Source organism: Paramisgurnus dabryanus, chromosome 22 (assembly GCF_030506205.2).
Source record: "Paramisgurnus dabryanus chromosome 22, PD_genome_1.1, whole genome shotgun sequence".
Taxonomy (NCBI): Eukaryota; Metazoa; Chordata; class Actinopteri; order Cypriniformes; family Cobitidae; genus Paramisgurnus; species Paramisgurnus dabryanus.
In genome coordinates this window covers 21632043-21776221 of record NC_133358.1, presented here as the reverse complement: position 1 = coordinate 21776221, position 144179 = coordinate 21632043, and the positions used below count along the sequence as shown (strand labels likewise).

Genomic DNA, 144179 nt, shown 5'->3' with positions numbered 1-144179 from the left:
TCCATCTGGATGCTTGTGAATATACATGGGCCGCTTCCATCCATGGATGGCCATGTATATTTGACTCCTTTGGATTGCAATTTGCGAGCGTATTTCTCTAGTGAGGTGTGTCACCTTGAAGAATGACTCCTGGCCCCTGGGACGGCGCCAAACAACTCCGTCATTCAAAATGATAATCAGCCGTAGCTGGAAAAATATCTCGCACATACCTTTAATGGTCTGCTTTGATTAGGTTTGAAAATGAAAGATCATTTTGTCCATTTAAATGGAGAAAAAAGATCCAAGATTGGTGGACGCTCTATTCACTGGCCGAAAGTGAGGTCGAATAAATCACCGTTCCTGTTTTTCTTTCATTAGATTTTCCCCATTCTGTGCTTACAATGACTTTTTGAGTTAAAAGATAAACCGCGACGTCGTTGAAAACGATCACGCGTTGTGTTTTCAAGGTTAGTTTAGCGCGCTTTTTTCCCGGAGTGCTCTTAGAGCTGTTGTCCATTAATATCTATTTACATTCATAGTGAAAAGCCTCTTCAAGCATTGTTTTTGCGAGAATCTGTATTTGCCATCGCATCGCATTTAATGCGAGCGTGTATGTGCGCATTTCTCCGGGTGACAGATTGAACGAGAGCGCTGCGGGTTGAATGATGGGGGGAACACGACGATGGGGACCGTTTGCTGGATTCTCATTCGCAGACGGGCGCAACTGAGAAAATGAGGGCTGCTGCAGCAGCATTGCAGCAATATGAATGATACATTACATGATTGTCTTAGACTGAACCTCGAGAAGCATGCGGACTGCAGATGCCGACTTCCTCCTGCGGTGTCATTCTCTATTTTCAATCTCGGTGTCCGGCTTGTGCTGTGCTCTGGCATGACAGATATCTGATAAAGTCGAATATTACGGAACGGCAGCAAATAATATTTACAATTATTGCTCGTGCTCAGCTGGGCTGAGAATGGGGTTGGGTTTTGTATATATATATATATATATATATATATATGTTTTTTTTAACTAAACGATGCTTGCTGCTGATATTTGATAGGCTAAAATTTAACCTAAACTGTTGAACTCAGTAGGCATCACTGTTGGTCCTGCCAAACCTTATATTTAAGTCAAGAGCACTTTTATTTGCATTAAGCATCAAGTCACTTTGCAAACATTGATTTTTTCTTCTTTATTTCAAAATTCTTTTATGCACAGTGTGAATTCCTCTATAGTCAAAGGGAATCAATTCGAAACATTATTTATGTTGACTTTGATAAGTGTTGCATGTGGTCACCGACAGATCTGTTGCTATTAATGATGTATATGTTTCCTTCTGAGCTTTATTGAGTCACCAGCAAAAAGTGTACTGTTTACAATATTGTGTGCTTGTATAGATGCAAGAACATTTTTAAGTCTGCTGTACAAAGAGTATACTTACATTTATGCATTAGGCAGATGCTTAAGTGACTTACAGTGCATTCAAGCTATACATTTTATCAGTATGTGTGTTCCCTGGGAATCAACCCCATGGCATTTTGCGCTATTAACGCAATGCTCTTCCAACTGAGCTACAGGAACATTGTACAGCAAAACTCTTAGTTAAAGGGAACATTTGGCAAGACTTTTTTAAGATGTCAAATAAATCTTTGGTGTCCCTTAGGTACATATGTGAGTTTTAGCTTTAAATACTATATAGATAATTTATTATAACATGTTAAAATAGCCACTTTGTTTGTGTGAGCAAAAATGTGGCGTTTTGGGTGTGTCGTTTTAAATGCAAATGGGTGATCTCACGAAATCCAGATTTATAAGGTGTCCAGCATCAGATTTTTTAAAAAAGCCCTTGAAGCCAATTTTTTTGCACATATAAGATTAAGGTCTGAACTTACTATAACCATTATTTTTAGAGGATTTAAAAAATATTTCCTATAGAATTATTTACATTTTTTTGATTTTCATTATCAAAAATTATCATTACAGCATGTTATTTCATTAAATATATGCATTTACAAACTCATGTTGCGGTAATGAGATGTAATGTAATGCTAAAAAGTTGTCTAGGTACTATGACAAACAAAATTTCAACGTCTGGAGAGAAAAAATAAGAACTGCTTACCTGGTAGCCATCTTAAGTGTCACAGTCAATTATGTCCCTTCCAACAATTTTTTTTAAAAATGTTAGTTCCTTGAGGGCTTAAACAATGATTGAAAATTGTTGCGGAGGATGAGAAACATTTTCCTGGACACATTTATATTCCTTATGATTGTCTCTACATTTACCAATGATGACCAAATACCACATGTTTCTTTACTGTAAATGTTTATAGTATAACATGCACTAAAGCTTTTCATTTTTTAGATTTTTTAATTATATATATATATATATATATATATATTTCTATGTCAACCCAAATCCAGTCAAGACACGTTGCGGTAATGAAAATTTTCCCCTTAAATGTGGAAAAAAATTGGTTTGTATGATGTCATTTGAAATCATGTGCAAAATAGTACATGAAGAGATGCTTCTTATTTTGATACTCTTACTTTGCATTTACTTTTACTATCAAAATGTTTCATCACACCTCATAAGTCTAATTTCACGAGAATCACCCAGATGAGCTGGTGTCTGCACTAAATAGCAGTGCCGTGGTTGGATAGTGCAGATTAAGGGGCGTTTTTATCCCCTTCTGACATCACAAGGGGAGCAAAATTTCAATGATCTATTTTTTCACATGCTTGCATGGTTTACCAAAACTAAGTTACTGGGTTGATCTTTTTCACATTTTCTAGGTTGATAGAAGCACTGGGGACCAAATTGCAGCATTTAAACATGGAAAAAAGTCAGATCTTCATGATATGTCCCCTTTAGGTGTTAAATCGCACAGGTATTTTTGTACAGTGTATGGGTCAAAATTACAGCTTTTTCTTTTATGCCAAAAATAATATGGAAATTAAGTAAAGATTAATTTCCATGAAGATATATTTTAAGTTTCCTACCATAAATAAAGTGGATGCAGTGCTAAGGAAGGACTTCATTTGAACACAACTTTAAAAGCGATTTTATCAATATTTGTCAAATATTTTTCTATCCTAATATAATAATATCCTATGCTAACAAACCATACGTAAATGGAAAGCTTATTTATTCATCTTTTAGATGATGTATTAATTTCATTTAAAAAAACTGACCCTTATGACTGGTTTTATGGTCCACAGTGGTTTGAAAATAGTGCAGAATCTTAAATATTTACATGTTATATGTCACAATTTCTTTTCATCAAAATCATAGATTGTCTGTATTAGATTTTGAACCCCAGATGTCCAATGCCCTGTCAGACTTTTGAACCTCTATATATTTACCAACCATAACAGGTATGAAGGCATTAAGGGCAGCAGTATAAAATTGATTTTGTCAGGAATGGATACAGGACCATGTTAGATATGCACTTCAAAGGTCTAAAAAGGGCAAAAGTGAACCCCCTGCACCCTCCACCCCCCCCAGTTAATTATTGAGGAGATACATTGCGTGAGGAGCATTTGGCTTTCATCACCGCAACCTTTCATTGTCGTCTTATTCTCCTCTCGTATTGCCTCATCACTACGGTTAATATAAAGCCCGGCCTGAGCTTCTAAAAGCCAGCACTGTAATGAATAGGCCTGATTAGAGCGTCTAACCACTCTGAACTTTACATACATTTTCAGGCAGTGTCAAACAGTGGTGTTGATTGATAAAAATCAGCAAATATCTCTCTCCTTAATTTTTTTTCGCCCGCATTATTGCCGCACCGTAAATGCGTTGCTTTCCGCTCTCGGAGCGCCTTTTATCTCAGACGTGGCCTTTGATTTTTCATCCTGGATTTCTTTTAGGGCGGCAAATATACACAATTAAACGTAATTGCAAGGGACGTGCATTAGCGAAAGCTGGAACTCGACGCCCTGTCAGCTTTTGAGTGAATATAATGGAGAATGTATGTTCGAACCGGTTTGAATGTAGTTTATTAATTGATACTGACGGGGCGATGTGAAGGAGTCAGCCTGGAAGCGGACGAAAATATCCAACGCGAGGTCTCGGTCCGTAGGGAATTCTAGTTGAATATTCAATTTCCAAGAAAAAATAAAAGATAGAAAATAGAAGCATTATACGCCTGCTGTACCTGGGGCTTTTTTCTCATTTAAGGGACTTGGCGAATATCACGCTAGCGTGCTAGAAGGATTTTGTTGTTGTTGTAACCCGCATCCACCCCCAACCCTTCTTTTTTTGCTTGTGATTGAAACCAATCCCCCCTCTCAGCCTACCACATCATGCTAAAAAGAATGACTGCCACAGACTGATGACTTTCAATATGCCTGCGTCTCCCGCAGTAGTGAGTGGGGGGCAGGGGGGGTCAGCGGTAATTCATAACTGCTTTAAAATTGTGTGGAGCCCTGGCAGCAGCTGTCAGAGGGTGTGCGGAGGGTCTGAGTATGTAAATGTGCAGATAGGGAGTTCACCTCCACAGTCCTCCTTCATCCCGCATCAATCAGGGCTCCTGAATACATCAGGGGTATTTTCATTATACCCTGTTATTTACTACATCAGGACAAATTACCCTGGCAGGCCGGGCTGTCTTTTTTCTGGGCAGCCTGGTGCAGCCAACTGGGCTTCAGCGCTGGAATCTTATTGTAAACATTGGAGGATGAATCTCTCGATTGAGCACATCAATCTCTTCGCAGTGTGGACGGCAGCCGCCAGGGCTGCTGAAATTGTTAGCCGCGAGTTCGGTTTTTAAATATCTGTGCGAACTCCATGGACAGTTCTGCTTTAATTTCTCTCTCTCTCTCTCTATCTTTTTTTGCTGGCTCTTTTGTATTTCTCCTTTAAAGGATTAGTCAATTTTCTTTAAAAAAATCCATATAATTTACTCACCACCATGTCATCCAAAATGTTAATGTCTTGCTTTGCTCAGTCGAGAAAAATTATGTTTTTTGAGGAAAACATTCCAGGATTTTTCTCTTTTTAATGGACTTTAATGGACCCCAACACTTAACAGTTTTAATGCAGTTTAAAATTGCAGTTTCAAAGGACTCTAAACGATCCCAAACGAGGCATAAGGGTCTTATCTAGCGAAACGATTGTCATGTTTGACAAGAAAAAATAAAAAATATGCACTTTTTTATTTACATACACCACAACTTCATTTCTTCCTCCGGCTGTGTGATGAGCCAGCGCGACCTCGCGTAATTGCGTAATGCTTTAGAAAGGTCACGTGTTACATATATGAAACGCACATTTGCGGACCATTTTAAACAATAAACTGACACAAAGACATTAATTAGTATCATTCGACATACAACAACGTTGGAACGGTCCTATTTCTCCACACTTGTAAACACTGGGGCGTAGTTTCGCATACGTCCTCCGTGACCTCTTGACGTGTGACGTATTACGTGAGGTCGCGCTGATACGTCATAGGACCGGAGGAAGACAAGAAGTTGTGGTTTTAAAGGTCATTTATTTCCAAAAATGACAATTGTTTCACTAGATAAGACCCTTATGACTCGTTTGAGATCGTTTAGAGTCCTTTGAAACTGCAATTTTAAACTGCATTAAAACTGTTAAGTGTTGGGGTCCATTAAAGTCCATTAAAATCCTTGAATGTTTTCCTCGAAAAACATAATTTCTTCTCGACTGAACAAAGAAAGACATCAACATTTTATATGACATGGTGGTGAGTAAATTATCTGGATTTTATTTTTTAAGAAAATGGACTAATCCATTAATGTCTCTCCGTTTTGTTCTGTTAAATCTATACAACAAAAATTAAATGAGCAAATTGAGGCTTAAAGTCTTTTGAGGTTTCACCTAAAAATGGAAATTAAGGGTTTGGGGAAAGATGTCACAGTCTGTGCTCAGATTTGTCCAAAATCATCCAAACTATGCAATCTATATAAATTTTACAGCGCATTACTCCTGTTGTAGGTCACCAGAGATCCCATTTGTCTTTTTTGTTACTTTCAAGGACATTTACATTTATGCATTTGGCAAGCTTTTATCCAAAGCGACGTACAGTGGATTCAATCTATACGTTTTTTTTCAAACCTATGACCTTTAGAGTTGCACAAAATGCTCTGCCAGTCATGGGTAGAGACAAAGTTGATACTTAAATAAAACAACTTAGCAATAAAAAAGAAACCATTTTCCTTCAGGTTCTTTCTCTCGGCTGTTCTCCTTCACAGCTTCTATATTTTTCCCCAAGACATTTCCAATCCCAGTACTGCGGTCTAATTGGGAGGAAAATGGATCTTCCTGTTGGAGCGATAAGAGCTTTAACAAGTGGAAGTTAGGAGCCTACCTTCAGATTCAATCCAGACCTGCATTATGTTTAACCAGCACTAACCAGCACACTTCCATCATAATAGATTAGGCTAACCTGGACTTTATTTTTAAGGTTTATATATATAAGCATTCGCATTCGTCCATCTGTCTCGGACTCTTTCCTCTTTGATAAGAAGCTTAGGCACTGACCCCTCATATTCATATTTGAATATGGCTATTTGTTTTTTAAGGGCTCAATATAATTTTTAAAGAGAGTATTTGTGATCTGTTACATACAGTATATCCTGACTATTTTTAGTTTTTAATTGGTGTTTATCAGTGATTTTAGACTTGAATGCTGGTTGCTTGTGGCATTAAAACTCGAGTTTGCACGAGTTCTTATTTCATGTCAGAAACGACAGAAGTATTTTGACTTAAGTGTTTAAAGTTGACTCAGAACTGAGCTGGCTTTCATTTGCTGGCCCTAGTGTATTTGCATGAATGTCGTGTATATGTTCAATCTCACCCGCCTCCTCCCTCATGCTGCTCATGAATGTGTTCATGTGTATCGTGAGTTTTATAAATAAATATTTTTTCTTGCTGTGATTAGTGTCCAAACATCTGGCACTATTTGGCACTAAATTACACCCCCAGTTTAAAATGAAGGGCAGAGATCACACAGTCCATGAAGCAGGTGTCTGAGAGATCCACAGATATCACATCTCTCCTGGATGGGGGTGGGGGTTCGCTAAGACCCACTCGGGGAAGAGGCGAGGATGGGGGATTGGTAATGTCTAACGTGACATAATGAACACTGAAGATATGAGGAATACAGATGGTAGGAAAAATCAATAGCAAATGCATTGGATTTAGCACAGCGCAGCTCACTGTCATTAAACATAAAGATTTGCTTTGCTGTATGAACAGCATTATTGTGTCCTTAATATTTCAGAATGTCCACATTGGATGAAGACTGGTGTCTTTCTACAGGCGTTGTGTTGGGGGCATTAAACTAAATTTAGGAACTTGTAGATGATTGTAATGGTGATTGTGATTGTAGTGTCTTGACAGTAATGTAGTAATTCAAGTGTTTGCATAATAGTTTAAAATGGCTTTTTGTCTTCATATATACTATAAGTCGCTCCAGAGTATAAGTCGCATTAATCGAAAAACATATATCAAGACGAAAAATATATATAAGTCGTAATGGACTACATATCGCATTTATTTAGAAAATTATTTCACAAAATCCAAGTTGATGAACAGCCATTTAATCTGGAAAGGCAAGTTATTCAACGAAACAATAGCACACAGAACAACAGGCTGAATAGGTGTCCGTACGTTAATGTAACATTATCAGTTATTTATACGATACACAATAGCATACTGAACATACCTGGAAGGCTAAATAGGTTAAATAAACAGAACAAGCCAAAGATCATCAAGATCATCATTCCACATCACTGAATTCATTGAATTACATAAATACAGGAGCAGCATATAGTGGACTCTCGCGGCTGTAGACGGTTATGTTGTCTCTTGGTTCTTATATGTCAAAATTTATTCATACTTACTTACAAGTCGCGCCTGACTATAAGTCGGAGGACCAGCCAAACTGTGAAAAAAAAGTGCAACTTATAGTCCGGAAAATACGGTAGTGTTGGGATGTTACATTTGAAGAGCACAGATGCAAAAGCCGCTAAACGCCAAACATTTGATAATAACATAGACCGAATGCTCCCGGCACGTATTATACGTTCATAAAATACTTTTGGTTTAAATCTGCTTAATCCCAGACTCAGGCCATTCAGAAATACTGGTCTGTTGGCAGAATCCATTAAAGCTCACGTAACACACGCTGTTTCTGCATTTCTGATGTTAATCTGGAGTACCTATAGAGTAGTATTACATCCTTTATATCTCGGAAGAGTCTTTAGTTTAATCAGATTTATAAAATAAATACCGAAACTTTCCGATAACGTACGAAAAAATGAAGAAGGAGGAGTTACTACTGCGGGAGGAGCGAGTACGAGTCATGCAACACTATACAACACTTATAACTTGTGATTCACTACATGTTCGTGTAATTTATATAATAAGCACGCACCTATTTCCCACATAAGACAGAAGTCTTACTTACCGCGTGCAACTCATGTCCCGCTGATTGACGGGTGGGCAGGGTTTTCTGGGGGAAGTGCCCATATAAAGAAGTGATACGTATAGAAAACCCCTGAAAAGTCAGCTGGACCTGTAATCGAAAAAAACTTTCCGAAACTTGTACGAACCCTGGAGAAGTGCATTCGGCACAGAAATACTCTATAACACGCCCAACTGTTTTTTTGACACTTTGCCTACGTTTAGCATGAGGAAACAACTCTATAACTGTGTTAATAAGTCAGAATGCTTGAAATACTATTGACCCCCCCCACCCTTTAAATGCCACAACATTTTTTCAGCAAAAGTCCTCTAAGTGCATGATAAAAGAATTGAATGAATGACCAGTTAAAGAAGGTTTACAGAATATATTTAAGCAATATCGCTCGAGTAGGAGTGTGATATAGCTCTATATCATCACGGCTGTGATTAGGCCAGAGGCACGAGGCCGTAGGCCAGGAATAACTATTGCTTTCCCATTTAATCTTAACGTGATACGAGCACTCGATTATTATTAGACTTTGTTCTGGTCAGTACTATATAAAACTGTTTTTATAAGTGTCAGAGAGATGTTTTTGTATGCTGCTTATAAATATATCAGTGGCGATATCTCATAACATGTTTAATAGTCACGTCACGATTAAATAAATGATCAATGTTCACATTTAAAAGCTGCGGTGCTTACCTGCAGTTCCACGGTGTTTTCGCGTTCTGAGAAGAGAGATAGCTCCAGATAAAAAGTATTGTTTACATCCCTCTTTCCAAGTGTTAATCGTCCACACGATGTGACAAGACATTACTCCCATTAAGTTTAACGTAACATCCAAGAGCGCTGATCTTTGACGGAATAATTACTTCCGATGGGGATTCACAGACTGGTTTACGAGCTAGTGAACTAAGACACACGGAGAGTGTTTAAAAACAGCGCGTCTCTGTGTGTCCGTGCAGTTTTTCCATTCAGAGATGAGCCTGTTTAAAGGACCTCCATTCACTAGGTGGCGGAATGATACGAAAGGTGAAGCGGTTACTGTGCCGTTATCAGTAGAATATTGCACGCCTCTTAGCCAATCAGATTCGAGAACCAGAAAGAACTGATGTATAAATATATATAGAGATGCCACTGCCATTATATTTATATATAATTATATATAGGCCTTTTACTTTTATTCAGAAAGCACAGTGAAGAGTGACTGGAGAGTTTTTTACAAGTAGAGATTTTTGCATGTACTTAGAGGGTTTTGGAGCAAAAGCCAGTAGCTGTGTTTCCATCCAAAGTTGCATATTAAACTTATGTGCATAATTGGAATTTCTCATTAAACATTTATGAATAAAGCATGCGTTTCCATCCAGTGAGCTGAAGTGAGCAAAATCGTCACTTTCTGATAAACTGGCACTAAATATCAGTAAGAAAAGTGTGTTTAATCACCTAAGAGCGAAGACGAAACACTATACCCCTGTTATCTTTCGGATGTGAATTCCTGCTGTTTGAGTTGACAGTCAAGTAAGAGAGTCCTGTAAAGTAATATTACCAAACCATTGAAATAAAAGTCTTTACCTGTTCATTTCAGAACTTTCAAAACCGCATTTTAGATGCAGTGCAATAAGTTCTGTAAGATAGTTGTCACATGACATTTTTGATGCGCATCTAGAGATTCATGTGGTTAAAGTGTTTCCATTGTAGTTCTTGCGCATGTTTTCTTATCGTATAATACATTTATCTGACTCAATTATTCGCATCAGTTTTTTATGCGCATTTTTAGAATTCATGCGCATCTTGGCGTTTCCATCCAGCATTTTTTTTACGCATCACCAAAATGCGCATAAAAAGGTGGATGGAAACATAGCTAGTGACATTTTTTAAATAACAATGAAAGACTAAAGTGACCTTTGTGAAAATAACCTTTTTATTACCATTAAAGTGAAATTACTAAATCTAAACATAAGGGCCTAATAAAAATGCACATTTACACTCTTAGAAAGGATGTGTTAAGTTTTTACACATCATTGTGCGGTAAGCTTTTAACACATTATGTGTAATTTTAACACATTATGTGCCATTTTGTGTTGATTTTGTGTTCAAGTATAACACATGTTGTGTTAAAAGTAACACAAAATGTGTTGTTTCAATAATAACACAGAGATGGGTGGATTCCAGGACGACGCAGTTAGTGTGTTGTCCCAGCATCAACACTAATGTGTTGTTTTTAACACATGCGTTCTAAGAGTGTACAAGAAAACATGTCAGACACACTTTTGCATTTGAATCATGGTAAAATGTGGACAGACCCAACTGCTGGGTTAAACTAACCTAAAATTTGACTCAACGGTGGGAATAAACAATCCAACATTTATTTTTGAAAGTAGTTAATGTACAGATTTACACATGTACTGTAATATAGAGAATTGTATGAGAAAATTACAACTCTGTTAAAGTTATCCAATTAATCATCTAATAGTAATATATACGTTGAAGTAGTTGCTTATAGCTATGTACAAAATACACAAATCGGTTGTAGCTTTAGAGAACGATCACTACACCATTCCTTAATTTTCTCAAAGTGCGTCATTGTTTTTCTAATTCATTTGCCTGCACTGCAAGCATGTTTCACAAACAGTGAAATAATGAAAGCGTTTGGGTGTTCATCACAGACAGGCTCATGTCAGCTTGATTATATTTGCCTCATTTTGATGAATTGAGCCGAATTCATTAGTGCTGTGTGTGTGCAGCCCCGGGTCAGGGCCAGTCATTGCAAACGGTCCCTGTAAGACAGCATGAGTCAAGGAAAGAGAGATGCCACTGCCATTAGTTCAAGGGTTACTGTTAGAAACTTTGCTGGTTCTTAACTTAATAAATCCCGACAGCCTAATCACGAGTCCGTCTTTGTAGGGTTAGCCTCTGCAGATTGTGGCGTTTAAAGAGATCCGGAGGGTCGTAGGATGAGAAGAAGACAGAGGGCAGCGGGGGGGAGAAGGGTGTCACAGGCAAAGACCACGGGGGGAGTCTAAAGCACTTCCATCTCCTGCTATCTCCTGCAGCTTCTGATGGGAGAATATGATAAAGCCCCTGCCAGGATAATAGGCCCCGGCAAATGTCGGGGCCTGTGAAGAACACGGGGCCGGATCAAGTAGCTGAAGCTAACTTCAGGGAGAAAACCGAAAGCCAGGAGCCGGGGCCTGCGGCTCGGCCGCGTAGGGGGCTCAACGAAAGGGCGGGCGTGTGTATGTGACAAAGGCCACGGATGAAGGAGAGAGCCACCTACAAAGCCCAGGCTGTCTGCCAGGATTTGGGTGCCGTGTTGCTGGTAGAGAAGATGCTCCCCTCTGATATCCTGGGGGAGATTATAGCAGGAGCAAGAAGATAAAAGAAATCTATATACATGCAACTCCTCCTATCTTCAGCCGAACGTAGGAGTCACAGGAGAACTTGGATGTATCTTCGGCATGACAGCTCATGTCTCTTTTTCCGTCTCGTTCCGCGGGGTTCTTAATAATGGCCGCTCTCTGACACGGGTCCGTGGCCTCCTCCGTTACAGACTCATTTGTTTCCCACCTCCTAGATGGCTCCGTTAAAATATCTTGTGGGAGTCGCGTTTCGTTTATAAGGTCTATTGATTCAACTCTTGCCACAATCTATTATGCTATTGTCTTGCCTTAAGTGTCTCATCTGTACTATTCATGAACAGTTCACTATATATCAAACTCATGTTTGCTTTAGGACATAATAGATATGTTTTCATGTTCTTATTTATTTCTGATCTGTAGTTTGCGCTCTGAGCGGACAGATTGTAGAGATTAGGTATAAAAAGCAGCACATAGACTGATCAGACCGTACAAGTTCTATATGTTCATGACAAAGTCCAATGAGTAGTTTCTAAACAGCGAAGCTGTACATCTTAAATGTTCAAATGTACCCTGAAAGCTTAAACATATCATCCACACCACCACTAAATATGTGTACATGCACCATGTAATAATTTTCATGGTTTCTTATAATGTATTGAAGGGAAAATTCCACATGGCCATGTTTTCCACAGATGGACTACTCCAGCGCTTGGTCATGTATCATTTTGATGCTATTCCTGAGGTGTCTCTGAAATGTAGATGTTTAAAACCGATGCTGCAGATTGGTCTCTGTTTATTTAATTTACTATGAAACTGCAACCGTTACTTCGCCATAGTTTCTCAGGAATGTTAGTTGAGGTATCCCAGTGGAAAACAGATTGATGGGGAATTTCTCCAGCAATAGCTCATTTAGGGTGCCCCTTATAAAAAATGGCTAAACTTTTGAATCCTCTTTAAAGCAGAAGACAAATATATGCATTTGGTTGTACACTATGCATTAACATCCACATTACTATGTGATGCTAAATACAGTAAGAGCTATTGTCTCATCTTCTCAGTTTCCTTCTTTGTAATTGGCATTGCGAAGGGTTGATGTCAACATAATTCGGGTAAATATTGCTCTCTGTGCTGCATACAACTCAAGTGTTGCAAAGATCTCAGATTACAGCAATGTGTGCTTTTAGTAAGCTTATACAGCCCACGCTTATTTCTCTTTTAATTAATGCTAATGAAATGCTAATGGATCCACTCTTGGTTAATGTTTTGTAATGTGCATGCATGAAATGGCTAATATACAGTACGAAATGATACACTAAATTCATGTTTTGCAACAGATCCTACTCTATTTTCTAACACAGTTTACATAAGCTGCCTTGGCACATTGGGCATGGGATGTTTTGACTGGGGCGAGGTTGTGGTTTAGAGGGATGACCTCGCCCACAGTGCTATGTTTGAAGGCAAGTCTGAAAATCAGGTATGATCAAGGTATTGATTGCCTTGAAGAATCACCTCAGTCAAAATTATTAATGAACAAGGAGCCAAAATCATTAATGAGGACAAAATACTGTGAAATAAACAGCGTATGACCTCCCCCAGGCATTATTAATTGATTTTTGGGAAGGAACATAGAGAAAATGCAATGATGGCAGGGAAAGTAAAGCACGGTAACATTAATGATGAATCTGACAAAATCAGCTTTGACTTGCACTTTAAAAATGCTGGGCTATTTTCAACCCAGTGCTAGGTAAAAAAAAGGAACACACTTAACCCGTTGGGTTGTAGTTTAACATATGCTCGGTTGTTTCAACCTAAAATGCTGGGTGATTTTAACCCATTGTTGGGTCAAATATAAATATTGTCTCGGCTTATTTAAATGCGGGTCGAATGACCTCTGATAGCCAGTGTTGACATTTGGAATCACCTAAACAAACACGCCCCTACCCCAATAGAATCTGGACCTTCTTTTGATAGACCCGCCCCACACATACACAACCCAGGCAATGATGCCGGTTAGTAGACACATCCCTTACTGCTGATTGGCTACGAGAGTGTTTTGATACTCAGTCCGACTCCCTTTTCCAAAGTGTTTTTTAAAAATCATGCACCCTGCCTTTAACCCAATGGCTGGGTTTGTCCCTTTTTGACCCAATTCTGCAAAATCGACCTTTCTGTGATTCCAATGCTCAGTGGTAGAGGAGTGCATTCGCTTAGAATTAAAGCATCTGCCAAAAAGCATAAATATAACATACTGTACTTTTATATTCAGTAAAAACTGCTGGTTTGAAACAACACGAGGGTGAGCAAACATAGACACCATTGTTTTATTTTTGGGTGAACTGTTCCTTTAAGGGACAAGCAGATTCAATATATCAGTGGCTCAGTAGTGACCCTTTGCTGCTTCAGCGTGAGCTCCATGCTGAGATCATGGCCTTTAAGGTTCCTGTACAGTGTCAGTCCACCCTTCATTAGCCCTCTCTCTCTTTCTCTCTCCTCCATCTTTGATCTCTTCATGCTTGTTCACTTCTACATCTGATGGAGGGAATTAGAGATAGAGAGATTCTGGCCGTTCCGCATGGACCTTGACACAGTAGAGCCGAGTGATGAGAGAGGAATGAAAGAGATAGGGAGAGAGAGAGAGAGAGAGAGAGATCACCAAGTATCTTAATCCTCACTGTTTCCCTATCTCTTACCAGCATTTGCCGTAAAATTCATAGGACTTGTGTTAGTCCAGAAAATAGCCGCACACGTTGACCACAAAGCATCCACAGTTTCTATGCCACCTATCTGTATATTACCTACAAAACTAAAATTGGCTTTAAAGGGACATTCCACTTTTTTTTTAAATATACTAATTTTCCAACTCCCCTGGAGTTAAACATTTGATTCTTACCGTTTTGGAATCCATTCAGCCGATCTTCGGGTCTGGTGGTACCACTTTTAGCATAGCTTAGTATAATCCATTGAATCTGATTAGACCATTAGCATTGCGCTAAAAAAATAACCCAAGAGTTTCGATATTTTTCCTATTTAAAACTTGACTCTTCTGTAGTTACATCGTGTACTAAGACCGACGAAAATTAAAAGTTGTGATTTCCTAGGCAGATATGGCTAGGAACTATACTCTCATTCTGGCGTAATAATCAAAGACTTTGCTGCCGTAACATGGCTACAGCAGGTGTAGTGATATTACGCAGTCCCCTGCTATTGAAAGTAACCAAGGGGACTATTTTCGGGCAGTGTGTAATATCACTACACCTGCTACACCTTAGCTCGATGCTAATGGTCTAATCAGATTCAATGGATTATGCTAAGCTATGCTAAAAGTGGTAGCGCCAGACCCGTGGATCAGCTGAATGGATTCCTAAACCGTAAGATACAAATGTTTAATTGTAGGGGAGCTGGAAAATGAGCATATTTTCAAAAAAAGTGGAGTGTACCTTTAATAATTTAATAAGCACTAATCTGATTGGTTGCTTTCTCCTTTCTAGTGCAAGTAAAGGCACCTAGTTTTTTTGTGTTTTTGATAGCCATGCATTTTTATAATAAAGGTGCTCAACAGTTTTTTTTACAGCGATGGCACACAGAAGAACCATTTTGGTTCATTTTGTTCAAAGCAGAATCAGTTGAAATGGGGTCTGATAATAAAGCCTGTAAAGTTTGATGAATGTGATGTTTCATTTCATCACCTTTCCATAGCTTGACTGAATATCACGACCCTGTCATAAGCTCCCTAATGCTTGAATTTCCATACATAGGAACGCCATAGCATTACCATGGCCACTTCGTCCTCACACCCCAAACGGCTCAGGGCCATTTTTCTTGGTTTCCCGGCCAGACGCGCTGCATAATCAAAATAATTCAGCAAATAATATGGCAATGGGCAGAGAAGCACTCTGCCTTATTTTAATGCATATCAATTTGATGGCTCAGAATAGTTGCTGCATATGGCAATGTGAATAGAGATGTTTATGCCGAATAAGCTATTTTCATTTATGTGATTTTTTGTTACTTCATGCCAGTAGCGGTTTGTGTGTGTGTGTTTGTGTTCCCACTGGGTTACACTGTGTTATTGCTGCACCATCACACTCAATCACACTTTCATCTTTAGTTTAAACACAATCACAACTTAAGTTTTTACCCATTGGCAGGGCCTGTAGCTGTTTGCATTCACGCAGCTCAAACTACCGTCACCGACCATGTGCCGATTTGGTCTGCCTGGGTGTGTGCTTGTCAAAAGTGTTTGCTAACAGCATGATTTGCAGTGTTAATTTCATTTACACCGGTCCTTGCGTCTCATTTCGTTGCTCAGAAATAAAATGTACATACACTACATATATCACATATTGAAGCAGCTTGGCAACGAAGCAGCTTGGATATTTGGGTTAACATCCTCAGGAGATCGGTCCAGATATTCCCGATAAGGCAAATAACCGTGGATCAAGTCCGACCCGGCTGGCACGTTTTTTAAACGTAGCATGCTGCATAAATATTTCACTGATTTGTTTATTTATTTACTTGGGTCGTTTTATTAGAAGGAATTTTTCTTGGAAATGCCACAGCTAATTTCCTGGCGTGGGGAGCGAGATCCAGAGGCCCAGGCAGAGTTATGGCATACACAGCGCATTTGTGTGATGGGAGCCAACACATTAAACTCGAGAGCGAGAGAAACCAGCTCAGACAGAGAGAGAGAGAGAGAGAGAGAGAGAGAGAGAGAGAGAGAGAGAGACAGTAGCTGTGCATCTCTGAAGAGGAAATACCTTTTCCCTCTTTCATTTGACTTGCTAGCCTGCAGCTGTTTTAAGCATGACACAGGCGGTGTATCCGAGGATGAGATATGCTCCACATTAAACATACAAATGAGCAGCAGACGCCGTAGCCCCAACCCATCATCGTCTACATCCAGTATCTGATGCGAAATTAAAGCAGATACATATATCGAAAACAACGCTACAGCATTAGTTTTTACAATTTTCTTTGGCTTTTGCTTTCGCCTGTGTGCGTGTTGAATACATATTCGTTTACTTTTTCATATGTCAGACAAAAAACACTTCAGCGACGTCAAAAAACACAATGATCACAGGCTTTCCGTTTTGTTCTTTTTATTCACTTTTCTTCCTTTGTGAAAGATTTTTTTTATTGTTGGCAAACATAATGTCATCTTTCTGCAAAACACAGCATCACGTTTTTGTATCTGTCATATATCTTAAAAGCGTGATCGTATTTTTACAGCTTGCTCTCTTTTGTATTCTAAAACAGAAGTCAATAGGTAGCATTCCGGGGGAGCGTGTTTGTCAATTTGCCATCATACTTATTTGGCTTCACGTTTGATGTGGAGATAGATGTGTCTTCACGAATTTGCCTGCAGTTCCCTACAGTACAGCAAAGCAGAGACTTATAGAAACTGATGGGAACACATGCACACATAGTTTATATACTGTAGTCTTTTTTTTTTTGCAAAAAAATGTAAAAGCATTTGATGCTGCTAAAGTGGGATGTAGAAGATTGTGATCTGGTCAAATATCCAATTGATAAGCAAATGGGCAGAAGATGTACAGTATGTGTATGTGTGTGTCCCTGTAACAGTTAGGTATTTCTTAAGAAATATAAAATAGACAGAAATGAGACTAGAGAATGAGGACATTTTTAACATTGAGTAAAATATAAAATTAATACAATTAATATAGATAGTATAGCTCAGTTAAAAGGATAGTTTAGTCAGAGCCGATGGTGTAGTGGACAGTGCTCGGACATATGGTGCAGATGCACTTCCGGCGACCCGAGTTCGAATCCCGGCTCGAGGTCCTTTGCCGATCCCATGCCCCTTTCTCCACCCATGTACTTTCCTTTCGTCGGTCATCATTTCATCATTTCTGTCATTCTCTGTGTTCATCAGAACAAAGAAATTTATACAGGTTGGTAACAACATAAAAGTGAGTAAATGATGACATAAGTTTCATTTTTGGGTTAACTAATGTTTTTCATTTTTTTCTAGGGATTTAATGAGAAATGTAGATTTAAATATATTGTGTATTTTGTTGTACAATTAGTTTTGAGGCAATCTGAGTGCAATATGGGGATTGCTGTAAGCTGAAATCTCATTTTTATCTTGAAGTATTTTTGAATACCTCTGTTGCATTTTTTATTTCTTTTATATCGTAGGCATTTACATGCACCATCAAAAAAGCATAACATCACATTGGAATTATGTTTGTAAAAAATTTTATACACAAAATATATGCAACTTATATTTCCAATAGTAAATCTTCCACTGGTATAAAAGTCATTAGAAGGTGCGTGAATTTCTACAGATTTGTTCGCTAAATAGTATACACAGAAGGTACAAAGTTGTCACTGGGATGGTACCTTTTAAAAAAATACACTTTTGTACATAAAAGGTGCATTTTGGTACCTCAAACGTGCACACTGGTACCTTAAAGGTACATATCTGTACCAAAATGGTACATATTACCTTTTAAAGGGGTACTGTACCAGTGACAACTTATGTAACTTTCTGACTACTAACCCATAGTTTCAACACAAACAGTATAATTATGACATCATTGTTCATTTTTACATTCTAAAAGTTTGGCAAAAAAGTGAAAAATGCTGCCATTCTGTTTTACCATAGTGCCTCACAAAACCATAGTGAGAAAAACAAACAACCCACCCCTGCTTAAAAGCATAACATTTTCAAAACGGCAATGTTTATGTCATAGAAGATGAAGAACAGACAAATTTCGAAATTCTGCAACCCTTTGTATCTTTAGCTGTGGTGCCTGGATCTGTTTTTCAGATAAAGGTTATTATTCTATAATATCAGCTGTTGGCATCCATAGCTTGCTCTCATTTTAGGTGATTTGTAAAACAACACTTTGCTTGATACACAATCCAGATCAAGGCATGTATGTCTCTGAGGAATATATATTTTTCAGAATACAGCCAGCTGAAATTGTGCTTTTCTCATTGATCTGAGAACTTCTGAATTATGAAAAACATAATTCTAAATATACTTTTAACTTGTGCCTATACTTGTACCTGTCAAGATTCAGAAAGTTGAAGTGTGAGGAGAGGAATGGTATTTACATTACTTCCTTTAAAAATGAGCATTCTGTCAATGGACTTAAATAATGTTATTCCAAAGCTGTATGATTTTCTTTCTTTCACTGAAAATGGATGAATGTCCAACAGAATTTCCATGCAACAACAATGGGTGATGCTTTTAATGGCAAGGCTTTTTTAAACCGTATGCACAGTATGTAGTCTCTATGTAATATGAACAAACCAATATTTAAGTCTTTATTCAAAAATGTCTTTAAATGCCTGTTTGAGGCAAGTTGCAACCTGCAAAAATCCAGATACTATTTCATAGATGAAAACTAAAGTGTCTACTTTTCTCTATAAATGCTGGGTTGTTTTCTACTTATTGTTGGATTGAATGTGGACAAACCCAACCTTTGAGTTTAAAGGTCACCTAATAAAAGAAATTCACTTTTATATGTTGTTTGAACAATTGTGTCGCCTGTGTGTGTACACAACCACCCAACAATGATAAAAAATCATCTGACTTCTTTGTTTTAAATCAGTCTTAAGCCTCAACAGTCTCATTAGACAAGCTGTGGGTGTTTTCTGTGCAAAATGACATCACTTTGCGCAGGCCCCACCCACAAGTATCCAAAGACCACAGTTAGGTCATTATTTCAATTTAAAATCTTCTTTAAATAATTCATTATGAACAATCATGTAAGGCCTTATTAAAAATTATGTAAGTTTTTGGTATAGATACCAGTAAACGGTGAGGGAGGCTGCAACTTATTTGCATTTAAAGAGATACGTATAAATTAGATGAATGTTGATTTATAAAAATAAACACCACAGTCTTAAATCATATTTTCATTGTGTCTTTGCTGCGTGTTGGTTGGGAACTACGCTCTGTATCAGCCACACTTGATTCTGAAGAACTACTTTGTTTGGCGGAAGAGTAATATTTGTACTAATATATTTACAACTTATTTCCGTTTTATTTTATGAAATCCTGCTATGCATATGAAGTAACCATTTTATAAAAGCAATAAGCCCCGCAAAGCAGTGGGATTACAGTGCATTCTATAACAGCTAAGGGGGTTTTAGGCACTCTGCGAGCTGTTATAAAATGCACTGGTAACCCACTGCTTCTTGAGGCTTTTTGCTTTATTAGGTGACGTTAAAAAAAATCTATGCTGGGTTGTTTTAATCATAATGCTAGGTGAACTTAAGCCATTCTTGGCTCAAATATAGACAGTTCTAGGTTAATTTAAACCAACTGTTGGGTTTGTCCAAATTTTACTTAACCATGGTTTAAAGAACCCAGCATTTATTAAAGTGCACTTCTTTCTTTCTGTGGTCATGTTTGTCTAACTTTTTCAGTACCACATCAAACAACTTGTCACATTTAGATGTGCCATCATAACATATAGCAATATAGACCAAATTAATGAGCTGTCCCTTTAAGATGCAACCTAGTTTATTTACTTTCCAGTCACAAAGATGTCGACAATCCTGTTCTGATCTACTTCAGACTTTACCGCCAGCGAATGCTGTAAGGTTCAGTAATTCCCTATCCATTCCCCGCCTGCACATTTACAAGCGAACACAACCTGATCTCAGTATAAATCTCACCTCCACCAAAAAAACTCAATCCCCGGCCAAAGATGATATCATATTCATGCATGGCGGGGTGCAGCTCCAATCATTAATCTCCGTCCAACGTGTGAGAAATCCTAAAGACGAATAACCGGACAGAGAGCGTGTTGTGACCCCTGCGCTAGAACAATGGACCCTCATGTGCTTTGTAGCTTAGCAGACGGTTCTGTATTTCTGTTTGGAAGCAATAGCTACTGTCTATATAATATTTAAGGCCTATTCATGGAGTAACTGGCAAAGAATAAAAGAGCTTCCGCTGTTAGCATCTGCAAGAGAAGGATGTGCGCCTCTGCCTACTCCTCCTCTCCTGCCTCTGTGCAAATAGCACAACATAGGAGACAGTTGTTTCTGGCTGCCCCTATGCCTGTCATGGCTGTCAAGAGAAATCCCATGAATTATGACTCTTCCAGATGTAAGAGATTTCTAAGTTGCCTTGAACAGCCTGTGGTTTGTGGTGAGAGACAGACAGAGGGAAAGAGAGAGAGAGTCCATACGGTCTCATTTGAATTGCTTATGGTCCAGGTTTTTTCCTTTTTCTTTTAACTCTGTGATTTTTATTTTATTTCATTCTTTTCTTTGTGTCTGTTAAACAAATCTTCCATTTTGCACCACTTAAGCAAAGATGAAATGAGCAATCCAGTTCAAAGGGAAGGGGAAAAACATAATCATATAATATTACTTTATATTGTTTCCTAAAATTCTTTTATGACTAAAGGATGTTTTTTCTTTTATGGATTTAGTTGGAAATGTTTGTTTGAAAAATATACAAGCTTTATATAAACATGAGACATTTTTAACATTATTGCATTACACTAACAGACATTTAGCTGTTACTGTACAGTTTACAGTGTAGTTGTTTTCGTTTCATTTTGTTCATTAATCGATTGATCCATCTATTCATTAATTCATTTTTTTCTTAATTTATTTTTACTATATAGACACACACCATTTGCTGTATTTGTTTTCCCTTTTTGTTTCTTTTTGTCAATCCATCCATTTCTTCATTCATTTATAACGTACAATATTAACACACACAGTTTACAGTATAGTTGTTTGTCTTTTATTTTTAATTTTTTTATCCATCCATCAATTCATTTTTTATGTTTTAACACAAACACTTTACAGTATAGTTGTTTGTCTTAATTATTAAATGGATGGATGAATGAATGAATGAATGAATGTAAACAAACAAGGTAAAATTACCATATTGTCTATCCATCCATCCATCCTTTTTATCGTATTAACACACAGTTTACAGTTGTTTTGTCTTTGTTTCTTTCCATTTATTCATTAATCGTTCATTCATTCGTCAATCCATTCATTTTTTATTAATGTAATAACAAGCACAGTTTACAGTAGTTGTTTTGTCTTTTTGTTTCTTTTCCTTCATTCGTTCATCCATCCATTCCTTCATTCATTGTTAATGTATGATCACACATAGTTTACAATACAATATAATTGTTTTGTCTTTTTGTTTCTTTTAATCCATCCATCCATTCATCCATCTATCCATAATTTTTTTTATGTATTAATACACACAGCTTATAGTGAAGATGATCTTTTAATTTCTTTTCATTCATTCATTGATCTTTTCATCCATTCATTTATCCATCCATCTTTCTTTAATGTATTTACACGCACAGTTTACGTTATACTTGTTTCATCTTTTTTGTTTCATTTATTTGTTTGTTTATTTGTCCATCTCTCCATTCCTTAATTCAATGTTTACGTATTAGCACACACAGTTTACAATATAGTTGTTTTGTCTTTTTAGGGCCCGAGCACACCGGGGTGTGAGGACCCTATTGTTCTTTAAGGAGTTATTATTATTATTTTTGTTTCTTGTCATTGATTTGTTTGTTCATTTAACCATCCATCCATTCCTTCATTCAATGTCAAAGGTCCTGTTCTTTTTGAAGCTTTGATTGTGTTTACAGTGCGCAATATAACATGTCTTCATGTTTCACGTGTAAAAAAAACCACGGTATTTTTGACACAATTTACTTATCTCTATAGCGCTGTTTTCACTGTCCTCAAAACAGTCTGATGTCTTCCTCTTTCTATGAAGTCCCTCCTTCAGAAATACGTATTGAGTTTTGATTGGGTAGTTTGTTTAATGTGTTGTGATTCGATAGCAGCTTAGCTTGCCGTTAGCTTAGCTGGCGACTGACGTATTCCTGTGGGCGGAGTTTAGTCAAAAAACTGTTCTACTGACGACATTAAAGCAGGAAATAGAGGGCTGTAGTCCAAACTGGCTGTTCGCTGTAGGCTTTGATAGGCAAATTCTGTTTTGCCTGGAAGTGAACTTTGAGCTTTATCATTTTACAGGTATTATTTATGCTATTATAGAAATATTACACACTAACTAAGGTTTAAAAAATAAGATCAGAAAGAATGTGACCTTTAATGTAATAAGACGCAGGTTTTACAATATACAGTACTTGTTTGATCTTTTGCTTCTTTTTATTAATTCTTTCATTTTTAATGTATTAACACACCCTTGCTTAGTAAAAAAGAATGCACTGTCTTTGAACATATATAAGCAGTGTTATAGTAAATACATAGTAGAGGCATTAGAAAAAACAGAAAATTATAAAATACATACATACTGTTAATATTACTTACATGTACAGTGGCGGCCGGTGACTTATTTTTTCAAGGGAGCTCGATGCGAAGTTCGTCAAAACCTGTATGTAGCCCATCATGTGTGTGGTTCCTTTTTTTAAAATATGTGTTCTACACGTCGAGAGATCCTGTGTGCATCACGTGTCTTGTCAAAATAAGTGCCTGCTGCAGACGCGTCTAAAGGGTTTATGATAAAAGAGACGCTCGCGTTTGCCAGATACTCGCATAATGTCATGCGTAATCAGAGTTTAGTGTTAAGTTAGTGTCTTGTGTGTATTTTGTGAACGTGAGCGTCTCTTTTATCATAAATGGTTTTGAAGCGTGTGCAGCAGGCACTTATTTTGACAATACACGTGATGCACATGGTTCACATGACGCAACAAACACATATTTTGAAAACGCAAGCAACACACATGACACTGCGAACACTTATTTTGAAAATGCACCCCTCGGATGAGCAGTCACGAGCCGCCACTGATGACTTACAACCTTAGCATTTAGTTAGAGATGCACAGAAAGACATTGAGACATGACTGTTTATTTGAAGTTATTTAAGCATTAGCTTCACCAATGTATCATAAAAAAAAAAAAAAACTATAATCTTATCTAACTCTTGTTGGAAAATCTTCTGTCTGGATAGGTTTTCCTCTCTCTCTGCTCTTAAATGCTAATGCAATTTGCCATCACTAAAACATTCACCGTAATTGCTGATTGCTCTGCTCAGAGCTGAATGCACATATTAGATATGCTTCAACTTTTCCTCTTCCTCTCTCTCACACACACACACACACACTTTGATCATCGTAACCTTCTCAAGCACCTGGACATTATTATTATTTCTCATGCCAGCTGTCACACAAGTCATTGCTGTTCGTCCTGACTGGATCTGCCTTAAACACTCTTAATGATGGGCTTAGCGTTGGGATCTCCCGTCCTTACCGTGCACCCATCAGAGAGCCCTGCATGAAAATGAAATGACCTAAATGAGCTTAGTTATGGCCTGGATGTTTCTGCATGCCTATTTGAACATCTGCTAGTGATTCCAGTGGATTCTTCTGATCAGGGGTCAGGGGGAGAGAACCTGAGGTATAATTGTTTTAATTCGGCAGTAACTTTACTGCATTGAGTGTTTATGTGTGTTTGGTTTCAGGGGTTGACCCCCTCAGTGCGGCTTTACTTTTAATGCAGGCTCCTTTTAAATGTCCAGACTGAGGAACCCAGAAGCTCTGTTACAAATCTCAGTGAGCTGCTAAGCTACGTAGACAACTATATGTGACCCAGTCTGTGAATTATGAGATTAGGAGCCTCAAAATTTAATTTCAATCACCCATTTCACTTTCATTTCAATCTTTGGCATGGCCTTACTCCGTTAATATTAAAGACATCACCTTTATATTTTCACAGAATTATCTTTACATTATGTATTTTTTGTAGAAAACAGTAAATCTTGACTTTACCCAAGTTTTCATAAGCAGGGTCACATACTTTTCTCAAGCTATAGGTAGGATTTAAAAAATTGTGGACTATTTAATAATAATTAGAAGATTTCAAACAGTCACACAGACAGTGAATTTTACACAAATAGTGGTCTTTATAAGAAACATTGGGTCTTATTCACTAATAATTGCGTGTTTTTTGTATTTATATGCACAATTGAACTTCTGACAAAAACTTTCCGCCTAATTCACAACATCTGCGTACCCACATGAGTTTGTTCTTATACTTGTTCTTACGTTAGTGAATTTGGAGTGTTCTACAATGAGGGGCCGCGTGCACAAGGTTAGTAATTTGCATAAAACACGCCCAAACCAGCTCCATATAAGGGCTTTCCACAGCACAGTGCTGGTCCAGAGACAATTTTAGAGCAGTTTGTCATAGAACCAAAGAGCTCGAAAAGATATCCATGATCATATATATTATCGGTAAAGCTTTGCAATTTTTATTTGGGATAATTGGGAGCTGTCCACCGACCGGAGTAACATTAAATAAGTATTGGATGCGCTAACAAATATGACATATTAATTAACATCTGTATATAAAATAAAACAGACAGGAGATCAAGTGACTGACGGTTGCTGGACTTCTCATTACATTTACATGAGATTTACATTAGGCATTAAGAAGACGCTTTCATTTAGAGATTTAAAAAGTGAAGAAAGCGTGAAGATTTGTCATTACGTGCATCTTTTTTATATGTGTTGAAAAAAGAAGTTGGCTATAATAATGTATAATATAATGTATATAATAATAATATAGATCATGTTTAATAATATATAATACAGATAGTATTATAAATATAATCATGTTTATTATCATACAGATTATAATTATAACCTAGTATTTGATTATAGCGTACGTGATTATTGCGTACGAGTGGTTTTAGGTTTTCTTGAATTTTTGCGTACATTTAGAAAACAAAAGTTTGTGTTGAATTACGATTTGTTCGTGAAAACATCCGTATGCAGATCGCACGCACAAATTTGTAGATCCAAGCATTTTAGTAGAGTGAACACAATAATAAATGTATACAATATTAGTAATATAATTATTACTATAATAAAATAAAATAAAATAATTTATTAATTAATTAGATTACAACATCCCTGTAGCTCAGTTGGGTTCGATTCCAGGGAATGCACTGATAAAATGTTCACCTTGCATGCAATGTAAATCGCTTTGAATAAAAGCGTCTGCCAAAGGCATAAATGTAATCTGGATTGAAAAATTTTTATGCATCTTGCAGTGAATTCTGAGATTATTTTATTAGAGAGGGCAACATGCAGAATTACTATAAAACAAGTTATCTTCGAAGGCAATGTTTTTATGTTTTTGAAAGCAGTGATTATAGGTTTACATGCACATGCATTTTTTTCTGAGAGTGTGGGGTAAAATAATGGACATGTTTCATCTGATCAGAGCGTTATGTACAGGTGCCACTTCACTGTCAGAAAAGATGGTCAACATATGTACCCTAGCTGTCACTGGGGCTGTACCCTTTCAAAATATACACCTAAAAAGTTCATAATAATACCTCAGAGGTACATATTGGTACCAAATGTGTACACTGTAAAAAAAATTCGTAGAAATTAAAGTGTTATTGCAGCTGGGTTGCCGGTAATTTACCGTGGATTTAAATTAATTTTATTTACTGGCAAGAGTTTGTTCAAAGTTAAATAAATTTGAAATATTAACAAGTCTTTATCTTTACAGAATAAAACTATATAAAAACAGCCTCATGCAAAGCATTCTGGGAACCAGAAATCATCATCAACCTTTTTCTGATTTTTGCTTCAGATTTTGTTTCCCAGAACGTTTTGCTTGATGCTGTTTTTTTTGTTTTACTCTGTAAAGAAGACAAAGACTTGTAAATGTTAAATGTTCATTTAACTTTGAACAAAATGTTGCCAGTAAATAACATAAATTTAAATCTACGGTAATTTACCGCCAACCCAGTTGCAATTTCTATGGATTTTTTTCACAGTGTATCTGTAAGTGTTCTGCCCCAGTGTCAGCTGGGGTACATATTTTGAAAAATTTTTCTTACAGTTTAGTTATAGGCCACTTCCATATCTCTAGTTCTGTCATTAGTTTGTTTTTGTTCAATTCCGCTGATAAGAACCTGCAGGTTTCTGTACATTTCTTCTGAAGTGTTTAATATATTCATCAGCAACATATCCCAAAGCTGTGAAAGTAAATCTCTTTGTTCTGTGTGAATTAAAGAAGCATCCATGCACAGCCCTGTTCCACTGGAGCTCAAAATCTGGCGTGCCCTTGAAAAACTCAAGTAAATCAGCAGGATTGTGCAGTGGTTCAGCTGAGGAAATGATTCTGATGCTTAGAAATTCAGATCCATTAGCATTCCAATGGAGATGGCATTAAGTTTAAGACACAATCTGCTCTGCAGTTAAGTTAAAACAGAAACCCTGAACTGGAAAAACAGACAGTTTTGTGTTGCATTAGTGGCACCAGCAGACAGCTCACGCTCTTCCTCTGGTCTTTCCTTTAGACACAGCTGCGCTTTCTCTACGTCAATGACAAAAAAAATACCTGAAATTTTGGGATTTACAAGGTGACACAAATGACATCGTATTACAGCTTTAGCACATGTTTTTGTATTATTACAGACTTCCTAAGTGGACTCTTGGGAAATGTATTAAGTAATAGGAGAAATATACTGTCTGCTTGTGAGATGTCTTATATAGGCCTATATAATGTGAGGTATCTTTTTTTGAGACCCTGTCTGTGAAATCAAGGCTCTAATTATGAGTTCAAGCGCATTAAAGTTTGATTTTAATCATTGATTTTACATAGATTTTAACTTTACATAAATAAAATTTTAATAAAAATATCAAGGTTATATTGTCACACAATGCATTATGTAGGTTAATTTTATGAAAAATACCACAGACTAGGTCACCATTTTCAAAATTTGATATAAACTTTTATATTATTGATATCAGATTGTTTTTTCTTACACACATTGTTTATGGTCTCCTGATGGTCTTGCTTGTTTCTTTCTTCTTAACTGTGCTTTCATTATTCTACCTTTAATTACAGTCTTGTATAATGAGAGATTGACTTTATGGCAACACTTAAGGTTTTCTTTGAACTATTTTCCCCCATTGGATCGTGTTACTCTGGGTTTTTTCGCTCTGTTAATGAGTCTGAACACAATTAGCCCACCATTTTGACATCTCAATTGCTGCTATTTGATCCTGGAGATCGGGTTACCACACAGACACAGCACTTAGCTTGATCTTATAGATTATTGCACCCGGGTGGTGCTTGCCTTAAATATAGGCTAACAAACAGGTTGTGAATTAGTGTATCTTCAGTCTCCTTATTTATTGTTTGGTGTTTTTTGGGACTGTATCCAAACTGCTGAGAGTTTGCCTATATGGCCTAAACGTATGTACTGTTTTTGTTTTGGAGAAGTTATGTTAGGGCTTAACAAATGTATAAGACCATGGGCTCTATTTTAACGATCTGAAACGCAAGTGCGAAGCGCAACGCGCAAGTGAGTTTGTGGGCGGATCTTGGGCGCTGTTGCTATTTTCCCGGCCGGTGAGAAATAACTCTTGCGCCGGGCGCAAATCAATAAGGGGTTGGTCTGAAGTAGGTTCATTATTCATAGGTGTGGTTTGGGCGTAACGTCAAATAAACCAATCAGAACGCTAGCCAACATTCCCTTTAAACGCAAGGGCGCAAGTTCCATGGCAGGTTGCTATTATTATGACGGATTTACCAGGCGCACGCCAGGAGCGGTTCACAGCCGAGGAGACCGACGTCCTTGTACGGGGGAATCCCACGCTTGCCAGCATAAATCGGGCACGCCGTGTAACGGGAGGTGGATCTGCCTCAGGACTTGACGCCAGCAGAGGACATCGCTGCGTCCACCCTCACCGCTGAAAGGGTTTGGGGGCTTTGAAATCGGACCCAAGAAACGCAAGCAAGGTCCAACCCCAAAGTACTCTTACAAATCAAGTTCATATACATTAAGGTTTCTTATGAAAACATTTTAACTATTATTTACATAAAATAAACGTAATACAGCCACACAACAAAGTTATGAAAATATTTTAATCGTTATTTGCATGAGAATAAATAAAAACTATCACCACAATGCTCACCACTATGATTCCCCTTATCTCGTGTATTAATATTTTTAAGTGTAACAATTTATGATTTGCAAAAATAACTGTTGCATCTGTGTAGATTAGATAAGCAAAGTGTATGCGCGTTGTGCACGCTATACATTATGGTCAAGCATGCGCCCTTAAAATAGCATAATGAACCACGCGCAACGCGCCACTGACTTTAGACTAGTTTTTTTTGGTTAGTAGCGCAATTGTTTTTTGAAACTGCAAAATAGCATAAGAGATGGTTTGCGCCGCAACACGCCTCCTTTTTGCGCTGAACCGCCCAGGGAGCGCAAGTTCATTCCCTAGTTTGCTAACGTGCATCTGTGGAGGGAAAAACCCCGCTGTGCGCCGGCGCAAAATACGAATGATACATGCGTCACTGACAAAGTCAATTGCGCTGGGTGCAAGATAGGGCCCTATATGTTAAATTTATAAAGACCATCTATCATCGCAAAAGTGCTTTAATGGACTAACTTTAATTGCTTAATCCAGAGAGTTCTCAACATTTCACCTTTTTGAACAGGTGTGAGAAATGTCAAATTGAATTTGTGCTTTTATACTGAAATTTAAGTCGGCACATTCAGCTTTTCTTAGAAGTCGAAAAATGTATTAAGCATAATATTTAACCATTAAAATGTATTTTCCTATTAAGGACGGCAAGTAAATAACGGTAATTGTGTGTCTGAATAAAAAATTATAATGCTTTACTATTTTTTTGAATAACAAAAGAATATTTTTGAATTAGAAATACTAATGTGACTAAACAGCTTACACATACTGATGGATTAACCCATGGCTCTCAAACTTTTCGGCATGTAAGGTGCGTCCCTTCGCAGCCCCCCAAAGAAAATTTCTAACATAAAACTTAAGTATTAAATTATACAATGTGCTGTTGGTTAGTAGCTATATTTTTCATCAGTTTAGGGCAGTTGTGGCACAAACTGTACATTGTGTGGTGGTCTAATAAATATGTTAAGCACTGTACAGTATGTAATACTTACTATGTAGTTTAATTTATTAATTCAGTAAAGCATCACTTTTTTATGTATTATTTTATTTTATCATCATCATCAAACCCCTCCATCTCGCAACGAATTATAGGTAACGCAACCATTGCATTAAACTGCATTTTCACCATAAACCAGATAAATAAATCGCATAAAAAATTGCATAAATATCCCGCATATACCATCGCATTTTTTAAGAAAATGTGCAAGATCATTTTGCCCGCAACAATGCCAAAAAAACTCAGCAATTATCTGAAAGGGCTGGTAAACCATAAACCATAGGTACTTTATGGTCACTGCAACATATACTATGATTTGGGACAAACTTTTTAGGATGGATAGTATGTGAATTGGGGTGCAGGGTTAGTGTTCTGTGGCACTATCAGTTTTGCTTTGTTGTCATGGCGCTAACATCGCATTTGTCTTGGCAACATGTTTCAATGTTCATGGAGATCATATATATGCCATTCAAGGAGGAGACGATTTGAAAATCAAAGTATGAAATGCCAGGGGTTTGTGTCTGCCATCCGCACTTTCGTGTTTGATTTTGCCATTGCTCATGTGCTCTCTGTAAAAAAACACAGTGTTAACCCTCCACCACACACACACACACACACCCAAACAAATCTGCGTTTGAAGTGTGTTACAGTTTATCCAAACATTACACAAAGTATTGCATTTGTTATTGTTTTCTGACAATCAAATTTAAAATCAAATCTGTTTTCCTATTCATAGTATTTAAAGGGGACATTTCACAAGACTTTTTTAAGATGTCAAATAAATCTTTGGTGTTCCAAGAGTACGCAAGTGAAGTTTTAGCTTTAAATACCATATAGATAATTTATTATAACATGTTAAAATTGCCACTTTGTAGGTGTGAGCAAAAATGTGCCATTTTGGGTGTGCCCTTTTAAATGCAAATGAGCTGATCTCCGCTCTAAATGGCTTGGATAGTGCAAATGGAGGGGCTGTATTATCCCCTTCTGACATCACAAGGGGAGCCAAATTTTTTCACAGATATGGTAAACCAAAAAGTTACTGGGTTGATCTTTTTCACATTGTCTAGGTTGATAAAAGCACCGGGGAACCAATTAAAGCACTTAAACATGAAAAAAGAAAGATTTTCATGATATGTCCCCTTTAAAGGGACACCATGAAACTTTTGGCCACTAGGGGGTGCTAGACACGTATTTTTCACTTCTAGCGCCCCTAGAGCCCACAAGCGCCGCAGCACTGTCGCAAAGGAAAGCAACTGGCCAACCTTAAAACTAAACTAAAAACTAAACATTTAAAATGCTAAACGATCAACATTTTGAGACAACAGAGAGAAACGCAGTCATGTTACAACTTTCTGATGAGGAACTCGTCGTGGCAGAAGCCATTTCTCAATCTGAAGGTTGCAGCCTCCGGATGTCGTATTTCTAATACGTCATCAAGACTGTCTTATTTCACAATATTAACAATTACAAAGTTGACTATTATACTTAGTTAATCGTAAATTGTTGCAGTATGCTTATGACTTGCGAATGTAATGCTCAGTTTACCTTAATAACCCAGGCTTGATGACGTGTGCAGCCTGCATATTTGACCTCCGGAGGCTGCAGCCTTCCAATTCAGAAACGACCAGACGTATTTCCTTGCCTTTTTCCAAACAAATATTGTTGCATCCTCTCTCTCTCCCTCGCCACCAGGATTTTCCGCAATGGCGCTCGTTATTCCTCTTTTTTGTGTGAAAATCGCTCCAAATCCAAGTAAACCGATGCGTTTAGGTCTGCCGCTTTGTAATACGTCACGCGAGTGACAGCGGAACGCAGCAAATGAGGAAGAGAGAAGAGAGAAGAGAGAAACGCTCGGATCTGATTGGTGAATGAATAGGGTTTGGTTTTACACTGTGAGCAAGTTTGAGTGCTATAGCATCCTGGATTGTAATGTAAATATCATAGACACAGTAAAAAGAAAGGTAAATACGTGAACACAGCATCTGAATACAGGGAACTATATGCAATATAATCGCCGCAATTTATAAAGAACATCGCATTTATGTATGAATCAACAGTTTATATAAAAAATTGCCTTAAAGGGGAATCGAACCCGGGTCGCCCGTGTCATAGGTCCGTGACACTAAAGACTGTGCCACAGAGTCACATATTAGAAACTGCTCTCTACACTCCTTAAGTAGCCTCCAGCAAAATTCACGTTAAAAACAAATTGTGTGGAGGAAGTGACGTATGCCGTAAAGCAGTCGAATTTTGTAGTTTTTTTTTGTGCTCTGGTTACTACCACAAACCCTAAGTTTTAAAATACGAGTAAAAGTGATACAGACCCCGTCAGGCTATGGTAGACATGTCATTCAACCTATTTAAAGTCGATGTACTATCACAAGGGTCTTGAAAATGTATTATGAAGGTTGAAAAATTACATGGTGTCACTTTAAATGTATCTACCGGTAGGCACAACATTTTTAAAGCATGTGTTTAAAGTTAAAACTGCTATTGCCACTGTTTGCACCCAACCATGATGAAAGTAATTGTTTATATACTAATGCAAAGATTCATTTAGGTACTGCTTCTGCTTAAGATCCTAACATGTAAATATTGCATCATTCACGTGATTTCTACTTATACATAAATTCAGTTCAGAAACTTTAAAAAAGCTTTGCCTGATTTAATGATTTTCACCACATATAGTTTGGTTCCCAAATTTGCAATGCGAATGTGAATTTGTTATGAACTTAATTGAAGTTTTTCATCTGAAATGCCACAGGGTTGGTTACATGTGTGTGATAGCTTGACTTATTGATTATGGAGCACGGTGTGCCCAATTTCAAAGGGAAGAGTAGCAGTCCCCATGTAACTTCAGAGAATTCATTTGACTCAGTAAGACCCTTCATGAGAAACATGTGTCTGTATTCTACTTCAGGTAATAAGATCTGCCTCCGCTTGTAATGAAAGGGCCCTGTAGCATCCATACACACACATGCATGCACATGCACGTGTTGACGACAAACACACACTTATACAAGCGTTACCTCCAAACAGGAAAACAGAAACAATCTTTGCTCGCAAGAATAAAATGTTGAGAATTTTTCCAGACCCTCGTGTTTGCTTTGGAGTGGCCTGGGACACAGTTATCTGTCTGCATTGTACAGATTACTATCCAATGTGCCAGGACAGTGTACAGTGTGAGGGAGAAACACTTGTGCTAATTTATCAGCGCATGGTGCTGATTGACAATCCGTCTGCCCGAGGGCTGTGGGAAATGAGAGGGATTGAGAGTCAAAGCGTGAGAGAAAAATAAGAAGGTGACTGGGCCTAGGAATGGCGAGAAATAGAGAGGATGAGTTAGCATGCGGACACCCTCAGGAGGGCGGTTATGTGTCTTTTTTCCTCTCACCCTCATTTCTAACCCCAGGACAACTGGGCGGCTGGTCGTCTTACAAGGTCCGATTGAGTTTCAGTGCTTGTTCAAAAGAGAAGAGGCCATCTTTTATTTTCTCTTCATAACAAGAGGTGATTGTATGGTGATATGTAAAGTCATAAATTAGTATTGTGTTATCCTAAGGGTGTTTTCACACAGAGTTCCTTTGAAAAGAACTGAGCGGTGACCTCTTTAATTGGACCAAAAAGTGAAATCGAACCCGGTTCTGTTTGTATTCACATTGTCTGTGGGACAGATTTCCTTTTTTAGTCAACTTTTAATTCACACTATTGTTGTTGGAGCCTAGAGTGCTGCATTATATTAATGACAACCCCATAATCTATATATATTGATTTATACAGTTAGGTGTATTTATGTTTTGCTAATTTGAATATTACAGTATTAATCTGAAGTAAACACATTGACATGTTTTTAATGGGATTTTACAGTGGATATGTAAATTTGCAATATATTTCTGTAATTTTACCATTTTTAACTGTATTTCAAAAAACGTGGAAAATCTGTAAAATCTTTAAAAAATTCAATAAAATCACAGTTTTTACAGTGTATAAACCAACTTCTATGGAAAGCTTCACTTTTATGTGGCATTGAGTTTGGTCCACTTAAATCCTAAATCTTTTTTTTTGCGTAAGAAATGTGACTGAATTTAAGTATTTAACATTTAAGTATCTTAAACTTGGTCTCAGATTTTTTCCTATTCAATTTTAGGAGATAAATCTGAGAACATGGAAACGAATAATTAGAAAATTATTTCAAAAAGCAACGTTAAGGTTATTAATGATGTCCTCCCAACATTTAGTCGCAGACTAAAATGCATGTCTGTGCAATCTTAACTGAAAACAACTTGCGCTGACATATTTTTTTTTGTGTGTGTGTGTATTTGGTATAATACAATGTGTTTGTGTGGTTTATGGATAAAAAACACATTATTTCCCACATACCGTACATTTTTGTATCCAGATTTCACGCTCTTCCTGAAATGCACGGATTTGAAAAGCTCTGTGTCTTTGATTCGCCAGCTAATCTGTATGTTGTGATTGGCCACATTTGACGTCAGCCGAAAATGTGACGCTCCTTACCATGTTTGAAAGATTCGATCACAATGCAATGCTAACAGGAGTTAACTTACAGGCTGTGAGTCTGAATGGGAGGAATTATGATAATGTCGGTCTTTACTAGATCACCAATCCCAGGAAGTAAACTGTTGCCTACAATCCGTGTGTTTGTTGTAGTCCAAGAAAAGAGATTTACGTTGGAGATGGTAACTCGCGTCATTGTTTATGTTTTGTAAAAACGTGAATCGGACAATAGGTGCTCTTTAAAATATATCACTGACATTGTTTTGTCTGAAGATGTAGACTTGTAATGCTTTTTGTAAGGTATGTTTATAAAAACTACTTAAATGTCCTAGTATAACCAAGGCCTATGGGTTAATCTTAACCCTTTCTGGGAAAGCGCCAGTATGGAGGGCTTTAAAATTTTTGTAGATAGGTAAAATGTAAAATTAATGTAGATACAAGTAAAATAATCTTGATTTGGATAAATTTGAAGAACTGTTTAAGGTATTGAAATCCAATATTGATTAAATGGGAGACTTGCAAATCTGAGCTCAGTTTGTGACATCGTTCTAAAAAGTCTAATTAAGACAGTTCTGAGATGTTTGGGTCTTTTTCTTAAAATAAATGTCTGAGACACAGGAGACTTAAGCTAAAGTTTCCTTTGCTATCTCCTTGATGTCTAGGAGCTTTCGTATGCACCTTTGCTTGATAACCTGTAACTGCCAGTGGAATTAATGTGAAAACAAATCAAACCTATCATATCTGAATAGGAATGACTTTGCATGTAAGAGTTTAATTGGTAAAATGCTGTTATGGTTATGTAGATACAGAAGTCCCAGCCTGTGTGTGATAGTGAAGCTTGATACACTCCATGTTTAGAGGTCGAGGTGACAGGATGGCAACCTACTCTATCATGCTCTCTCGCCCTTTAATTTCTCTGCTCTCTCTCTCTCTTTTCTCTCTCTGCTTTGGCCTGTAAAAGAGATGCTGGTGAAAGATATAAACCCTGTTTTGTGTGTGCATCTTTCTCCTCACCCGTTCCTACAATTCAAATGTAAGAGGCAGAGAGGGTTACACACCAGCCTGTTCTGCTGCATGGCATGCAGCTAACCCATCACTATAAAACATCAAATAACACAATAAACAAATAAAATAGACAAACTGAGCTATTCCCAGTGCAAACGGTCTTGTGTCTGGGGGAAACAGAAGTTTTTGAACATAAAGGCTTTTGGTGAGTAAAACTTTGTTCAATCTAATCATTTATAGCAGCTTCATGAATCCAGAGAGCAAATCTTTTCTCATTTATTTGAACTTCCACGTTGGTAGGCTAAATATTTGTGAAGGGGTGTCGAGCAAAACGAGAAATAAGTAATGACGCCATATATGCGGATGAGGAAAGAGTGTTTACAGAAAAATATCTGCAAATGAGGTCTCATGTTGTGACAGCTGAATGAATTGTGAATAGATGTTAGATTCCGAATCGGTGTCTTTAAAGGGTGACGACTCTGCTTCATTTGGGTTTCCCACCCCGTATGATAACGCAGAGTGGGATTAAAAAATGTGCAGGTGAGGCCGCATGCAATAGCGCTCCCTGTCACTGGCGCCCCTCTTATTAAGATAAATATTGCGATGCGGGGATTTTCAGCAGCGGCTGGGAAAAAAGACAGACGCATTTATCTTCCCTCTGTTGGTGTTTTTGGTTTGTTGGGGAAATAGGTTTAAGCCCCTTTAACTCACCCCAATGTATGGAAATGTATGTGCATTTTTAAAGCGGGGGCTAAATTTATTTTCCCCTACACATCCGAGTGGAGGACTGATAGACCCACAGATGGCATGATAGATGGACATATACATATAGAAACAAACAGACAGCATCTCGCATACATTCCCTATATACCCCCCCTCCCGTAGCATCCCTGTGCACCTTTAATATAATCCATAGTTTTACATAATGCTTCTGCCCTGTGCCTTAGAGATAAAGATTGTATAGGCCTGCATATGCAACCAAACTGCTGTTTAATGAAAGAATAGAAAGATTTTATCTGTAGTTTTGCGCTATCATCTTTCACAGACAACAACAAAGATTTTAAGGTCATGTTTTGAGATTTACAACTTAAAAAATGTCTTTATCAATAATTATTATGATATTATTCAAATTATGTTAAACATTTTTATCAAACAATGATGTAAATTTGCTTTTATGCAGATATATTTACAAATACTGTTAACTCTAAGGTGTGTTTCAGGGGAATTCATTGAAAATCACTGTTAAAATAATAATATTAGTGCATTTTAAATGAATAATCTAAAAATGCATTTATACTCAATGATGCACTGTAGGCCTTTAACAGCATTTACATCATATCTGCCTCTAAGGCTAAAATGTTTGCTTAATAAAAACCTTTATTTTAAAAAATGACATGTTTTAGGATTTATTTCATAAAACCAGGATGAAAAGCAATTTTTTTCTTGCATGTTCTTGCCATCTTCTTGCGTTGTGTTTGCTGTAGACACATCTAAAACGAACTAGTTTAATTTAATCTTTTTGCTTGGGGTGGTAAATATTTTCAGTTTTTATTTATTTCACTTATTTATTCATTTTGTTAGTTTTCATTCCCAGGCAGACAGATCCGAGTTCTATGTCACTAGCCGACTGTCTTCTGAAGTAAGACACACGATGTCACGATACATCAACACGCTAAGACCGAGTATTTTTGCCCACCGTCAGCAAAGACGTGTTAAAGCAGCACCTTTTTTTCCATTTAGGCGGAGTGTAAATTTGCAACACGGCAGAAGCCCCTTCCATAACCAAATGTAATGCTCCGGATTTATTTTCACAAGGTGCACACGTGACTTAATCCCTTCACCAAATGTTTATAGTCCGATGGCGGAGCGGAGGTTTGTGGGTGAACCGGCATCACAACGCTCAGAGGTCCTAGGAAATGACCTGCAGTCAGCCAATTGAGGATATCCTTGAACTTGACTGAGGCGGAGAGAGAGGGAAATGACAGGGCTGGATGAAAAACAAAGGCAGTTGGGCCTCAGCTGCCCACAGACTCAGCATCGGCCTCCTACCGCAGGGTCGGGGGCGAGTCCCCCGGGAAACAGCTATAGGCTGGGGAATCTCGTAGGTTAAAGCGGGAGGGGGGTGCGGCACGGCCCATAGGTAAAAACCGCTTCCGACCACAATACACTTTTAAACCCGTCCACCGTAGGCCAGCAGAAAGCTTTTAATAGCCACAGAGAAAGACTGTCAGAACAGCAGCTAATTGGCCATCTAAGACAACCAAAGGTCTTCCTAGCAAATTGGTGAAAAGCATCTGCCCTGAATTTGATAGGATCCTTTTAGTCACACTTGTATCTATTAAACAAAAGCTATGTAGACTAAATAAGGAAAACAATGTGCATAATTGAGACTTAGTTTAGCAACAGTTACCACTGACATGAAGAAGATTGAACTTGGCAGATCTAAAGTAAAAAAAATCTGTAAACATATCATATTCTGTCTGTATATTGTTGCCGAAGCCTCATGTATTTTAATACTGGTAAAATCCCGACTGGATTCCAATTAAAAACAGGTTTTCCTCTGCCCTGAGGGAGTCTGGCTAATTATTCTGTTGTGGCGGAGGGGGGTACATTATCTGTACACAGCTAATATACAGTATACTTTCATCTTTTGTGTTCTTTATTCAATTTTAATAGTGTTAGCTCAAAATAATTGCTTAATTAGAGTAAGTGGATAGAAACCCAATGTGGATGCTTCTGTCTCTAAGGAGAAAGCTGGAACTGTAGAACCGGCCCGGAGGATTAAATAAAACCCAAAAGTCAGACAATCTAACCTTGAGAATATGAAAGTATAAACTGGGATTTAAAGTCTGAGAACACATCTATTTTTAAAGTATGGATTTAAAATCTAATTTAATAAATTGAAAATAAACCAAGTTTGGGGATTTTATTGAATTTCACACAATATAAAACAAATATCGGTTGTAAAGCAAATAGGAATACGAGATTCTGCACAGTTTATGTTTTTAAACTATACGCAAATTTGTGACTTATAGTGTAGATAATGTTAACATCTTTGGACAAAAGGTCAGTTTTCCTTCAACACTCCAGATGTTTTTGGCGCATTCTCGGATCAGGTTTTGCAAAAACCGTGTGATGTCCACACCAGCTGCAAAATGTCATTAATTTCTCAATCAGCTTTTCAATTAAAATGGTTATGCTGATAATAAAAAATAATTTTGTTTAATTAGAAAAGCGCAAATAGAAGCATTTTCGCTTTAAACTTTTATACCCCATGGTATGCCACCATTAAGATGTTTCTTTTGATGTCATCCATATCTTTACATATAGAAAATTACCAAACACTCAAGTAGACGATCTTCAGTCTGAAAACGTTTCTCCTATCAAAATTGAACACTTGCAGATATGAAAATAAGCTTATTTTCAGACCATCTGATTTGCCACAACAGAATAATTGTCCATCCGGCCAATTGAGTGTTATACAATATGTAATATATGGGTATTTTGTACAGCCTCCAGCCACCAAGATGTTTTCAATTTAGCATGGCTCTACGATCATGATATCACTTTCTCTGAGCCGTTCCAGATCAGGATGGCCACAGCCAACCGAGGTGATCACCTCCTCCAACTCAAAGCCTTTCTGGAGGAAGAGTAATTCCACAGTTGCTGATGTACTGAGAAAGCAATCTGCAAAAATACCCCAGGGTCACGTCTTTGGTCGGATGATTTGTGTGAAATGTCATATATTAAATATAAGTTTGACATTCAGCCGCGCACTGTAAAAACTGCTGTTTCCCCCCATTCGTGTTTTAGGTCAAAGCAAATGGTCACAAAGGAGAGCAAACTCTTCCGCCATCGCACGCTCACTCCATCTATCCCAACTCAGAATGGGGTGACGCACAGCTGCGTTTCGTTTGCAAAATTTGCTTTAACTTTTTCCCGGGCAGTTTCCTTCAAATTGATGTTCATCCTTTCCCCGCACCTCAGTCTTTTCTGGTGTGGGTTTCAACTGGCATGCAGTAAGATAAAGCTTGTAAGTAATTCATAAAGTCCAGCCTCTCCTGAGAGGTGCCGGAAAACGAACGCCGTCTCTGGGGATGTCAGAAAGCCGGTCAAGCCAAGAATCCTACTGCCCATTCAACTCTATGAAATATGACACAAGATCTACAAAGCATGTCGTTCTCAAGAAAGACAATTGACGTTTTGCTTTTTTCCCCTCGACTTTTCTTTTATGCTGTCTATGCCGTGTTTGTTTTTGAAGACTGACTTTTTATGGAAAGTTTGCTCTTGAGGCGATCACGACAACCGGCATTTTGCATAGTTTTGATATTCGCAAGCACAGTGCCGTGGAAATCTATTTGCCTCGTGTTGAATGATTAAGCCGTATGGTTTTCAGGATATGATATAATGAGAGAACTAGCACTAGTTTGTATGTTTAAACCAGGGTATGATTTGGGATTTTGTTTGTTTGTATAAAGAAGTAAATGGATTTGGAGCCTTAGGTTGTTATCGTGTAATCTTTCCTAAATGATTTGCATATACAGCATGATACCGAAATGGGTAAACACACATAGATCTTTCATTTTTGCAATGCAGATCCCATTGCGATGCCAGTTTTCATGGATTGGTAAAAACAGTCCGATTTATCAATTGGTGAACCTTAAAGTCTTTGATCACATGTAAAGTACATACGGGCTGACATGGACTTCAAAGCATGATGCAAACACATTACCAGACATAGCTGAGGTAGGCGAGGTTCGTGTATTGTTCATTTGGGTAAAGGTGGAGACAAAGCCCATCATCAATTATTTGTTAAAAATTGCATTGCTCCCAACTAGACTTTAATCTTTCATTTGGGTTGCGCAATGTCTAAATTCATACAAGCTGAATCAATTCCTACCTTGAGGACTTTGATGAGTGTGTTTTGCAAAATTTGGATCCCTCTTTGTGCATTTATGAGCATTTTGAGGATGGGGAAAACACAAATATTCACCAGAGGCATGTGTGATGTGGGCACATCCAAGAATACATAATGGATCAGACAAGAAGCTCATTATAAAGATTTGCCGTGGGTCAGAATCTTGGTAGCACAAGATGGGGAATCTTGAACAATGGATGTCTTAAAAGGGAGGAAGATCAAAGGGTCCAAACAGGCCATCACAATCCAATTGAAATGTTTTCTGGGTATCATAAGGAGGTAATGGATGGACGCGCGGCAAAAAGAAGGAACGTGGCCCAAATTACAGTGCGTTGAAGGGCGGATGTAAAATTCACATGACAGATTTCGGCAGTTCTCAGTTGTGCATTGTGCTCGTCGTGAAACCGAGCATTATAGACACCTTGATGCATTCGCACACATTCATAATGAGTCTTATATACATTTTCCTTCTGTTTTAGATTTTATATATTATATTTTCGGTAGAATGTGTGAAAAAAGTCACAAAGGCACAGAATCTTTATTGCTTAAAGGATTAGTCCATTTTCTTAAAAAAAAATAATAATTCTGATAATTTACTAACCACCATGTCATCCAAAATGTCGATGTCTTTCTTTGTTCAGTCGAGAAGGAAAACATTTTAATGGACCCCAACACTTAACAGTTTTAATGCAGTTTAAAATTGCCATTTCAAAGGACTGTAAATGATCCCGAACAAGGCATAAGGGTCTTATCTAGCAAAACGATTGTCATTTTTGGCAAGAAAAATAAAAAATATGCACTTTTAAACCACAAATTCTCATCTTCCTCCGGTCCTGTGATGCGCCAACGCGACCTCACGTAATTGCGAAATGACGTCGAAAGGTCACGTGTTACATATGAAACGCACATTTACGGACCATTTAAACAATAAACTGACACAAAGACATTAATTATATCATTCGACAACAACGTTGTAACGGTCCTCTTTCTCCACACTTGTAAACACTGGGGCGTAGTTTCGCATAAGTCATCCGTGACCCTTTTGACGTAATGCCGTATTACGCGAGGCCGCGCTGGCGCTTCACAGGACTGGAGGAAGATGAGAAGTTGTGTATTAAAAGTGTATATTTTTTAAGGCCCTTAAAAATAAGACCCTTAAGACCCTTATGCCTCGTTTGGGATCATTTAGAGTCCTTAGAAACGGCAATTTTAAACAGCATTAAACTGTTAAGTGTTGGGGTCCATTAAAGTCCATTAAAATGAGAAAAATCCTGGAATGTTTTCCTCAAAAACATAATTTCTTCTCGAATGAACAAAAAAAGACATCAACAATTTGGATGACATGGTGGTGAGTATTTTGGTGGGATTTTTTTTAAAGAAAATGGACTAATCCTTTAAAGGGATAGTTCACTTTAAAATAAAAATTCTGTCTTCGTTTACTCATCCTCATGTTGTTCTAAACCTGTATGAATTTCTTTCTTCTGATGAACACAAAAAATGATATTTGGAGAAATGATGGTAAACACACAGCAGTAAGTGACCAAAGACTTCCATAGTAGGAAAAAAAAATATTTTAGAAGTATTGTGATAAATGACTAAGAAAATATTTTGATAAATGATGGTAAGCACACAGTTTACAGTACCCATTAAGTTCCATCTTATTTTTTTTATTCCTACTATGGAAGTCTATGGTCACTTACTGCTGTGTGTTTACCATCATTTCTCAAAATATCTTCTTTTGTGTTCATCAGAAAAAAGAAATTCATACATGTTTAAAACAACATGAGGATGAGTAAATGATGACAGAATTTTCATTTTAAAGTGAACTATCCCTTTAAAGGGAGCATGTAATATTACGTTCTCACGATCTTGTTTTGTAGGCATGCGCTCTACTGCAGTAATGTATGGTGTGTTTTATCAAGTGTCAGTTTGTGCAGGTGGTTTAGGTCAGGGGTGGCCACCAAGACCCTTTAGCCCCATGTTTGTTCACCTCTCACATCAATGTTGAACATGCACTTATGCATATAGACAGCATGTCACTCACAAGGAACATCAGCCTGTAACGGGAAACAGCCAGACTGCAACCAGAAGTGTGTTTGCATGCATGAAATAAAAATATATGAATATCTGACAGTTGTTCACTATTGTCATACAAGCGTAGTCACGGTTTAGTTTAATTATATCAATTTTGCATGCCGTTTTGTTTGACGTTGCAGTAATCGGATATTTTTAGGATCTATAGAGAGGCATCCTACTGCTTTCTAAACTTGTAACAGAGTTAAAGTTCACCCAAAATAGAAATTATTTTAAAAAGTCTTTATTTACCCACCCTCATGTGGTTATAAACTCAAATGTTGTCTTTTTACACCATGGATCACACAAAAAATATATTTTTTGATCAAAAATAATCCCTAATAGAAATTTTTGATCAATTTTTAAAATAATGTAAAGATTTAAAATATGAGTTTCATGTTTCTTTTACAGCCTTATATGGAGCCTGTGGTCACTATGAATTTTTATTGTATAGAAAGGATTTTTATATTTTGTGTGTGGCTGAGAGGACGTGACCACTGTGCATTGAGAGACTCTCTAAATAGCAGGATGTCAGATGCAGTTCTCTGTTCTTAACATGCCATTTTGTACAAGTACATTCAGTGCGTCTGAGAAACACTGAGACCATTTCATCCAACTGTTATTTCCAGAATCCCATTTTTCATGAAGAGTCGTGACGGCCGATTCTTGACTTTTGCTTTCTCTGTGTTTTTGGTAAGGTTGCGATTCAATTCGATTTGAATTGTTGCACTTTTGTGCAGATTGTTTTTGGAGTAGTGTAGGAAGAACAAACATTAAAATTTACGGGCTGCATAAAAGGTAAACATAAATGTGTTATTATGTGTAATGTCTTTTTTTAAAGCAATGAGTAATTCAGCAAGCTGTGGCAAAGACAATTAAGTGAATAAATGGAAGAAAAGCATAAAATATGTCTGTACCAGTCATTAACGCAATGCAGATAAAATTGGATCATTGGTGTTGGTTGTAATTTTTTTGTTTGTGAAAAGCACACATTCTGTAGTAAAAGGGAGACTGGGGCTAGTGTTGTATAAATATATTTTGTTGTAAAACATTTAAAACACATGTGACAACTTGCCCCTATCTGTCATTTATAATAAAAGTAGGTACTCTATGTATAAAAATATATACTATAATTATTTTAAATCAACAGTCACAGAAATGTATGTACACGTAAGCTGTTTTTGCATTGTTTGTTTTTTGTGTTTTAAAACACCTAGTTAAAAATCTTAATAAATAATTATAATTCTGTGCACTCTGTCTTTCAAACTAAACTTTAAAGAGGACATTTCACAATACATTTTTTTAAGATGTCAAATAAATCTTTGGTGTCCCCAGAGTACGTATGTGCGTTAAGCTCAGAATACCCAACAGATAATTTATTATAATAATTGAAAAATTGCCACTAAAGTTAAAATTGCCACTTTGTAGGTGTATAAGCAACATGTTTCGTGTGTCCTTTAAAATGCAAATGAGCTGATCTCTCCACTTAATAGCAGTGCTGTGGTTGGATAGTGCAGAATAAGGGGCGATATAACCCCCTTCTGACATCACAAGGGGAGGAAAATGTCAATTACCTATTTTTCACATGCTTGCAGAGAATGAAGATAGATTTGTGTTTTCATAGCAAGTTTTTTAATTGTTATTCATTTGTTTAATTTATTAATATAAATTTTCAATAAATTGTTGTGTGATCCAAAACAATAAAATGTACATTTCTGTATGCTATCTTTAACAGTGTCATTGTGTGTAACAATGACAAATATTCAATCACTTTTGTGTAGCCAAGACTTGATCCTAAACATGTCTTTTATACAGTATATTTACCAGAGTAAAAGTGTGACAACTAACCCTGGTCTCCCCTGCATTTTTCCACTTTGTTTTTTGTTCCAACAATTCAGCCACATTCACTCCACTGAGTATACAGAGAGAGAGAGAGAGAGAGAGAGAGAGAGAGAGAGAGAGAGAGATGCAGAGCCCGTCACACTCATTCATTCCTCCTGTGAAGTGTTGTCCCTCTTTATAGCAGCTCTGAGCACATTGATTTTACTATAGTTTGGCATTACCTGCGGTAACTAATGTGTGGGGGTTTACCCTTCGGGAGCAGCTGGACTGTGCGCATTAATTCGGATCCCCTGTTTGAGTACGCAACAGCATATGCTGTCTTTTGTCTATTATCCTTCTCGTCTGTTATTCCCAAATATTGACATCGGCCGTTTTTATTAGCGCTAACCGCTCGCTAGCCTTCCAGCCTCATGCACGGCTCTATTTCCTACTATTGATTGGCTTCCCGAAGCCAGCAGGTAGCTGTCCTCTCAGGCTATCCTGAGGAATCACATCCAATGACTTTATACGCACAATTTACACGGTGCGCTTTAAAGAGAATATTATCCTCAATCCAAATCATCGCTCGCTCCTTCCCCCGGCCTGGTCAATATCCCACAATGCAGCGTTTTGTGCCTTGTCATGCGCTCGTTATTAAAAGCAACAGAAATCGACGTTTCAGCAATAAGCCTCTCATAAAACGATCGTAGCCTAGTGCAGACAGGCCACGCTGCTTACATGTTACTATATGTTACGGTCTGTTTACGTAAGATGTTTGCGTACGTGTGTGAAGTGAGCGTGATTTTTCTTGCAAATGAAGATCATTTGTTAAATACAAGAGTGTAAGCAGAAATGTTTTGCGGTGTGGAGTGTTTTCCATTACGATCAATCAGGCAACAGACAACAAAGAAACTTTCATTTTAGAATATGAAGTGAAAATAAAAGGCAGAAAATATTTCTGGCACAGTATAATGTTTAACATGCCAAATATGGCATTTTGTTTTCGTCCTCTGTGGGGTTTAAAATGGTTCACATTAAAACGTTCAAAGACTTTTTTCAAGAAAGGTCAAAAGTATAACATAATTATACCGCATAACGTAGCTATAGGAAACATTTGCTTCGAATCCAGATGATTTTATAATAAACTGCCTTCAGCAGCGGCGCAATGCGTATTCTGGCCGACTCCGTTTCAGTGGAAAAAGAAATAATGGTCTGAATGTATATCTTGTTAAAAGTACGTCAAATGAGCGGGCGAAAGTTTGTTTAATTTATTCGGCTTTCATTAACCCCTGTAATTTGGGTTTGTTTAAGTTGCCTCCCGAGGAGAGTTTTTGCTTACGAGCGAGTCAGCCGGTACAAAACACACAAGCCCACCTGTGAGGAGCTGCCTACGCCTTATTCTACACCCGCACGAAGAACTCGTTCCCCCCTAAAACATCTCAGTTGTTAGTGAATTTTGAATCAAGGTGGATGACACGAGTGGACGGCACAAACAAATAGCAATGAATGACTCGTAATACGCCAGCAAATGACTGCCGTGCGCTTCGCTGGGCTACCTTAAGAGATTTTTGTTTAAAATGTTTGCTCTAGTGCTCATAAACAACTTTCTCATTTCTTGCTTTCCCCTGAGCCGAAATGTAGGCTGTCACAAAAGGTGCATTCATGGGAAAAAAAGAGAAGAATCCCCTCACCCGGATCCTCTGTGGCAGGAGATGAGCTGCTCGGCTCCAGAATTAAATTATTTTTAAATGCAGCTTATACATTTTACATGACCTGTGCTTCTAACTCTCTCTCTCTCTCTCTCTCTCTCTCTTTCTGTCTCTCCCTCTCTCTCTCTCCACTTCCCCTTTTGAAGAGCACAAATGTGAGAGTCAGGATATGAACCCCAGGAATCACAGACTTGCTGAAAGTTATCCATTCTGGCCTGCTCGTGCCGAGCTCCCACCTGAAAGCCCCGACCTGCTGAATTGCCCCCTGTAAAAACTGCCCATGGCGGACTGGTCCGCCCCCCCGAACCCTTGAAAGGACTCATCGCTCCCCTGCAGAAAAGACAGGATTGCCAGTCGACGCTTCAGACACACAAAGGCAGGTGTGGTAGGCGAACGGTTTGTGTGTTTGTGTTCCAATGCTGCGGTTTGCTTTGTGTGGAGTCTAACTTGTGCCATGTCTGTTTGTCTATGTTCCCTATACTGTGGTGTAGTGTGTGCATCTGAGAGAGAGAGAGAGAGAGAGAGAGAGAGAGTGTGTGTGTGTGTGTCTCTCTCTCTCTCTCTCTCTCTCTCTCTCTCTTCCTACAGTCTCCCACTGTGTGTGTATGTGCATGTATGTGTGTGGGGTTCAGTGCCAGCAGGATAAAAAGAAGGCTTTGCAGACTAAGGTTTGATGTGCTGTTTGTCTTGGTTTGTCTCTTGCTGAGTGTTGTGAGGTGGTTCTTTTTGGATTTATCCGTATTTCCGTATGTTCCCTCCTGTCGTGAATGTGAGCGGAGATGGAATATAGTCCCAGGACATTGAATCTTTAGGGAATTTCATGGTAGTTAGTGCTTGTCATCGATAGAGTCGAATGTAAAATGCAGGCGCAGTTCTTTATTGGTCGTAGGACGTACGGGAGGCCAAATTTCCCTTTCTGTTTCCGAATGTCGTGCAGATAATGGGATGTGTCATAATTTTATCTCCTCGCTGGAGATAAAAAAGCTTTGGCTCTCACAGGAGAAGTTTTTGAAACTTCGGTGCCTTGTATCTGTTGTGTTTATTCGGACCATATGTGTTAGGGTGTGTGGGTGAGTCTTGTTTACATGTGCGTTCGATGAGTGGGTGTACGCGTGTGGACATACGGACATTCGCGAGCCGAATTTCCCCAGGTCTCTCTTTGACTTATTTTTTCATTCCCATTGAATGTCAAGGAAGTAATCAAACCCATCAGGTCAGTCGGATCCCAGTCCAGTGACAGGCGTACAGTCAGGGGCTTTCATTTCCACAGCCCAGCTGCTGCCACATTCTGACATGACTGCATTAGTCCAAACCCTACATCTTTAAAGCCTTGTCCAAACATATTTTAATGCGGTTCATATATTTTTAGGCTAGGTCAGACTCTATGACGTTATTGAAGTTTATGATCTGACAGAAAGCTTTCTTCTCCTTGAAAATTATTTATTTGCCCAAATGCGTCTTAGAGCCTGCATATTAAATAAACAAACCTACGACGAATGTTCATGTTAAAAATACAAAACCTCGAGTGTAGCAGTGCAAAACAGCTTAATGACTTCATGTAAATGTAATTTAATATTAAAGTTATTTGTAAAATAGAAAAATCGCCCCCTCCCTCCAGATACGACTCTTAGGCCTTCATAAGTGAGTTTTAATATTTTGACAAGCTGCTCGGTCAGATGTTTAAAGGACATTAAATGTGGCAGGCTGCCTGTTACCCAGGTTTCTGTAAAATGGTGTATTTTCTTGTTCGTGACCCATATTCCTTTGTTCTGTGTATCAACGTAAGCAAGGCACACGAAACCCCTCCTGAATGATGTCTAGAAGGATTAGTCCAGTACTGGGCCCTGACAGATCTGTTCAGTGATCAGCAAAAGTCACCTATTCAACAAAATGACTTCACTTTATACTCAACATAATATCTCATTCGTTATTTTAATTTGACCATCTTAGTTAATAGGATGTTTATGATCATTTAACGTGTGTGAGAGATTTTACTTTATTAAAAACATTTAATACCTACTTAACATAAACATAAAGTATGCTTCCCTCAATCTGACTCTCCATTGTGATTGACACAAGTCTTTATATTATATTATAGTATATATTAGTTCTTTTTGTTATGCATGTGTATATTGTTAATATGCACATTGTGTGTGTACTATATAGGCAGTTCCCATACATACTTGGCACAGCGTGGCATGCTATATATACTTCATGTGAAACTATTTAAAACAGCATTTTGATATTTTTCTCATGTTCAAGCATGCCGTGTTATGACCTTGTATCAGTTGAGACTACATACAAATATTTACTTGGAAAACGTGTGCAGGACATTTTAAATGAATTTATACATAAAGGAAAATATATAGTGAACCGTTTCAGCGCTTAAATATATATTGCATTACACATTAACATGAATTTTAAGTCTCTGTGTTGATAAATTGCAGTTCATGGAGACGTTATGCATGTAATATTTATGCAAGTATTTGAGAGTGCAAACGCAAACATGCATTTCTGCATGTGTGTGAATGCAAGTGTATGTGTGAAATGCATATGATGCACCCCACTTCTCACAGACAATAGGTTCTCCCTCATCCTCTCTCTCTCTCTCCGTCTCTCCCCGAGATGCAATCTGCACCACAACCTCTGTTCTGAGCCTGAGCAGGTTGCTGTCAGTTTAAAAATGACTGTAATAAAAGTGACCATGAAGATGGATCTTGTGATTTTGCGTTTCTAATCAGTCATCTGTGAAGAGGACTTTTGCTTTGATTCAGCAGTGCCCTGACAGGTCAGATTGATAGTGCGCAGGGGATAAAAAAAAAGAAGGAAAGAAGAAGGTTATTAACTGTCTTGCCATTAAAGTTGGAGATCTGGGTCTGTGGCCGGTGAGACAGACATGATTTAGGCGGAAACCTCTCTCAGGTGAGAAGAGAGAGAGAGAGAGAGTCTGATTGTCCAGTTTCACTTCTCACACTTCTGCACCAGCAGATTAGACTCAAATTATCTCCTTCTCAACCCTGGCAGTGAGAGAGAAACCTGCACATATGATCATGCATTTTGATCATGAAGGTGTGAGGCATGACAAACAAATACTAAACTATTACCTGAGACAGTTTAATTAGTTCTTTGGAAATATATTTTGCATATTTTTAATATTCTTATAAGGCCTACAGGCTAGGTACAACAGCGGTACTAAATGTTATGACAAATATAAATTATTCAGTCCTAAGAATAATTCCGAAAACACGCATGACAGACGCCACGCGCAGGAAAGGCGTCTCGCAAATGAATTCAAATCGCACAATGTGTTTTGTGCATCTGACATATCATAGGGAGAAATCAAAGCACAGAAATTGCTCGCTTTAGAAACCCAGACGAAGGCTGTCAACACCTCTTCGACATCAGCGCTTTCAAACAAAGCTCGCGGACGGGCGCTTACCTTATGCATGACAATCCATCGACTCCCTTTAACCAATCCGCGATCGGCTTTATACACCTCCACCGTGAAGAGACACAGAGATTTTATTACCCCCCCATAACCTCTTTTATTCCAGGTGTCTTCAGTGTTGGTTCTGGTGAAACAGTGCAAACAGACTCCAGCCTTTTTCTAAGACCCAAGGAGTCATTCTTAGCCGTCTGGCCCACGGGTGCATTTTAAATGCGAAAAGGCTGAGAAATGCTTGTCCATGGGGCTCAGGGTCCACAAGCCGGTATTGCTAGACACAATCCTGGTACAACTAAGGTTTTGCTGGCAAATACATAAACATGTAAATAATTTGATGCTTTATAAAAGATTTTAGCTGTGTGTTGAATGGCACACACTTGTGTTAAATATATATGATATTACAAGCTGTGATCTATAAATCAATCAGCAAGCCTAACTGATTATTGGGATCAATAAGCAATCTGTCTAGCTAAACAGTAGATCTGGCACTTAGACATATGTATATTGTTTTTAATTAACTGCGACTCCATATTGTGTGTAAGTACTGTACCTGTTTACTTTAACTCTGGGACTGAAAATTTGCTTCATGAAAAGGTGTGTTTCACTTACCTTTTATAGGAATACAGGAAATCGTGGTCAAAGAGTTTTGTGTTGCCAGTGCAGATTCATCATTTAGGCGCTGGTGTGTAATGCATCCTGACATTTTGTTTTTGACTGAGTGCATTTAATTTAAGAGCGTGATATGGATGTTACACAACAAAGCAAACTGGATTTTGACATTTGAAATGAATCTGTGTTTAGACAGATGAGTTCATTTGTTGACTAATTCGGAATGTAATTCGCTTATAGGATTAATTATGGAGATTCTCACTAAACATTTGAAGGAAGACAATATCAATAATAATCGAGTGTGCTTTTGTATATTAATAATTTAAAATTATATTATGCTTTTTACATTATATATATACCACAATGATTAATAATCACTTTATATTTATTTATTCCTTCACCATATGACTTGTGCTCCAGTGGGACAGTAGAGCAGTGCACAAAAGGGTCATGGGTTCGAACTCACCTGCTGATAAAAAGAAAATTATTCCTTGTAATGCACTATAAGTTGTTTTGGATAAAAACGTCTCCCAAATGCATAAATGTAAATCAAGCAGCAAGACTTAATAGCAATATTTCATTCACAGATGCAAATATCTAAATATGCAAATATGGTTGAAGTTGCATCTCTGTTCGTAGATGATGTGGCTTATTTTCCAGTAACGAAACAATGGCGAGTTTATTTTCCTAAAGGCAAAATTCAAGCCAGTTGACCACTTGACTGTGTTATCATCCAGTTTGCCTGATGGATTTAGAATCTGTCATGTTGCCATGGTTTTGCTCTCTCGCCTTTCCTGTGCTGACCAATGGTAACCAGGTAATCCGCTAAATAGAATGCACCACTGTGTAGGGGGGAGAGGGCAGCTTATAACCCCTGGAGAGGCAGAAGAAAACATCTAGCCATAGTAAAGACTCATTTGGACTGGAAAAGCTGGAAATTTAATTATCTAGCACACAAAAAGACAAATAATTTAATAAAGTTCATAAGAAGAAAAGCACAGTTTCTTCTCTGCTTTAGAGCATTAGCCAGAACCCAGTGAAATATACACTCTTCTGAACAGGGGCGATGGCTCTAACTGATATGTGTTCTTCTGAATGATTTTGGTTTTAGTGTGCAAGTTTAAGCGTAGACTGCTCTGTGGGTCCTCTGGAGGGTGTAAACCCTGTCATAGAGAGGCTGGATTTTTATCTTTGTTACAAACAGCAGGGCCAGTGAGACACTTAATTAGCTTATTATCAATTATTAAATTGATTAGGTAATTACTCTTATAATGCTTTTGTGTGCTAAATAATATATTTGTTAACAATCTTCAGTTTTAACAATCATAGCAATGAGCTTTTAGATTTAGGTTTATTTATAATAATAATAATAATAATAATAATAACAATAATAATAATTAAATATTTTATAATAACAACAATAATTAAATGTTTAAAAAATAATTAATAATAATAATACAACTTAATCCCCTGTTTGTCCATCCTGACAAAAGAACAAAGGATGCAGGTGTATTTTAAATTAAATCAAAGGCGTGTCTTATTCTTTTAACTCCCATCTTATAGGCTAGCAAAAATATATTGTTGATCATCTATTGATATTCATCATCATTAATAAACAGAACAGCCGACTGTAGATTCAGATGTTTTGTGGATGGAGAATGTGTGGCTATCGCTATAGGATTGATGCAACTCCTGCCCGTTTGTCTATTAAAGAGGGATCAACAATAAAAACCTCCGCACCACGAGGAGCAAAGGGCCAAGTGGGAGGGGGCAGTTGGGGTGAATGGACTCAAAGAGCGGACCAAGTGTGTCTCTGAGAGTGTAGTTTAGTGTACTTTTCCCGATGAGATCGACCAGCCAACTGAAGTCACTTTTCAACCAACCATTTTCCCCTCTCAAACGTCTCGCTAAATAGTCCACAGTCACTCGCATTGATTTTCTTTATCAAATAAACAGAATGGCACCGCGTGCCTGGCCGCCGCCCTCATCCGTGATCCCGGGACCTGCAGCAGCTGAGGGCTCATGTAAATGTACCAAAATCGCCACAATGACATCACTGAATGGTCATATTGATGCCTGTCATTAAAAGTATGCAGTTTCAAAGCAGTACATCATCTATATATGTCACTTTAAATATATAATTGACTGGTTTGTTTGTTTATTTATTTGCATATTTGTTTATTTGTTTATTTGTATTCTCTTCAAGTGTGTTTTGATTCACATTTATTTCAATTTAAAGTAAGCTTCGTTTTTTTATTTTTAGTACACACTTCATGCATTATTGGTTAGTAATAGCATTATTTAAAACTATAATTTTGCATCTGGAAGTACTTTTATTAGGATAAATGTAATTGAATCGCTTGTTTCTGTTCTTAGTGCTCTCGTCCTACTTATTCTGTTTCTCATGAAAGGTGAAAGCTGTGCTGATACCGGTCTCATGTCGTATATGGATTTTCGTTTATATAATCGATCGAAATGTCCCAATACATTGATCGAAAGTCCACTGTTTTACAAACAAGCATTTGTGAATCTCGATTTTATGTTGGAAGTGATTTTGCCATGACGGTATTCAAAGATTCGTTTTTGTTTTGGTAATACATCATTTTATTTGTATTAAATAGGAGCGCTAAAACGAATAACGCTTTTTAGATTTTATTTTGAAAGTACCAAGAACGTTGTAATTGTTAAAATCTTCCTGTACTGTGCCATATGAAGATGCTTGGGTTATATGAAATTAAAGTTAGATAAGTCCGCATTGAGGGAGGCAACATCCAATCCCCAACTTATTTCCCATTTTCTGTTCCAGCATCACCGCGCTACGCTCTTTTCAATGACAATGTGCCAAATCTAGGCATTTTCAAAAGAGTTTCCATATGCTATAAGCGGAGCATCAGAGAGACAGAGGACACCGGGATGCCCTTTTATACCAAAGGTAGACGCTTTTTATTTTCCTTTTCAAGCGGGGTTTATAATAAAAATATACCAATTTATTTAAATATGCTTAAACAAATATAATGATTTTAACATACTGAGCTTGTAATGTTGCTTTAGTTTTGCTGTCATTTAAAAGACAAAATAGACGTGTTCTGTTGTTTACGGAGAATGTGTGTTTATAGTGGATGTTAAGCATTTTTCTTTCGTTTTTATGGGAGAATTGTTAGATTCCACTGTGGGACACCTTTGAAAGGCAGAAGATTTTAATTCGTTTGTAACACTATCTTGTGTGGGAAAAAACATTGATAAATTCTGATATATTTGCTTGGATTCTAGATTTTTGGTTATTTTGGTTTATTGTTGTTGCTATTGTTTACTCAGTCCACGTGTGATCGATTTTGTAAATGCTTTACTATATCGACTTTATCAAATAAAGTAATGCAAAGCATTTTTATAGCTTATCAATAATATTTTATGCACGTACATAAATTCGTTCAGAGAGTGCATGTTTGGCTATTAATAATATTAAGAGGAGTGTTTTTTTTTCTTTCACATAGTAAAAACTTTCAAAGTTTTCTTGATATGTTTCTCGTAAGGTTGGCTTAATTTTCCAGTGGTGAAGCATTTTTGGACTGTGTTTTTTGCGGCTAGTAAGGGTCAGTTACTGTCAAAACTTGACCTCTTAGACCCCAGAGGGCGCCAAGCGGTTTGCACAAACCTTTCATTTCTGGGGCAGGACATTCATTCAACTCATACAATACGAACAAGCAAGCGAAAAAGAAACGTAATCCCGCAAGTCATTGTTAGACATCATACGTTTTAGCAAGACAATTATAAAAAATCACAGGTCGCGAATTGTATGATGATTGCTTTATTGACATTTCACTGAAATCAATATTCATGCAGTTTTTGATTGGTCTCATAGACATCGTTTGAAAATGTCATATAAAAGGCAAAGAAACATTATGATGTTATTTACACATCTTTACTGAGAACTGCATTAAATAAGATAATAAACAAATAATTAATGATTTATAAAATGTTGTCATTTACACATTTACACATAAGATAACAAAATATAATAAAATAATAATAACAACAATTTTCTCTTTAAAATAAATGGCATTCAAATATTTATCTTTACGTAATTTAAATTTTAAATCAGGCAATATTCGCCCTGAAATGAAGAACAACAGAAAGTACGAAGGAGGAGACGAGGAGATTTGAAAGTGCCAGAGAATTAGATAAGCACTATCAGCCTTTCAGCTCCGACTTACTTTCTCCATTTTGCCGTGCAAAACAGTTTTAACGAGAGCACAACTGTGCTATAACTGCGCTAATGTGCCACACAAACATATCCGTCAAAGTATACTTGCATAAGAGACGAGACCTTTAAATCAATAGTTTTAAAGTCCTCCGCGGTCAGCAGCAGAAATACAGTCGTCAGTGGCAAATATGAGAAATAACCTTTACTCCGGCGCATTTGCTTCGCTTGTATATGAAGGTAAAATGAATCTCCGTGTCCTGCCGCGTGCTCGTCTTGTTCTTGTTTCTGTTCTCCGCTTCATTCTGCTGAAACACATGGGTCTGGCAGGGACGAGTCCCCCGAGGACTAGAAACATTGGATCAGGGGTGAATAAGTAACGCCTCTGTTGACCACCTCTCGCCCATCCAAAGACCCACAACATCCAAGACATGCCAATCCAAGTGCTCTTGTTTTACTGCAAACACAGCTCTGCCATAGCATCCTTATCGTGCGATCCGGAAACAGAGCCTGGTTCAATTCAACCCCTTCGATTTTTTCATAAAGGGGAGCCGATCACTTGATTTTCTTCACGATTAACATCTTGTCGGGTCTCCTTTTAATGGCGACATTTTAGGTGACAGCACCAAACTAGGTGGTCAATCGGGCCATTTGCATGAGAGTTTGAATATCAACTAAATGGATGATAAGAGACATATGAGGAGGTGAAGTTTATAAGTCTTTGATACAGGAGGTTATTGTGGGCTTTATTTCCGAGGCCCTTTTACTGTCTAGATCTACTGTGCAGATTTTTACCTCAAGGAAAGCTTTGGTGTGAATATTTTCTTAATCTGATTTTATAGATATATACTGTTTATCGCTATTTGCCATAGGATTTTAGTACGCTATATAAAATGTTATATTAAAAAATTTAGCTGTCATGAAACATCTTATAGGTTCTATTGCAAAATCAAAACAATACACTCAAATTGTACGTTCTGTTACAGTGCAACAATAGAAATAATTTTAAATCATTTTTACATACACAGTTTATAACACTGAAATGATTTGTCCCTTTAATCTGCTCAGCTGTTGTACATTTTATATGCGGATAACGGTTTTTTACATTGGCGATACCTGCACAATACAGTAGCATATATTTACAATTTCATGTTATGTCTTTCATTAACATTGTATTCTATTTATTCAGTTTTGTCAAATAAATTATTGTAGCTTTAACAAAAATATATGTTCAATCGTTTTTTAATCATTAAAAATTACGTTTCATAACGTATCATTTTGTTAAATTGTTTTCGACATTAATACACCTAATGCTAAAGGATACTATTGTAATGCTTTAGCTCAAAAACACATTGTACGTTTTCATATCTGTACATTTTTATATACCGATGCATCTATATTTATTCTTTCTTTTTTACCTCTATAAAATGTTGTTTTTCTTGAAACATCGTTAATAAAATTTCTGAGGATTAACAAATGGTGTCCATTGCTAAAACTAGACGAAAATCCTATAATTCCGATTGCAACGCATTCATTTTATTTATTTGAAATTAACAGCTTCGATCAAATACATTTTTCAAAGAAAATAGGAAAATAAATATTTTCTTATTGTCCCACCAAATGTTCCAGGACTGTTACAGGACGTCTTGCCCACCGAAAAGATTTCCCCCACCTATTAGATCATTTTAGAAATCTGGCCCGTTCAGCCCTTCGGCTCTCCAAGTTGAAACAGCGCGTCATTTGCAATGTGGAGACTGTTGATCACCTAACTAATTACGTCTCTCTCTTTCTGCCTCGCGCTCGCTCTCGCTCCCTCCCTCGCGCTCTCACTCCCCCTCTCTCTCTCTCATTCCCAGAGTGCATATCGAGAATAGACACACAAAGACATGCGCACTCAACTTAATCAGCCATTTTTTTAAACAGGGCTAAAACGATAATAATTAGCAGAATAAAGACATATCGGATTTTCATTTCCTTTCCTCCTTTCCCTTACCCCCACACAACCGAAACTGCTAGGCAGTCGTCGACACATCTTTTACACAACCGGACCCAAAGGATCGACTTTTTCTCTATTCCACTATAGTATTTACGTTTTTTCCAATAAAGTTGGAGGATTATTGTTATATTTTTTCTTTTTTGTTACCTACTTTCGCTATCATTGGATGTGATTTTCTTCAGAAACGTAAATATCAAGAGAAGAAGCGGAGGGAACTGCGGGGGAAGAAAGTAAGTTTTTTTTTTTCTTCAACTTTTATTGAGTAGTGTTAAATTTAGGTCGAGTATTGATTTTCTTTCGCGACTAGTCCTGCCGAATCTGCGATATTTCGCTCTCGGATTTCTGCGTTGTGTGATATAATTTCGACAAATGTCAGTGTAAATATTTTCCTCAGTTTTTAAAACAGTCGCTTTGCTGAAGAGCCGCGAGCTGTCAGGCGATGTAACATAGGCTGCGTTATGCTACAGTATCCATTCCAAATCGTTTTCAACTTCAAATTTCGCTTCATTTTTTAAGAAAATCTGCCAAACTCACACTTTAACTGCTGTTTAATAATGGTATTTGCTGATACTGAGGAAAGTGGGCAGACTGTTGTTCTCGCGTCAGTTGTGCTCGCCTCCGGAGTTACACTCGCCTCATCACAGCAAACGCTAAACAGCAGGGGGTTCTGACATTTTAACAAACACTGTGTTTTATACACAAAACAAGAGAAGTCATGCATTTTATAATAACATCGATAACCTGTCATTTGAGGCAAATACGTCCTGTAATAGGCTACTAAGTAACGCGAAGGGTACATTTTGTACATCGGCTACCGTAGAGAGAACCTCGCGGACCGGCGCGTGTTCCAGTAATGTTTAAAGATACGATCAAGAAGATGCACAGTTCACCTAATACAACCACAACACGCTTCTTCACATATTCTACGGTTACCTTCAACGTTTAAAAGAGTCCACGCTGCGGCTCGGATGATGGTAACGATAGGAAGGACCGAGCACTAACAGCAGCCGAGGGTCCTTTCTGCCATATCCCGGACTCCGTCGTGGCTGTGCCAGTCGTGAAAACGGAATAAAAAAAGAACGAGACGATTCATATTTTCAATAAACAACGTCCCACGTTTAAACTACTCCTGTCTTCGGTCTTGCCCGTAAGTTTTCTTCTTTCTTTTCCTTAATAATTTCCAGAGTGAATTGTCCCCGAGTTCATATTGTAAGATCGGATGTCGGTAGGATTCCTAAAGTTCAGAGTTTTCGTATTATTTTGGGAAACGTAAACATGGGCATTGAAGACCGTGGTATGTGTGCTGGGCGCTTGGCTTTTGGGTTGATGGTGAGTGTGAGACAGTCTTGGCTCCGATTGGGACGCGACAGTGACAGGGGCATCGATCGCTTGCATTGAGAGCACAGAAAAAACACAGGCGGTGGGGAGGCAGAGCGCAGATCCGCGGCGTCTATCGCACTATGCGCTTTCTGCTCTCTGTTTCAACAAAACCGAACAGATTTTCACTGCCTGGATCTCTATATTTGTAGGATTTAAAGTTAATTTGGGGGTTACTCTGTACTGTTGGCATTATATTTCCTTGCTTGTGTATTAAAATAAGCGGCTTTTGTTTTTCTTCGTTAGACAATGTGGATTTGTTCGCTTTTTGTAGTAGGCTAATGCGATCCTTTGTGGATACCTGGATTTGGAATTGCACCGGACATCTGAACATCTTTTTTCTTGGATTACAATATTTTTTGTAGATATTTTGTTTTTATAATTTTATTTATAATTTTTATTTATTTATCGTATTATTATTTTTACACATAAATTAAATTAATTTCTATTAAAGAATAAATCTATGTGTCTTTCATTTTATAATTGTGTGCTGCACTTTAGCTGCAAGAATCTTATTTTTAAGAAAAACGCTATAGTCATTTAGGTATACAAAGGCTTTTTTAAAAAACAGATTAAAATGCGGTTCAGTGCTTTCCATTGTATGTGGACGGTGTGTTTAATTAGAAGTGTTAATATAAATACAGTTTTTTTATGAAAACCAAACAAAAGCATGTTGGTGTACTTGTTATGCTCAGATTTAATATTAGGGTGTTTTTCAATAGTTTTTCCTGTTTGTAGCCGTATAATTTCGCACAGTGTACAGATTGATTCTAGGCAATTCGGAATATCAACAAGAAAAACCCTTAATAACTCTTGAGACTCAGACATGTTCTGCAGTAAGATTGGCTGAGGCTTCTCCAAGGGTCGACAATGTGTCATTTCCATGAAGCCAAATTGCCCACTGCCTATATGATATTAATGTGCAAATCAATATTTCAGGGATTAAATTTCCCTTCTTCATTTTTTATGGTTTCTACCTCAATAAGTCTCAAGTCTAATAGAAGAGGGTGGATGATTTAAAATCCGCCTCTGCAGAGTGGCTAGCTACAAGCCTATCACTGCGTTTTGCTGTTCACCACTGCAAATCCTATGGCAACGTGCAGGGGTTGACTGCCACTGCTTTGTGACATTAAGACACCCAATTTGGCTAAAAGGCTGAGAGATGAGTGCGTGTTCGGTTGAATGCTAATTCGTGGTTATCCCAGTATTGATAGTTGTAAAAGAGAAGCCCAATCCAAATACACACACACACACACACCACACACACATTGGCAAGTCGATGTTTGCATAAACGCATACATAGACACACAGGCGTGTACACACATACATAATATATGCATATATTTTGACAGCGTCCATCATTAAAAATCAAAAGACAACTATCAGCTGCTGGTACAGTATTAGTTTTTCCCAGAAGACTGCAATACAACATTTTTTTTCTTTAAAGGCCTTGTTCGGAGCAGATAGAGAAATACAGTTTCTATTTTCGAATGTGGCGATATGAACCATTTAGAGCACCAAGAGCTTCAATCTACGCGAGCACGGCTTGTTATTACGTTAGAGTCATGGAAATTCATTTTTGGTCAGCAATACTGAAAGACAGCAGAAAAGGTTTTTCGTTTTTTTTTTTACTGACATTATTATAGTCCTCCGAGCTTTTTGCTGCCTATCATTAGGTGTTTGTTTTTTATCTTGCACCATCTGGGCTGTGCTTCACAGCCAGGGCGGCATGAATTTCATATGTGATAGAATTTTTTTCCCATTTGGTCTCATCTTAAACCTTTGAACAGACCAATTTAATTTCGCCGGCACGGAAGAAAAAAATGTACATGGTGGAGGACAAAGGCCTTTTTAATCTGGCTTCGACTGTATGATTTCCTTTAAGATTCCTTGTCTATTAAAATTTCGAAAGCTGAATGGCGTTTGGGTGTTATATTGTAAATTTTTTTGTTATCATTTTTTGTTATCAAGTGTGCTGTATTCTTAAACAAGAATGAATTATTTTAGCTTAGAAAAAGGTCAACCCTGCTTGCTAGCATGTTGCAAAGCAGATTATTATGTACTATGTCTTAACTGTTTAATAACGTCCCGTGCATGTGTGCACTCCTCATGATTGCCGTAGATAGCATTGAGAAAATTGTCAGATTGTTGTTGAAGGAACTATAGGGCTTTTGTTGTTGTCCCAATTGAATTTGGTACAGAGGATGCAGTACTTGCCCTGGTCCGCAGAGCAGTGGGTGGAAAGCTGAGAAGTCAGGAGCTGGCTTAATGTATTAAGGGGGGCCTTTTTGTGTCAGCCCCAAGGCATTTCTGAGACAGCAAGAGCCTCCCCTGCTTAGAGGCTTTCTGAAGGGTTAAACACTTGGATGGGGTTCAAGCTCCATTGCGCCTAGGGAAAGTGCATTTAAATATGTACATGTTTCATGTAATTAGGACTTAATTTTATTAACATATGCAAATTGTTAACACAGAGGTTTGTTCAGCTGGTGGAGATCAGCTGAGCACAACCGGCTCATTGTTCCCAGGGCAAATAATGGATTTCGAGTCGGACGGTGAAAACGCATAACCAGCTATCTAATTTAAGTCGTACCACGGCAAAATTTCATTAGTATCCATGGAGATGGGGTTAATTGTGCTGACTAATGGCATCGACTGTGGTGGTGGCCCCCCAAACAGAAACAGCATGCCAGCCTGCTTAATCTGCCACACAATCACACTTGTTTAGACACGTTTCCCTCATGTGGGAATTTGCATATGCAAATCCAGGGTCTTCCTGATGTAGTTCGTTATGTTGGGTTGTCAAACATGCGGAAAGGCGATGAATACAAGAGAGACGGCTGTTGCTGATCTCACCACAGAATGGGCAGCATTATTTCGGCCGACGACAACATTCTTTCATAATTTGTTTCTGATTAATAGACTGGACTGAGTCTTTTTCTGTTCGGGCTTTCGCAAAGAGAAGGTCAGGTCAGAAAAGAGTTTCCACAGCAACTAAAGATCTATTCTTTTCCCTTTAGCTAATTAAATCACATTCTTAAGGCCTCTTCACTTTTTTTCAGAGTAGAGCAGAGAAGGAAAAAATACTGTCTTGTATAATCTCTAGTTTCCTACAGCTATAGAAGGGGACGCCTGCTCCAGTGCTAGTTCTCCAGTAATCCGTTTTTTTGACAGAAATGTAAACTGATATAATTGCTTTTCAGGAAAGGGAATGCAGGGTTTGTACAAGTGTAAAAAGCATCGGAAAAGGATTAGCATTTTTTTGCATAATGCACAGCGCCTTTGAATGGGACACTGAATGCTTGACTGAGTGACTTTGATGAAAGCGAGATGGAAACGGTGCCTTCTCCTCCTTTAATTCTAGGCCTCGGTTGTCCCCAAAGATGTTTGTCGAGGACTTGAGACAACAGGCGCAGGCTTCATATTCCTGAAGCCTCCCGAGATGCCTGCAGATTTTGTCATCATGTGAAGTAATATGTATGATAATGGTCTCTCTCTCTCTCTCAACTGGTAAATAGCAGCCCCTATGCTTTATTCAGTAGCATTCAAGCACAATAGAAGAGCTGGGGGAGTGGATTCGGCAGAGATGGGATTTCTTTTTTTTTTTCATATTCTTAAATTAAACAGGAAATGATTTGATTGTGAATGCTAAAAATATAAGTTTACTTGATTTATTAATTTTGTCCTTAATGTAAACAGATTTGAAAACACTATAGTTATATGTATGTAATAAATGTTTTTAAGTAGTAATACACTAAATGCACGGTTCATATCTTTTGGAGAATGGATCCAGTAGATTTTGTATCGAGGGTTTGTCGGTGTGACGTGAGCACGGCATGCATCCGTGATCTGAGCGACAGTAACACATTCACGGATCTGATCTGTTAAATGAACACAAGCTGTCGCGATAGATATTTTCTCTTGTTTTGTTGCATACCACACGGCCTTGATCATCTTACACTGACCTTTTTATAGACTGGAGAAATCCTTTCAAATGCAAATATTTAAGAAAAAGGATAAGTAGTTGGTGTAAGTGCTCACAGGAACAAAACGATTCTTCTTCTTTTCTGTCTTTTTTTTCGAACCATTCCAAGGCTGAAAAGGAAGTGTAGCATCGAGTCAATTGTGAAATGTGGCAATGTCACTCTGTTTAACCCTGTCGCTAAAGAAAAAAGATATGCAGCGGATGACGCGTCTCGTCTGTGCATTTCAAACAGGGCTCAGAGTTAGACAAGTCATGGTTTAGTGTCTGGTTGAATCAGGCGTGTTCTGACAAGCTCTACCAGATGTTGATGTGGGCCCTGTTGCCAAGTGAAACTTGTATGCAGTGGATTGTCCCTTGCACACCCCCAAACCCTCTTCCACCCCCAACGGTCTTTGAGATCTGCTTTTTCTTTACTCCGCCGCACGGATGCACTTAAAAACATCTTTTCCCTCCTAAAGAGCCGAGTTACACACAATTTTCCCGATGTGACTGATGAGGACATGGTCATTTCAAACAAATGTACGACTTGTTATGGAAAGGACTTGTTATCGTGAGGAAATTTAATTTTTGTCCTCATTGAGAACTTTCATTTTTGAACACAGTTATCTAAATGTTTGTGTTGGTCTTGGTGCTCTGCCAGTCAGGATCACATTACTTTTAATGTCAGCTTGCGTCTCATCGGAGAAGGGGATTTTTCCCTTTCGTATTCTCAGGCCTTCTTTGGTTTTTCGTGACTCCCTCTTGACAGGATATTAAAAGAGGAAAAAAGAAAATGAGCTGAAGCAACATTTATGCATCTCATTGGAAAAAAAAACTTTATGTATCAACAAAATAGAGCTTATATTTTTATACGAAATAAAGAGCATCACTAAGCTTTTATTTAAACATCAGTTCAGGTTGGAGAAGAGCAGAACTTTGTTTACATTAATGCGGCTGCATTCGTGTAATTTGCCAGAATCGAATACCCGCTCCTGAGTGAGTGTGCATGTCAGGCGAGTTTTGACTAAGAAAACACTTTGAAAAAGAGAAACTTGGTTTTGTGTACAAGGCTGTGCTGTAAAGGTTGTAAGGTCCTTGCTATATGATATTGATATGTGTGTTTACATACAATAGAATTGTTAAAGGATTAGTCAATTTTCTTAAAAAAAAAAAAAAAAAAAATACAGATAATTTACTCTCACTACCATGTCATCCAAAATGTTGATGTCTTTCTTTGTTCAGTCTTAAAGAAATTATGTTGTTGTTTTTTTTTTAATTCCAGGATTTTTCTCATTTTAATGGACTTTAATGGACACCAACATGTAATCGTTTTAATGCAGTTTCAATTGCAGTTTCAAAGGACTCTAAACGATCCCAAACGAGGCATAAGGTCTTATCTGGCGAAACGATTGTCATTGTTGACAAGAAAAATAACAAATACTGTATGCACTTTTAAACCACAACTTCTCGTCTGTCTCCAGTCCTGTGACGCGCCAGTGCGACCTCACGTAATTGCGTAATGCCGTGGAAAGGTCACGTGTTACATATATAAAAAGAATAAACGAACACAGAAACATTCATTAATATCATTTGACATACAACAACGTCGGAACGATCCTCTTTCTCCACACTTGTAAACACTGGGGCGTTGTTTTGCGTAAGTCCTCCGTGACCTCTTGACGTGACGACGTATTGTGTGAGGTCGCGCTGGCGAGAAGTTGTGGTTTAAAAGTGCATATTTTTTATCTTTCTTGTCAAAATGACAATTATTTCGCTAGATAAGACCCTTATGCCTCGTTTGAGATCGTTTAGGGTCCTTTGAAACTGCCATTTTAAACTGCATTAAAACTGTTACGTGTTGGGGTCCATTAAAGTCCATTAAAATGAGAAAAATCCTGGAATGTTTTCCTCAAAAAACATAATTTCTTCTCGACTGAACAAAGAAAGACATCAACATTTGGATGACATGGTGGTAAGTAAATTATCTGGATTTTTTTTTTTTAGAAAGTGGACTAATCCTTTAAATAATTGAAAAAGAAAAATAATTTTTATTAAAGGCTAACCCCCAGATTTGACAACAAAATCGCTTGAAGGATTGCAGTATACTGTACCTTCAGTTGTATGAAGTGCTTTTATAGATGTTACATCCACATTTTATATGTCCTCTTCAGAGCAGACAAAGGTCGACCTGAACAATCACAATCCTCTTCCAGTTTCTTTCCCCATATGATCCAGTTAAAACTCTTATTGACATTCCATTCAGACAAATGTACATTCAGAAAAATAGTGCACACCATCGCTGCCAATCTCAGCTGGATAACAAGCCCATTATTAGTTGTCAAGAGAGGGATGAGACCATAATTGAATATGTATGACCGGCAGTGCCTTATGTAAACAGATAAATTAGAGCTTGCCCTCATGAATATTCATGCAGCTTAGTTCATCTGGCCCAGCGATGATTATATTAACATGGCTATTCCACCTGTGTCTGTCTATGTGTGTGTGTGTGTGTGTGTGTTTGAAGAAAATAGCAGTTTTCCAGACATGACACTGGCCCACTGTTTGTGTTAGTCTAGAGGTTGAGCACAGTCCCCAGAGAAGTATTTGGTTAATACTAGTCTTCTCATATCCTGTCTTGCTTTGGTCTGGCATCTGCATTGGAATCATCTTTAATTATTTGCTTTAAAGGGGGGTTGGACTTTCCAACAGGGCAGATGAGCAGCAGGGATTGAAGACTGAAGGTTTTGTGTGGGTGCTTGAGGTCCTAAATTGGTCCATGTTCATTTTGGTTTTAATGGCATGTAACAGTAGAGGGACGAGATTAAATGTGTGGTTAACGTCAAAGAGTTGTGGGCGCGAAATGAAAAGAACAAAGTATCACATCGAACTGAGAAAATAACAGTGGACAGGGCACGAGATAACTATCGTATCCATCTCGTCAGATATCTTGGGGTATTTTGGGCTTTTGAAGAAACAACAATTTTCTGCCTCACCACGTCCTCGTTTTGAAAATTTCTTTTAGTTTAACGGAGACAATAGGCTGGCCATCTTGCAGTACCCTTAACAATTTAAGTTATGGACAATCAAAGAAAGTATGGAAGGTGTAATAAAAAAGACCTATGGAGAGAGTATGAAAAAACCATTAAGGAAAATTGAGGTCCTTTGGGGTATTGCGTATAAAATCAAATCAGAGCCCTTTGCAAAGATCAAGTGATGCATACAAACGGGACCGAAGAGCTGTTAAATCTGACGAATGATGGGGGGAGAGAAGCTGAAAGAATTTTTGAAAAAGCAAAGATTATTTTCCATTTAATGCCAGACTCTGTGAGGTTTGTTGAAACTAATGTATATGTGCCATTTCATGCGCTTGCATCTGGGCTTTGCATTTCAAAACACTCCCTTACCACAGCTCTATGCTTATTACTGCATGGCATTTGATAGCAAAACAAATCATTCTTTCCCCTGACTATTACCATTCAGAGCTGTAGGTATAATGTGTTTTCTTTGCTTTAATTAGTTGGCGGTTATGCTGATCCGAGGCTTGTTTTCTCTTCTAGGTTGTCATTGACCTTAAAATACCCCCAGTGTCTCGTTGAGGTTCTGAAAAGCATAACACAATGTGGCCTACCCCACTGCAGCCCGCCGATAATGTTACAACCGGGCCAAACCGGCCCATATAGGCTTTCAAATGGCACGAGTGGCAATAACCACAGACTCTTAATGTTTCTCTTCATTAGCGCCGCTCACGGATACTTCTCGGTCTCTTGCCCTTTTCATCTAAGAAAGAAACCATTTTTGGCTCCCTCATACCGTAGTATTAAATTAATGACTTTTTTTAATGAGTTCGAAAAGGATTAATCATTTTAGTATGTGCGTCATTTTGTTTGGTAATTGTAGGAAGCAGCCGGAGCAACTTGACTGCCAGATTCGTCGAAATTAACTTTGAAAATTGAATCGGTAGTTTGCGTGACGTTCTGTTTATTTGATAATGAAATATCGTGGCCCTAATTTCGACTCACTCTAATTACATCTGACAGTTGTTTGTTTGGAGTGAAATCCAATTAAAGTGTACACTTTTTCGAGCAGAATACTCCGGTTCCTTTTTTTTTTTTTTTTTTTAAATATAATGACCCCATGATGGCACTGAAAACAAATGTTTTTTTTTTTTTTTTGTGGCAGTAGAAGGGTAAACTCGCAACAGCTGTCAGAACAGAGTTTGTTTAAAAAAGCAAATGCCTTTGGTCTAAAGTTCATTTGGAGAGCTCTCTAATTAAATATGGGCCCAAACCTTAAGTTAATTAGTAATTCTCTGGCTCCAGAAATTAGGGATATCTGGAGCAGGATCTCTCTTGCACTGCCTTATAAAGTCATTCGTCCCGCATGGCAGATCTTAGTTAGCAGTAATTCATGATTTAATAGATTGTTTGACATGTTTTGTTAAATTCCTGTGTGAAGAATGCTTGGGTTAGCACATAGCTAACGGCGCAGGAATGCATGCAGGGATACCTGGCCTGTGATTATGTTTATAATACTAGATAATTACAGGACCTGGAAACTGGATGCGGCGTCTTTACCGAGCGGCTTGAACTTTAAACTTTTATTGTTTCTCTGGGAAAATGACAGCGCGGAAAGGTCAAAATCTGCAAAGGAAAAATAGGCTCTTGTTAGAAATGTCGTCTGTTTACAGCTCCTGGCCTGTACACTCAAGTGTCAAAACATTCATCAGGTTAAAGTTAGTTAACAAAGGAAGACCTTAGAAATACAGCACCTGTCTGACAGGCTTAACGGAGGGGTGTATTTTTAGAAGGGCTGTTAAACAGTGAATTTACCCCCCTCCCATGCATGTGTGTGTGTGTGTTTTAATTTTTGCTTGCTCTACGGTGGTGAAATATGTGTTACTGACCTGTGTTTGTGTTTGAACTGTTCTCAAGCAAGCTGTAGCATGTACAGATCGGTCATCTGTGTCTTGGCTATATAGGGTGCATATAACACACCATTTAAAAACATAAACAAAGAAAGCATGTCTTATATTATTTTATACTCCTTCATCTATAGCTATTTTTGTATTGTATCGGGTCAGTGAGGTTTTGGTTTCGAACAGATGTGCGTAAAACTGCGATTTATGTAACTGGTAAGCGCTTTCATATTGCATGTATTGTACCGCACAAGAACATGTTTGACCAGTAGATTAATATTTATTTAGCACAGGGAAATCAAGGGATTAGTCAGTCATCATTTTAACTCTAATCCTGCTCTGCAAAAACTAGACAAAGAGGGCGATTACTGAACACGGGCTGGCAAAGCTACAATTAGATTCTCTGCTTTTCTTGTCGAGAACGGAAAAAGCACAGATGCACACATACAAAGGAAAAAACGCGAACTTTTCCCCCTCCTGAATGCAAACATATTCATCACTCATGTTTGTGTGGACAGCCGAAAGATCACGAGATGAATTCACGTCAAGCCAGTGAATCAGAGAAAACAAGGCTAATTTTAGCCAATGCCTCCTTGGAGAGAAATGTCCTGCTTTGCTCTGTTTCTGCACATTTCTATGAGTCTACGTTTACTCCTTATCTTCTGCAATATGTGCACATGTTTTTGTTTGTTTGTATGATGTGTGAAATCATTAGTGTGCTTTATGTAATAGGCTGTAAGATTTACCCAGTCTTAATGAAAAGTATAATATGGTTATTTGTACAAAGATGGCTGACGTCAGGCAGGTGTGGGCAGTGAGTAAATGCAGTTAACCGGTGAAGATAAGTTTGCAGAGCTGCCCATTGGGTGCAGATCAAAAGCAAGAGAGAGGTGGAGTTTAAGAGATGATGTAGCGTCACGTGAACACGGGCACCAGAGAGAGAAGATGTGAAACCAGATGTGGGGTGAAAAAAAGGCTAAAGAGGAAGACTGGTGAGGAACCTGCCAGCGTATATTCCCCTTTCCCCCTCCTTTTTTGTTTCACAGTTTAAAAAGAATGTTAATGATTTTTTTTGCCCCCCATCCCACCCCCGTCCTTCTCTAGAGACACAGTCTCATTGTTTGTTGCCAAGACCTTTTTCTTTCAAACTTAATTACCTTCTCCCCTTTTTGGTGTTCTGGACTGAAAGTTTGCACTGTGTCAGAAGAGGTCGTCACACATTCTTTTTTACCGGGCTTTTCATTATTCCCGGGTGTGCAGGCATTTCTCTCCGTGCTGGGACGGCAGGGGAGGGAAATGGAAGAGCCTCCGAACTATCCGCAGGAAGCTTGAAGCCGGTTAATGCGGCATAATAGTCTGGACATAGACTGGCCTTTGTTTGTGCGGTTCATTTCGAATCAGGCGTAATTAACTCCAGAGTGTTTCCAGATTGTCAGCGAAGAGAAATTGCAGCTTTCCCTGCTTTGAATTGGGAAAAGACATTAGCTATGTAGATTATGTTTCCCTTTGATACCGGCCCCTCTGTTAAAAGTTTTCAAATGGGAGAGGGAGTCGTGTAAACTCAGGCTAAGGCTGAGGCATAGCATTTTGTTTTTCTTTTTTTTTATTAAGGGGCTTACACAAAATCTGTCTAGTAGTAACATAAAGGTAAAACTAAAGCATTTAAAGCTTTTTCATGATGAAAATGTATATTAATACGTTGAATTGTGCAATTCCTTTATAAAACGCAAGCCACAGAAAGGTAATTTGTACAACAAGATTCCACAGCTAAATAGATGTCTTTTTCGCTGATGTGGATTTGCCACACCCGACAGTAATGATATGTTGCGTATTGAAAATGAGGCCCTTAAATGTGGTTATGGCACAGGGGAGATCTCCGTCTTCTACTGTTACACCTCTGGGCATGAACGGGGTCAGGAAAAGCCTTTGTAAAAAAAGGGTCATGCAAAACCGCTTTTTTTCTCCGCCGCTTTTCTCTCTCCCCTTTGCAATTCTCTCTTTTTTTGGACCTAAACAAGAAAGAATTAAGCCTCCCGGTGTCTTTGGAGTCCAGAGAAGCTCTTGATGTTTGGATAATACCGCTTTGATGGATTTTTCATCAGGTCTTTCTGCATGGCAACAAATAAACAAGTATAATTAGACTTGTGAAGGCCCATTCATGGCTTTGTTAGGATTAGATATATGTGCAGTTTGCATGCTGTGCCTCTCTTTTGTCTTTCCCTAACTCACTATGACATTTTGATAGAGGATTTGGTGTTGAGAAAAGCCCCAGCAGAGGTTGGGGTGACCTTTCCTAAATCGGATATAATTCAGAGAAGTTTTACCTATTTTTCCTGGCTTTTTTTCCTCACTTGTATTCTAGTTCCACTTCACTACACGCATGTGCACGCTAACGTTTAACGTTTGTCAAAAAGATAACCTGAAATACTGTTTAGGCAAGAAAGGTTGAGTGAAAATCTAGGGGGTGGCTGGGTTGTATCAGGATGGGGGGAGGCCTCGGTTTTCCCAAGAACTTAGCACTTCTAGCGTTCCTACTCCATTATTCCTGTCTCTTGATCAGATCAGATTCTTTTTAATCACTTCACAGGCAGCGTCTCCACAGAGCACCGAGAGAGAAACCGAGACAGTCTTAATTAAAAAACAGAGGTAGAAACACTGTTTGCTGTCTTTTTCTTCTAATGGGAACTGGAGCCATTTCCATGCAATAAGATCAGTCCTCATTGTTTTGAGAGAGTGCTCTTTTGGTTCCAAAAAAGCTTAGTATTTGTTTAGTTTTTATTTCTTTTGTAACCTAAAACGAATAAAAGTGGAAAAGTAAGTTACACGAAAAAATGCACAATTCCTGGTGCACATTGCTTAAAAGGTGTTAACAGGGAAAAAAGCAGTCAAAAGAACATAGAGCGCTTTTTAACGGGAGGTGTGCATTTTAGGCAAGGAACGAGAGCATAGTAACTACTGTGATGGTCTTAGCTTTTGCTGGTTGTCTGATATTTTGATAAGATGGAAGGTGATGTAAAACAGTAATATTCGTGGGTTCATCAGACATCCTGAACGCTTGAGGATAATACGCTGTGTAGTAAACAGTGGTTCTTCAGGAAGAAATTGATGGGCACACTTAAGTTGCCAGGCTTCGCTGTTGATTGTCAATGAAACAACATGTGATTCGGAATATCAATATGAAAGCTGGAGGTGCTCACAGCATCCCTGGATACTTGCCTCATATCAAAACAACCATAGCTCTGAGCTGTTTAGCTCTTTTGTGCCTTGCTTTATAATTTATAGCCATGTAATGATTCACATACATAGCCAAAAATGCTTCTGAAGAAGGTTTCTCTTAGCACTTCAAGTGTCAAAAAAAAATGCATAATTCATTTTAAACTGCGTTTTATGTACAGGACTGAATTAAATAATGTTGTGTGTTACAAATCTCAAGCATAGAAACAAACACTCTCACACACAAACACTTGTGCAAAAATCGCAATATTAAAGAAGGTTTATGCAATCTGAAAGAAAGATAAAGAGAATGTGGAAGCTGATACAATTACATTTTATATATTGTGTTGGCTCATGTTACGTTTGTTTTAAGGGCAGAATCGCAACAAAAATAAATCCCAGACAGACGCTGACCAGGTAGACATATGAGCGGTGTGTATGTGTGTGTTTTGAATGTTGCTTGTTTTATGATTTGCAGTGGGTTTTGTGTTAATGTCGTTGGAATGTTGTGTGCGGCTCACACACTCAACCAGCGCCCACAGGCCCTGCAGGCACAGCTGCTGGCTCTGTGATGTGCTTTGTGATCTTACACCGGGAGAAGCAGAAATTATCACAGAAGAACATTGTAATCTAGCCTTCACTTCCCTGCCAAATGTGTGTTTTTGGAGAAGCACATTCTTCTCCGCTCGCATAAATGACTCCCCGCCAAATTCCTACCCGTACACACACCTTTTTCTTTTTGTGCATTGTGTGAAGCTAATTCTAATAGGTGCTAATTTTGTACTAATTGCTAAGCATGCTTGCTCTTGGGGCATTTGTGAGCAATCTCAAGAATTCATTTTCACAGCAGTGTTGTGTGCGAACAACCCCCAGTCACTCGTTTATCACTAAATTGAATTTTCACTTGATTTACCTGATATTTTTTCAGCATTTTTGTATTTTTATTGCTATACGTCATTGGCTTGCAGTAGCTAATGAGATTACACTCCATCTGAGTAGTCAAACTTTTCTGTGTAATATCCATAAGACATCCCAGCAAATGTATTTATCCAAAGGGTTGTTTTAAATGAGTTGTCTAACCAAAAAGCCGATTTGCACACAGCCTACATACGGGCACGACCGTAATTTTTTTGAATTTTGAGTAATATTTCTACCTCATTCACATTTGACAAAAAATGTGCTTTTTAAAATTGCATTGTGTTCAATAACCTATTATCTGATTTCCTGTATTCTTGAGAATAATTAGAAAATAAAACCTGGCGGAGGAGACGAGGCCTGCCATTTAAAATTCTAGCCCCGTCTTGAGTATGTTTCATTTTAATTGAAAGCACAGCAGTTGCAAGCCATCATTGTTGGCATTTACTACAAATATCTACCTCTTTGCACACCGCTATCACCCTGTAATGTTGAAAATTTGGAGCAGCTGGGTTTCTGGCTAGTTTCTCACCGCATGCTGTCCTGGCTCAGTCCCCGACCCTGGGTATTATAGATTCATGTTCTCTGAATCCAGCATTCAGGTGTGTGTGCCGGGTTTTGGAATCTGCATTGCCAGCCTGGGAAATAAATTGTCTGTGGTCCTAAAATGGCAAAAAAAGATGATTGAAGGGTTTTCATCAGCAAGGTGTGAGAATGATTTGTGAAAGCCAGGAGGACTCTGATTGAGGCAGTGACAGTTAGGAGATGGGCAGCCGTCCAGAATAGATAACATCGCAATGGTATTTCAAATGGTTTGCTTTATGTGCTAGGACTTTTTGTGAGCTGCCAAGGATAAAAAATGAAAAACAAAAGAAGATAAAAGAAAAAAAAATGAAATTGCTAGATGGCCCTCCCGGGGTGACTGGAACGGGTGTGTTAAATATTAATTTGAGTTTGGGGTGATTGTCAGAGAGGCCAAAGCGTGGGTCAGAATTTGGATGGCTGCTTAATAAGGGCTTGTTAGATACCTGCTGGAGATCTCTCTTAGGGAAGATTTGGAGTAAGCTGATTTACTGAGTAACATGGGAATCAAAGGGATACCGTCTCTCTCTCTGTCATAATGGTCATAATTTGAATTTGGTGGGCCACCCCATTTTTTCTTAGCTTATTGTTCCAGTAAAAAATGAGCTAACAGAGACGTTAATATCTTTTACAGTTTTCTTTTTTTTCTGTGTGATACCCGTTTATAAACCTATTTTTACAATCTCTTCAGTTGAAATCAGTTGTGTGCATTTAATAGTGATACTGACTTATTATATGAAGATGTATGTATGTGTATAGATATCCGCTGCTCATTTTCGAGCTAATTCATGTGTAATTGCTGTGTAGGAATGCTCTCTGTATAATCAAGGACATCATAAGCTGACGATCAGATACGCTATCATTATACACGTTCTAATACGTCTTTGCTCTCTTTTGTTTTTTATTCATACAGGTCCCTGACAGGCTGGATGAAATGAGATCCCCATGTAGCGATTACCATGGAAACCTGTGACTCCCCTTCTCTCTCAAGGCAGGAAAATGGACAGCAGATATCAAAGCTACGTGAGACGACACATCTTGATAATGAGGTGCCAGAAAAAGTCCTTGGGATGGAGACTGACAAGGAAAACAGCCCTGCGGATGACAACCTGAGGACGGAGGAGAGTCATCGAGAGATTGCATTGGGATTCAGCGTGGAGAATGCAGTAGGCGCCACTACTAAAGAGATCCCCTGCAACGAATGTGCCACTTCCTTCTCGAGTTTACAAAAATACATGGAGCACCACTGCCCGAACGCTCGCCTTCCTCTTCTGAAGGATGAGAACGAAAGCGAGGTCAGCGACCTCGAGGACAGCGATGTCGAGAACCTGACAGGAGAGATAGTTTACCAGCCCGATGGCTCAGCTTTTATTCTTGAGGACTCCAAAGAAGGTGGTCTGAATGCCCAGTCAGAGGTCAAAAGCCTCTTTTCCCCAGCACTGTTTTCAAAGCCCCAAACTGCTGCTGGGGACAAGACTGAGCAGTCTGCCACAGTCCCCATGTCCTTTTATCCACAAGTGATCAATACCTTTCACATTGCTTCATCCCTCGGGAAACCATTTACGGCCGATCAGGCTTTCCCAAATACCTCAGCATTAGCAGGAGATGGTCCTGTGTTGCACAGTTTTCGTGTCTACGATCTCCGACACAAGAGTGATAAAGACTATCTTACTATTGATGGCGCAGCCAAAAACTCATGTGTGTCCAAAGATGTTCCAAACAATGTGGACTTGTCTAAATTTGATGGTTGCATTAGTGATGGCAAAAGGAAACCTATTCTGATGTGTTTCTTGTGCAAGTTGTCTTTTGGTTATAGTAGGTCATTTGTAACCCATGCTGTGCATGATCATCGAATGACCCTCAATGAGCAGGAGCAGAAGCTCCTTAGTAATAAATGTGTCTCTGCCATCATACAGGGCATTGGTAAAGACAAAGAACCTCTTATAAGCTTTCTGGAACCAAAAAAGAACAATTCTGTGTTACCCCACTTTTCTACTGCAAACTTCATGGGCCCTGATCCAGGCATTCGCAGTCTGTGGAACACCTTTCACATGGAAAATGGTGATTCCCTGCAGGCTGGTTTTGCCTTTTTGAAAGGAAGTGCCAGTTTGGCATCTTCTGCAGACCAGTCGCCCAGGAGTGCTCAGATGCCAAAGGCTGAACTGAACCTTGGGGGTATGGCCACCTCGCCACTTAAATCCCCTGTTAGCTCTGTGACTCTCCAGCGCTCATCACCTGGGGCTGGGTGTAGGGATCAGGAGAGCAACTGTGAACGGCAGAAGGACCTTAGCACTTTGCATGCAAATGGTGAGCTCCCCATCAAAAGCGAGCCCAGAGATGTGACTTATGCTGAGGATGATGATGACATGTATTCAAATGATCCTGATGACGATGGTGTTGGTGAACTAGGAGATAGTACCAGTAGCAAAGATTTCCCTCTCTTAAACCAAAGCATTTCTTCTTTATCGTCCAGTGTGCTAAAATTTACTGAAAGGGGTACTACTTCCTCTGTGACTGTTGCCAATGACCTAGAGAAGACAAAGCAAGCTGTTGCCTGCTTGGACTACAGCAATGACTCTAATAGTGGAGCCAGCAAAGATGGCTGTGACTCCATTGGTGGCAGGGATGGCACACCGCCATCGCTTCCTCTTGACCTAATGCGAAGAGATGATGAGAGCCCAGGCCCACTGTACCAGCATGCTGCCACGCCCAGCACCCCTGGCACCCCCGGCCCAGGAGAGGGTTCTCCTGGAAGTGGGATCGAATGCCCCAAATGCGACACTGTCTTAGGTTCCTCTCGTTCACTTGGTGGTCACATGACCATGATGCACTCACGAAACTCCTGCAAGACGCTGAAATGCCCCAAGTGCAACTGGCACTACAAGTACCAACAGACCCTGGATGCCCACATGAAAGAGAAGCACCCAGAGTCTGGAGGCTCTTGTGTCTATTGTCGCACAGGTCAGCCTCATCCACGACTAGCTCGGGGTGAGAGCTACACCTGCGGATACAAACCATTTCGCTGCGAGGTGTGCAATTACTCTACAACCACCAAAGGGAACCTTAGCATACACATGCAGTCAGACAAGCACCTCAACAATGTGCAGACGCTGCAAAATGGAGGAACAGAAGCCATCTACAACCACACTGCTCCTGTCTCAAATACCAGCCTGAGTGGATGTGGCACGCCATCACCCTCCAAACCCAAACAGAAGCCCACGTGGCGATGTGAGGTCTGCGACTACGAGACCAATGTGGCACGCAACTTGCGCATTCATATGACAAGTGAGAAACACATGCACAACATGATGCTTCTTCAGCAGAATATGAAGCAGATCCAGCACAACCTGCATCTGGGCATGGCGCCAGCCGAGGCAGAGCTCTACCAGTACTACCTGGCCCAGAACATCGGTCTGACAGGGATGAAACTAGAGAACCCTACAGACCCACAGATGATGATCAACCCATTTCAGCTTGACCCTAGCACCGCTGCAGCTCTGACTCCTGGTCATGGTGAGTAGTTTTCCAATGGATATGCTTGTCAGTCACTTTCTTTTGTTCTCTCTTGCTCTCACTTTTGTCTTATTACTCCTGCCAATATTACATCCAGCTCTTGAGCTGTCCTGTGATTAAAAAAATTATTATGAGCTGTCACATGAGAATTATTTTTAATATCGCTTTCTTAAGTCAGCCTAATCCTACTTTCTACCCAGAAAATAAAACATAGAGAATAGAGCAGCAATGGTGTTATAACAGTGACTTATTCTGTCAGACCAGATACGGCCTCTCTGCTATTGTTTTTGAAACATGATGCCATTCCTACTGTGTATCTTCTCTATAGTATAGGCTGACACATACTGTATGCATAAGCTTGTCAAAAAATACTGCAACAAATTTCTGTCTGACAAAATGCACCAAATAATTTTTTCTCAAGTGGTTCAGGATATGAAAATGATCTACAGTAGTTCAATTCTAAAAGTGCAGAGATCAAACAACTAAATTCCAATTAAATGTAAGATGATCTGTTTTTATTATTGTAATTTTTTTAGTCTGCTATTGCAGCAGGCTCTTTTTAAATTGATCGGTTTTCGCATCTTTAAAGAAAAAGAGCACAAAATCAGGAATGCCTGATAGGAGTAATTAAAGCTATCTGATGAGGGAGTTTAGAACTTGAAAGGGATGATTGTAATTGATCCCCATTCAATCCTATTATAGCTTTTTATAGTTAAGGCTTTATAGAAGCCATACTCCTCGCTGAGGCTTTATTTTATCAAATCCTTTTGTATAGGTGCCCTGCACCAGTCTTTCAGCTCTTTTTAAATTTCATTTAATAAAAAACGCTTTTCACTTTTTTCTCCCCCCTTTGACTCCCTGCTCCACCTCTTTCTCTCTCTCTCTTTCTCTCTCTCACTCTTTCTCTCTCTCCCTCCCTGCAGTAAATAATGAGCTGCCTGCAGAGCTGCGTCTTGCGAGTGGTCAGCTAATGGGTGATGACCTGTCCGTTCTCTCTGCTGGGGAGCTGTCACCTTGCATCAACGACCCGCTGCTGAAACTCTACCAGTGTGCGGTGTGCAACAAATTCAGCTCCGACAGCCTGGAGGCCCTGAGCGGGCACGTGGCGGCGGAAAGATCCCTTCCGGAAGAGGAGTGGAGGGCCGTTATGGGAGATGTCTACCAGTGCAAGCTGTGCAACTACAACACACAGCTCAAGGCCAATTTCCAGCTCCACTGCAAGACAGACAAGCACATGCAGAAGTATCAACTGGTGGCCCACATCAAGGAAGGTGGCAAATCCAACCAGTGGCGTCTCAAGTGCATTGCCATCGGCAACCCGGTGCACCTGAAATGCAATGCCTGCGACTATTACAGCAACAGTGTGGAGAAACTGAGACTGCATGCGACCAACCAGAGGCACGAAGCCGTGCTGAAGGTCTACAAGGTCAGTAGTGCTTTACTTGTGGCATGACCTACTGTCCCACTTGTGTATATTCTCTTTGTCACCTTATTTAGTTTGTTTTATGTAATGTGCATGATATTTGAAGATTTAGACAGCTGAGACAGACAGCTGATTCAGGAACTGTGGTCAAAAGGACGCGAGCAAAGAACATTTATTTTCCCGCACCTTTTTTTTATGATGTCAGATGTCATTAGGGGCAGCTGTAAATTTGATTTACCCCTCTATGCTCACCCTTTTCCCAGTTTCCCTCCCTCTCATTCCTGTAAAGATTCTATAGCCAGTCAGCCCTGTTTACATGATGCCTTTCAGAAATCAACCTTAATTGAATTTGTGTCAGAAATATCAATATTTTTAACGGTGAAGTTGGCTGCCGTTCTAGCGCCTCACTAAATCTTCACCTCAGAGAAAAGCTGCCACGTCACCCTTTGAACAACAACAACAAACATCACGTCAACAGTTTTGAACACGTGACACTGTATGTGCAAGAAAATGAACATTTTGTTATCGTTTTAGATCACCCTGCATCATAGTGCATTCGTAACACGCATGTTCCAGACATTCTCGTTTTGATTTGCGGGTCATATTTTGCCGCTTTGTTTCTGGGCCTGGGGCAGATAACTGATCCAGAGGGTTGGGGTTGGGGAGGGGGGTTGAACAGAGGCCACTGTAGCCTCATCCTGTTCTTAAGTGCATTTGGGTGTTGACTTACTGGACTGGTGTGATTGCCTGAAACAATAATACTAACATCCTGAAATCATAGACCAGCATCACATCCCAGACACATTAGTGGACTCCTCTGGATAAACTGTATTAACTTAATGAGGATCTATTGACCAGCATTAGTCACTTTTGACTTGTGTATGCTCGTAAGGCCGGACTCGGTTATATATTTAGAAAAGTGAATTTAGCAGCTGACAATGGCTAGACTGCATGCAAAATTGGCAGTGCTATAATGATAGCAATAATAAAAACAATTCATTACTTAGACCCAAATGAGAGAACGCTCGTTCCAAGAGGCTTTTTAAGAGGAACGATCGGGCCGGCTACTCTGGGTTTCACAGTGTAATACTTCTGAATAAGATTAGAATGGATTCAAAACGCTCACAGGGGCTTTTCGAGAATAATATATAAACTACTTCTACTTTTAAAGGATAAAATCTTTAAGCAGCTCGGGTATTAATGTATTCAAAGTGTGTGAAATACAGAAAAAGTAACTAAACGACAAAGAGCAAATCTAGCAACGGGTGAAGTCAGCATGAGGCCAGTGAAGGGCTAAAAGAATTGCATGTGGTATTTGGAGGCCTGGCATTAAAGACAAAGTCCATGGGAATGTTTTAAAATCCTTAGCAGTTTAAAAAGGGCTAGGGGGGTCAGGGGGCTCGACTAATTCTCTAAGCAAATAAAAAAGGCTCCATGGCAACAAAGAGCATTTCGGATCACGTCGAAAGACAACTAGATGAAGATTAGAAGTGGAGAAAGGACTAGCTTAGCTATGATCTTAGTAAGTCTTGAAGTAGTTTCGCATTTGTTTGATCACGTGCTCTTGTGAATGGGTCGCTGCCTGATTATTGATTATTGAGACGATTGCATCCATCTTGCTCGTAAACCAACCTGATGTGTTCAGTTGAGGTTTACCAGAATTTTTTTTTGAGGAACATATTTTTAAATTTTACTGTACACTTCAGAATAGCAGGTGGCTTTTCAGGAGTGTGTATGCTTGATATGGGGCTGGTTTATATAGTAGTAAATCCTACAGAAGAATGACAACTGCGTATCTTTCTTTAAAGCTTGAAAGTGAATGATCTGGTCAAACCCAGACATATCATTTATGTAATAGAATCTATAGTTTGTAGGTTTTTATATAATGTGAACTGCCCTAAACTTCTTGCAAATCAATTATTAGTATTAGTAGTTAAATGGATGCCCGCCCCTCTGACTTTTATTGGCTCACACTTTAAGAAGTGTCAGAACAGGTGATGGTGCAGAATTTTGATGGAGAGATATTGGTGTCCATTTAACACAAAGGGGTTGAGGGGGTTCGGTCTGGCTCTCACATCTCCACGCCTCCACCTTTATCCAGGCAGAGTAAAATCTGTTCTACAGATGCGGCTTCTAATGCTTTTGGCAGGAATCGGGCCTTTTCACTCATGTATATTCGGTAGTAAATGTTGGAGAAAAAAAGTAAAAAGAGGTTCTTTATTTGACCAGAAAAACACCTCTTCTTTTATGTTTTAAAGGTGAAAGGGTAGCACGCTAAAGAACAAAGTATTGATGACCTTTCCATATGAGCCCGGAACACAGAGTATCTTTATGGCCAAAAATGATTGAGTATGCAAACAAAAAGCATATTCAGTATTTTTATTGCATGTTTTTTTTTCCGGGGTGAATTCAGTTTTTCCAGGCATTAAGAAAGACCCAAATTACATTAGCAGTGCAGTGTTTCTTTCTTGTGAAAGAACACAGAGACATGTAAAAAGCTTCACATTAGAAGCAGAGCTTCTCACAGGCTTTTTAAAGCTCCCAAGCCCACACGTAAAACAGCCTTCGATTTTTTCCAACGTTATGAAGTAACACTCCAATTAAAATAAATACAATACACATATGCACATACTTGGCATAGTATTTGGCTTCAGCGTTTAGTAAAGATGCATTGTCGTGATACAATTTTTGGTTAATAAATGATCGGTAATAAACACAGACTGTAAATCTGTCAAGGCCATTCAAGGGCAGGTGAAAAATCTGCGTTGCTCCAAAAAGCCAATTTGTGCTGGGCACTTTGGTCATTTGAAGCCAAGAATGTTCATGGTCAGTGTGTTAGGAAGGGAGGGTGAGCGTAAATAGCGATCCGCACCTGTTCACCAGGTGGTCCTCGTGTTGCACCTTCCACTTTTTCTTTTTCTATTCCCTCCTGTATCTAAGCTTCCTCTCCGGAGGCTTGTATATAGAACATAAGGATGTCCAGTGTGTTTCCCCCAGTTGCGCGGCGGGAGCTATGAACTGCTTAATTACAGCAACCAGCTCTGTCCCAGGGCATCCGTCATCATTCAAGCAGAATTTTTTTCTCTGTCTGTCTGGAGTCCAAGGCACCATTTCCATATTTGTATTTTCTTCCTCGTCTCCCTTTTCTATTTCTACCCGTTTCAAGCCACAGGGGCCTCGGCACACATAATGCGCCTCTTTCTGGTAGAGGCAGGCTGGGAGATGGAGCCGTTGCGACTGGCTCTCCGTGGCCTTGTCCCCGGGGAGCGGCAGATAGCCCATCTCATTATCCATGATACGGATGGCAACACCATTGGTCAGGGCAGGAAAATGAGAGGGGAAATTAAAAGAGGGAAGCAGAAAAAAATGTGAGAATAGGAGGCTGGAATTTCAGATTTATCAAAAGACTTATGTTTTTTACCCTCAAACGCTTTTTCTCATCTAGAAGGTCAGTATATCCTGGTCATCCCCCATCCTGTCTCTCCCCCCTCTCTCTCTCTCGCCGTTTTAAATCCAAGATGGCTGCCGTTTGACGGGCACATTATTATGTTATAGCAAATTCATTACTGAAGGTCAGCCTCACTTCTCATTTGAAAATCAAATGCCCCATATATATGCAGCTCAAATTATTGTCTGTCATTCCACCAAATCTGATGGTAAAACGGACAGAGATTGAATCGAGGGTATTTGCATAAAAACCCATTGTGGTATAGAAAAACAGAGATGGTTTGTTTTGCACACTACTATCCTATACCATCATCACCATCGTTGTTGTTGTCATCCCGTAGCGCATATTGTCATATTTATCTTGGTGATTTTTGACAGTTTTTATTAATAGGCAATGTGGAAATTAGTGTTAATAGAATCGGGTAAGGTGAATAAAACCTGCATCTCCCACATGAGCACCACGGCCATTACGCCACAGCTCATATTCCCCGAAGCACCTCATTATATGGTGTTTTGACAGGTTAGGTTTGTCTTTGATAGCTAGTCAATACCAATTTCATGACCGAAAATATTTCACTTGCATTTTTTGCATTTATTCCTGGCGACTGTAAACTTAGACTCTTGAAAGACATCCAGACTTGGAGAGAATGAGCGAATGAAAAAGAAAAGCAGACGTCTAGTCTCAGCCGTTTGTCAATAAGAGCTTCGCCGTAGCAGTGCCTTTGGACTTTGCTCAGGTCCAAACAGCATCATATCAGCCCTCACTTCACTTTACAAACACAAACAAAACCACAGCCTCACAAATGCGTCAGTTTATCCACTTACTCTCGGCGGGCATAGAAGTATGTCAGCACTCTTTCAGCCTCCCGCTCTGACCCAACAGAGGGGCCAGATTATTCAGACGCTCTCGTCTTTCACCTGCACACGGATTACAATGGGAATCTTTCAGGGGAGGGCGCGAGGGGGAGGGGGTATAATTAAAGCATACAGACAGACGAGTATGGGTGCAAACACAAAGCCAAGGCTTCAGCTAGGCCCTGCTGTCATTAATCCTCATAGATATTAATAGGTATTTCTTCCATCATGCCCTCCCCGCTTGTAAGCAGATGGTCATCTCCACACCGACCCTTGGTTGATGGAAAACCTCAAAGCATTATGTTAAAGTGTGACACCCCAAACACCCATGTCTGTTTTGATCTGACCTCCCAAACCCACACCCCGTGTTTCTTTCGTTTGTATTTATGTTCTTTAATTTTGTTCATTTCTTGTTTGAGTTGGGGGCCAGCGTATGAGGATGCTCTGATATTAATAACCAGATGTGATCTTCCTGTTGGCCCTGGGTCAGAGGGGCCGGCCAGGTCAGCCCATTTGTCTGTGTGCAGGCACTGTGAAGGCTATTGAGGCTGACAGGTATGGGAACCGTAGCAGAGGAAATAAGACTTACTGAGCCCCAAAAGGGAGCGTGGCACTCCCAGGAACAAAGAGTGGCAAGAGTTTGTCATTTTTTACCCCTTTCCTTTCTTTCCTCTTTTTCCCTTTCTTTTTCATCCCCCTCCGCCATCCATTTCTCATGGGATTTGGGCCCAGCTTAACAAAGGATGACTCACAGTTCTCTGATAAGGCCAGCAGTGGAAGGACTTGAATTGCAATAATATGATATTCTTGGTGAAATAGCTGGCTGAAGGTAATTAGCTTTGTTTTTAAGTCTCCAGACACAGGCGGAGAGCAAACATGGGATTTGGAAAACATTATTGGACAACGAATGTATGCCTGAACATCATACGTCCCCATGAGGTCTCGCCTATAACTCGCCAGAGATTTTTCTTTTAACGCTAACCTTTATTTTCCCCGTTAGCGTGCGAGTGCAGTCAACGATCACGCGTGTTAAAAAAGGATCCGGGATATTATCATCCCAGTCAACAATTAATGGCAAAGAGAGGGAGTTTGCAGAAAAGATTGCAATTAAGATCAATATTGACGTGTGTCGATTAATACGACCCGTGGCCCAGAACAGATGCCCGAGTGTAGACAGAGCCGCAGTCATGGGTGGCAGTTTTTGCTCACATTAACAGACCCGAATGCAAGAAAGCATTCCTCAAGTAATTGATTTTAAACATTAGGTGCTCACTGAATAGATAAGTAGAGTGTGATATTCGATTACAGAGCAAAGAACTCATTTAACCTCCTGTTCTCTCCTGGCCAGGATTTCCAACACAATACGATTTACCTCCCCTTAGGTTCAGTAGGATTAGTCCGCTACTAGTAATCCTTAATGCTTTGAAATAGACCTGATAGAAGTCCCACTCACTTGTTTGGGATTAAACCATGATTTTTTCACATTTAGTTGAATTAACCCTTTGAATTAATATTGTTGTTTTTTTTAAATGTTCAAAATGCTAAATACATTTTAGTGAAATCCAGATTGCTAGTGTTTTTAAAAATGTTTGTTTTACATTTTGTTTGCATGAACTCCTTTATTCCTCCAGCATCCCATTTATTTTACGTCTCACAAATGCCTAAAAGCATAACAGTTCACCCAAAGGTGCAGCCTCTGTTTGAAAGGAAAGCAGCCTGTTTTTTATGTTTTTTTTATTCTTTAAGAACAAGGCAAACATTTCAGTAATCTTCAAAGTGGCCGGTGGTATGTCGAGTGGACCGTGGAATGCAGACTATGGCTAGGGCTTTTCAGCGAAAAACAATGCCTTTCCTTTTATGGGTTGTTACTACATAAACTGCGGTCGAGCCATTAGTCATATTGACTTACAATACCACAATTTGAAAATAAGGTCTCAGAAGCTTAAATTGTTATGTTTATGTGCATTAGAAGTGCAATTTATGTGTGTATATCATATATATATTCATATGTTTTATTTATACAGCGCTGTCTGCTCTTTATGTGTGGGTAGGTGAGAGTGTTATTCGCTTCAGCCCCTTTGATAAAGCACAGGTTAAAAGCGCTGGCCCTTACAGACTCGACTCCTTAAGATTTTTATAGGGAATATGCAAAGCGTTCGGCTAAGCACTACTTCCATTGAGGAGTGAGAGCAGAGGCAGGGCTCTTTAAACAAGCGCCTCTCCGTGATCCCCGTGCTAGCCCTTCCCCCCACTTCCCCTCCCTCCTTTAATAGGATGCAAATCGGGGACCCTCCTCTATGTTGTTGTGGAATGCTAAAAGGCAGATGGAACATGAAAGGGTTTCATGTTTAAAAGTATGAATAGGGAGAGCACACAGCAGTGAGCCGGGGTGCCTTACTCTCTTATCAGATACGAGGTGGGAGATGGTCTCATCTTTGCATGGGCTCGTTTTACAGAAAAGATTTCAGCCAGGAGATTGTGCATCATAATTAGTTGGAATGCCACAGTCTCGTACGGTGCTGGAAGAGGGTCACACGCATGGATCATCCTTCCCATGCTTCCCACCTGAGACTGTGAGCTCATAACTCTGTTTGCATTGCTGTATATTAAAAACATATGCTGCGATTTGGGGGAAGGTTTCAGGCAGTAGATAAGAAGTTGATTTATTGTATGTCAGTTTGAGTAAATATATAGAAATGAGTAAGGTTTTTCTGCAAAAAGAAATCTTACAATGGTTGATTATATTTTAGTATGTGCAACACACAGTGTTGGGGGCAACGTATAAATGCATTACGTAATAATATTATTTTTCTGAAGTAACGAGTGAAGTAACGCATTACTTTATAAATGCACACATTATTATTTGAGTTACTTTTTTTTTTAAAGAAGTGCAAGTTACTTTTCAGTTTAATTAATTTGATAAAAAAAATAATGTACTGAATTAAACTGAACATATTCATGTAGAATTACGCACACTATACGTGCGCGCCCGAGCGGGAATAGTTTGAGTCAGAAACAGAGATGGCAGGCCAGAGCTTGACATTTTTGCATTCTCATTCATAAAAAACACTTGCAATGCCTGAAAGAAATCAAGCCTCAGCCAAGTAAGAAAAAGTAATGCAAAAGTAACTTAAAAGTAACGTAAGTATTACTTTCCATGAAAAGTAACTAAGTAACGCAATTAGTTACTTTTTTGGGGAGTAACTTAATTTTGTAATGCATTACTTTTAAAAGTAACTATACCGAATACTGGCAACGCATACAGCCTTAGTAATGTATATTTAAATACAGTACTGTGCAAAAGTCACCCCCAGCTTTGTTGTTTAAGCAAAGTTTTAATGTCCATCCATTATTTTTATTAAAGGGATAGTTCACCCAAAAATAAAAAATCTGTCATCATTTACTCACTCTCATGTTGTTATAAACCTGTATAAATGTTCGTTCTTTTGACGAAAGTTTTAACCAAATCGTTTGTGGACCCCATTTACTTCCACAGTATTCTTTTTTTTTCTACTATGGAAGTGAATGGGGTATACGAGCGATTTGGTTACAACATTTCTCAAAATATGTTCATTTGTGTTCAAAGAAATGTATACAGGCTTGTAACAACATGGGGGTGAGTAAATGATGACAGAATTTTCATTTTTGGGTTGAACTATCTCTTTAAGACACAAACAGAACAGACAGGAAATATCTATACAAAATAAAAATAAAAAATTTAAACGAAATGTTTTCTTCAGGCATCAGTCAGTATTTAGTGTGACCTCTCTTGGTTTTAAACACATTTTGAGCTTTTTTGAGGAGAGTAAAGTCCTGAAATCATTTAATTAGAATTAGAAATTAGGATTTAATTTTATTTAGGTTTAAGAGAGTCTGCCGTTTTCTGCTATTGCTCAAGTGGAAGGGGAGTTGAATAAATACTTGATACTTCATACTTTTATATTGTTTTTGAAACTACACACAAATTTCCTGTATTTTTTGGACTGAGAAAAAATTACATATGATCACTACTCCATTGCAAAAACAACAAATCTAATGGACACATGGGGGCCTTTTGCACAGTAATGCATAAATGTATGTCCAAAGTGACTTAAATGTATACATTTCATCTGTATACTGTACATGTTTCTTGGTGAACCCATGGCATCTGTGCAACTAACGCAATACTCTACCATTTAAGCCACAGGAGCACAACAAAAATATGACCTCAAGTAAACAAAGGTTTTTGTTATAGTTTGTGATCCGACATCGGGATGGAGTCTCTGGTCTGTTTCTCAATCTGATGGAGACGGGCAAAGCTTTTAAGGGTAATGGTAAGGTCAGTGGATTTAATGGGAGAGAAGTGTCCAGGCGACAGATTTTAAATCACCATAATATAAATACACCTTCATTTTTGTAGGGAGTTTGCTTTCTTTTAAGGCAACGTAAGCAGTTTTGTCCATCTTGACAGTAGGATGGATTATAGGAGAGAACTGCTTCCTAATCTTCAACTATAGAGGTCAGAGGTGATATGCAAATAAAATTCCTGATGCCCTTGCTTCATGTTTATATCTGTTTATAGACAAAATATTCTATTACCTGATTACCAATCAATAAGTGGATGTCATCACAATGACCATTAGATTTGATTCTGGCTTTGTTTTAAAACCTGGATAACTGCTTAGGCAGCATTATGGGGCAGCATGGTCCAACATTAAATCGAATCTCGGTACGGAGCATTGATTAAACATTTAAATGTGCATATTATCCCCAAAATAGAATAAGAAAGGTAGCAAACTCATTTAAAATGTTTATGCCAATAATGCTTGGAAAGCAGCATCCTAGGTTTTGAAACGCTCTTTAGAATATTCTGTTGCATTTACATTCTCGCATTCTTTTCATTATCAAGGATTACATTGGCTGTTGTATAGCGTAGGTGCCATTTAGCCCACATAATTCTCTTGCATTAGTCCACAGTGTAGTATGGACCTTTGCTTGACCTTTGAAAGAGTCAGACAGTGCAGTGGACCAATGGGAGAGCATGTTATTAAGGAGCACTGTTGCATGCCAGTCTCACTCTTTCTGCTTTACTTCACACGACGTGTCAGAAGCGACGACGTGGTCTCCTGCACATTAAAGCCTTTCAAGGTTCCATTTGCACTAATTCATTTCCTTCTGTTGTATAGGTGCATTAATGCAGGCCTAATGATATATGCCAGAACAACAACATTAGCACCACATGGAAATATTTCTCTTCACGCACCCCTCTTCATCTGTTTACCGTTCGGCTAGGGTCGTATGAAGCCGCGGCGCATTCGCTTCCCGAAGCCCTGAGCGTTGTTTACTTTAATATTGAGTCGACAGGAATTGGCGCTAACAGCAATCAATGAAATATTGCATTGCGGATCAATCCACATATTAAAATGCTGTTAAAACACATTTCTCACGGTCTGCTCTACAGGCAGAGTAAAACACACACTCACAGACACCGACATGATTGATATGAATGTAAATGTACATGAGAAGTACAACAATATTTCCAGAGAAACTCTTTCAAGACTTTCCATCATTTTGGTAGATTTATATATTTTTGTTTTGGAGCATGCTCAGCTGGCCAACATTTACATGAACTACGCAGTTCAGCCTGCACTGACACTTTGAAAGGTAATTAATGTTCTTATTCTCGTATAGCCACGCTCAAAACCATTTGTCCTGGAAAAACAGGCGTGTGCCGGTCCTGCAGGTCCGAGAGAGACAGATTAGAGTAAATGAGAGACTGTGGATGGATTCTGCCCTAGTTGTGGGTTTTGTTTCGGAGAGACCCCGGGCTGTGTCCCGCTCTCCTTACTGCGGCCCCGGGAGCCACCTCAGACGGGAGAGTGCCGGTGAAAGACACACTGTGCTAATTCACTTATTTAACTTGGCATCCTTTCGAAAAGGATGATTATTATTATTATATGACCTAAGCAGCAAACCATACGGCCATGCGCTGGCAGAATGTCCTAAGCCATAATTACATATGATGAACCAGATGGAGTCTGAGAAAAAATAAATAGGGGAGGTAATTTGGGGCACTTTGATGCATTCCTTTGGATTTGTTAAGGTGGGCGAGAGAGAGAGAGAGAAAGAGAGAGAAGAAAAAGTCTTGTTTTGTGCCTGTAGAGGAGATGATGGCCTCATGCGAAATCTCCAAATGGAATGCAGGGGGCATACCTCTCTCACAAGACTCTCACTCGGGTTGCCAATACCTACAGTGCCCATGATATAACATTACATTTATGTCTCCGGGCTCAATAGTGGTTCCTGGTAACATGTGTTTGGACGGTGTCAGCATTGATGGAATCGTATACCTGGCTGGCCTCCAAGTAATGTTGGAATGTGTTTAAAATGCTTTGAGGAACAAAACAAGCTTTTGTTTATTTTCTTTTTCGTTCTCGGGGGCCACAAGAGCTACACCGGAAACTAGTGCCTCTTCGAAAGCATACAAACAAGAAATCTTTAGATTTAAAAGAAAGGAGATAATTGCGTATACTGGTATGGTAAAAAAAAAATTTAAAGGGTGTATAAATTCAGAGGAATTACTTAACAACGTATTGTTTTCTTGTGTACCGAGCCCCTAAGGTGACATTGGAGTAAAAAAATCCAAAGGTTAATTTCATGTGCTCACACGAAGCCTTCATGTGCAGAATTTTTTTTAAAGTTTAGTTTCGCATGGTCACGTGAAACTATCACGTACGCACGTAAAACTATCGCGTGCGCACGAAAGTGCATTTAGTTCTGCTTGCGCACGTGAAACTTTCGCTACGATAGTTTCACGTGCACACGCAAAAGTTTCACGTGCACACACAGAACTAAACGCAATAGTTTCACGTGCGCACGCGATAGTTTCACGTGCGCACGCGATAGTTTCACGTGCGCACGTGGAACTAAACTTTAATTCATTTTTGCTTCATGTCCCCTTAGGGGCTCCGTACTTGTGTTCATTAGTAAGATTTTTGTTGTCGCTTATGACTAAAGCAAAGCAGTTGAACAGAATTGCCTTTTTGTTTGTTTTGATTAGAATTAATACATTTTTTATCTTTTTTTTTTGAAGAAAGTTGAAGAAAATGAACATCCAGCCTTTATGCTTATTGTGAATGCCGCTAGGATTTTATCACTGCAGGCAATACAAATATAACCAGTTTCTCAGTCGCATGGAGAAGTGTTTTGTAGTCACTAAAGTAAGCATAAATAAGTCTCATCAGGTTGAGAAAAAAAACGTGATCCCTGGGAATTAGGATCTAGTTTGACAGGTTTTGGCACAGTCAATGTTGTATTTGCTTTAGTGTCTCCAGCCTTATGCCTGATTAGGTCCTGAGAGCCCAGAGAGCGAGAGGTGTGTGTTCCTCCTCGGACCCCTGTGCCCGAGATCTCAGCATCACTCGCGTGGGGTGGATGTGCACTTTGGCATGCCAAGGGGCACCCGGGGACAACAAGTTAGCTAAAATGATTGGACCCTGCGGGGTTTCAACACTTGGTTGCTTGCCAAATGCTAATTTAGAACAATTATCCATCAAAGGCAGACACGCCTGTTATATTGTCATAGATAGGCTCTTTGCCACCCACAACAAGAGGCTGGTTTTACACAGAACCACAGCGAGATTTATCCTCCACCTTTGTGTTCTCTATCTACACCGTGTCGAGGCGAGAGAAACCTAAGTCTTATTCTTTCTTATTTATCTGAGTAATAAATAGGCTACCAACATCGTGACTTTCGGTGGGCAGAATGTGCAGCAACATTTTGAACTTGCAGTAGTATATAACTGCTCTGTAAGTCTGTCAGGACTAAAAATGGTAAGCTTAGACCTCATAAATCAGAAACCCCAGGCTTAAGTCTCTGAACAGCTTGCACCGTTGCCACAGGGCTCTATAAAAGATGGAGGAAAAATAGTAGATTTAGAATATAGGTTTTAAACAAACAAACAGGAATTATTTTATTATTAACTGGTTTGAACGATAGACATGTTTGTATTTTATTAACTATAAGAACATACTCAGCTGTGAATTTGATTCAGAATCATTTAGGATGCAATATCATCTCTATTCGCACAAATGTAATTCCTAGTACTAAGTAAACAACACAAAATAGCTGCTAGAAGAGGAATAAACAGAAACTATAGATGGATCTAAATGCATAATGAGTATATAAATGTGTGTTTGACGATAGCTAGCCAATAGCCCCATGCAAGCAAATGCTTGTTTATTAGCTTGCAAGTTATTCATCTTAGTCATAATACTGGGAATGCAACTTATATTACTGTTTTCTAAGAAACAATATTCATAGAGTCAGAATGGAACATCCTGTGTGTGTATTTTTTTGTAATAAATCACAACTTAAAGTTTATTAGCAATGCAAAGATTACAAAGATATACGTTCCTGAGAGCAGGGCACGCGCAACAAATAACTGAGATCATGGCATTACCTGGAATTTTAGTTTAAAATAAATGCTTTTAAAAAAAGATCTTTCGAGCTGACTCTCCAATTGAAAACCTTTAAATTACAGATCGATATTGTCTATATTTACAGTTGTCCAAAAGTGAAAGGTCTCATTAGGACTCTTTGAGAGGTTTATATGCTGTTTAGGGTCCACAGGCAAGGCGGTTCATACAAGCAACCCTGCATGTTTTAAAGAACTTCTCTTTTAAAAGAAACAAAGATAGTCGTAATTAATGACCCTGAATCTGTGCCAGAAAGGCTTTGCTCTGACAACTTGAACTTAATTAAAGTCTAAGACGTTTCAATGGTCACAGAGTGCCCCTTACGGAGCGCAAGTCCTGCAGACTCGTGAGAAAATTCTGCAGAGTTTATGAAAGAAAAGATGTGTGTTACCACTGGTGCCATGACTCTAATCCCTGACAGTCCAAGAATCTATTTAGTCAAAAGGGCTTTCTTATAGCCGGCTCACACCTGCAGGCACGCTGGTACTTCCTTTAGGCCTGGAGAAGGTCGGTTTTGTGTTCTAGCGGAAGATCAGATAATGGAGGCCTCATTCTGGCTTTTGTTTTTGCTCATTGTTCATTAAGCTAGGCACACTTGATATGCTTGGCTTGCCTGGGGAATGGGGAGGGACCAACTGTTTGTAGGATGGGGGACATTGTGTGTGTTTGTGTGTGTGTGTATGCGTGTGTGTGTTCTAGGTATAGGAAGCCTGGCAGTTCTCTATGGCCTTGCATGGTGCATCGCTGCACAATTTTAATGCAAAACTTTAGCCCAAATTAAAGTGCATAATTGTCAGGCAGGACTGAATGCAGGAGCCCTGCTGTTTGAAACACATTAGAGCTGAATAGAACAATGCGCAAAGCTGGACAGTTCGGATTTCGCCTACAAAGCACTGTTTTAAATACTCTCTCTCCCCTTCTGTGTCCAAACCTCCGCTTAGAGTCTCTTGTCAGAATTAACAAGCTTAGGAAGCCCCACTAGTTCTAGTGTGTGTGTGCATGTGTGTGTGTGTGTGTGTGTGTGTTGTCCCTAAAAAGACCAATCCAGTTTGGGTTTTGTCTGAGGCAGAGGGGGATAGGGGCTGTTCACCTTATGCGCACTAGTTCATCCACTGGAAGCCAGATTGCCAAGAGAAATAAAGCGTTTAGGTGCAGTTTAATAGCTGTAAATAGTGGCAGAATTTGCATGAGAAAGTAGCCAGGATTTCCTTCTCTTCTGCAGGAAAGGATAATGCACTTTTTGTGCATGTGTGTGTTTGTATTTGTGTGTGCACATTAGGGCTGTGCCTGTATTTGTTTGTGTTTATTGACACTGCAAATTTTACTGCATTGGTATATATCTATCTATATATATATATATATATATATATATATATATATATATATATATATATATATATATATATATATATATATATATATATATATATATAATTATTATGATTATTATTATTATTATTATTATTATTATTATTTTGATAAAATTATGATTTTATTTTAAATCAAAGCTACAAAACAGCCATGGTGTTAGTTCAATCCAAAATTTAGATTTTTTTATGCGTTGACTTTATGTTTATATTATGCGTAATAACATTATATAGTACTGTGCAAAAGTCTTAGGCCACCATGCCAGAGTTAGATTTGTTGTTTTTGCAATGTTATAGTGATCATATATAATTGTTTCTCAGTCTCTTTAATATAATACATCCATATAGGATGAAATACAGGACATGTGTATATAGTATTAAAATCTATTTAATATGTAAACTCATGTGTCAAGTTTTTAGGGTAAGCTCCCCTTCCACTTGAGCAAAAGCAGGCAGCTGGATCTCTTAAACCTAAATAAAATTAAATACTAATTTCTAATTTTAGAAAGAAAGAAATTTGTCTTTTTACTTCATTCTGCTCAAAAACGCTCAAGATGTGTTTAGTGCCAAGATAAGTCACACTAAACACAGACTATGCCTAAAGAAAACATTTAGACCTGAAAATTAAATTTTTTATTTTATCGTACACATTTTCTGTTTGTATCTTATATAAAATAGATTGAAAAATAAATATGGATGGACATTAAAACTTCCAAAACAACAAATCTGGTGGGGGTGGCCTAAGAGTTTGGCACAGTACTGTATATACAGTATAGCAATATTTCTGTCGACATATTTCTACAAAAGCATTTTAAGCATGACCTGTCCATGAACAGTTTGAGAGATGATGCAAAATATCATTCATCACAATTACAAAATTGTAAATAATCTTCCTTCCAAAGATTAGTGACATAGTGGCAGTCAAACCACAGTGCTTCCTTTAGTCACACATATACAGTGGGGCCTGGGGAACAGGGGTCTTTGTGTCAGTAAAGAAGAGAGAGGCCACACTGGGCTTTAGCTTCCAATTTAGCTCGCTAATACGTCACAGACTTCCCTCCCTTTGCTGTACACTCACAAACCGGCATTTGAACATTTAGACTATATAAACCCGAATATGTATGCGTTTAAACGGTTTCCCATTACTGTACAGGCCTTTATGAGAGGTATGGAAACCAAGTTAGCCCCTCTTCTACTGAATGAAGTTGCAGACCTGCGGTAGTTTTATTGCCAGGCCTGGTAGATTTGTTTTCTTATCTTTATCGCAGTACAGATAGTAAATTACCCCCACCCGATCCCATCTCGCTCTCATCTCTCTCTAAAGTTGCACAGACCAGACTTAAAGTTAAGCTAGACTTCGTGTCGCGGTAAATTACTTCTGTGTCCTGGATTACGTGATGCCGGGCAGAGACACTTTGCCTTTTTCTCCCTCTCTGCATCTCTCCATCTCTCCTGGTCTGTCTTTCCTCATTGGGCAGCCGCTTTAAAGCACCCGGCTCTCTTTGTTATCAGTATTTATGTTTGAGACAAAGCTTGAAGGAATGCATGTCATGTCAGGAGATTATTACGGGAGAAAGGAAGTATCTGTTTCACGTAGGTGCTGTGAAACAAACGACGGCTGTAATTTCATGTGAAGCGCAGAGCCCCTAATGACTTTCCCCTTTCTCTCTTTCTATTTCTCTCTCTCCGTTTCCATCTGTTCTCGTACCTCCTCCTCTCCTGCAGCACTTACAAAAACAGGAGAGCGCATGTAACTCGGAGTCTTGCTACTACTACTGCGCGTTGTGCGACTACTCCAGCCGAGCCAAGCTGAACTTACTGCAGCACATCCGGACGGTCAAGCACCAGCAGAGCGAGGGTCTCCGGAAACTGCAGCTGCACCAGCAGGGTCTCCCTCCGGACGAAGACAACATCGCAGATATTTTCTTCGTCAAGGACTGCCCTCCGAACGAATCCGGTGAGTGCACCTTTTAGATCCTCCTCCCGCCCTCCCTCGAACATCGGTCCATACCGTCGTCTGCCATCCTCCTCCTACGCCCATGTGAAATACGCCAGCTGCCTAATCTCCCTAAAATGAACACGTTGTTCCCATTACGGCCTTCTTTTTATATCAGTACCATACTTAGCCCGCTACGCAGTGACATCTTTAGCAGGCTCGTAGAAACTCTACCTTGGGAGGATCTCGCAGTGAAATGCGTCCCCCTGGAGTGAGTTTTAATTTCCTTTCTCATGACCAAAGCAATTTGGCTTTCATTTAAAAGTTTTGGAGCTGCCAGAAGCTAATAAGTGTAACAGAACTGTAAAACATTCAGAGACACAAGGAAAAACCAGGGAAAAAGATTAATCGTTTTATTTGAGAGGGACCTGTGATTTAAAACATAAGACTAAATCAGGGTCCATTATATAATAATGCCTACGTTAATGCTGCACGACCGAAATGAACGCTTAACTTGTTTTTGCTTAGCCTGACCTGGCCGAGCGAAACGACTAACACGTTTTGAATGGCATTCCAAAGCTAAATTAATCTCTGTTCCCCAAAGTGTCCTGTTTATATATGAACTCCAGAACCAGATGGAATTAAACTGAGAACCATATGTGAAACTCCAGCTCCAAAACTACCCATATTGGAAATAAACGAGTGAGTTTTACATTTGGCATTAATTATATCTGGATCAAAGGTGCTTCGGAGTCTGGGTGCACCAAAGGACCAGTTAGATAAATCATTATTTTACATTTAGAAAGACAGCTTACCTCTCTCTCTCTCTCATGTGCACACATATGCACACCCTCCCTTACCCCTTAAGCTTGTGCTTTGTCTTTGCAAGAAAATAAAGTACATTATTACCCTTAAATCTACTTGAAGCTTTTTTAAATTTACGTGCTACGAGATGCCCTGATTTTTAACAGACTTCATTATTTTTGGACAGCATGCTTTGCTTTCATGTGCTGCTAGTAAACAGTTTATCATAGACATTACTTTACGACATTCTTTTAAATATTCAAGAGAATTTCTCAACTCCCCACTCAATGCGTTTTCAGCTTTAATATTTACTTCAGTACTTTAGCTAACTTACAGACTCATTCAGAATTTATGCCAAGCATTTAATGGCCATCCTTTTTTTGCTGAAACGGGAGACAAACTGCAGGAAGAGTACATTAAGGATGAGATAAACCTGTTGTCATTGTTTTGGTACTCTTGATGGACTCTAAAGCAGCTGTCTCCGCTCGTGTGAAGCTAATGTTTTGATTATATACAACTACGCCTGGTTCACTTGTAGAGTTACTCGCTTTAATAGGCCCAAGCCTCCAGCTAAGAGCGTATGGGAGGTTGCGTCAAACTTTTTACCAGCTCTGGATCTTAGTAAAAAATGATTTTCAGCTAGTTTAACCCCATCATCCCGATGTTTGAAGTGTTTTCAAACCTGTCCAACACCAGCAAGGTTAAGGAAATGGATCGCTGGCGCCAGCTAAGTCATAGCTTATTTTCATTAATTGTTCCAACTGGCAATGCAAATGTAAGCGGTAAATAAATAAATTAAAAAAAAGTTAGCCAAGTGCCAGCAGAGGAGAAAGGGGAGATAAATTGGCCGAGTAGCAGGGAGCCTGCCCTCCCCGTGACACAGTGCCCACTGCGTTCTCAAGACCGGGCCTGGTGCCTGTGTGTATGTGATGGTAATAATTTGTGTCTCTGTTCCAGGGAAAGATCCTGGAGTAAGCAACATTTCAGCCCTCGCTGAATTACAGCTCTGTGTTAAAGGGTTTGGTAGGTTTTCGTGGGTATAACTCCTTAGTTTAGCATTTTCTGGTCATTAGTCAGTTTCATGAAGAGAGAAGGAAAAAAACAGATTTATTTAACTGCTGACCTGCATCTTTCTTTTAAAAGCAGCGCCACGGCACCTCGCCAAATAATTATAAAACCATTTGGGAATAAAGGTTAGACTGCCATTGACTTCATGTACATGTGAATGAATTTCGTTAAACAATTTTGATGCAATTTTAGGCGTAATTAAAGAGAGATTTTGTGGCAGTGGTTAAATAAAAGAAAAATGCATTAGTGACAAAAGCCACAGTCAGCAAACTACAGCCATGCACAGAGCTGCGGCATGGCATGAGGGCCATACATCCAAATGCTTATTGTTTAATTAGAGTACAAAAGAGAAAGGGTTTGCGTTGCAAAATTCAACAGTGTTATTTTGTATGCTTTATTTAATAACAAAAAATGTACAAACATTTAAACCTACTGTACGTTTTCAGGTGCGTGCCTCGAGTTTAGGCCTTTATTGACCCCATTAAAGGTGCAGTGTGTAATTTTTAGAAGGACTTCTTGACAGAAATACAAAATAATATACAAAACTACACTCTAAAAACAAACGGTGCTATATAGCACCAAAAGTGGTTCTTTGCTCGTAATCATAGAAGAACCATTTTTGGTGCCATATAGCACCAGTGAAGCACCCATGTAGAACCATATTGTGCTATGTAGAACCATATGTGGTGCTATATGGCCCCTAAATGGTTCTACACAGGTGCTATACAGGTGCTTCACCGGTGCTATATGGCACTAAAAATGGTTCTTCTATGATTACGAGCAAAGAACCACTTTTGGTGCTATATAACACCGTTTGTTTTTAGAGATTATTATAAGGGGTGTATAAAGACATTTTTATAATGAACCGTTATGTTTTTATTTCCTTAGAATGAGACGTTTTATCTACATACACAGAGCGTCACCTTACATGGAAGTCGCCATTTTGTGCCGCCATGTTTCTACAGAAGCCCTTAACGGACAAACTTTTTTTACTAAGTTGTCTCCATCAATTACATGTTTTTCTAGTGGCGCCTACCATAGCTTCTCTATGCGTTTCAAAAGCGAGCGGTGAGCGGTGGACTGAGCCGTTGGTTGCAATTCGCAACCTCACCATTCGTACCATCACTAAAATTTACACACTGTACCTTTAAATCAATATATCGCTATTAGCTTTGGAGCCATATATATGTGTACTTCTTAAAGTTCACAAAATAAACATTTAGCAGATATATGCATTTGTAACTTCACAGATATATGTAGATAAAGCATCAAAAAAATAAAGCATTGTGGCACGCCTTTTACGTCACTATGAAGACGCTAAAGGTACCCCTGTGTAACTTTCCAAAGGAAAACCACAGGCATCATTTCCAAAAAATCGATTTTTAAGTTCCACCTTTAAAAAGTTACATCTTGAAAGTAAAAAATAAATTAGAAATTACTCTTACTAGTACACATGTGAAAATGCATCTCTATATGACATATAAACCAAACCCTTCACATAAAAAAATTCAGAATCCAGACAGACTTACATTTTCTATCCGCTGCAGTATGTGATAAATCCGACCTCTACAGCTCAACATGCTTAATTTGTCAAATGAGACCCATCATGGCAGCACTCTTCCAGTCAGCCCCAGTGCACTAACAGTAATATTCTCTCCTAAAGAGACTATCTGAGCATATCCTCCCCGAAAATCATGCTGCTGGTTCTCCCAGGGTGACTGTAATTCCCTGTGCTCGGGACCCAGAAGGCTTATAATTTACACTAGGTAAACATCGTGAAGCTGAGAATTTGGAAAGGCAGTGGGGTTGTGCGGTTGAGCATGTTTTTCCCTCATTTGTAAATCACGAAATCTTAATGGGTTTGTATGCAAGTGAGATATGTAAAAATTTCTTTTTTGTTTTCATCTAAATAATATTTATAAAGTAAGTACATTACTATTATTTTCTCATAAAGCCAATCGATGTTTTAAATAAAGCTATTTGTATTGATAATTTATTTATTATAGTTTATAGCTATACTGTAGCTCCGAGTATGACTCTGCGTTGCGTTATGTAGTCTTGTATTTCCTTATAAATATTAAACGCATTATATTCTTGATAAAAAGGTTAATAACACCAACAATGCCTTTGTGCGTATTCGTTCGTGTTTTATTCATCCTTATAGAAAGTAAGAACTGTAATTGTGTGCGTGTGAGACCCATTTCGCTGGCGTGTAGCTTCGCCTGTAAAATGCCTGATGGGCTTGTTGATGCATAAAGGGCTTTTTTGCATCCTTGGGTTGCTTCTCCATTTTGTCGTGGCTTTAGGAAAGGAGATGGGATCTTATGGAGGTAATTATTTCTGAGGGTCTCCCCCAACACACTTAGCCCCCTCCCTTCATGTGTATTAAAACTAGGCAAAAAGAGGAGACCTTTTGTCTGGCTGGGGCTTAAACAAAAGGTCTAGCTGACTTTGGAGATGCACAAGTCTTTAAACGCTGCAGCCGGATGAGAGCTGAGAGGGTCCTGTGTGTCCTAGTCTTTTGTTTTTTTCTGAGTGATAATGCTTTAGGAGGTTTGCAACCAGGGCCAAATTACCACCAGTGAAGTGAGAACCATTTTCTTAGCAGCTGTAGGCCAACAACATACACTAATGGACATGCTCTGTATTAGTATTATTATTTTTTAAGAGCATGCATGTGTATGCACTGTGGGGACGTTTTGTTTTAGATTAATACAAAGGTAGACTGCATGCTTTTGTCTGAATGCAATGGTCGAAGTTGCTCATTGTTTTCCCCGTGGTCGCGTTTTGTCCTGCCATGAGTAGATATTGTAACCTTTTTTCTACTTTAAGGGCACACAAGCAATTATAACAGTTACTTTTCAAGATCGCCTCCCTAGACAGTGTTTCCAGGGTTTGTGGCTATAATTTGTAGCCATTACATAAACTGAAATGGGAAAGCAGTGAAGTGAAAGATATGACATACAGCCAAATCGGTCTCATCATTCTGTTAGCCATGGGTGATGTACTAATGCAAGGCCATCCATTTTCCTTTGAGTCCTTACACAAAGCAGAAGGCGCAGAGGCGGCCACATTCCACTTTGATTAGACAGAGATGGGCCAGGCTGCAGGAATACAAGCCTATGGTCTTTTTTCACTCTTTTGCTCTTGCGTACCTGAAGACATTGATATAAAAATATATAGAGAACTTAGAGTAAGCAGAAAATGACTGGATTCAATTTAGATGTTGCATTAATGGTGTTTCATAAACCAAATATACATTGCGATTGTATTAAAGGTTGCCACATTGCATTTTGCTGTTACAAGAAGCATTTATAAGCCAAGCCTTGAAGCTCCGATGGCAAAGAAACCACGGCTGGCTTTCTATGAAAAATAGGCCATCCCAGTGAAACCGAATACTCTTCACACCAGCGTCATGTTCGCCAAGAGAGGCTTTTTGTTGATGGACATAAATTGTCTCAGGAGATCCATAGCCCGACCCGGAGTTTATATTGCTGTATCATTAAATGGAGACAATACTCTATGCTTGAATTATTTTTTTTCGTATCATAATAAATCGGTTATGCCGAATGTGTTATTATTTTTGCAAAGAGTAGTGATTTTAGCAGAAAAACTCAAACCCATTTTTCAAATGGCAGGCAGTCAAGATTGAGTCATTTCTGAATAATTCCGTTCAACGGTATCGTAATTATTCTGCGGTTTCTGCGTACAGAACGTCCAAAATTATTTTCGAAAATAGCCAGTTAGTCACTTAGTCTTTCTGAAAAGGCATGTTTTAGGACTGTCACGCTTGGGTGTTTTTCTTTCAGCGAGGTCCTCCTTCGGAAAGGAGTGATACAAAAGCTAAATTGTTACCTCATGTTTTCATGGGCTGTTGTGGCCACTGACAGTTAAAATTAGCAGAAATTGCAATGATTATTCGCATTAACATACCTGACTTTAAACCATTACGCTTATTTACGACACACAGCTCTTCTTTTCATCCTGTTTTCTTTGCATAGTAATGCGTATTAATTCGCTCCATAAGGACTTTTTATTTATTTATTTATCGTCCGTGGCTTTGTAGCTGGCAGGTAGTACACACGCCGCGATGTGATACGTTTCGACAAGCGTGACAGTTTCGATTTACATACGCTTGAAAAAATAGGCCCTCCTTTGTTCATCCTGAACAATACTAATAAGCCTTACATAGTTGCAAGTAGGGCATGTTTCAATAAATGTACAGTACATGTAAAGGTGTAAGCCGAAAGCGCAAAGAGACGTGATCTGGTCTTGATTCAAACAGCAAAATGGAAAATTGCTCCGCGGCTCCTCATTGTGTGGTGACTCCACTGACACTAACCATAGGAGATAGTACAATGCTCTCTGTCACAGGGCATTAAAGGAAACAAGGCATTGTCAAAGCTCAGAGAACGTCACAAAGACAGGCAGCGTAGAGCTCTGATAAAGCAGCAATTAACTAATTGCCTCAAGCAGTACAACATCAGACAATGTTATTATTAATGTGAGATAATACCGACGGATCTCCGCTTACACGCAGATACTTTCACTGTGCCACAGTTGCAATGAAACTGCGGTAGTATGATGGGTGTAGGTTCGTGTCCGACACCCTTGTCATCTGGGAGAGAGAGTGCCGGGTCTGAATCCCTTCACTTTTGATTAGAGCACAGGCCAGTGATGACTGCGCCGTCCAGGTGTCAGGGTAAAGTTAGTGACCCCGTCCTCTCCGGTGCATCTTGCCTGCAAGTAATTAGTCTTGACTCCAACCATTACCTCTTTCCTTCCCTTTCACTTCTCTGACCTTGCATCTTTTCTCTTTGTCATTTATTTCAGAAAAAGGATGCAAGTGTGTAATAAACATGCATGCATACAGTGGATTCGAAAAATCTGAGACTCCTACTGAAAATGTATGTGTAATCTAATTTTTTTTTTAAATATTAAAAGCATAATTTAAGTAAAAAAGTATTTTTTTATTTGGTATGCTTTGATGTCAGCTATGCACTCCAGCTGGCATGGACTCCAACAGTTTGTACAAAACCCGATAATACATGTTATCATCCCAGCATGACCAAAAAGCACCTTGTGTATTTCGACAGAAGATAAAAATTTGTTCTTTTGTAAAAAGGAGTTAAAATACCTAGTGTCACAAATTTGCTTATTCACTTTGTGAAGTAGTAACATTGAAAAATCATTAATATATCTTACTTAATTATATCATACTTAAAAATGTAAAAACCTGTTGTATTAACTAAATTATTTTGCATTTGTCAGGTTTAGTGTGCATGTGTTGCATCTCTGCTCGCTCTCGATTTTTTTCTCTGATAGAGATCCTCTTCTGCCTTCTTTTCCGTTCCCCATCCGCCCCACCAATCACAACTAAGTATGGAATTGATAGCTGCTATTGATTATCCATAGCAGTGCCTAATCACGGCTAACCGTAGGAAGCTTTGCAGATTTAGCCAGCATCAGGCCAGGTCCGGTGATAATGCAGATGGAAATTGGACTAATACTGTCATCATGCAACAGACCGCCACCTGCTCTTTTTCTGTGTTAGACGTCACCACTGTAGCTTTACCAAATGCAAGCTTGAGTGCTTATGATGATAGTTGTTAAAATAACATGCTCAATCGTGCACAATGAGACCAGTATGAAAGCATATATATTGGGTTTGATTGAATGTTATCTGTAATGTATTTAAAACATAATAAATAACATATTGGTGCCACTAACAACAAACAATATATTTCTTTAATAACAAGTATTAGCTCTAAGGTTAGCTAATACAAAATTTAATTTCATGTTGAGTTAAATTATTAGTTCATGTTAGCTGATAGTGAATCTTATTGTGAAGTGTTACCCACATTTTTTATGTGTTTAACAAGAGCTGAATTTCAAACAAATCCAACGCTCACATTATCCTGCGTTTTCCGAGCTTTTTTCCACGTCTGCTTCTCGCACTGATGAGTAACCCTCTTTAATAGGCTGCCATTATGCAGGCAGATTGGGAAGTTGACTGGGAAGTGCTCCTAGCTATTGCTGCATTTGAACCCTGTTAATATATGCAAATTAAAAGGAGTCGGGCCCCGGGATTGGTCCTGTTTTAAATAAAACGCGAATCTGATCAAGGCAATCTGCAGATGGGGTGCTATCAGAGGGAGCTCGGAGCAGCGGTTGATGATTCCTCGCCTGTATCTCTCTCTTCCATCAAGCTGCACCGCATTAAAGAGACATGATTCATCAAGCGCAGGCACTAGTATTTTATGAAATTTCGCTCTCCAGGGCAAAGGCTTTTTTCCTTAATCAGAAGACACTGGGCTTGCTTAAGTGAAGTGCTCCACTCCGCGGTCATGCCGGATTTTCATTTAATTTGTTTGTGTGAAGGAGGGGCGTCTAGAGCAGGTGTGTATGATTGTGTGTGTTCTGCTGTATAGTGCATGTGGCCCATTATGTTTTATGGTGCATAAACTTTACACGCGCACCTGTCTGTGAACATATCGGTAGTGAGGTTTGCTTTTGAATAGGAGGCTTTTTCTATTTCAGACTCTTAAGAGAGCGGAACTGGCAGTAGATAGCATTAAGTACCATGGCTGGGGCGAAGGTCAGCTCATTGGCTGTTTCTGGTTGCATCTGCATAATGCTTAGTTCAACTCATCTATAGCTTTTCTCACCTCTTATAATTACAACCAAGGATACCTGAAACAACCTCTCTCAGGCCTCGACTTTCCCTTTGTGTGTAAGTGTAAAAATGTGGGTATTTTTCTTTCATTTGAAGGTGCTAAGAAATATCTTCTTCACCTTCTCACAAACCAATTAACTTGGTTTGAATAATTTATTATTCAGGGGTGATTCTGGTCCAAAATGGAACTTATGGGCCTTCACTATATATGAAGAAGCTTCAGAAGGTCATATCCATCTTTTCTCTTTATCAGTCTCACATGCTTGAGTTTCATATAATGCGACATCCATGTGACTTTTCACGCTGATTTTCTCCGCTACAATGCACCTCATGTCAAGTCAGTTCGCTTTCCCACAACCCGTTCCTGAGCGTGGCACAATGCAGTCACTTCATGAAGACTTCCTTTGCAAACCAAAGCACATCTCAAAGAATCTCACCATTCTTCCCAGAAACCATTCGCTAATGACTTAATTAGTAGTAATTTTGAATGAACAGTAAGTTGTGGACTGCGGTCAGGTGATTGGAGTGCGAGGGAATATGGAGGGATGTGGAATTAAACGGATTGATGTGGCGTGAGTCCGTCTGACATTCCTGTGTGAGAGGATCATCTAACAGCTGAAGCTGGTAATCCAGCCCTGTTGATAGAAAATAAAATGGTCATCTTTCATCTTTCCCCCCTGGACATGTACTGCAGGCAGATCTGTTTGCTTTGAGGAGAAGGCTTTCTTAAAAACCCCATGAAATTGCACAGCAAGTTAAATTTTTTCCTGTTTTGACATATTTGCTATTTGTTTGGGTCGTATCTATTTAAAGAAGCTCTAGAGGTGATTGGATATGATTGGGCAAAATATAGGTAGTGCTGTATGAAGTAAATGGCGAAAGGTTGCACATACTAGTTTGTAAACATAGATAGACAAAACTTATAAACATACCAAAAAAATGTCATTTCAAGAGGACTTTTAAAGATACTGCCAATCTTGCACATTTCCTTCATGTTTTTCATCTATTACTCAGTAGCCCCACCCTTGTGGAAAAGCTATTAAGGCGTTGTCTCGAGCTTGTCAGATCATGGCCAGGCAAAGGGGAAATATTCCATCTGAGCGGCCCAGTGTCCTCAAGTGCTGCAATTAAGAGTGTCAGCATGCGGCCGCAGTCCTGTCTGAGTGCAAGGGGACGACGGGGGGGTCGCAGGGCCCGTGCGACCGAGCAGACACTGCTGCAACCCAATAACCCTTGGTGATATGGTAACGCCGTTCTGTTTGATAAAGAAAAACAGACGATTCGTGCGGAAAGCGTGTAGAGCGTTAAGCCAATGAGACTCTCTCGTGGGTCAAGTGCTGCATTTGCATTTTGATGGGATGTTATCGAGTAATTAATGCACTAGTCAGAATGTATTACCCCAGGAGTGAATTGAAAGGTTCATTACCAAATCGCCCTCACTCCAGGAATAGGTATTTCTCCAGGCGTTTGCCTCTGACATGATGTTGTTCTTTCTTTCTCTCTCTCTCTCTCTCTCTCTCTCTCTCTCTCTCTCTCTCTCTCTCTCTCTCTCTCTCTCTCTCTCCATCTCATAGTGGCAGACTTTAGAGGTGAACAGTGCCTCTTAATAAGGGCATTCACTTTGGAGAGCGCTCATCTTAGTAAATGTACACATCAGGGCTGTGCCTCCTTGTCACTTTAATTGCTTCTGGAGGTTCTTAACAAGCCAATCTTCATCAGCCCAGGCCATGTTATGAATAACTTAGGGCATCGGAGGAATTCATGCTTAATAAAAAGAACCCAATTTATAAAAATGGAGTGCATTGTTTACAAAGCACACAGCGAGAGCTCTCCAGGCTTAGATTGTCCATTAGAAGAAGAGGAAGATGGGGAGATGGCCACTCAGACTTGCTGAATATATGCAACTTAAATATAATCACATTAGTTAGTAGTGGGCAGTTTTGGCCATTTTGTCTGTGTGGGCTTTAAAAAAATTATGTTGGTCTGTGTAGATGTGTGTATTAGATGTTTACTTAAAGGGGACATATCATGAAAATCTGAATTTCTATAATTTGGTTCCCAGTGCTTCCATCAACCAAGAAAATGTGAAAAAGATCAACCCAGTAACTTAGTTTTGGTAAACCATTCTCTGCAAGCATGCAAATAGGTCATTGAAATTTGACTCCCCTTGTGATGTCAGAAGGGGATAATACCGCCCTTTAATCTGCACTATACAACCACAGCACTGCCATTTAGTGCAGAGATCAGCTCATTTGCATTTTAAAAGACACACCCAAAAACAGCACATTTTTGATCTGCAATGTTTCTATGATTGATCATTTATCAGTTGCATATATATTGTGAATAAAAAAAATAAAAAAATGGTTTTATAATGCAGAACATTACTACAGCTGAAAGTATATTGCAGTCAGGTCTATACTACCACCTAGTGTGTAGCACAGCTGATTGTATACCATCACAGACTCTAGAGTTCACCTCTAATTTCTGTCTAGCCTCACTTATTTGCCCCCCTTGCCAAACCCAACAGCGTACCGAGGGAAATTTGAGTGTGCTGGGAGATTAAAGGCTGAAATCAGGACCTTGCAAGCAATCATCAAATCCTGAGAACATTCTTTCATCTTCCATTCTTTCACCCTAATGCTAACAGTTTCATGTCACAACATTGTTGTTCCTTTTATCATTCTATAATAACTCTCCTACAAAAAAAGAGAGGGATATATGAAGAAAACGAGGGTACGAGAGGCCTGTTCTTTCTCTGCGTTCACTGTAAATTTACGCAAGGCCTTTGGCTGTCACTGGATATATCCAAAAAAGCCATTGTTCTGTTTTTCATAATTGTTTGCTAAGCTAATAGCCATGCTGAGTGAGAGAGAGTGTCTTGGTGAACCGTGCAACCGTGCGACGGGGACAAAATGGCGACGGGTGGCAGCTGACAGGTCCGTAAATCCCTGTCTTCCGCTCGGCCAGTTGTCTGTCAGCAGGGCATCATCGACACCAAACTGCAACCCATCTCCCAGCCCATCAGCAGGTCTCACACGCCAGTGAATCCGAGACTTTTGTTCCCACTCGGGCTGATGGGAATGAGGAGGTAGACCACGGAAAAGCAGAGCAATTTTCTGCTATTTAAGCTTGGAGAGATGCCGCTTCTTGGAAAGTGTGTGCGTGTTTGTGAAAGGCGTTCGGAGAGGTAGGGAGTTTGTATGGAGTCACCGGACGAGATTTTTAGATTTAGGCATGCATGGAATTGAGGGTGAGATAATCAGCAATGTGAAATTGAAACCTGTTAGCTAGCCGATGCTGTCCCTTACCCTGACACCACACACACACACCTGGCTTTTTATGTGACTTTTACAGTTTAACGTTTTATGACTCCACAAATATAAAATCATACCGACCATCGTTTCTTTAGAGTAATATGTTCATTGCAAATAATACATTTTAGCAATGTTGAATACAGGTTTGTTTTTTACATAAAATGTGATCTTGGGTCTTGAGGCAAAAATAGGATAGTAAACATGATATTTTCCTTTATTGGCATGGCTAACAAACAGAAACAGTGGCGAGTGAATTACATTTTAAAACTAAAGGCATAGTGAAACATACCCAAAGCCTTTTTCCCCTGTAGCTATATCAACAAAACCACTAAGAGAGGCCTTTATGAAGTATGTCATGTTGTATTATTTTAATTAAAGTCTATCAGCGTAATTTTGCTTATACTTGTTTTTTTCTTTTACCCCAGGTTATAAAATGTTATACGTGTGCTCATTATTAATCTTATTTTTGTGTTCGTCAGCCTGGCCATGTGACGGCTGGCTTCCTGCCTCCGATGACAGTTGCAAACAGTAGTCTCCTTTTAAAGGTATAATCACCCATCTCTTCTAATTAGGCGAAGAATGTGCGCTAGATACAAAGAGCTTTGTTAGGATGCTGCCCCGAGCAAGCGATAACTCCTGCGCCTTCCCGCAGCCTGATCTGGGATCAGCTTTAGGGAGGCAGTATCTGACATTAGATTAAGAAAGGTTATTTGCAGAGGGGGAGTTACTCAGGTTACATTCCTTAAAGGGAAGTGGCTGGCCGGCTGGCACCCTGTCTTTATTTCACAGGCCGGTAAAGTGAGCAAGGCCCACTCGTATTATTCACCGGGGCAGGTTGATCGAAGCTCGGCTCGATAGCACTAAACCAGCTCATGCTCCAAAGATTTGTCTTACAAAACCTTGAAAACTGCTCTGAACATCCATACATTGATTTTTGTTGGCGGGGATCTCCGGGGCTTTCATGTAGAGGCTGGATCCATGCGGGGATGAGGAGAGAGGGCTTCCCCCTTCTCCAGAGGTGTGCCGAGAGAGCAGGGGGATTCCGTTTCAATAACCCGTCCGGAGGATTTGGTAACGCACGATGTAATGTTAAATCCCAATAACCACAATTTTGTTTTTAAATGAGCGTATATAGTAATGCATCAAATAATTTACTTGATTTCAATATATACGTGAATTCATTGCGCTTCCTGTTAACATTCAGTTTTCTCTTGTTCTCCCTCTTCTTCGCTACTAATTCCTGTGCCTTTGATGTGATAAGGAAATGTTAAATCAAAGTGAAGCCTAATTACATATCTCGGGACTGGCTGGTTGTAGAGCATTGTTCATATTGTTAAAAGGGTAGCACGTGTAAGGGGAGGGGTCTATGTGTGTGTGTTTCTGCCTGGCAGCTGCCAGCATGCGTGCCACCTGCCATACATCTCTCCATTAGCATAATCACTCTCCAGCAAATGGCAATAATAGTGTCATGCACCTCTGTGTAATTGCCGCTGTCATAATATGTGCCTGACGATTGTGTTTTCTGCTTTGACATGGAGATCTCCGGTGCCACATTCGCACACTGAAGTGGCTTTGATCTGACACCCAGGAACAGGGTGCAGCAAGGACATCCCTCTCTTAGTCGCACCGCTGTCACTGTCAAATGCAAATTACAAAGGATCATATGACAATATCACCAGGCTAAATGAAATGCATCGCTGCTTTCGTTAATATCACAAAACGTTACGGCTTGCGATCACAGGGATTATTAAAACGGCAAGCATGCGTGTGTCGGATTGTGGGTGTTAGAAAAAACTTCTTCAGTATTTATTTCTTATATGTGGAATATATGTATTATGTTTCCATGTGGCACCTGGATAGTATGCGATTTAGATACTTGTTTGCACCGTTCCAAACAAAACCGGATTGAAAAGAAGGATTTTTAATGAAGAGGATGAGAAATTGCCAGCTTTTCTTACACTGATGTTTAACATAATTAGCCCACTCACATTTTGCTTCAAGGGACAGCTAGGGCAAGCAAATGAATAGCTAATGATCGCAGTGGCCAGCGGCGGTGAAGTCCGAGTGTGACTGACAACCGCCCCAGCCATTGTGACGAGCTCTTGTCCCTAATTGGGTCGGGGTTTGGAGAAGAAGGAAAAGGATCGGGAAGAGGGGTGGGGGAGCGGGTAAACCGTGCAGAGGAGTCAAACAGGAATCCTAATAGATTGCATGCTAGGCTTGCTGACACCTCATTGCACCTTTATTTTGCAAGGGTGGCAAAATTTATACATTTAGTAAGATGGCGGCTGCATGTATTTTTCTCCTCTTAGACAGGTGCCGGTTGTGGTTAGTTACCCTATTGTTTGATGTATGGCAACAAAATCAGGGAGTTGGCGTAAAAGTGTGTTTTCTTAATAAAAATGGATGATGGTACAGTTAAGGATAAAGGATTTACTTTCTTAGTTTTTGTTGAACACATTGACATGCCCAATTCAAGGGTGCTGATGCTCTTCTTCGTCCCTTGGATCTTAAATTCTGAGCAATCCCTCCCCTAATCGTTCGGAGCAGGAGGAAAACACACAGCCTTTTTAAAGCATCTGTGTCTTAAACTGTCATTGATTAAATGTTAACTGATATACTCCAGTTGGCAATCTTGTTAGAGCTTCCAGTAGCCAAGATAGACAGTTTAGAGTCCCGGCTGATCAATATTACAGATAAAGATTTCATCCATCAATGAGGTCCCAAAACAAAAGGTGTCTGTTACCTGATTAGGCCGGCCAGAAACTCTCTCCCCCTCCGGACTGCCGACACAGCACAAGGAGTTTCATTCGATCGGCTACAAACATGGAGCCCATGTAATTACAGCGCCGAACAGTTCCGCAGATAACATGCCTTTGACTTAGCTCCGGATAAAGGTTAATCTCCCTCTGTCTGTCCGGCGAGATGGGTCTGGGCTTTATATATTTATTTAAGTCCTTCGGTAAGGCCAAGGCCAGCGGCTGTTAGCGTGCGGTGCCTGGGAGAAAAGAGTTAGAACCCTCCGCATACCAATGCCAGCGCAAATGACCAAATCGATGGAGGAATGGCCACTGCTGTTTAAGAGTATCAATAAATGTTCCCTTATTTTCTCTTCAATGGCTAAGTGTTGTAGTTAAAAGTCCAACAGATGTCTTAATTGAAAGTTAATTTTAAATCAATGACGGGAGTCATTTAAATATTGATCGCGCTCTTTTGACTCAAATTGTAACCGTGTGGGCCCAACCCTGCATAATTCCCCCATTATTCCCTTTTTTAAAGCAACTTTGTTAAAATTTAATCAATAAGCCGCAATTAAGATGTTGTGAAAAAACCATTGACACTTTCTAAAGGCCCACAGGGTATGTCATTGTCTTTTCTAACACAGATAAAGTGCATCCTTAATTACAAAGCGCATTTGTGGAGTTTTAATCGTGTTATGTCTGCATAAAACCAAACTATAGCTTTTATACTGCTTTTTAATTCAAGAGCACATAAAGTTTATGTTCGAATGCACACGCGACGACCCCAGAATTATGGGTTTAAAGTTAAAAGCGCATGCTTATGGGGCCCGATTGCAGGGTATACACACTTCTCATTTTCTCTGTAGCAGACAAATGAGGGCGAACGACAGGAGCTGGAAGAAAAAAGCAGAACATTGTCAGAGGCCTCTGTCTATCAGGGTAATCTTATTTATTTAAAGCATATGTCTGCTGGTACTCCTTTGTCAGGGACTATTAGGGGGCAGTGCAGCCCATATGACATTGTTTAGCGAGTAATGAAATGGACATTTTTTGCATGTTTTTATAGAGTTGGAAGGTAGCGGACAGGCTCATTCATTTCCCGCAGTGGATGCCATCTCTCAGCCATTGTCAGACAACTCCCTGCTTTTCTTTCTCCTTGAGCCGCACTGCTGTTGTAAACCCCGTTTCCATTAAGAGATTTGACCGAGATGTTGTCCAAGCAGTCTAATTACATGTGGCCGCTGAGATTATTTTTCTTTGTTCTCTTTATAATGTGAATTTTCTGAACGACACGTCTCCCCGCTGGCCAATCAGAAGAAAGATTTATTTACGATCAAACTGCGCCTGGTACCGACTGTAACCTCTAAATGACCCCAGATGTTTTGATTGATAATAATAATGTGTTCAGAGAAAATACTATTGGAGGCTTTCTCATTTGTCAGTTTGATATTTTCCAGTCCACAGTTTGTGTTCGTTTTACTTCTGTTTTTGATGATTGATGCAGGTCTGCATTTGGGTTAAAGATGTGACACGGTTTTCAACAAATTCAGAAATCTTTGAAAAATACAGTTTAAAAAAAAAATACTTACTCCTCCCGCATGATAAATATGTTTAAAAAAAATTGAATTTGATGTCACATTTTATTCCATCCTTTTATGTGGCTTTAAGTCACAATTTGTTTAAGTAGTAAAACTGTCCTGAAATTGTAAAAAAGTATTTTTTTGTCATAAGCAGTTTGGTACAATATATATTTTATTATTTCTCCCAGAAATTATATAGCTTTTATACGGCTTTTTTTATTTCAAGAGCACATAAAGTTTATGTTCTGAGCACACGCAACGGTACAAACTATGTATATATATTTATTTATATTTAATATATTTATTTATATAATTTTTATATATATATATACATATATCCGAACATAAACTTAATGTGCTCTTGAATTAAATAATATATATATATATATATATATATATATATATATATATTTTTTTTTTTTTTTTTTTTTTTTTACTGTGAAAAATGTATTTGAAAACTTTTTCGAGAATAAAGCTGTGTGCACTTGGTGCAGGCAGAGTGTTTTAGCTATTTTTTCTTGATGGTTACACAACTTGACATCACTACATCCAAATATTTGTAGAAAACGGTTTAAATGTTTTTCAAAGATATATTGAACATGAATGCACAGATTACATTTCTTAGAATTTGGCATGCTTGTGAAAAAACTATAGTTTGAAGGTTTTCCTTTTTATCAAATCTGACATCCATATTTGTCATCAACTCTATATATTTAAAAAAATCTGAGTGCAGGGCACTGCAGGCCAGACAACAATTCCAGTCGTCTGTATGTCCTTACTATGCAATCCGGGTTTTCGGGTGAGTTTTCAAGAGCAGACCTGCACAGGGGTGACAGATTGGTCTTATTTGTCTGATAGAGTTGAGCAAGAAAATAGATCTAGAGCTGGTTACTTCATTAGGTTCTCTCATTGATTGAACCCCTTGCTGAAGTGATGCTGCAGCCTGCACTGATAACTGCTGGTAATAGAACAAAATGAATTCTTATCACAGAGATTGGAAAGGCCATTAACCCCGGCCCCCAGTGCTTTTCAAACGTCACAGACAGGAAACCGTGCGGTGCGCAGGAGGGAAAAAAACGCTATGCTCCGTCTGAGCCGGGGTCATGTTGGCGGCCGTGTGTGAAATTTCCAGCCCTTTTGGCTCCTGTGTAGATGAAACGGCTACCCGGGCAGATGTTTATAATCATGTCTTGAATAAATATTGGATGGAGAATAATAAAATGGAAGAACGTAGAAAAAAAAGGATGGAGGGACCAAATGAACAGGAATCTGTTTATATTATTTTCAAATACTAAAGTAAGCCGGACCGTGGTGCCGCTTTATGTTTGATTTTCTCTCTGCGTGCCTCCGGTAAGCCGTATGGCACGGACACGAGAGGGCTTTTTGAGTACAATGCAGGTGTTCAGGGTTTGTCTGTGGAAACCTTTGAAGATGCATTCTTTAAAAGATTTAATGCTTGTTATTTGGGACCATTAATATCCCTTATGCAGGCGGGTGCAGAAACAGAAGTCTGCGAAAATTGAGAGGGGAAATTTCTGTTGGTGCAGCAAAAGGAGAAGCTTTAATCTTCATCATGTTTATTCATTTGATGTAGTTGATTAATGGTGATGAGTGCATAATACATCCTGAGTACATCACCGAGGAAATGGTATAGCGCAGGCGAACTGTCTTGGATGAAAGTAACTGACAACAACAAAGAAGATTCAGCCGAGTGCTGATATAAAAGTTTTTCTGCATTAGTAGCGCACTTGCCTTGGAGAAAAGGCATCTATAGCAACAATATGAAATAATGGGGTTTGAATTTATTCCCTCCTTGTGGTTTCAGTAAAATATGCTTTTAGTACTAAGTAAAATAAACTTTCACTTTGCCAGTATAATCAGTATAGAAGATTTCAATGCTTCAATTTGGTCAAAATGGTATACATGAAATGGGCTGCATTAGTACCAAACATTTGCTAAAGGACTTCTATTATCTATGAATTGCAATTTTTCAAAAAATAATTCAAAATATTATTTTAAAAGAATACATTTTTCCTCAATTGAGCTTTATTCATAATAGCCTACATGCAGGACACTTGAACATCTCCACAGCAGTACCTACAGCAGCTGAGCATGTCCGAATATGTGTCTCTCTCTGAGATCCGCTCCCAGCAACAGAGGCGCAGAGGGAAACGGTCCTGCTCTCTGCGTGGATGTTTAGTATTTTAGACATGGTACATTAACGGCATCTGGTTAAGATCTAAATGCTTGTTAAATACACTGAAATTTGGAAAAAGTGGGTGCAAGACAGAGAGAGAGGAGAAAGATTCAGGTTGGGGGACGGTGGATCAACAAGTCAGTAAAGCTTATTATCCTGAAAGTATTACAACTGGCCCTTAACAAAGTAGTACAGGGTTTAGAGTTTCAAAGATTCCTTTAAAATCAAGTGACCCAAATGAAAACCATGGGGGGAAAGAATGTGACATCATGAAAACCATCGGCCGCTCTGAGCCGACCTGTGGTGTACTGGGAAATTAGTGTTCCTTACACCTCAACAAGAAAGAGAGCCAGAAATTATAATTACAACCAGATTTTTTAAAAACGCTACGACAAAAAATATTGGATATAACTATAACAATCGTAGCATTTAATTGTAGTACTTTCCATAAACCCTTATGACACAGCCCGAGTTCAATACTGATGTTATATTGTTGACAGACATACATAAACAATGTGAGGTGGGAGACGCATTTTAATGAACACAATCATTTTTGGGGTGTCCGCGGTCACGTTCACCGGCCATGTGTTTTACCGGCCGGATAATGACCAGAGTGAGGTGTTATAGCCCCCGCGAGGAGAGAAGGGATGCAGCTCGCAATCCACATCCATCATTAAGCTTTCTCAACCAGTGCTTTAATGAAAAGAAAGTGTCTGGCATCGCATTTATAAATGTGTCCCCCCATCTCTAAATGTAATAACAACAGAGCACCGAACAGAGCAGCTAGAGATTTTTGGTTGCAAAGGGCATCGTGCGCATTTTGATGAGGCAAAAACACACCATAGCGATAATTGTGACACCTTCTTGACCCCGGCCTTTTCCCGGCACGCTATCATCCCACATCAGAGCGGGTCTCGCGGGACACTCGGGCTGTTGAACGGAAAACCATCGTAGATGTGTGGTTGATGTGTTTGCGGGTATGCTTGAAAGGGACGACCGGGCAGTAAAAGTTGTCTACGACTCTGCTGTTTGCGATTAAGTTTGATGGGCAGAGAGTCTACACGCCCCCCTCCAATGTTGCTGACACGTTGCCTCTGTAAAGCATTCAGATTACTCAAACTGTTGCCAGGGTCAGGCACAGTGCAGACACTACTATGATGTATAGGAAAGCATGTCTGGGAGTATCTCTTGCTCATGAAATGCATTCCAGAAAAACTGCAGAACACCCTACTTAAAAGACGAAGGAGAGAGAGAGAAAGAGAGAGAGAGAGTAGGACAGTGGAAGGAAAGGAAAAAATGCTGTCTGATGAGACCCAGATGATAGCAACCCATCTTTTTTCCCTCTTATTCCTTCTGTTACTACCTTCATAATTCGCCCTTTTCTTTTTCGTGACACTCCATGTTTTATTAATGCATTCCACGATCACCTTAAAAATTTGATGCCCCCTCGAGGTAAAGCCGCTCGCTAGCACTCTGACACTTCATTTCCCAGCTAGGGGGACTAGGATAGTAAATCTAGCCAACTGAGGAGAGCAGCTCACGTTGCGGACGGGTGCTAGAGGAGGAGGGGTAAGGGGGCCACGGTCTTGCCCCCGTACCCTTAGGGTGTGACGTTGTGCTGTGGTGTTTGTGTATGTGTGTGTGCGAGTGTGTCTCTCTTTTATTAACCGACCTGAAATCTGGTCATGATCACAGACCTCCAGCTGGTCCTCAGCCCCCCCTCGCCCGAGTCACGCAGATTCTCATCTGCCTACTGAGGCTGAGCACTCTCTCTCTCTCTCTCTCTCTCTCTCTCTCTTTCTTATTAGCCCTCTGCATTGACACTGGCTTAAGCTCAAACACAACCTCCGTCCTGAGCCCTTCTGCCCCACAAACACCTCCTTCCTCCACACCACTCGCCCTCTTTCACCCCCAGCCCCGCTTCAACTGCCTATCTGAGTCTTATGACAGATGTGAACTGAGGAACACTGCTATGATGACGCTACTGTGTGTGTGTGTGTAAATATATGTTTGTATATGTGTTATTATAGCTGTTATAAATAGCGTGGTCATTTTCTTTTTCTTTATTTTTTAATGATTGACAGTTTATTTTGGTTTTATAACTTGAATAATAAATAGAAAAGTTGTGTTGCCAAATATTTGTCAAATGGTGTATGGTATTGAAACCAGTATATATGTATATATATGACATATACATATGCACACATAATGTAGGCATACAAAGGCATCCTTTTTCGCAGAAAAGACAGCAGGTTTTTTGTTTCCTTAAGAATGCAGCATGTACATCTAAAGAGACCCCTAGATATCATGCATATATCTACACATGCATACACACACAGCGCCTTTGTTGCAGGACGTATTAGAGCACACCGTCACCGCATGTGCGCCAAAATAGCAATTTTTGCAGCCGGCTGCCAGCAGTGACAGGAGATATTTCATCCTGTTGTCAGAATATTATTAATAAAACATCAGGACTAGAGTGCAGCACAATTTTGCCTTTCAATCACTCTCAGCATCTGCCATGAAAATTTCATGCTGTATATAATTTCCACTTAATGTATTGCACTTAAAACGTCGGTGCCAGTGCTGTGCTGGGATTTTTTCTTTTTAAAGGGTTAATTATATCATGTATCCGTAGAGCCGGGACCCTCTGCTTACCAAACAATGACTTGAGTGATTGTATGCAAATGTGCTTGTGACCTTTTTGCCTCCCCGTGGTCAATTTATATGGTTATTAAGGTTTTATAAAATGGATGAGCGGGCACTTTGTACGCCATTTTCCTGCTTCGTGTTGTCCTAATTTATTTCATTTCTCGCGGGGTCTCCCAAAATATGTTTATTTCTCTCCCTATCACTATCTCTGTCTGTTTCGTCTCTCTCTCTCTTTCTTCCCCCGCCGTGTGCCATGTGATGGAAGCTGCATGGGGTGGAGAGAGAGAGAGAGAGAAAGAGAGAGAGACAGGAGTGGTTATCTGGCATTACTCAGCCTGCTAAAAATTCATTAAAATGTGACATCAGCGCAGTGAGAGACAAATGCTCTCTGGATGAAAGGGAACAGTAGGCCTTTCAGGGATTAGAGGCACATGGCCTCAACCTATCACCTAACAGCATAAACAGATTAATCCACTGGCAGTGCTGCAAAGATACACAGAATTATTAAACATGGTGTTTGGGGGGAGGTCGAGTCTACGGAAAAATTTTCCATGTAATCTGCCCAGGCTAACAATCTGGGGAAGGTTGTAATTTGGACCCCAGAAGACGATTCGTATTTCAGAATGTCCTGGGGTGTTAAACCAGACGGGCTCCAATCAGAATCCCAAAGATCTCGACATGCACGCCAGTGTTAAACTGTTGAGGTGCTGGACATCTTGAAAGACAGAGTCGCCCTAACCTCTAGTGGGTAACCGAATGCCATTCCTGTGTTCAGTTGTAGAAGAACCAGGTGAGGACAGCGAGGAATCCCCACGAGCCTCCTCATTGGCCGCGGCCGAGGACAAAGACTCGAGCAGGAGGGACGTCATAGAGGGCAAGACGACCGAGAAGGACTCTAGTAAGACCTTTAGTTTTGGTCTTTTTCCTGGTACCCTTTCTCCAACGTTGCTCTAACCCTCTTTAACACACACACACACACACACACAACTCCTACATTTGTTGTTCTCACCCTTATTTTTCTTGCACCATGGGGCTTTTCCTGCTAATCACAGTTGCATGTGTGGGTTGCATGTGAATTTTATCAGTAGCCTCCTACTGACCCATTTTAATCATAGCCATCTGATGGCAGTGATGTGGATAAGGCAAAGAATATTCCGCAATGACCACCAAGATTATTTTTTAATCAAATCAGTTTGCTTGCTTGTAATTTCTAAGCGCCTTTCATTAATCTTTGCTGTTCTTGCGATTCCTCTGATGACATATTAATTTCGGGTAAGCACAAGATTAGATGGCGCTCGAGTGTATACTTTTCTTTTTTTTATAAATTGCACCCTCGTAACCCTTCGCTTTTTTTCCCAGTGTATCTTGTGTAATTTAAGCAGCGCACCGCCTATCAGAGCCCATTGTCCTCGGTGCAGAGTAACTGCAGATACGACTGGTAACACATTAGCAAGGGCAACAATCCTTACAAAACAGTGTTGTGTTGAGATCAGGAAACAGCCCCCGGAGCTAGCATCTGGCATCACTACCTAAGGCTCTGTTGTATTTGATTTGCCAAATAAGAATTCATATGTGCTTTTTTATGTATGAGATGGAAATATATGGTGGAAATGAATATTACATTAGACGTCTTTCCATGCACACCATACCTAGCTACATAATGCTGGGTTCAATGGAGCAGAGGAAATGCTGAAACAGGACAGAGCCTATTAGTTTAGCCAGTCGTTTATCTTTTATCCATATAGCCATGACAGGCCTGTCTGAGGCAGCTCATACTCAATGCATTTACATGAACTATTACATGCGGCGTCATTTAATGCTGCGGTCGGGATGCAGATCTCACTTAAACTGGCTGTATGTGAATATATATGCTAACCGTGTAGTGTGATATTTTTTCATTTATAGTTTTTTTTTTCTTTTTAAAGCGGCAACATTTATATTCAGATTAGAAAATATCCATACCCGAATGGTTTTTGCTTTGTTTTTTAAAATCCATTGCTTTGAAGAAAAGTACGAATGGATTTTAGACTGCTCTGTTGAACCCATATGTTAAATGTGGATTTCAACTACAAACTCGATCTTTAATGTGAATATAAAACACCAGGCTCCTGCATATTAAAGATTATATATAGAGATATTCGTGAAAACATTTTTACACCCATTCTTATTACAATATACTGTCACTGTGGATTAATTATAATCCAAATGGCATTTTCCATGTAAATGTCCTAATCTGGATCAAATCCAGATTACTTTGTGCTCTGTTTGTGACACGGCTGCATGTCAGTATGTTGGCTTTAGAAAACACAAGCAAAGATGAACATTAGCTGTCATTATTACTATTTTCAAGCAAGGAAATGAATCATTGTTCCCAATACCCATTTTTCAGATCAGCGTGCACAATTTAAAATAATGCTCAACTGCATTAAATAGAATGCAGGGCAGAGCAAATGTTGCATATTTAACACGAGCATTTGCATTCGAAACATTATTTGCATGTTTCCACAATGTTTCCAGCTCTGAAATGAGGATTTATTCAATTGCTGTCTGTCTAGATATTAGATTAAAATAAATTAAAAGTATTTGCATATTTCATTGAAGGCCTAGAGCTATGAATTCTTGAACTGACTTAATCAATTCAGAAGGTCCTGTAGGATTTGCCAAGTATGACATCCGTCGGTTTACGCCTCGTCTGAAATGTGATGGTAAAGCTGATGGACTCAAATGCGGTTTGTGGCGAAAATACAGAGAAAATTCAAATGTTATCTGCTGAACTGTAGGTCACACTAATGTGTAACCTCAACCTCTTGTCCTTGTAAATCACTAAAGTTCTTTAAGCGTCCCAGGGTCCGACTTTATTTATTGTCCTGTCACCTAAGCCAGACTGGCTGGACTGGAGACCAGTAAATTGAATAGTAAATTTATGGCGCTTTCATCAGCCGAGTCCCGTGTAATTGGCATTTGCAGGGAAAAGAAATTTTGAAATAAAATTGCTTGTCATGTGAGAACATACTCGTGGTTTGCAGACCAGTAGCGCTTTTGAATGGCGATTATCAGCTACCAATGTTTTGTTCATGTTAAAGGGAGAAAATGGCCTCTCTGTGTGTGGAAGACAGATCAGATTAGTGAGATATCTATTTCTTCTTTTGAAAAACAGTTTGGGTGAATTATCAGAGGTGTTTAAAGAAACATAGCTTGCATGATTTTAAAAATCCCATTGACAGTTGTAAATAAAGATGGGTGGCCGGTCTGCAGCTCTCGTCCCTGTAATGCAAACAGCTTGAATGTCATAAATCACTGTTTGATTTATCTAATCAAGCAAGGTCCTGCTTCTCAAAGACATTTGTCATTCGGATGGAAAGAAAGGGGGGCTGTGGTGTCAAAATTATTTTCTCTATTGCTTCACTGCACTGTGTGTGTGTGTGTGTGTGTGTGTGTGTGTGTGTGTGTGTGTGTGTGTGTGTGTGTGTGTGTGTGTGTGTGTGTGTGTGTGTGTGTGTTTGAAGACAAAGAAAAGGGCAGTTTCATTTAGTGTGAGGTACAGAGTACACAAAGAACCTTTCTATTGAGTCACTGCACAATAATACAATATGATGAAGACTATTGTGTTGGAGGGTTGGAGGTATTATAAAATAATATTTTAAGATTTAAATAGTAAATGTAGCTGACAGTTTACCAAAACCCGAAACCTGTATTGTGTTTGCAGATATTTTCCTCTTTATTTTTTTCCTATTACAGTATTGAGTCCATCTGCAATCTTCTTTAAATGTTTATGAAAGCAGTGTGTTGATTAAGGAAATAAATCATAAGGATGGATACTCATGTAGAGCAGATTAGCCCCCAAGACTATACATTTACATTCAATATGATGGCAATCAATGGATGGGCCTCATTGCATTGTAAAATGTATTTGCACCCGGTTGTCCAGGAGTCGCCTTCTCACCCGGGAAATAATTTAGTTAGATTGACTGGAAGATGAGCGAAAATTGAAAGTTAAAATTAGAAATCCTTATAATAAACAGAGGGAGGAAAAAAGGTCAGATGGTGAGGTACAGCAATGAGATTGGGGAGCATCGCAAATGAGGTTTTCTGTTTGTCATGAAATGCATGTGAGAGACAGCAGCAGAGATATCAAGGCCAGGAGAGAGAAAAAATTACCTTGCTATTTGAGACTGCAGACCATACTCTGATGCTCTTGGAAATTTGTTTTGTGCCCTTGTGGTTTTTACTCCTCCCGTGTCACTTTTTTTGGCAGGCTAATATGTCAGATGTAAGACCGCAATAAATAAGCAGAGGTCCTTGTAATTCAAAGAATTAAGATATTGAAATATTCTTTAAACACATAATGAACAGACAAAACGTAGTTTTTGCAGCGCATATCACCATCCATTTTCAGTGCCAGCTAAGCCTTGATTCATAAGAGTAATACACACATTTAGCCTAGAGTGACCAGATTAGAATGAAGAACAGCGAGCAGGATTTCTTTGTGTGCAGCATATGCAGCGAGAGGATAAATAGCATTGACTGAGGAGGCTGAGACACTGTCTGTATCTGAGGATACAGGGGTAATGAAAGATTTATCACTCTGTGCAGCAGACTCTAAATACAACTGGGGGCTGATTTGCTGAATTGAGCTCAGCTGAAATGGAAATAACATGGCAACCCCCCTTTAATACAGAGTATGAGGCATAGATATTCAGGGAGATGCTGCGGAAGGTGATTTGGCTGTCTCTAGCCCCAAATGAACTGCATAATGGTACTGTGGTCCGCAATGCAATAACAATGAATTTAAACCTCTATTTATTTGCAAATATCTTCATAGCAGAAATTGCTTTGCGAATATAGATTTTTGATGGATTCTCTGGTATTCGTGCTGAAAAATCAATACGTGCACTTTACATGCATAGTATAAGGTTTAATTTTACTCGCATTTTTAAGAGTTTTTGTAAGAAATGGTTGTATATTAAATGTTAAATATTTTACCCAAATGTGAAGTGTGAGGGTCATTGTACAAACAAATAGCTTTTAAGTATCAGGAGTGCAGATTAAGGTTATGACCGAAGATATCCTATCTGTTTATTCACAGGAATTAATACAGTGGCTAAGGAAACCCTGGGGACTGCTACAGCAGGCAAGCGGTCACTTCAGCAAGAAAAAGAAAATGACAGTCCACCCAAGAGGCCTAAATCAGCTGAAGACCAGACGCTGTCCAATGAGCAGGTTAGTATCTTTGATCTGTTAACAATAATGAGACTTGTTTTGTATAAACAGGATTTTTGTTTTTTAATTAAAAAATTCCAAATTATATTTAAAGGCATCGCCCTGTCTTGAAATAACCTTTCTAAAAGGCATTTTACAACAAGGTTACATTAAGACAGGTAGAGAGGCTTTTCAGTTTAATGGTACACCATGTAATTAGCCAGTGTCTGAAATGGGTTATGTCAACATCCTTTGTAACCTTCTGATTAGAAATTCCAGTCATTTAAGTTTTGTTAATTAAGTTAGTTGAAATTAAACCTTTAATTAAAGGAAATTAGTTTGGACAGACGTTGTACAGAGTCCTACTTGTTTTGTTTGGAATTTGGTTAATTTCCCTTGGGGTTCATCTTGTAATTTACAGCACAATCACTCATATGTTGAAGTTTACAGCAGTTCTTATAAAGTGTGTATCATGATGATCTCTGTTCTTTCAGGTGCAGCAGTGCCCATACTGTAATTACAGTAACAAGGATGCAAATCGTTTACAGTTGCACATCATGTCCCAGCATTCAATGCAGCCTGTCATCAGCTGCCCACTGTGTCAGGATGTCCTCAGTAACAAGATTCACTTACAGCTGCATCTCACTCACCTCCACAGCGTGGCTCCAGATTGTGTGGAGAAGTTGCTTATGACAGTATGTGCAGCTTAAATATATTTTTTTAAAATATAAAAAATATCTTATACAATCTTTTTCAGTTACTTAAATCTCTACCTGTTTTCAAGTTGATTTGTATAGGGTTTTTTGTATTTTATTAAAGAATTGTTTTTAATTTTTCCTTTAGGTTGCGGGTCCAGATGTTCCAGGGCCCAATAATTCCCTGCTGCCTGTATCATTACAAGACAAAGTCCCATCTTTGATGGATTGTTCAATTGTTACCCCTGAGGGATCTGGAAAACCCATGGGTAAGCACATTATGAAGCCAAAATGTCTTCTTAAATGTATGGACTGCATTAAAACATTCCGCAGAAAAGAAACCGTAATCTTTTATAATGAAAATTCTTGAGGTATTCTGAAACCCCTTCCCTTTTCCAACAGAAAACAGCTCTAAGGATTCAAAAAGCAGCACCGGCCAAGACAAAAGTGAAGTAGAACTTGCCAATGAGGAACTCAAGCCACCAAAGGAAGCTGCTGAGGCCCCTGATTGGAAGAAAGCTAGTGGTCAAGACAGGAAGAGCCCAGATTCCCTGCAGGAACATCTTAGTGATGCGCAGAAGCGGCAGCAGCTCTCAGTCTCTGATCGCCATGTCTACAAATACCGTTGTAACCATTGCAGCCTGGCTTTCAAGACAATGCAAAAGCTTGAGATACATTCCCAATACCATGCCATTCGTGCAGCCACAATGTGCAGCCTGTGCCAGCGTAGTTTCAGGACATTCCTTGCCCTTCGAAAGCATCTGGAGACTGGTCACCCTGAGCTAAGTGAAGCCGAAGTACAACAGCTCTGTGCGAACCTGCCTCTAAATGGTGATATTGTAGAGAGTGAGATGAGGGCTTTGGAAGAGGCACAGGCATTTGAGAATGAACTAGACAAAGATGATGAGCTTGACCAAGAAGGGAAAGCCAGTCCCACTGGAAGTGACAGCAGCTCCTTGCTTGACGACATGGGTTCAGAGCCAAAGCGTACCTTACCCTTTAGGAAAGGTCCAAATTTCACCATGGAAAAGTTTTTAGATCCCTCACGTCCATACAAATGCACAGTATGCAAAGAGTCCTTTACCCAAAAGAACATTCTCCTTGTTCACTATAATTCTGTTTCACATTTGCATAAGCTGAAAAAAGTTATCCAGGAGGCCTCAAGCCCAGTTCCCCAGGAGACCAGCAACAATGTTGACAACAAACCATACAAATGCAATATATGTAACGTTGCTTATAGCCAAAGCTCAACCTTGGAGATTCACATGAGGTCTGTACTTCATCAGACAAAAGCCAGAACCGCCAAAACGGAGACTAGCAGCAGTGCTGGGGGTGGGAGCAGTGGAAGTACTCCTGCTAAAAGCCCTGCTCCACTAAATCAGGGAAACACAGATTCTGCAAGCGCACCAGTATCCTCTAACAAAGAAAACACTGTAGATGCCAAAGAAGTTACCATTAAGCAAACTACTGATCACATCTCTGTGCAGCCCACCCACCAACCAACTCAGTCACCAGCACAGCTTCAAATGCAACTACAGCACGAGCTCCAGCAGCAAGCTGCATTCTTTCAGCCACAGTTTTTGAACCCAGCGTTCTTTCCCCATTTCCCGATGACACCAGAAGCCCTGTTGCAATTCCAGCAGCCCCAGTTTCTTTTTCCATTCTACATTCCTGGAGCTGAATTTAACATCAGCCCCGAGCTTGCATTGCATTCTGCTGCATTTGGAATGCCTGGCATGACAGGATCTTTTCTTGAAGATCTAAAGCAGCAGATGCAACAACAACACCAGCTGGGCCAACAGCAGCAGCTTCAGCTATCACAGCAGCAATCTCAACAGCAGGCCTCCCAGGCTCAGATGCAGCAACAGCAGCAAAAAGCGCAGCAGCAGAGCCAAAAGCTTAAAATGGAGTCCAACCACATTGCTCTGTCTGAGATTCAGATGTCTAGAGATGCTGAAGAACATTTAGAAAAGCATGAAAGCAAAGCCAAGCAGGATATAGCTAATGATGGTGATGGCACAAAAGATAATAAAGATTCCAGAAAACCAAAGTTTTCAGAACCTCTAATTCCTCCACCACGCATCATTTCAGGAGCTAGAGGTAATGCGGCCAAAGCACTACTGGAGAATTTTGGCTTTGAACTGGTCATTCAGTACAATGAGAATAGACAGAAAAGCCAAAAAAAGAATAGGGAGGAAGAATTGACTGACAAACTAGAATGTGGACTGTGTGGAAAATTTTTCTCCAACATGCTGATTCTTAAAAGCCATCAGGAACATGTGCATGGGCAGTTTTTTCCATATGTGGAGCTAGAGAAATTTGCCCAACAGTACAGGGAGGCATATGACAAGCTGTACCCCATAAACCCATCATCTCCAGAAAGTCCACCACCACCTCCCCCTCCTCCACCTGCTCCAGTGACAACTCTCCCTGCTCCTTCTTCAGTGGGAAAATCGCAGACACCATCCCCTGCACCTCTGCAGACTCCACAACAACAACAACCGCCACCTCCCCCTCCACCCCCACCACCACCTCCACCACCCACTGCACCTCCTCAAGTCCAGCTCCCTGTTTCTCTTGACTTGCCAATTTTCTCACCACTGATGATGCAATCAGTGCAGCACCCTGGGCTACCACCACAGCTTGCACTGCAGCTTCCAACAATGGACTCTTTATCTTCTGACCTCACACAGTTATGTCAACAACAACTGGGACTGGATCCAAACTTCCTGCGGCAGTCTCAGTTCAAGCGTCCTCGCACTAGAATCACAGATGATCAGCTAAAAATCCTCCGTGCTCACTTTGACATCAACAATTCTCCAAACGAAGAGCAGATTCAAGAAATGGCAGATAAATCTGGCCTTCCACAGAAGGTCATAAAGCACTGGTTCCGCAACACACTCTTTAAAGAGCGTCAGAGAAGCAAAGATTCTCCATACAATTTCAGCATTCCACCCATGACAACACTGGAAGATATCAGACTTGAATCCCAAGTAAACATGCTTGAGTACTACAGAACTGATGCTACAGCGAACAAAAGGTCATCAAGAACACGTTTCACAGATTATCAACTACGAGTTCTCCAAGACTTCTTTGATACCAATGCTTACCCTAAGGATGACGAAATTGAGCAGCTCTCCACTGTTCTCAACCTGCCAACACGAGTGATAGTGGTGTGGTTTCAAAATGCACGTCAGAAGGCTCGAAAGACTTATGAGAACCAAGCAGATACAAAAGATGCTGAAAAGAAAGAACTAACAAATGAACGATACATCAGGACCAACAACATGCAGTACCAGTGTAAGAAATGCAGTGTCATTTTCCCTCGAATTTTTGACCTCATTACTCACCAAAAGAAGCAATGCTATAAAGATGAGGATGATGAAGCAGATGAAAATCATTTTGAGGAATTAACAGAGAACAATGAGTTGATTTCAGCGAAGCCAGCAGAACTGTCAAAACATCCCCTTGTAACAGCAAGCAGCTCTGGCTCCAGCTCTCCCCTAATGCCTTCACCCCGACCTGATGTAGGGAAAACCTCACCTAAACCTGAACCTCTCCACGAAAAGACAAAATTGGGAGAAATTGCTCCATTGCAGACACCCAAAAGTTTAAGTGATCTAAAATCTTCCAAGGCCTCAACCCCTCAGCCTCCCCCCCAGAAAGTACCCCAATCACCAATGTCAAGACCGCATTCACAGCCCCAGTCCACAGCTGTCCCTTCAAGTCCTTTGTCCATTGCACTGTCATCGCTTAACAACAGCCTTCCCCCACAGATGTTACAGTACCACTGTGATCAGTGCAAAATCGCTTTCCCAACACTAGAACTGTGGCAGGAGCACCAGCACATGCATTTTCTGGCTGCTCAAAACCAATTCCTGCACTCACAGTTTTTAGAAAGACCAGTTGATATGCCCTATATGATCTTTGACCCCAATAACCCACTTATGACTGGTCAACTCCTATCTGGAGCCCTGTCACAGATGCCAACTCCAGGCAGCTCTGGCCTTTCCTCTGTTGTTAGCTCCAGCTCTATGAAACGTAAATTGGATGAAAAAGAGGATGGATCTCATGAAAAAGATGGCATTACAAGTGGTGAAGATCAGCACAGAGATAAACGTCTTAGAACTACCATTACTCCAGAACAACTTGAGATCCTCTATGATAAATACTTACTCGATTCAAACCCAACGCGAAAGATGTTAGATCACATTGCTCGTGAAGTCGGTCTAAAGAAAAGGGTTGTCCAAGTCTGGTTTCAGAATACCCGAGCCAGAGAGCGGAAAGGACAGTTTAGAGCACTTGGGCCTTCCCAAACTCACAAGAAGTGCCCATTCTGCAGGGCATTGTTTAAGGCCAAGTCAGCCCTTGATAGCCACATTCGTTCAAGACACTGGCATGAGGCTAAACAGGCAGGCTTTAGTTTGCCTCCAAGTCCAATGATGTCTCAAGATGATGGAGCTCAAAGCCCTCATAAGTACAATTTCTCTGACTATCTACAGGTGGCCACAAAGACTGAGACAAATGATAGTGAGCCTCCAAACGCATCCTCCACTCCAGTTAAGCCTTCAGAGATGGCATTTAAAAACCTTTTGAGCTTATCATGCTTAAAATCAGAAAACAGTGATGAATTTGAGGGGCTTAACATGAGTTCCACAGAGGCCTCTTTTGATACTAACAAAATTGACTTTGATGAGACCTCCTCAATTAACACAGCTGTAAGTGATGCTACAACTGGGGATGAGACTAATAATGAAGTTGAAAATCTTACAATGAATGGAAGTGAGAAAATGGCTGAGAACAAATTAAACCAAGCACAACACTCTGAGATGAATGATGATAGATTCCCTTTCAACATGGTTAGCCCAGCGCTAAGTTTCAGAGACAGTGAGTACTTTAGTTGCAGAGATGAGGACTTTGATGAAAGTGCAGACAGGAGTGAAACTTCAAGTCTAGCTGATCCAAGTTCACCCAGTCCATTTGGAGGTCCTAATCCTTTCAAGTCTGCAAGGTCTCTCTCTGGTGGAGAGAGACCAGGGCACAAGCGTTTTAGAACCCAAATGAGCAATCTACAGCTTAAAGTCCTTAAGGCTTGCTTCAGTGACTACCGCACACCCACTATGCAAGAGTGTGAAATGCTGGGCAATGAAATAGGACTCCCAAAACGTGTTGTGCAGGTTTGGTTTCAGAATGCCCGTGCAAAAGAAAAGAAATTCAAAATAAACATCGGAAAGCCATTCATGATAAGCCAAGGTTCACCAGATGGGCCAAGGCCAGAGTGTTCATTATGTGGAGTGAAGTATACAGCCAGACTTTCAATTCGAGATCATATATTCTCAAAGCAGCACATCGCAAAGGTGCAGGAAACCCTGGGGAACCAGGTTGATAGAGAAAAAGACTATCTTGCACCTACCACTGTCCGCCAGCTTATGGCCCAACAAGAATTTGACCGTTTGAAGAAGGTAACCGATGTACTCAACTTGCCAGCCCAGCAGCAATCTGCAGTGGATAATAATGCACTTCATGGCCTTAGCCTGCCAACTGCCTACCCAGGAATATCTGGTCTCCCACCAGTACTTCTTCCTGGTGTCAATGGGCCATCTTCCCTTCCGGGTTTCCCACCAAATACACCTGGTGAGTTAGTATGACAAAAACACAGTGTACACTTTATGAACTATTTAAACAATTTATGCATTAAATGCACATAGTGCTACTGCCCCATATATCTGCTGGTGCTGTTGAAGACTGTGACATTTACTGATATATTGGATTACGGATTTATTAAGACATTTAATGCATGCAATCACTGCAGCAGTGTGGAACACATAATTTGGATACTCAAATTCTAAAGAGCTTTTGTGCTTTTTCTTTTTTTTGTTTTCTCTTTTTTTGTTCACATTTGTAACTATAAATAACAAGCTTGTAACAGTTTTGATCCATAACATTATATCAGAGCATAGTTTAGGAGTGTGATTCTGCAGTCAAATATTTCAATATTATCTTTTTGCCACTGTATTTCAGCTTTAGCGTCGCCTGGTGCTGGCATGCTTGGGTTCCCTACTCCAGCCACCCCTTCTCCTGCCATGTCTCTCAGCAGTACCCCAACCAAGACTCTTCTTCAGACACCTCCTCCTCCTGCACCCCCTGCACTTCCTCTTCCTCCTACTCCCTTGGCAAATCAGACTGAGCAGCATATAAAAGAATCAGAGAAAGACAAGAAGTTAGAGAAATCCAAGTTAAAAGAAAGAGAAGCCAACACTGCCCGCCCCGAGACCCCAGTTGTTAAGAAAAGAGAAAAGCCCTCACAGCAGCATTCAATGATGGGAAAATTGGGAAACGAGGCTCCAATGGACCCAGCACAACTGCAAGCACTTCAGAATGCCATTGCTGGTGACCCAGGCTCCTTTCTAGGGGGACAGTTCTTGCCTTATTTCATCCCTGGCTTTGCATCTTGCTTCTCACCCCAGCTTCCTGGTGGAGTACAGGGGGGATATTTCCCTCCTATGTGTGGAATGGAGAACCTGTTCCCCTATGGCCCTGCGATGCCACAGGCTATTGCGGGGCTTTCCCCAACTGCCCTGCTTCAGCAGTACCAGCAGTACCAGCAGTCCCTCCAGGATTCCTTGCAGAAGCAGCAGCAGCAGCAGCAAAAACAAAATGAACAGCAGCGGAAAACGCCCCCTATGAAGTCACAGAGTGCGCAAAGCAACTCTATCAAACCAAAAGAGGCTAGTGAAACTAAGGATGATAAAAGCTCTTCAACAGAAAGCACAAATGGAGAACCCCAGCCAAATACCAAAAGTTCAGGCTTTCCAGATGCATTTATTGTTCCGTCCATCAAACACGAGTTTATATGCAGAAAGTGCCAGATGATTTTCGCTGACGAAGACTCAGCAGCTCGCCATCAGAAGTCCTTCTGTTACTTTGGTCACCCGTTTATTGATCCGCAAGAGACAGTGCTTCGTAAGGCAGTGAGCAAGTATAATTGTGTAGCCTGCAATGTGTCTGTCAGTGGGAACGAAGCACTTGGCCAACACCTTCAGTCGAGCGTGCACAAAGAGAAAACAATCAAACAAGCAATGAGAAATGCCAAAGAGCATGCTAGATTATTACCTCACTCAGTCTGCTCCCCTTGTCCTAACACCACATCTACCTCGCAGTCTGCAGCTTCTTCTAATAACACCTTGCCTCATCTCTCTCACTTGTCCATGAAGTCCTGGCCAAATATTCTTTTCCAGGCCTCAGCCAGGAAAGCTGCTTCCTGCCCATCTGCTTCTCCTCCTACCCTTTCCTTGCCTTCAACGGTTACCTCAACTTCGTGCAGCACCTCAGGGGTTCAAACCTCACTACCCACCGAAAGTTGTTCAGACGAGTCTGACAGTGAGTTAAGCCAGAAGCTGGACGACTTAGATAACGCGTTGGAAGTGAAGGCCAAGACGACGTCTGGCCTAGATGGCAATTTCAGTAGTATCAGAATGGATATGTTCAGTGTGTAGGAGTGAAAAACGGATCCCTTGCTTAAAAGAAAAAAGACTTTAACCGCAGTTCCAAAGTTTCTCTAACCCAAAAAATTACAGTACCAAAAGATTGACTCAGGATTGTTTTTCCCATATTGATATGCTGGCAAGATAATGATTGATTTTTGTTATGGACAGAACTGTTGCAGATGCTTGACTGAGCTTATATTGTATACAAAAAGAATACATGGAATAGGAAAACTTTCACAAGTTCTTTTGGAGCTTGATTCAAGCCAAAAATTCTCACGATAGCAAATTGCACCTCAGCTGGATTGATTTCCAAATGCTAGCATGTACTGTATGGGATAATGATCCAGAACTTTCAAAGAGAATTTCTCTTAGTTTAGTTAGGTGTAATTCAGTAGCTTTAAATTCTCAGGTCAGAACATAACATTTCTCATTTGTTGAAACAGCAACGAAGCCTGCTTATAAATGGCTTTTACCAAAACATGTCAAGCTTTATTGGAGGCGTTTTCTTGATGTGTGTAACGTACCAAGAGACAATATAACTGTTACAGGACAACTCGCGTATCCTTTTCGTTTGCCCTACAAGAGAGTATGATTTTACCACTGAGGGAATTTAGGATGGTGAAGTAATGTGTATGCCCCTGTGTTTTCGCCAGCTTGTATTGCTACGAGCTGTATTTATATACAACACCCTTGTTTTTCTTGTAGAATAATCTGTGCCAACTCTTACCCTCTTTCTTTTACCTCTCATCACGCCCTTTTCTGAAGAGGTAATAATTCTAGTTTTGATAGACTCTTGAAGATTATGTGAATAGAACATTTTTCATTTGTGAATTGCTATACTGTTACGGTACTTGCTTGTGTCTGGACTATAGTGCACTTATTTTGTTTCATTTCTTTTTTTTTTTTGAGGTAGGCCATGTCTTAATTTAATAGATATCAGTTTTGTTGTTTGTTTGTTTGTTTGTTTGTTTTAATTATTATTTGTGTGAAGTTCAGCAGCAGAATGGTCCACATATGTTCAAATTTTGACACCTAACAATCCAGAGACGTTTAACAATTGGTGCATCAATGAAAGTAGTACTGTATACTTGAAACTGTAAAAGTGCAGTTGGACAAATATGGTAACATTTGCTTCTTTTAAACAAACAACGCTGCTTCTGAAAAGGGGGACAAAAGCATTTGTTTTATAAAATAAAAATATTGACTGAACACAGTGTTACCCCTACACACTGCCATTTCTTCCATTTTACTCTGGGCACTTCATGAAAATAGACCATTTTTCATCGTGAGACGTGGATTACAAAGTATTATCTTACAAAGTTATGCTGCTACTGTGTAATGTGTTTTTTTGTTTGTTTGTTTTTTTATTTTATTTTATCGCTTGCCATACATTTTCAAATTCCTACTAGACAAGAGTACTGATTCATGATTTACATTGCTTTACCGTTTGTTTTTGTTTTCGGCTATGTAACTTAAAGAATGTGAACGCTGTCAAGGGTGTTTAATTTTTACGAATCACCTTCTGGTTTGATACAGTAGGACAATGTGATTCATTCCAAAGTAACAGAAGGCGTAATGTATGAAAGTAAAAGGCTTGTGAACAAAGAAAGCTAAGCTGTTGTACATATTCGTAGTTGGCTGTGCATGGTACAAATTTATTAATATGAAGAAATGCAAAAATGTATTGCTTTTGGTATTCCTATTCTGAGATGAACAAGTAGCATGTAATGCAACTGTTTGACAGGTTAAATCAAATCATGCTTAAAAATTGTTTCAAACGATGAAATTAAGTAACATTTCAATTTAGTTTTTATTGCTGTACAGGTGATTTTTTTTTGTTAAAGGTAAAATGTCACAGTTTTTAATTCTTTTGTGTGTGTGTGTGTGTGTGTGTGTGGACTTTTTAATGTTCTTATTTGGATTTTTTAATATTTTAACGCTTATTTTAATCCTGAAGACACTTTTTGATTGTGTTTCACAAGAGACATCTTGGCCTCCTAAGGTGCAATCCTGCCTCTGTCCAAAACATGAGCGACTGTCCTGATTCCAAAGGCTTTTTGAACTTTCGGCTTTTGCCTTTTCCTAAATGTGGAACAGCATTTCAAGACTGAACTCTCAGCTAGCACCATGCGCTTACGTGTTAGCCTGAACCAGAATGCTTCCCACACAAAGGACTGGTGTAAAGCAAAAAAAGGAAAAAAAACTACAAAAAAATACAAAAAACTACAAAAACCAAACAAAACAAAGGATGGTCCAATAATGTAATTGTACATAAACTGCACAGCAGCCAAAAAATCTTTCTACGGATGGATCGCGTCAAGCATAGGAGGACAGCCTTCTAAAGGTTGATATTAGGATTGTTCTTCTGGATATCAAAGGGATGATCAAGACGTAATCATATTCTACACAATACGTACTTTCAACGCCTGGGTAACATAGGAAATGCACCCCAAGGTTTTAATAAAAAAAGATGCCCCTATGGCTAAAACTTTAAATAAACTAAACCAAAAATGTTATTGATGTTTTATATATAGAGAGTAGTCTCATTAGTTTTTGTTACTGTAATGTTTGAGGTCTCAGCTGTACCGTATTACGGTAATAACATGGTTTTGAAACTTTTTTATTTTGTCACAGACCTGTTGTCATAGTTGAAATGACGTTTATTGTAGATGGTATTTGAACAACTTCTTCTGGAAATAGTTCATCAAGTATGTTTGTTGCTCATTGTTGTGATACATTAAAAACTGTATCTGCAAACCAATTTTCGCCTTTCAATCTCTCTCCTTTTTTCCTTGCTGTTTTACTGATGCCCATTAAAACTTAACAGCTAACTGTACTTAACATGTATGTCCCTCTCTGTGAAATCCAAGTTAAAATCTCATAATCTAATAATCAAACTTTGATTTTGATAATTGATTTTAATTTTTGATGTGGCCTTAGTCCGGATTAAAGAAATCAAGTGTATATTTTCACTGAATGATCTTTACATTACACTGTAAAAAGATGGATCAACTCAAAATATGGCTTACATTTATTATCAACTTGAAATGTCTACCTAAAGTGAAACTTTAAAGTTTATCAAACATTTCACGTTTTACAGTGTATGTAAACGGTAAATAAAAAACTTTAGCTGGGTTTTCACAGGCATGGTCACATTTCACAGTACATTTTAAAGGCAGTATTATTACACATTTCACAACATGTCTATTCTTCATTTTTACACCACGCCCTTGTAGTGAAGAGGTCACATTATCCCCAAACGCATACTGAGAATATTTTTATTTTACATTGTATACTTTTACATGTTATTTAGTTGTAATCTGGTTTTAGCCAGATGCATTGGATTATTACTTTAGATCAGAGGCGGACACTTATAGAAAGTATTTTACTTCCTACATAAAAGTATATTTTTATCAGTATTTTATCAGTGTTTTTCTTATACATTCCAAAGCATATTATCAGAATTTTTACTCCACTACATTTCATAATTTCATGTTTTTGGTTTATAGTTAATATTTTAGTACATTCAACATCTAGTTTTTTTTACTTTTACTTAAGAAATGTAAAAGTACACATTTTTTATGTAATTAAGTATTAAATCAATTTTAATATGCAATTTAAAAGGAATACACATTATGATTCTATGCATGTAATTAATTTTTTTTAGTAAAGTAAATTATTTCCCAAGACAAACACTCTGATAAAGCACAGATGCTTGGAAAATTTACTTAAGATTCTCAAGTAGTGTCCGCCTCTGCTTTGGATGTGTCTTTCTGCAGGTATTTGTTTAAGCTTCTCTCATCAAAGAGATACCTGTATAATAGATTATTCAGAGCAAACCATCTACCGTAAAAGTCTTATCTGCAATTCAGGAGAATAAAATAATGACTTGATGTCCATTTGTTGCAATCATTTTAATTTAAAACCTGATGCACAAAAAGTAAAAACAGATGATTTCAGTGAACGAAAAGCTACCTTTAATTTTAAATGAACACTGCAAGAATAAATCAATGCCTGTTTTTTCAACCACATTCATTCTTTAATGTATTATTTCCCATCCAAGATTTCTTCCCGGTCCGACTACAGACCAAATGCTCCAATCTTGTGCCGAAAATGATTTTACCAAGCCAAGGCGTTTGGAAATCTTTGATGGGTGTCTGGAGTCTACATTGCTTTATCCAAATCATTATTTGCATATTTGTTCATATTTTTTATTCTAACAGATGTTTCCCACAAATCACTTTTGCAGTGTTGAGGGACATGTGCACACTTGGATGTCATTCCTGTTGTTTTTTTTCTGCGTCTAACTGTTCCATAGTGTGAGGGTCACAATATTCTGTGATTGGATAGGGTTTGACCTTTGGAAGAACAATAGCAAAAGGCATTTTGGTTCTGCCCTTCACCTTCCATCTATCTTTCCACAGTTGTTTGCTGACATTTAAGACTCAGGAACCTATCCCAGTAGCTCTGTATGTATCCTGTGCTATGTGATCTTGGCAAATCGTTCTGTTGTTTTCCCCCGGAGTGAAAGAGGACATCTGATGTTAATCCACAGACTTGCAATGAAGTATCTTCTGTGGTCAGCCAGTGTTTGTCCAACCACTTGGGGATATTTTGACACCTGTTCTTGCAAATGGAATTCATAACACATCATCATCATCATCATTACTGGGCTGTTTCTTTAGATATGGGAGGGCGTTTGTCAGTTTTTAACGGTCTGGAAAATGGCTGCATACTATCAAATATTCAGCCGTTTATTTGAGCGTTTATCAGTCATTTTCTCAAAATACTTGGAAATTCAATATCACATCAGCCCTAACAGATAATTAAATCTGTTCTGAATGGGATGTTTGTCGTAGTCGAATGGCAACACTCGTAGCATCAAAAAGATGATATGCAGCAGATGTGTCGTAATGTTTACTGACACGTTTATGCTTGATATTTTCTCAAACCATTTGTCAGGGCTGGGGACTGTAAAATGAAAAAAAAAAGTGATTGGATGTTTCTCTCTCATGCCACTGCAATCCCAAGTGTAGAATACTAATTCCTCTATTTGGTCCCTGAACTCAGGTCTTTAATTTTAAACAGATTCTGCTATAATTGAATTCTGCACATGGGAATGTATCATTCCTGCATGTTCGCTAATTTACTGGACCAAATATTGTATTATCTCAAGAAAATGCATTACCTGTAGGATTTGTTTTTCTTTGTGATTTAGTTTTTAATATTATTTTTTCCACACTACACGTGTGACTGTATTTATATTCATGCTTTCCTAAGAAAATGACAGCAATACTAACAGATAGGATTAATCTTAAATCCAATGCATGAATTGTGCACTAAATTGGCAAACAAAGATACAGATTTCAAAAAAATTCCCAATGATCATTCATGTTCTTGTCATATTACACTTTTCAACCCTTTTAGCACTGGGTCAAAAGGGACCATTTGCAATAAGTGGATTGTACAGAAACGTACGACTATCATTAAAAAAACTATTGTGTGAATTGATATGAATTAGTCACCTCAAAAAAATATGTACGAATTGAGATAGCGTTGGACAAACCCAGTCATTGGATAAAATTAACTCAAGAAATGTTTATGTTTGACTAAACAATGAGTTAAAAGAACTTCACATTTTGGGTTAAAACTACCCAGGATAGATCGAATTTCAACCCAACCAGCTGGGTTCATCCCTTTTGAATTTAAAAATAACCCAGCATTTTTAAATGTGTACAGTCTAGTTAAAATGACAAATGCTAAATAATACAATTAACTTATTGTTAATATAATTTAGAGGGGTCATAGCATGAAAATCTGACTTTTTCCATGTTTCAGTGCTATAATTGGGTCCCCCGTGCTTCTATCAAAAACTTGAAAAATGTGAAAAAGATCAACCCAGTAGGGGAGAACCGGAGCGAAAGTAAGGCGGGACGAAAGTAACAAAGTGATTTTCTCTGTCCATCGTTTTTCAGACAAACACATTTTCAGATATTTTAGAAAATGTTTTAGATCTTTCAGTTGATTCAATGTGAAGTTACGGGGTCCACGACCTTCAAGTCCAAAAAAAGTGCGTCCATCCTTCACAAATTAAATCCAAACGGCTCCAGGATGATAAACAAAGGTCTTCTGAGGGTAATCCGAGCGGTGTTGTTGTAGAAATATCCATATTTAAAACATGCAACTCGGACAGCTTGGGGGTGAGTAAATCATGGGTTTAATATCGTTTTTTGGCCGAACTATCCCTTTAAAGTGAAATTATACTGAAGTCGTTTTACTTTTGTTCAAAATTCCACTTGGTATTGATAGACCACACTTGTTATTGACCACAGCAAAAATATATATCTGTCTAAAAAAATTATCTTTTAAAATAACTATTTTCTGAAAAATGGTACTCTCCCCTATAGCTTAGTTTTGGTAAACCATTCTCTGCAAACATGTGAAAGATTAGGTCATTCAGATTTCGCCTGTTTTGTGAAATAGGTAGCAAATCTTATTACAATAATACTGCCCCTTAATCTGCACTATCCAACCATGGCACTGCCATTAAGTGCAGAGAGAAAGAGAGAGAAAACAATGTAGTTTAATTTTAACAAACCACCATCATTTCATTAGCTCATTTGAATTTTAAAGGACACAAACAAAATAGGCAAATTTTTGCACACACCTACAAAGTGGCAATTTTAACATGCTATAATAAATTAGCCGTGGGGTATTTTGAGCTAAAACTTCACATACGCACTCCAAAAGACACCAAAGGGACACCAAAGACTTATTTTACATCTTAAAAAAAAATCTCATAATATGACCCCTTTAACAATACAATCATACAAAAACAATACAGTAGCAAAAAAAATTAGTTTATTACAAGCACAGCTCTCCTATGTATAAAAATTCAGATTATTTTGGGAAAAAAAACATCTTATTGTTTGCTTGCGTTGTTTGCAGGCTTCTGCTTTTCCTCTTTCGTTTAATCTTTTCACTCTGTTTTTAATCTTTTTACAGCTCCCACCACTGATCATGGGAGCTATTTTTGAGTTTCTTTGATTCATAAACTTGCTCTGTTTCACACACCTGTGTTTCATTTACCATATCTGCACCTGAGCGCTCCCACCAGATGTGTGTTCACTCTCCAGGCAAAACTGCTTATAATTTATGCTGCTCTGAATTTATAGGCCCTGTATTAATAGAACAGCTCTGGATTTATGGCATAGATCAATTCCCTAATTTCATTTTTGCATTCATCATCAGTCGTAATTATGGTCTATGTTTTCTTCCATTTATTCGGGCAGCTTTCAGACATTACTCAATAGACGTACTTTTGCATTTACAGACTTAAAAGTAAAAGCAAGAAACTTTTTTGCAGAAAATTTCTATATAGGTGCTGTAAAATATGAGAACTTATGAATGCAAGTTCCCCCAACAATTTGCAATGTTTTTTGTAACATAAAGGCCAATATAAACAGATTCAAAGGTAATATGAGAGACTTCATCAAGATCCATATCTAGCAATGGTTTAATGTTTAACTTTGATACAATATATAAAATATTCTCCATTGTAAATCACAACAGATGTAAAAGAAAGAGGATTACGGAAAAAGCTCCTTACATTTCCAATATCCATGTAGCCAATATGCTCAACTAACACAAATATCTTAAGAATGGGAAAGTTAGGAGACCTGGGGGATATCTAAATAAGTCGAAGAGCTACACCTCTGAAACAAATGCTTGCAGAAAAGATGATGTTTGGAACCCGCTGGGACTTCGCAGGCAGATTGTTCTGTTATGTTTTCCGATATGCTCAGAAAACCACTCCTCCCAGATGGCTTGAGATGAAGGTCGGGAGACACTATTGCTTAAGACAGATAAAACTTGTTGTATGATACCATCCCTCACAGAGAAATGTCTTATTTCCTTCTCGCAAACAAAACAATATTTCTCGACTGATGTTCAATGCGTTTTAGTTGAGGCCATACATCTGAAGAAACCTTGTGAATTGTTGAACACCTGAGGCATCGACGATGTTTAAAGAACAGCGCTTAGTTTTGTAGATTTGATATTGCAAAAGAAAAGCATCAATGTTTTTTTTTCTTCAAGCTCTTCTACATGTTCAGATCTGGTTTTGTTATAAAAATGTCTGTGTTGTTCTCCAGACTCCGTTTATTTTCCAACTCAAAGTAAAACTTCTGTTATAGGAGCTCACTTAAGATTGACGAATAGGAAAGTGGCTTTTATAAGTTTGGGCTTTTATGTTTCTTAAATCAACAAATAGTCAAGGGTATTTCAGATGTGTATTTTCTTCTAGCAGGCTGAAGTAACAGATGCTGCATCAGATCCATCAAACCCTAAGTATGTTTAAATGCAAAATCTGTTCACGATACAGACTACAGGTCTGTAAGATGCAAAAACAAATGTCCAACATAAACATCCACTAGGGATGAATATTCGCTCATGTTGTTTTAAGAATGTTGTTTACAAACATTGCTTGCGACGTTACAACTACAAGTGAGTATGTGTGATGAACAAAACTGCATGGTGACTAAACCGAAATATTACATTCAGATTTTAAGAATTAAATAGACTTTGTTCTGTTCATGATAATTCATATAGACAGATCAAAGTTAGGAAAATGGCACTATACTACACACAGTTGTAAATATACAAGTACATTTAAGCTGTCAGTCGGGGCATTACCCTTTCAAAAAGTACATTGTTGTACAGTATATGAATGGTTCATATATGAAGAGTTTGGTTCCAAAACGCAATAAATCCATTTTGACTAATTTCGGTAAAAATGTGTTTTCTATACCAAGAAAGTGACAAGATGAAAACCACTATTTACTGTTACAAACTTTCACATAGCATCTTTAGGTTATAAAAACATTATAAAATCAAATACATCATTTAATTTTCAAAGATTTATTATAAAAACCGAATATTTTTATAATATAAGTTTTTTTTATTATATAAATCAATTGAATCAATATATAAATGTGCATTCACCTTTGCCATGTTATATTCATTTAGTTTTATGCTAGTGGTATACACTGATTAAAAAATAAACATTAATGGCATTAACCAAAACACTTACGTTGTCATATTAAGAACACTGTCATTGCTGCTGTCATCCTTGGGACGTCATCTCTGAACTTTTTTGACAGCGACCAGCTGTAAAAAAATTTGGTCCTGCTCAATTTTGGTTGACTTTGAGTAAAATAATGAATAGTTTTTCATAAGAATGGGTTTATGTGTTAGCATGAGAACAAGCAACAGCTGGCATTTTTCCGTCTCCCGAGTCCCTCTCATGTAAATTATGAGATTTTGATGGCTTACGTTTCTTCCCCGCCACAGAAAACCATCACAGGTTTATCAATGCCATCGAAGTGTTTATCAGTGCCATCGAAGTATTATTTTGTTTTTGTTTGTTTGCTGATCATGAAGTACAAAGTAGATTCCGTGTGTATTCAACACGTCGCCATTGTTGTTTACATTGCATGGAATGGTGCACTGTGATTGGTTGAGCGTATTTATTGCGTTCTGCAGAGAAGGAGGGCTGGCATTTATCCCGTTTTGGGAAAAAAGGGAGAAAAGATGACAAAATAACACGGTGAATAACGGATTTTGTGTAAAATTAAGAATTTACTTTTTAATACTTACCTGATACAATACTGATTTTGGCGATAACTAATTTTTTTTTTTCAAAAATAGCATTTATCATGTTTTGGAACCAAACTCTGCATTTGTTACTCAATGGTGTATATTGGCCTTTAAAGTGTGTAAATTGTTTCTAAACACATTATAAATGTATCGCTGAAAAACGTTACAAAGACTGTGTTTTAGCATTTGGCAGACGCTTTTATCCAAAACGACTTACAGTGCATTACAAAGTATACAGTATAAGTTTTAACAATATGTGGGCTCCCTGGGTTCAAACCACTGAGCTACACAGGAACACATGTGAACTATGTCATAGGTTTCTGAATTGTGGAGTTACACATTAAACAGTTTTTCCATATTTCTGTTTTCAGGATTATTTGGGCGTGGCTAAAACGGTGGCTCGATGATGCAATGAAGCCTCAGAGCATGGCCCCACCCATAACAAAACTAACTGAGACTGACTGCTTATTTTTCCCAGATTTTTAATAGCCTATTTCTATTTCTTTCAAATTTGTTACTAACACATTTTTCTGTGGTCTGACAACCTCATAACACATCACTTTACATGGACTTTAAAGTACATATGTGTACAGAAATGGTACTGTCCTTGTGACAGCTTTTGTATTTTTATTTCTGACAGTGTAGTAAGTGGAAAGTAAGCGAAGAAAAAATAGTAAGCATTTGCTGATTCTATTATTTACACTTCTTAAGACTTTATTAAATCCATAGCTGTCTCTTCTTTCCGAAATGCACTTTTTAAATCTGTTTTTGGTTGTAGGGGATGGCAGCAACTTCTTATAAGTCTCTTTAGTAAAGAAGAAATGCGTCTGCTAAGAGCATTACTGTAAATATTAATGTAAAGTAGCTTGGATTTGATTTTCTTCACAATGTCTGCCGAAAGAAAGTGAGGCCAAAACCTAAATCCTTCTTTTAATTTTCTTCCCAAGCGCGTACCTGAGGGACTGCCGTGAATTGAGTTTGAAACTCTGAATAATTCAGTATTTGTATTTAATTGTTTCTTACACTGGAAACAACACTATGGGAACCACAGTAAACAGGTCATCTTTCACAGCACTTATAAATACATTTAAGCAATAACTTGAATTTTTATAAGCACCAAGCTGTTTTCAGAAATAGAGCTGATATTACATCTGCACTCTTTTCTTCTCAAGCTGTATGGTTTAAAGGGAAGACAAACCTTTTTGCAGTGGAGAAATATCCTTCAGACCAGTGGCGGCTGGTGACTTCTGAATTGAAAATATGTGTTTGGAGTGTTCATGTGTGTTGCTCCTCATTTCAAAATATGTGTTCGTTGCGTCATGTGAAGCATGTGCATCATCCATCTTGTCAAAATAAGTGCCTGCTGCACACACATCGAAAGGGTTTATGATAAAAGAGACGCTTGTGTTCACGAAATACTCGCAAGACAACGCTTTCTCACGAGAATTCGTACATATTTTACAAGTTGGCTAATTCGTATCAATTCATACGACCATATTCGTAGGTTTTGGTACGATTTGCCTTGACCCCTGTGATGTTGGGGTTAGGTGCAGGGTTAGGCGTACAGTTTCATTGGTGTTTTTTCATGTACGATTTCTTGTGAGATCAGCCTGCGCAAGGCACTAACTTAACATTAAAATCCGATCACACATGAGATTCGCATTGCTTCAGACTATTATAAAAATGTGTAGTGAATGATGTAAAGGTGATGAGGGGTCATGTCCTCAAACCCATGTGGCAATAAAAAGAATAACACGGGTTATACAACTACAATTTCCTAATTTATCTGTGTCATAATGTGTAGTCAGTCATAATTTCTTCATTAAAAGCTTTGTAAATGATCAGCATTTAAAATTCTACACGAAACTTGCATATTCACAAGCAGAAATAAATATCTGAGCGGCCACATGAATGTTACCGACTTCTGGTGCAATGTTATTCATTTATTCATTGCAAAGATGTTGAACAAGGGGCCAACCATTGTGTACCAGTAGAGCCGTTGTGTGTGTTTTGGCAGCGACTGTCTGGTGGAGTGGATTTCTCCCTGCATATTTACAAAGAGCACAGCCGTATGTAAATTATAAACCAGCGCATCACACACACACACTCCCGGGCTACACAAAAGGCCCTCTCATTTCCAAACATGGGACTTGGATTACAAGCATTTTCCTCTCTAACCTGTTTACCACTCGAAGGGGCGGCTCAGATCTGTGGGATGAAGCAATCACTGGGCTTTCTGAATGTTCAGATTTGCTAAGCTTAAGTGATGTTATTAGTAAGCAGGGACCTTTTGCCAACCCTTTTGAAGTATTCATGCATAAATGCAGGTTGCATTTGAATGTCTTTAGTAAGGAGACTGGGTCTGCTGTCATAAGGGTTGCATCACAGTAACCATAAGGGTTTAAGTCAAATTTTTAATTATATAAATATGTCCTCTTAAATTACATAAATGTAATTTATATGAATTTACATTAATATAAATTATAAATAAACCCATGCTGGGTTGTGTCAACCATAGGTTGCATAGGTTGGTTCTGTCAAATTTTTACCCAACCATGTGTTAAACAACCCAACATTTCATGAGAATACTCCCTCATTTGTTAAAAAGCACCTATTGTCCGATTCACAATTGTACATTTCCTTTGGTGTGTAACTGTGCTTTCACACCAGACGCGTAAGAGGCGGCAAGCGGGAATGATTTACATGTTAGGTCAATGCAAAAATGCGAATAAGCATCCTGCGGCGTGGTACGCACGAGTGGCACGGCACGGCGCGGGACGCGTGTGCAAGGCACGGTTGGCGCGGATTGAGCGTTGCTGCGGGAAATGCGCAATTTGAAAAATCGGAACTTTGGCGGATATTCGTGCCGCATTAACCAATCAGGCGCTTGCTCTAGTAATGACGTGATTATAGGAAGCGAGTGGAGACGCAGAAGCCCCTCCCATGATGCACATTTCCGCGTGAATGTCTTAAATGACTAGAATTTCACGTGCGGTTTTATGCGCGAATGAAGCGAGTAAACTTAAAATGTTCAAATGTCCAACTATGGGCAAATTTCGTGTTTTTGCCACCTCTACGTAAGTGTGTATTAGTACGTTAACAATATGTAAAAGGTACAAACCCCAAAGTAAACAGTTTACTTCCTGGGATTGGTGATGTAGACAAGACCGACATTATCATAATTCCTCCGGCTTCAGACTTACAGCCTATAAGTAAACTCCTGTTAGCATTGCATTGTGCGCGAATCTTTAAAACATGGTAAGGAGCGTTACATTTCCTGCTGACGTCAGAGGTATTCAGACCAATCACAACGTACAGATTAGGTGGTCAATCAGGGACAAAGAGCTTTTCAAATGGATGAGTTTTGTACAAAATCTGTGCGTTTCAGGAAGACAGGGAAATCTGGAGCTACAAAAATTTACAGTATTTGAAAAATAATGTGTTTTTTTTAACCATAAACCACACGCAAACACATTGTATTATACCAAATTCACAAAATAACATTGTTTTTATAGCAATGAAATAATAAAAGCTTCCTAAATGAATAAATGTAAAATAAAATTCATGCTGCAACTAACATGTTTTAAAAGTCATATATTTATGCAATTTATATAAAAAATAATTTGGCACAAAACAATTAGCACTGAACAAAAGCTGACAACTTGCCCCGGTCTCCTCTGTCAGTGTCTAATCTCACCACTGCAGTTTATTACTCATAAATCTACATCTCAAATCAGCAAATAGAAATGCGCAAAAATTAGGTTTGGTGATCTGTGTATATGTGAATCAAAGTGACCTGCTGTTTTCATCAGAACCGCATCAAAAATAAAAAGGGTTTAATTTACTCTTGATTTACTCCACTTTTACTCTTAAAATCTTTTAAAATCTCACGCTGAAACAGATGATTGTCAACACCTCTATTTAATCATGTGCCGTACACTCATTACAATAGCATATATCTTACTGCGGCCCCTGCCTGATCATATGTATATCACATGTGCAACTAATCACCATAACAACCCATCCTTATTTTCCCTTTTCTCCTCACGGTGTGTGTTAGTGCATGTGCAACACTTTTATTACAACTTCACCGCAATGCACAAAACACACAGATGTTCCACTGCGACACATCTTATACAACAAACAACAGCAATGTCTTGTTTGTTTACATAATCACATGTCTGATAAGACCTGTTTTTCTTTTCTGTTGGAACACATTTCAATTGCTTTTGTGAGACGTATTGTTTTCTGTCATGATGTTCAGTATGGGCTGAAAGTGATTGAAAATAGCTGAAGTATAAAAGTAAGTAAAGCTACAGTGTGTTTTGATTCATTTTTTACATTATAAAGAAAATATCGGTGGGAGCCGTATACTGGAAAGTATATCCAACTAATAACACATCAGTATTTAGACACCTGCAATGATTCCAGTGATCTATGAATTTCTGCTGGCAGGACCGCTTTCAAAAGAACAGAAATTTGGAGTGAAATGAGGTTTCTTTGAAAAATAATAGTGTATATACTCCGTGTGATTGAAAGAAGATAGACTTGTTTATGGTTTTTAGAATTCATTTTTATTAGTTTTAGACTCTTGTTTATTGGATGCTTAAATCTGAAGGGTTTTAACAGTGAAGTGCAATAGATGTACAGTAAAACAGAATCATATATTCAAAAAAGTAGCTCTGGAAGCAAAACAATAACTGGGTGTCGAAAATCTACAACAAGACAGAATGAAAAAAAAAGTAGTGAAACAAAATAAAATGAACATTGATGTCTGTGAAACAACGTCAATGCCAAAGAAAGAAAAAAAGTGATGCTTACTGAACAACTGTGAACTTGACCACTAAATGTGTGTAATTCTGTTATTTATATGTTTATTCAACATCAAAATATATACGAAAATGACAACATGATCTCACGGAAAGGCGTGTTATAATCACAAAAAATGTGATTAATTTATTTGTGTTCATGGCACAAAATTCAGCTTTTTTGCCTTCACTGTAAAAAAATTCTGTCGAAATTACAGTATTACTGTATTTCTGGCAACTAGCTGCCTGTAACTTACTGTAGATTTTACATTTGTGTTATTTACTAGCAACAGTTTGTTCAAAGTTAAACGAACATAAAACATTTTCAATCTTTTTCTTTTACAGTAAGTTACTGGCAACCAGCTGCATCATTTTTTACAGTGTTGAGCACCAGAGCCGGCCTTAAGCATCTGGTGGCCCGTTTCAATAACTAATAGGAGGCCCTACCCACATAAAACATAAGCATAATAGAGCAAAAAGCAAGGATTCCTGTTGGTTTGCATCAATGGTATATTATTTTATTACGTGCACTTTTAGCTTCACGAACAGGCAGCTCAAAAGAAATGATCCAACCTTATTTAATTACAACTATACAATTATAGTTGCCTCGCCCTTTCATGGACGCTAAATTCTCTGCTTAATTGATTTGCGCAGTTTATTTTCAGCTGTCTGGGCTGACTTTAAAAAAAAAACATCTCAAACATCCCCTAAACTTGAATTATTTAACAAAAGCAAACAAGACAAGTGTCTGACTGACACTGAACCGAACTTATAAATAAATATTCTCCAAGTGTATTTTAGCGGTCACAGTCACGCAATGAGACACAATTGCGCAACTCTCTGCACAGCTCTGATATTTGAAGGGAATAAATAGGGCATATAGCGATGAGTACTTCAAATTGATATTCTCTCCATTTGTGACGGAAAATTTGTCGGAATGAATGCGCACGGGCTAACTACGACAGGTAACACATTTAAGAAATGTCGGTTTTCACAAAAATAAGGCTATTAAGCTCTCGTCTAGTGATCCCGATGCTAAAGAATAATTAAACCTCTAGAATTATCCACATGTGCACGTTTTCTTAGAGTTTTTATGAAGCACTGTGATGCTGCTGTAAACGATTCTACATTGATTTATAAAAATAAAAGAAATTACTTTTAAAATTAATTTAAATGACATATAATAAATATTAATGCAGTTCTATATTTTTTTTATAAAATACATTCATTTCATATTAATAATCCGATTTCTACAGGCTAAAGCGCGTATGAACGTCCGAGAAAAAATAAAGAGCAGAAATTAATTGATTTAAAATGAAAGATATGTGATTGCTTAACATCCACACAGGCACTGACAATGTGAGCTCCCCTGTGCAGGAATCATAGCCCCACGTTCAAACATTCTTGCGCCGGGCTGGGGCCCTCCTTTAGGGCGGGGCCCGTTTCAATTGAAACGGTTGAAACATAGCTAAGGCCGCCTCTGTTGAGCACAAACGTCTTTTCTGTGTCACTCGCACAAATTTCTATAAATAGTTTTTCATGTCATTTTATGTATTGCTTTCTCTCTTCTTTTCCATTTTTAAATCATTGTCACTTGAAGTTGGAGTAACATTTGGGGTTTGGGTTAGGATGTACTTTTATGTATTGGTTTCTACATGTTTTTCTTCTGCTTTTAAAACTATTCTCACCTTCAGTTATGGTTAGAGTTTGGGTTAGGATGTCTAAAAATGTAACAGAAAGTGATTCTAACCCCAACCCCAAACAACAATGAGGAAAAAAGAGGAAAAAACAATGAAAACAATACATAAAATGACACGAAAAAGAATGTAGTGCAACCGAAACGAAAAACTATTTATAGAAAATGTGTGCGAGTGACATGAAAAAGACATTTGTGCTCAAGGCACGAAAAAATCTGAATTTCGTGCCATGGACACAAATAAATTAATCACATTTTTTGGGACTATAACACAATCAGTCTGAAAAATGAATATATGGACAACATTTACAGAAGTCTATCATGTGACCCTGCATGTTAAATATCTAGCCAAAGTATTTTTTTGTGATTTTTTTTACTGTTTTCTACATAAAATCATCCTACATAATATAATTATTATATAATTAAAACGTGTGAACATTCTGTGAAAATATAACCTTGTCCTTGATATCTTTAATATTGACTGAGTAAGGTCACGTCAAAGATCCAAATCAATGTGAAATCAACAATAAAAATCTAACTTTGATGCTCACCATCTCATAATTAGACTATAAGACTTTAAGACCTGGATTTCACAGGGTCACACAAATATTTTGTGTATTCTTGTATATAATATATTGTTGCATATAAGGGGGGCCGTTCTCCTGATCACAACCTCATGGATCATGATCTGGTTGACTGAACACATGACAGTTTCTTGAGCTGAGAAAAGCTTTATATATCAGCTGACCAAATCACTTCTCTTCCCATTCATTACAAGATATCACAGCCCTAAATATCTAATAACATCTGGTTTATTGCTTGTTATATTTTATAAATATTTTTGTTGTCGCAAATTACAGTTGTTTTAAAGAGTTAAACTCTATATAAATACAATTATAGACTTTTCCTGGGCAACATTTACAAGTCTGATAATCATCCATGCGGCAACCTGTGCATTCAACTACATTCATTTTCACTTCACTGTGAATGAATGAATTTTACCATTAAGATGCGGCCCATTTCAAGGACGAAGGACCAGTGCATCTCTGGAGAGAATGACTTTTTATTTCCGCTTAACTGAGACTCTGCAGTTGCTGGATGAAAAACATGCCCGCTTCCTTCCTTTGCTCTGTCATTGCATATTCAAATATTCATTGTCAGGTCTACCTGGTGTCAAAGAGAGGATATTCTGTAATTGTAATGCTCCATCTTGCTCAACCGCCGAGCCTACAGAGAACCGCCGTACTTTGCCAACACCAATAGGTGAAAATAACCATTAAAATGCAAAAATTACTAATCGTGCAACCATCTCATGGTGAAGTCGGCTCTTTGTGATGAAGCACCCGACCCCCCGGAGCTGAAATTCACAAATGGCCTTTCGCAGGAAAGATGGTGTGGCGTTGTAGGCTCGGCAGGGCGGACGGCTATAAATCACCAAGGGGTAAAGGGTTTTTAATGCAGCACTCTGCGCTCGCTGCCTCCATTTTCTGTCACAGCACAGTAAAAGATGAGAGGCCCGGGGGAATACCAGACCCCGAGATGCTCTGAGCAGAGCTGTGGGTCATGCTGTGTGCCTCTCAATGGATAAATACATAAATACATGCAGCGATGCAACTGCTGGGA

At 38.9% G+C, this 144179-nt stretch overlaps 2 protein-coding genes across 3 annotated transcripts in view; both read left to right on the top strand.

Annotated features, from left to right (window-relative positions):
* pign (phosphatidylinositol glycan anchor biosynthesis, class N) overlaps positions 1-27978 on the top strand; it is a 277518-nt gene extending 249540 nt beyond the window's left edge. The window contains exon 30 of the transcript XR_012335666.1: positions 27968-27978. The gene's annotated coding sequence lies outside the window, so the exon portion shown is untranslated. The remainder of the gene's footprint in view (positions 1-27967) is intronic.
* Positions 27979-54696: 26718 nt separating this feature from the next.
* zfhx4 (zinc finger homeobox 4) lies at positions 54697-128693 on the top strand. Of its 2 annotated transcripts, XM_065258252.2 has the most exons (10): positions 54697-56251; positions 71898-74497; positions 75421-75923; positions 91772-92003; positions 113790-113912; positions 118101-118234; positions 118708-118908; positions 119057-119177; positions 119311-124542; positions 124930-128693. In XM_065258252.2, exons 2-10 carry the CDS (start codon positions 71944-71946, stop codon positions 126402-126404), a joined length of 10575 nt encoding a protein of 3524 aa, XP_065114324.1. In that variant the 5' UTR covers positions 54697-56251; positions 71898-71943; the 3' UTR covers positions 126405-128693. The 2 variants fall into 2 exon arrangements, with proteins under 2 accessions (XP_065114324.1, XP_065114326.1); XM_065258254.2 differs by lacking the exon at positions 113790-113912.
* The last annotated feature ends 15486 nt before the right edge of the window (positions 128694-144179 follow it).

What these genes read in the sequence shown, in the direction of transcription:
- zfhx4 (XM_065258252.2), top strand. Translation starts at nt 71,944, where the DNA reads ATGGAAACCTGTGACTCCCCTTCTCTCTCAAGGCAGGAAAATGGACAG. An exon ending in AGACGCTGTCCAATGAGCAG is followed by an intron (nt 118,235 to 118,707) that starts GTTAGTATCTTT and finishes CTGTTCTTTCAG; the next exon opens with GTGCAGCAGTGCCCATACTG. An exon ending in TTTCCCACCAAATACACCTG is followed by an intron (nt 124,543 to 124,929) that starts GTGAGTTAGTAT and finishes ACTGTATTTCAG; the next exon opens with CTTTAGCGTCGCCTGGTGCT.